The following is a 134,674-nucleotide window of genomic DNA, read 5'->3' on the forward strand; positions in this document are numbered from 1 at the left end:
AATAATTAAAATATATTTTTTGAAGTTTTTAATTTATTATATTATTATGTTTGATATACCAAATTGTGTTCATGACTCATTGGAAAGATTTTTCAAAACTTTTACTTTTGCACTCCTTTCTAACACAAAAAAGTGGAAAAGAAAGAAAGCGTTTGCATCATGAGGGTATGATGACCGTATGATAATGCATGTTTTCATGCATGGATTTATCTTGTCAGGTCTTTCTCTACTGTACTAGTGTGAAATAGTATTGTATACAGAAGACTTGTTTTTTACCTTGTTTTTAATGAGAGATTTTCAGTACACTTAAAATACAAATTCATATATTACGTACCATAATATAAATAAAAAATAATAATATTCTTATATAATGATATATAACGTATCTGTTATAATCAATAAAAGAACATCTCTCGTTTTAAATTCGTTGTAAAAATTTCAGAAGTTATTTTTTTACTTGGCTTGGTTGGACTTGGACCTAGTAACTAGGTGGCTGTGAAAATGAGGCAAGACTGGAACCTTAGGCTGTAATTTGTGTGGGAGGGAGTAAAAGGGCGATTAATGTGGATGTATGACTGAGCTTTCACATCATACTTTGTTGACAGGTTGACATTTGTCTATCAACAAATTTCTTGACCCTATTGTCTTTTCAGCATTTAGGGCTTCGTATGTATTTCAATGCTACTACTTTTAGGCATGTGATATCCACACATCTCATTTTACTTCTCACATATTTTTTTTAATTTTAGATTGTCGGATCGAATGAATTAAAGAAGATCAACAGACATAAATTATGAAAAGGTATGTGAGAAGTAAAATATGGTGTGTGGATAGCACACCCTTACTTTTATCATAAACCTAATATTTTTCCACAATTTTTCTTCATTTGTAATTAGTAGTGAGTGATATAAAGAGTAAATAATGAGATGAAAGTAAAAGAGTTTTTTTAGTATTGAAAATTAAATTTTAATAATTAAAATACAAGTAACACTTTGTGCTGCATAAGTACATAGCATTGAAATCAGACTGCTTTTCTCATAACAAAAATACCTTTTATTTGGTGAAAAGAGATGAAACGGGCTTTGTATATCTTGACATTGAACTAGGCCCGTTTTTGGGCGGGGCTTCATTACTGTGTACTGAGTCCATTAAATGATGAAAAATCATAGAAGGCATTGATGGGGTTTGAACCCCAATCCCCAAAAGGCCCGAAACACTATCACACTTTAGTAGGCAACAACTTTTTTTCGGTTAACCACTACAGGTTGGCCTAGCGTTTAGGATAAATTCCAAGTCTATATTCTACATGGTTCATCCTATGTTTGATTGGTATTGGTGAATTACCTGATGGTGGTTAAGGGAAGATTGAAATACCTCTGTGAGTTTGTTCCTCCTAAAAGGATGGACTATCGTGACTTGTCACCGGTTGATCTTTTAAAAAAGAAGCTTGTTTTTTAGCTGACGACTCATCCTCTCCGGTTTTCTCACTGTTGTCAACATTTGCAGCTCCCATAAACGATGGCGGATCGAAGATATTAATCTCGAGTGGTCCTAATGTAAATGTGAAAAAATATATATATTTAGACGAAAACAACATTGAAACATTAAACCGTAACTTTCAGTATAAATGTTTGTACAACAACATGAGTCTTGTTCTCCTAAACTCAGGGTCCAAGAAAATCGCAGTCATTTATCGTTTGAGTTTAATCCTACAATAGGAAGAATTAACTTGTTTAATAATCCTGTTCGGATTGGGCCGAAACAATGTTGAACATCAAATAGAAAACAAATGAAATAGCAAAAGTAGGAAGTGGTCATTTACCACAGTAGTGAAAATGTGTTGAGTTCTTGCATTACGGCGTGTATTCAAATCCCGTCAGTAATATATCTAACAAAACCTATCGTTTGATTAAAATAAAATAAAAATAAAAAAATCTTGTTGGTGGCTAGTCTACCAAAATTTATTTTTGGACAACCAAAAAATAGAAATAGCAGAGGTTTTGAAGTAATTTCGACCAACAATAGTGGCCCTTCTAAAACAAAGGCAACAACCACCACCCAAATCAAGAGTCTTTCAACTCTCAAGCCAAAAATCGAAAAAAATGGCAGAAAGTCCAGCAGCAATACGTTTCGGCATAACAGGATGCGCCGATATAGCCAGAAAAGTAGCTCGAGCCATAAAGCTAGCACCCAACGCCACCCTCTACGCCATCGCTAGCCGTTCGATCGACAAAGCCCGGAAATTCGCAGCCCGCAATGGACTCTCCGGAGCCGTCAAGATCTACGGAAGCTACGAGCAGCTGCTCGACGACCCATGTGTAGATGCGGTGTACATGCCCCTGCCCACAAGTCTTCACCTGCAATGGGCGGTGTTGGCTGCCCGGAAGAAGAAACATTTGCTTTTGGAAAAACCAACGGCTCTTGATGTGGGAGAGCTTGATCGGATACTGGAAGCGTGCGAATCCAACGGTGTGCAGTTCATGGATGGGAGCATGTGGCTGCATCATCCAAGGACTGCAAAACTGAAGGACTTGATCTTTGATCCCAAGCTTTTTGGTCAAACTGACATTGTAAGTATATTTCTGGCTTCATATTCTGTCATTCTGTAGGGATTGATTGACAATTTTATATTTACTTTTTAGTGGCAAACGAAAAACTAAGTGAGCCTCCATCTTAAAACGAATTGACAATAGAAGGGAGTCGGCTTCAAACTATTAGATAAGACCTTCCTTTCTCTCTCGATGTGGGATTCATACGCTCAACAAAACAAACTACAAAGTTTGGAAAGCTGCCATTTGTTTTGTAACACATTAATGATTTTAGCTTCATTGGAGGTACTATCGAGCAGTGCTCGAACCCCCTTGAGTTGGTCAAATTCTAAAGGTCGAGAAATGGGCTACAAGTCTTTAACATGTACAAAAGTGGGATAATTTTCAGAGTTTCCCAATTAAACTATGAACGAAAAGAAACACTAAAATGTTTGAGACCATTTCTGGTATAGCAAATCGGTCCTCGATCACGATGCAATGATTAATTTTCTAAATGGTAGAGAGAAGAAAATGTCTCTTAGAAGAGGTTAGTAATCTCAAAATTTGCTCCTGTCTCATTGATCTGTGAAAATAGTTTCTTTTAAGAACAGAATGAACAAAAGAACGTGTGCCCTTCAACGCATAAGAATGGTACTCCTCAACAACATTGGTAGAGGCACATACAAGTGCCTACGTAACTTCTGGAAAGAGGAAAAAGAGAGAGAGTGCTGAATTAATCCGAGAGGAATTCGAACTTTCTTTGCTTACTGACAATTGATTAATATTAGGAACACAACTGGTCTACCTGCAATGTCTATATGTTTGTTTGTGTTTTTAACATGTTATTGTGCTTTTAAGATCCGTAGCACGTCAACAATGCCCGGAACCCAGGATTTCTTGGAGAGCAACATCAGAGTGAAACCGAACTTGGATGCTCTCGGTGCACTTGGGGCCGTAGGCTGGTACTGTATTGGGGCCATCTTGTGGGCAAAGGACTACAAATTACCAACTGTGGTGAATGCTCTACCTGATGTCATAAGAAACTCTGCAGGGGTCATCTTGTCTTGCTCTGCATCATTTCATTGGGAACCCGCAGACAAAACCGTCGCCACAATTCACTGCTCTTTCCTCTCCCACACGTCCATGGACTTGGCTATGACTGGCTCTAATGGTTCGCTGCATTGCAATGACTACATTATTCCATACCAAGAGAATTTGGCTTCATTTGACTACACATCCGGGGCAACATTTGTGGAACTCCACATTGGGTGGAATGTAAAACCAGAAGAAGTTACCGTCACTTCTGAGCTGCCGCAAGAGGCATTGATGGTTCAAGAGTTTGCAAGGAATGCTGAGAACATTAGGAAATTTGGAAATCGTCCGGACAGTAAATGGCCCGATATCAGCAGAAAAACGCAGTTAGTATCGGATGCTGTGAAGAAATCCATTGATCTTGGTTGTAAACCTGTTACTGTAGCTAAATAAACCTACAAAACACATTTATTTTCATTTGTAAAATATCGAATTGCATGTGTCTAGGCACATTTTATTACGAGACGCGTGATTAAAATTTCCACTTACAGTTAAGAAGATTTTCATTTTAAATGAAAATAGAGAAGGACTAGCCGAGTTTAGCTATTCATCAATGCTCATGTGCGAGGCACCGCCACTTCTCCATGAAGCAAAAATGGCCATATCACCCAGAAATTTCCCACCCGCCCTCTGTTTAACAAATTTTACTAATAATAAGAAGGAAAAGAAAAGAAAAAAAACAAATGTTGTTTAGTTTTTCCAAGTAGAAAAAAGGTTTGGGTTTAAGAGTATGTACACACAAGTGGTGAATTACCCTGATAGTTAGGACTCTTACGGCCTTACTTGTCAACCCACTGCATTTCAAGTTTAAAATATTCCCCTCCCCCTCTGTTAGTGTAGAATACGGTTTGTAATAACAAAAAAATAAAAAATAAAAAATAAAATTGTACATGCAGATTATTAACTACGTTAGAGAACAAACACTGCGCACAAGTTAAAAGGAAATGCTCCTTAAAAAAATGTAATCGATCTTGAAAAATTAAAATTGCTCGTTGTGGTAACCAAATTTCACCTGCCTTAGAAGGGCAGTTATACTAAAGCAAGCCACGATGACGAAATTATGCCCAAAGTTACGCCAATAGTCAACTATCGCATGGGTTGACAACTAATCCATGGAGGAGATGTACCCGTAAATAAGGCCCGGCAGAAAGTGGGCTTAGTTGGTCTGACAAGGCCCAAAAAGGATCTCATGAGCCTAGAGGGACTCACAAATGAGATTAGCCCAGAAGGGCTAGCGTTTGAACTAAATTTCCACACCACCGTGGATGGAGGAACACTTGATCGTCCACATGCAAAGAGAAGCGAAAAATCATCAATTCCTGGGCACCAGTATGGTAACGCCAAAGGATCTCCAACAATCGAGTGAAAGGTTTTAAAACTCAAGAAGCGGGCTAGAGATTAAGAGAGATATGCTTTCCAGAATGCCAATATCATAGTACCTTTGGTGAACCTTGGATGGGTTATTTATACTAGCCAAGGGAGAGCCTTTTTAGGATAATGAATTCGTATTAAATGGGAGAATCCTAAAGGATATCCACCATAAGACATTGCTTCCTTTTAAAATTATGATTACTTGAGCTACACGCTAAATTGTGAGAATCTCCAAGAATATATAAAACCAATCTAACCTCAAGTTAGATTAGGTTTTTATGTCTTGCAGAGCAAGTAGGTCTTTCTCGACAAGGCATGGGGGTCTTCCCTACCATTTTGAAGCCCAACAAGGTGTCTAATCGAATTCGTTTAGTGTATGGCTGGACTATGGAGGCACACTTACTCTACTTCGCCCCACTCTAGCAGATGGAAATTCATGATCCCACAGCTGAGTAAGGAAAGATCCAGCCAAATCTCCACGGGATAATGATCCCTAAAATCGTGGCCCAGGCATAGTCCATGATCATTGATATTGTTAAGCACTATCCTAAAACGGGATTCTTATTTGGTGTCCCTCAACACGTCTTCCTTAGTCAACTGTTGTTAACCACTTAGGGAGCCGCGCACTTGCCCTAATGAATCATCATCTTCAAGCCCATGATTAACCCTATGTAAAGATATGATCATTTCCATCAAAAGATATATATAGCTTGAAATTCATCGTTCCAACAATTAGGTCTAACCTAGGCATCAGAGAGGTTTTGACTCACATTACACCTGTGTAACAATTTTTCACTTGTCTTTTCTTTCTTGGTTACAGGGAATTGAATTAATTCCCCACATTAGCATAAAAACCGAACTAGGCCACTTATATATCGCAATAAAACTCTACAGAATGTAATAAGTTGTAATTTTTTTAGATTTGATCTTAAAAAAATTACTTCTACATAATATATAATGGGAATTGTTATTAGCACTTCAAAAATATCACTCTACACTCCTCACCAGTGTATTTTTCTTTCTAATAATAGAAAGTTTGGAGTGCCAAATAAGATTTTTAGAGTACTAATAACAATTCTCTATATAATATGCAATGTCTTAATAAAAATTTAAATAGTGTAAGATCTTTGGCTTCTTTAATGAACAAATGGTTTGAAAATCAATACGATATTATTGGATGTGTTCTTCTCACTTCAAATAAAATTCATATTTTTTTGTCATTCCGAGAAGAGTTGTGGTAACACAAAACAATCATTTACAATATCATAAAATAACTCTGATTGTTAGGTGAGTGCTTTTTCATGACAAAAGTTTTCGAGGCAAAAAAGCAGTTTTTTTTACTATTTTTTGGTCAAAAAGAAATTGTTATTCAAGATCCAAAACAGCGATACATTTGTATAACTACCTTTTTCATAGGCCCCAAAAGACTCGAGTTTTGCTCCGAACAATCACTCGGACACCGGCTTGTCCATTCTCTCGTTGTTTTGTTGATCCCCTCGTTCTTAGGTTGACACATTACATTGCTTTTAACATTTTAAATGATCAACATGATTCACATAAACAAAGAGATTCTAATCTTGAATGGATGACGGAAGGTAAAATGGTGAGATGATATTGGCTTTGGAAAGATGGACCATCCATCCATATTTCACTACTTGCTTTAAAACTAACAGACTTGACGATACTGTCGGAGCAGTGGGATGAATTCCAGGTTTCCTAGAAAAATGGGTTCGTCCTTTGGGCGGTCAGTGATATCTTTAAAGTCTGACATTCAGGGCAGAATGGTCTGCGAATGTAAGTAGGTATGCAGCTTCAGCCATGGATACTGAGGTTGCATACCTTCTGCAGAATTCAGCCAAGAAGATCATCTTTAAAGAAATCGCTGGCCTCCTCTAAGGATGACCCAGTTTTTCTAGGTAAACTGGAACTCATCCACTAATGTAGTACAATAATCCCAACCTCTGTTGCTTCAGGCTAGATTATCTATTGTCTCGAATGCTGGTGTCGGCTTCTCGGAAACGATCCTGCCTCAGGTCACCACTAGTAGCCTGTTTTTTCGAAAAAAAAAAAAACCTCCTTTATTGTGGTCTGTTATTTTAAAGCAAGTGGTGAAATATGGATGAAGTTGATTAATCATAGTGTATTGTCATTCAGATTACCACTACTTCGAGACTAGTCGTGATTAGGGCTAGGTGCAGTTCCGGTTGGTTCGATTTTGGGTCCAAGTCCCTACCCAAATCGCAAACCGCAGTTTGCCTAAATACCAAACCATAACTTAACCATAATAGCACCGATGTGATAAGTTCAACAATATTGCACTACGGTTTAACATGCACTTATTACCAAATGAATATTTCAAATTACGTGGAAAATTAAAAGAGAAAATTATAAATGATTGCACATAATCATTGTACAAACAACATTACAAAATACAAATGCTAAATTTGGCAATGGCAAGGTTTCATTCTTTAAAAACGTTTCATGATAGTTTCATTATCAGAAACAAGAAAACACATTTTTTTAATGTAAACAACTAAACTATTACTTAATCATTGGTCTCTCATATCAATTTGTGACATCCCGTCCCGGGATTATTAAAACGCACTTGTGAAAAGACATTTTTACCCCTAGTTCGTTCTTTGACGTTATTGGTTGTTTTGTGTGTTGTGGCATGTGTTGGGCCACACACACACAGGCACACTCACTGTCTCTCTCTCTGCCCTTTCTCTGTCTCTGTCTCTCATCTCCCTCTCCCTTCCCGTTCACCTTAATACGTACGAACAAACACACACACACTCACTCGAACGTTCACAGATCGAGGAAACCAAGGACACAGTTGAGCTCGTGAGGTCGAGGGGAACACAGCCATACCATTTTCAGGTGAGAACTCCGACGTTTTCACGTCGATTTCACAAACTCCGATTTGTGTAATGTTCATGCAAACCTTAATCTAGCTTGTTTTTGGATTTTTGAAGCTCATAGATGTCTTAGTGAGGTCCTAAGGAGCATCGGAGTAGCTCGTTGGACGAAATTGGGCGTCGGGATCGTGGGTTTCGAAGTTGGCCGGTTTTTTAGTTTTGAGACAGGTACGATCTAGTGGTTTTTAGCCCTTAAAACTTGTTGGGACGTGTTCTACTAGTTTAGGGCTTCATTTTGGTGTTAAAATCGTGAAAAATGGTTGAGAATCGAGCGAGAAAACTCGAGTTGCAGGTTTCCCAGTTTTCCGGTGCCGGCGACGGCACCGGAGATTGAACGGAGAAGGTGACGGAATATTCCGTCAAATCTGACGGAATATTCCTGACGCCGTTGACGGAATCCGTTAGAAATAACGGAATATTCCTCACGGCGTCAGTTGACGCCGTCAGTGTGCGCCGCACGTGCCTGCGTGTGGCCGTGCCTTGGCCGGCGCGTGGGGGCGCGTACGGCGGAGGAAAATTTTTCTAAAAATATGGTTGTGATCCTAAGGTTGTGTAGAGCACGTTGGTATATTCATTTGTCCATTTTGAGCAATGTATGAGAAGTTATTACGAGAAGTTGGTTATGTGCTTTAAAGTTAACGTTTTTATAGTTATTTCGCATATAGGTGACACGTACCCCGAGGACGAGCGTTCGCACTCGAGGCAGGGGGGCTACGACCCTTCCACTTACCAGTGAGTGGGCTTTTGTTTTCCGTATATACCTATATACATTTATTTTCCCAGAAATTGAGTAAAAAGGGGGTTATTTGCCTTATGCCATGCATGTTATTATTATCGTTATGCATCATTGCACGCATTAGTAGTGGCATACATATACATATGCATATTTGGTGCTGTGGACGCACAGGTAAGTGCCAGGTAAGTGGTATACACGTTTACATTCAGCAGTAGTTTGAGATGCTTAAAGAGCTCATAACCTGCACCCCCGGTGTTAGTGCTCCCGCCCAGAGTAGGGCACAGTCCTTCACGTGATGTTCACCTCTCGCACCACACGCTCAGCTTGGATCCAAGTTAGGTGCACAGTCCTGTCGTACAGACCACTTTAGGTGGTTCCGACTCGTAGGTGACCCGCGATTATTCGCACAGCCTTCACGTGATCGTAGCACTAGAGCGTATATATATATTACACCCAGGCCTGTCGTACAGACCACTTTAGGTGGTTCTGACTCGTTGGCAGGGTCAGTTATTGAGTTTGAGATTTGAGCTCTATATGCAGCCGTACAGGTCACGTTAGGTGACTCCGGCTGCCAGATTATATGTTATCGTTTTGAGATATACCTGAGCACTTGCATTTCATTATGAGGTTTTGACATGGCATATCTTGAGCATAATTGGCATACCCTTGAGCATGTTGGGCATATCTATACATACGTATATATGTTTATTTTCTGGGAAGTATACAGGTTTTATGGCGAGGGGTTAGAAGGTATTTTGCTAAATGGTTTTCAAAGAGCTTTGTTTTTGCCCACTCACGCTTTTGTTTTGCGCCCCTCCAGGTTCTAGTTGCTTAGCAGTTTCGGTGGTCTCCCAGAGGGTTCTTCCGGCTTTTCTGACAGATACTCACCAGCGTAGGGTCACCTTCGGGTGTACTTTTATCGCAACTTTTCTTTTGGACTGCTGTAGTCTTGCTCTGAATTTGTATCTCACTTACGCTAGCACTTGTTTTAGTACTTTGTATGCTAGTTTTTAATTATTCGTACTTTTATATTACTACTCTATTAGCTTCCGTACGTGCACATGGTTACGTCACCTTCGTGTGATGGCCAGCACGCCCTGATCTCGGTCGAGGTGTGTCAAATTAATCTAAACACAAAGTCATATATATATCAATTATTTAAGCTAAAAATATATATGAATTAACCAATACATGATCAAATCAATATGAAAAAATGATAAATTTCATCCCTATAATCATACCAATAACTATAACTTATTAAGAAGGCTTAATTAGATTTAAACGCCTAAAATTTAAGGTTTTTTTTTTTATCTAACATCGTGCCTTTCAGATTTTGCTTAAGGCCCTTAGGTAGATTAGGCCACATCAGTCTATCTATCAAATTAAAAATCATTATTGAAATTTTCAAAATTATTGTTGTAATTTTTTGCCAATATTTTAAAGTATTTTAGAAGTTGTGGACTCTTTTTTAAGATATAATCATGGTTTTTCATTCAAAATATTTATCTAATTATCTCTTTTTTATTTTTTTTTTGTACAAAATATTTTTGTCTCCCAAAATTAAAATATTATTTTATCTTCAAGATAACCAAAATGATGGATGTTGGATCTTTGTATTTTTTTTTAAATTATTATGTACACATTTTGTTGAGAGAATTATTATGTATACATTATTAGTACGTTTATTATTGGTTTTCATACGTTTATTTTGTTCATATTATCGGTTGGTATGTTTATTTTTGTACGTTTAGTTTTGTATATGTCGTTGATTGGTACGTTTAATTTTAGTGATTGGTACGTTTAATTTTAATTTTTGTTACGTTTGATTTTAATTTTTGGTACATATCATTGATTGATAACTTAATAATTCTCTCTCTTTGTTTGGGATTAATAATCGATTGATAACTTAATAATTATCCTCTTTGTTTTGGATTATAATTTTGTTGTCTGGCTGTAGCCATGCAGGGCTTACTGAAGAAGGACGAAGCTAATTTGATAAAATGAAGGTGGGTTATGGTGTGTCACCAACAGTTGAGCATTATGCTTGCTTGGTGGATGTCTTGGGTAGAGCCGGTAGAATTAATGAGGCCTTAGATGAAGTGGAAAGCATGCCGGCTCCAAGGCAATGTTTTTCTTGCGGAGCGTGCTGCAATGAAGTTGTTTGAGCTTGAACGAAACAATCCTGGGAACTATGTGATGCTCTCAAACATTTATGCAAATGCAGGGATGTGGGAGGGTGTGAAAAGGGTCAGGGAACTAATGAAGGCTAGGGGAATTAAAAGAGAGGCTGGATGCAGTTGGATACAAATAAAGAACAAAGTTCACACATTTGTAGCAGGTGGCGGTTTTGAATTTCGTGATTCAGCTGAGTTTAAAAACATTTGGAAAGATTTGATGGATGCTATGGAAGAGGTTGGTTACATCCCTGAGACCAGTGCTGTGCTACATGATGTAAATGAAGAAACGAAAGCAATGTGGGTTTGTGGATACAGTGAAAGAGTCGCACTTAAGTTCGCACTTGTCCACACTGCTGCAGCCTGCCTTAATACCAATTAGGATTCTAAAGAACTTACGCATTTGTGCAGATTGCCACTCCTGGATGAAAATAGTTTCATTGATTACAGGGAGAGAGATTGTTTTGAGAGACGCAAATCGCTTCCCCCATTTTAAAGGAGGATCATGTTCTTGTAATTAAGGACTACTGGTAACAATACAATTTTTTCTAGCTTTTTTCGAGGTTCTTTTTACAAGTAATCTTCATTTGAATTTCTGTTTAAATACTAATAGATGGAACCCCAGAAAATACGTAAGAATTATGAGTTCAAACCTACAAAGAGTTCTCAATGAAGAAGACGTTGGCGGAGATCATACTCTTTTAGAGTTGAAGCTGTGATAAAATTTCCCCCAACTTCTTCAGGAACTAAGTAGTCAGGGTCTTCAGAACTGTCTACATCTTCAGGTAAGTTGGTGTCAATCCACGAGGACCAGTTTAAATCACTATCTGCTTCCCATGACAACTTCTGGTTCCGTTGCATGCCATTAACCTTCTCAATCAATGTATGTAACAACTGATGGTTCAACACTTCATAGTCCCTGCATCGTTTAAAAGGCATGCTTTTAGATATAGAAATCAAATATTCATCTTTCAGCTAGAATTTCGAAGTTTCTGCATTTGTCATACCTGTATGTGAAAATTGCATATATTAGCTGAACTAAAGCAATGACTGCAAAGATTGACCGGAAAAGGTTTATTTTCCATGTTTGGTGTTCAATGTCACTCACTGTGAAGCGAATTATCGCTACTTCTATCAAGAATGTAGTACACAGCCCTGTAATATACAACAGTAGAATATAAGTTTAGTGAACACTGCAAACTCTGAGCATTTTTCCTTTTTTTGTAATGATATAGATTACGTACCAATATATAGCCATGGTCTCACTGTGTATGTTTGCTTTGTGCTTGTGAACATGTAGATAACAAAGATTGATATAGAGTAAATAAAGAAGGCTTTGATTATGCGCGACTCAAGCAACATAGCATTGTGCAAAGCAAAGAGTTTATCTAATGCAACGAACATGCTGGCTTGCTTTGATTCGAAAGATTCCTGTTTGCATAAAACCGAGAATCAATGAGACAATTACAAAAACCAGTCGAAGAAACCTCATTAAAAAGAAACTAAAAGCTAAACAAACCTGAGCTGCCAAGATAGACTTAGAATTTTCCATCAAATGATCGTGAACCCGCTGAAGTTGTTGTTGCTTCTGAAGAAGCTCTTCTTGTTGTCTATGGCCATATTCCGCTAATCGTTGAAGTGTACTCCTGCAGTTTGTTAATGTATTAGAGAAATTATACAGGTTCTCTGGACTTGGACAAAATTTTCATTGTTTTACCTGCTCTCTTCTAACGCTTCAGATTGAAATTTGGTTAAAAACTGAAGATCCTTGAGAGCGGTTGTCTGTCCATCTAGAAGCTGATGCTGCTTATCCAAAGAGAGCCCAGCCATATTCCCGATATCGTCAGCTTTGGATTGCAGATTTTCCATCCGAGATGACATTTCACCTCCAACTTTAATGATCTCCTTTTCGATTTCTAGAGCTTCATCTCTCAAGTTATCGATTTCTATACCCAATTGGCTGTATGAATCTTGCAGCACTGCCATCCCTTCGTTTAAATTTCTCTTCATTTCTACTTGACCTTCTTGTAGCTCTGACTGAGAAGCTTCGATTTTCTTGGATTGCTCGTAAACTGCTGCCGAATGCTTCAACACTATGCCTACATGATCTCCTACATTTTTTGCAGTTTCCGCCACTTGCTGCGTCCGAAGATCAATTGAATTCAAAGAGTCGTATATTTGATTTGAGCCCTGCAGCAGGTATTCTGCTTTCTCTTCAATTGTTTCCAACTTGCTCTCTGCATATTGTGCTGAGTTCTTAAGTTCATTCACTAATCTCTCTGTTTCATGCTTAAATACTCGAGCCCTGGCAACGACATGAAACAAAATTCATTTTAGTTTTTCTAAGACGAACATAAACATTTCATTCACTTTGCACAAAAATTATAATACTTAACTGTAACTGATGGCAGATGGAGTTGGTTTCAAGGTAGAATTCCAAATAGACCTTGTGCTCATTGTCATTCAAACTCTTGAGGCATTTTTGCATGGCAGATTTCGAGTCACACGAAGGAAAAGGAGGCCTGCCGGAATCCTTCTGAAAGCAATCACTGAGATGCCAAGCAAATCTTGACCGCTTGTCTTCAACAGCGAAAATCTCCGAGCACCCAGCAAAGAGATGTCGGTAAGCATTTTGCCAACAAGAGTCTGAACCTACCAGTTTCTTCTTAGCATTTTCGACAAGCCGGATTCCCTTCTGGTCATCAAGACCATCCATGGAGAATTTACCAACTGAACCACCGGAAGCGTCCTTCGTACCAGAAGGGTTTTCGCTCGAGTAGGTCTCGTCGGACGAGGAGAACCAACCCCATGAGTGACAGTCCAACGGAGTCGATATCAAAATCAGCAGAAGTAGAAGATTACTAAGATTCCCCATCTGAGGTAGGTATTTGAATTTTCGAGCAATTTTGTGAAACCTGCACTGCACAATTTTACGAGTTTATCTATTGCAATATAATATATATAATATTATCCATCCATAAGAATTGAAGCTTGGAGTTCAAGAAACGCAATTGAAAAGATTGCGACTTTTTTATTTGTTTAATTTATATGCAGGACTTTAGCCATCTGTGCCAAACAAAAAAACAGAATATGAAAATGACAAAGTAGAAAATGAATCCAAAAACGACATCTAATTTCTTTGAGACGAGTCTACATGGTTCATCACAAGTCACATGAATGCGTGATAGGTGATGTAAATTCATGAAAATATATCTTCGGTTGTATATAAAAAAATTTCGTAATTTATTTTGTAATCTTTTGTCGTATTCATCTTAAACTGTTTAGTAAGATCAGTATTTTTCTTTAAACAGTGAATTTTTGTAAACAAAAATAGTTACTGAATTTGATTAACCAAATCGTACAATCTAATCAAGTTTAAGGATTTAAAGATAAAAGATTATGCGAACAAAAGAAGTTAAAAATATGAAAAAGTACAAAGGGAAAGGAGAGGGGGGGTGACCTGACTGCCTGGGTGGGTTGGAGATTTCTTGTTTCCAAATTCCAATAGGGTCTCTGTGTCTGTCTCCACAAATCGCAATCTAATAATTTATAGGAAAAAAAAAAAAAAAAAAAATCACAGACGTAACCTTTGATATAAAAGGAAGGAGCTAACCGGTGCGTTTTGTTTAATAAGGCGCGTAATGGTTCATATTCGTCTTCTCCTCTCCCGCGGAAGCATTTAAACAGGCCACTTCGGGTTTGCTAAATCCTTAATTGGGCCAATCAGCCACACTTCTAAATTATAATTGCTGGCCCACTTTTATTTATTATTTATTTTTTACTTCATTATTTTGTTATTTATTTTTCTATTATTAATCTCTACATATAAAAGAAAAAGACCAATTTGATGAAACTATCTTAATATAAAAAAGTGATCCTCCTTCTTATAACAGTTAGAGAAGATAACTTAACTAAGAAGGAGCAAAATATAAATTAAGATATTAAAATCAAAACAATTCCCACATTGGAGTAGTTATTGGCATTTTTCAATGTTCTAAAGGGTCGCACTTAGGTGCTAGGTTGGTCGTTGCCATGATTAATTTTTAGATGTTTAAAAAATATAAAAGGAGTCATTTAGTACTACAGTCTAGTTGTGTTCCTCTTCGTTTGTAAGTAAGAGGTCTTAGGTTTGATTCTCACCAAAGGCGAATTTGAACCACATTATTGTTAGCCCATTGTGAGGCTTAACCTATTCCTCCACTCCCTTAGTATAGATAATATCATTTGTTCAAAAAAAAAATGTAAAGGTGCTTAGGCCTTCTAGGAGCCTGCTTGGCCCGAAGATAATTGGATAGAAAACGATAACATCAATTTTGCATCTTATGTTTTTAATAAATTGTAAGAAACTTGTCGGAGATGGACGAACATTCATTATATACTTGTTCCCATATCTTCTGGAACTTGATATGTATCATTCTATTTTTCAATTTAAGTTTTCTAATACAATTTTTTTAAGTATAAATAACACTCATTTCTATAATAAATTTAATTAAAGTAAAAACCGCTTGGGATCCTTGTGTATATTTAAACTAACCTAAATAATAGATTAATTTAAACCAAATTAGCGCACAAATCAATTGTAGAAATATATGCAATTACGAGGTCAATCCCACAAAGATTGCGTTTAATACCAATTCAGCCAGTTGATTTCGTGAAACTTAACTAGGAAACGAATGATTGGTGAATTGATTATGAAAAATAATTAAAACTCCAACTTAAAATTAAACCAAAAATATGAACAATGAAAACGCACAACGAATGAAAGTTTAAAAGAAATTAATGTGATGAAAGCCTAAGGTCATGAATCCACCAATAACAATCCTATTTCCTTTTCTTCAAGCCGATTACTCTCCAATAACCATGCCAATATTTAAGGTTGTTCTTTCTAAAATATGAATTAATCCGTAGTTAGGCATCAACTCATGTGTCTATACGTGATAACTATATCATATTGGTTAGGCATACAGTTAAACACATACAAACCCATTAAGCACTGAAGAATTATGTCAACCAAGTAGGACTAGTTTGATATTGGTCATCCTCACTAGTTTTATCTTGTCACATCCCAGCCCGGGGCAGATCACTTCCCGGGCCCGCTCCACCACCGTAGCACGATATTGTCCGCTTTGGGCCCCGACCACGCCCTCACGGTTTTGTTTCTGGGAACTCACACAAGAACTTCCCGATGGGTCACCCATCCTGGGAATGCTCTCGCGCGCTACTCGCTTAACTTCGGAGTTCCTACGGAACCCGAAGCCAGTGAGCTCCCAAAAGGCCTCGTGCTAGGTAGGGATGGGAATATACATTTAAGGATCACTCCCCTGGGCGATGTGGGATGTTACATATCTACTCTTCTTAATCTTAGTTCCAATAAACCTAATTGATTGGTCATCCTCTTAGATTTATCTAATTATCTAGAAACAAGTTCACAATGATGGTCAGTCACAAGAACGTTTGAAACTAGAATAGATTAAGCACAAAGATTAAGAACTAAACATGGCATATAATCAGATAATAATCAACAAGATACTTCGGGAATAATCATGTCATGGCTTCATCATAAACCTTAGAAAAGTAATTTAGTTACACAGTCATAATAAAAATCACAAAAGAAATCATGGAAAAAGATTAAACCCGGAAAAGAATGGTAAAACACGCTAAGCTTTTCTCCTTCACTTCGAAGAATCCTCTGTATTCCGTTCTTGCCCTAAGATGGCATAAGTCACTCTATTTATTCTAATAAAATCCTATAAAGTCTGAAAAAAAAAAAAAAAAAAAAAAAAAAAAAAAAAAAAAAAAAAAAAAAAAACTCTCTTAAAAGAGAACAAATTCCTAAATAATCAATGAGAGAAACTAGGAAAGAATCCTTCTTGACTTGGGAAACACAGCATCTGACTTGCATGCCAAATTTGAGGTTGATTTCTTTTTTGGAAAATTCTGTAAAAATATAGGAAATGTGGATTTATCTCTTAACTTTCCAAGAATATATCGCACGCCAATAGGAAAAATCGGGAAAGCCTCCAAATCTTTATTATCCTACAGCTGTGCAATTCTGACGAGAAAGTTACTTCTGCAGGATTAACTTTGAAAACTGGAACGTTTGGCTCCACGAAAAATTATGAAATTTGGATACAATGATCTTCCACCTCTTAGTTTCCTTCTCCAATTGACCTGGCATCAAAACTCCTCCGAAAAGTCGAATTAGCATAAAAAACGTCCTGCATGCGCAAATTGACTAAAACAGAGAAAATGAAAGTAATAAGGCTCTTTTAAGACCAATTCTTTAACAAAACTTAGGGATAATTAAAATGAAAATGTGATAAATAATGCACCTATCAGATCCCGTGTAGGGCTCGCCTAGTCCCTAGGCGCTAGGCCCCTACCCGTCTAGCGTCTTTTAGACTTGATGGTGTGGCAATTGGATTAATTACTATGTAAATCTTGAATTTTTCGGATTACCATGTTACTTATTTTATGCTATTTTATATTTTGATATAACGATATAGGAGAGCAATTTGGGTTAAACCATATAATATGTTAATTATAATTTAGTATCATGCCAAACCTGAGACCTCTCACTTATATAAAGATAAATACCACTAGATCCATTGTAGTGCCAATGACAAACTCGACTTACATATTTAGTTGGATGCCTAGTGCGTATTTACAACCCATACTATTCAAAGTCGGGCCTCATTATGAGCAGAGCGTATATGTTAAACTATTTGTTCAATGACTTATAGCTGAAGTAGTGAACATTTAAAATCAAATTGTCTCCATAAGTGAAGTAAAATGCTCTTATAATGAAAATTATAGTTATGCTTGTTATAGATGAATTTAAATATTGATATATGATCTTTCATTGAGGACTTAGAAAATGAACAGTTCAAATTAGGAAATTAGATTAAATAGATCGTTCAAACAAATGGTTAGCGTTGTATTAACTTCAAAATAGGAGATTAGATTGTATGGAGCATTCAAACGAGTGGCTAGTAATGTATTAATTTATTCGTTAGAGCTTCAGCGTTAGTGTACTAGTACCATAGCAAACTAGAACAATTTATATCAAATCAAAGCGAAGGAGCTCTGAAATAGCCTCATAGCCATACAGCTCTTATACAATTTGAAAAGGTAAAAAGCACCAGTAAGAAGAAAGTGAAAATGGCAGTCATATGGCTCACGTGTATCTCACCATACAAACTAAGAGCAACAAACATAAATGCCGATGCTTTTCCATGTCCTTCGGGAACCAACCCTTTCATAGCTTCAGTGTGAGATCTGGTGCAGAGTTGTCTATGACGTCCACGGGCGGTGTCACCTCTGCAAAATTCAAATTTGAACTTTCATGAGTCAGTACAAAACTTGGGTGAGTAGAGTTACTTGTCTCCGCAGCGCTAGCCTGGCGGAAACTACCAGGCCATAACAGCTCCGCCCCATCATCCACGAAGAAAATTGGTACCCCCATGTACCCGTGTTCAGATCGTGCACCGCTCCCAATCTCGGCAGGCCTCACTGGCGGTGCAAACCCTTGATGCACTGATGAGTGTGCTCTGATACCTAGTGATCTGAATGAAGATCCGTGAAGAGGCAAAGATGCCGGACTTGCATAGCTCTCGGAGAAAATACTCATTCTCATAGCGCGTTTTGCCAGCGTCCTTTCTTTCTTGTGTGCATTTTGGTGTCCACCAAGCGCCTGTGAGCTCAAGAATTTGCATTGACAGTAATTGCAAGAAAAAAGTCTTGGACCGGGTGATGTTATGTTCTGAGATGCAGGTTCATTGCTGCTCTCATTCGTGCTCGACAATGAGAGTCCTGTCGAATCCCTTCCCCCTAAGTCCTCTTTATTGAAGCTAAGTGTCAAATCAAGGGAAACTGCAGGACCCAATCCTTGATGAGCTGCATTGAGATTTGAAAAATGGAAAGAGTTAGCCACGCTGTCTTTGGAGGTATTAGCAGATGTATCTTGGATGGAGATGTTAGAAGCAACTTGGCTACTAATATCAGAGTCATTTGCCGATGAGGCTTCCACTTCAAGGTCAATATATGTGTTCATGATTTGCTGTCGTTGAGGGGGGGATAGTTTACATATCAGACTTGAAATAACCGGATTGAGCTGGTCCAGTAAGGACTAGCTGATCTTATACATCCTGCATTTTCGGAAACAAAGAATGCTCAAATGTTAGAGGTAATGCTCACTCTCCTTTACCTGAATGGAATGCAAGATCGTGAATATAGCAGTGTAAATTTATTAATTATTTATCCATCAGAACTACTGTTTTTTTTTGTTTTGATCGATTGCAGTTTCACTTGGTATGAATTTTAAGGAAACATAGTTTGAAAGGTGAGCATCGAATCTCCGGAGCAGAGAGGGGAAACATAGTTGATTTCTTAACGAACTAAGTCATATAATGCTAGAAGAACAAAACATGGTCATTTAACTGCGTTTAAGCAACGTCCCTTGTTATCTGAAATCATGTTATAATGCAACCTAGGAATTTCATGTCAAAAGCACAAATCCTCTGTTTAATCCTTGCATATTTCCTGTACAATTTTAATCTTGAATAGAAAAATGAAATAAAATATGTATAGAAATCATGTTCTTTAGACCAACCAAAATTCTGATGCTATTTAAAAAAAAAAAAAAAAAAAAAAACCTTGGAAATCAAGGAGATGCAGGAAAATTTATCAGAAGACTAAAAGTTACCAATATAGATGTAATCCTGAATCCAATAAAAAATCCAAAGTAGCCCAGGATATCATTGTTATCAAGATTTCAGAGAGACATACCATTATGGTACAATACTAATCACATCGATAATGTCTCCAACTAGCACATTATTACCACGTGCATATTGTGCCGGCAATTTTGAAATTTTTGTCAATTCTTCGATGTGGAATTATTTACATTATTCAACAATCACAAAACCAGGCAAGACCACAAATCAGCATTGATACACCATAAAAGACTAGATCAACTGGTGATATTTGTATGCAATCAATCACAAATATATAAACAAGAACATGCAGAAAACGAAGGGCAAAGAAAAGTATACCATTTATCTGGTTGAAGACCAAGTACAATTGGCTAGCTCTTGGATTCCATAGTATTGCAATGCTTGAATTAGCAGACATCTGCCAGTTGAGTGTTTCTTGTCATAGAATTGCAGTTGAACATCTCAAGACAAAGAACAGGCTTGTGGGTTGCTATCTTTTGATAAAAAAGAGTGGTGGGTGAGATCATGAAACTGAGAACAAACAAACAGTTCACTTAAAAATACAAAAGAAAGTGGAAGAAAGTGGAAGAAAGAGGAAAAGTAGTGAGAATTTGATGATAAATTATGGGAAAGCAAAAGCTAGGAATAGAAGAGTGGTGGTGGTGGGGCTTTGGGGGACAGTGATGGGAAGTCAGAGAGAGTACTCAGAGGAAAAAGGTTAATTGTTGTTGGGAAAAAATTTAGAAAGAAAAGGGAAGAATATTATGACATACTACTACTGCTAGTAGCTGCTACTAGTACCATTTATCTTTAGTCCTTCTCGAGAAAATAATTTACGTAGAACGAGATCATTGTATAATATTTTTATGTAATAATGTATTATTATTTTGTAGTAAAATTATATATGGTTATATAGTATTAAATCGAAATTTCATATAATAATAAACTCGTTTTATGTAATTTCTTCTCATCTCTCAACCATTCTATTTTAATAGGAACAACGGCTTTTGTTGATTGTTGGGCCCCTGTTACACAGACAACTACCTCTACAACCATGTAGTACAACAATTACATCCAGAGACAGAGAGAGAGAAGCATCGCCAAGAGCCAAGCCAATTGCAAACAAAGCTAGTCCCACGCTGAGTTTCTATATCTTTCACTCCCACTTTTCAAGTGTTTGATTTGAGATTACTCCATCATGCATGGGTCCGGTCTCCTTTCATTCATCACATTCACTGTGCACGTCCGGCCTAACATCAAACCATATTTCCTGAATAACTCGGAACTCAAGTAATTAAAAGTGTGTATTTTTTCACGTGAAAGCTACTCTTTCTTTGCTAGGGCGTGAACGTATGCAGTGATCACATAAAACTAAATATGTCAATATTTGTAATATAAAAAATTTCCAACAACTTCACACACTAAAATTTCAAGAGAATTCAATTTAGGTATTGCCATTACCTCATATTGATTAATCAATTATGCATCAAATAATTTCTTTTATTATTGTTTTATTCATGATATGTTAGATGTGCAACATCTCCTTGGCTATTAGCCATCGTTTCACTAGAATACAACACTCCACCATTGTTTCAAATCTCAGTCAAATTACAGGGTAACTAGAAAGCTACATTCGTTAATACAATGATGTTGATCAATTATTAGTTTCTTTTTTATTATTTATTACAAATATTTAGATACAATTATATATATATATATATATATATATTTGGTAACATTAGATAAAATTATATATTTTATGAACGAATTATGAATCAGTATTAGAAAATTCTAAATTTACTTTTGTTAGAGAGAAATGGTTCTATTGGTGATTGTTTTCACATTAATAGAAGAAAAGAAGGTTGAGGCTGGGTTGTGGTTACCCATTTGTCCAGCGGTTGTATTGCAATCAATTATTTCAGGCTTGTTTGAAAGTTCTTTAAAAATGACTGAAAGTATTTTTGATAAAAATATTTTGTAACCAATTCTTAGTAAAACACAAGTGAACCTTGGAAAAATATTTTTAGTATTTCCTGATGCTTCTTCCAGAAAATACTAAAAATGTTTTTAGAATCTAAAATTGACACACCCCAGCCCGGGGCGAATCACTTCCTGGACCCGCTTCACCACCGTAGCACGATATTGTCCGCTTTGGATTTACCATTCCCTCACAGTTTTGTTTTTGGGAACTCACGAGCAACTTCCCAGTGGGTCACCCATCCTGGGATTGCTCTAGCCCTCTTTTCGCTTAACTTCAGAGTTCCTACGGAACCCGAAGCCAGTGAGCTCCCAAAAGGCCTCGTGCTAGGTAGGGATGGGAATATACATATAAGGATCACTCCTCTGGGCAATGTGGGATGTCACAATCCACCCCTCTTAGGGGCCCGACGTCCTCGTCGGCACACACGCGACCAGGGTTAGGCTCTGATACCAAACCGACACACCCCGGCCCGAGGCGGATCACTTCCCGGGCCCGCTCCACCACCGTAGCACGATATTGTCCACTTTGGGCTTACCATTCCCTCACGGTTTTGTTTTTGGGAACCCACGAGCAACTTCCCAGTGGGTCACCCATCCTATGATTGCTTTAGCCCTCTTCTCGCTTAACTTCAGAGTTCCTACGGAACCCGAAGCTAGTGAGCTCCCAAAAGGCCTCGTGCTAGGTAGGGATGAGAATATACATATAAGGATCACTTCCCTGGGCAATGTGGGATGTCACAAAAATATTTTTTTATAAAGCATTTTTAATCATTTTAAAAACGTTTTCAAACAAACCCTTAATGGATGGACATGGATAAATCCATTTATATAAAAGTAGGTAGCGAGTTATTTATGATTTGTTTATTCTTATTTTTATTTGACATGACTAGGTCCACATCCAGCTGGTTTTGCCCAGTGACCACCCCGCCTTAAAGTTTGTGATGTGATATCCACACATGCTTTTTATTTCTTCCACATTTTTTTGGTTTTTAACCGTCTGATCGAACGAATTGAAGAAGATCAACAGATATAAATTAATAAGAGTATGTGAGATGTAAAAAGAGATGTTTGGATAGCACATCCCTAAAGTTTCATTTGTTTCACAGGAATTAGTCTATTATCCATATATCTACTTTTACTTTCCACACACTTTTTAAAAAAATTTATCTATTGATTTTTTTCGATTTTTTCCATCAACGACAAAACATTAAAAAGACATGTGACAGTTAATAATAGATATTTAAATAGAAGTTTTAATGAAAAGATTACGGTATTGTTCACTTTAACGAAAAATCACATTTTTACACTAAAAAATCAAACTTGATACTATTCACTTTACTTTTTATTTTGTTCTTATCATTAAAACTCAAAATTTTCAAACTCGTTTTATTAGTTTTTCTTATTTAAATAGCACTTTCTTTGTTTCACGAAATAACAACAATAATTCTCAAAAGAAAGAAAGAAGAACATGTGTGACAACGTGGGACTATGCATGGATACTGCAAAAGAACAAAAAAAGTGTAGAGAACTAAACTCTTGAGTTATCTGTATCCTCGAGTGCTCGACTAGGATAGCGACATACCTATAACTAGCTAGGTAGTAGGTAATACATGACCAGCATGTTCAATATTTTATTTTCCGATAAGTAAAGTATTGTAAAGCCATGAAAAGTGGAGGAATCCAACGATGGGTTTTTGACATATTACATGCTCACGTGACCTTGAGTTTGTGTAATGGAACTCTATTGTTTTGCACCCCAGAGAAGATATGAAATGATGAATCATGGCTGAGATAAAACAATGAAATAGCAAAGTCCTTTCTTTTTATATTCCCAACACACGCATCTTTATGTGTTGTGAATTTTTAAGCTTATCATGTGGATAACATAATTCAAGTGACGTTAAACACGTTTAATTGTTGAGTTTTACACACGAGACAACATGTTCTGATAACATGAAGAAAGTTGAAGTTTCATCGTAATATCAAATAGCAACATGGAAAGTAATGCAACTATTTTTAAGTGCATACAGATCTCTCCTTTCCTTGATGTGGATTCATACTCTCAACATAAAGCCATAATAATAGGGTAGTGTTATCCACACACTCGTTCACTCCTCTTAATTTTCGACCGTAATAGATTGACAGCAATCAATGACGAAAAATTAATAAAGGTACGTGAGAGATAATAGCGAGTTTTTGAATAGCACAAACTATCCTAATAATATTAAAATTGGAAAGAGCCAGTTCTTTCATTTTCATCTTCACTTCCATGTTGATAAAGTCCTCAAATCTGTTTCGTAAGTGTTTTCAGCTATTAGTTAAAAATAAATAAAAACCAAGTTAAAACTAATTTTTTTTTTTTGAGTACTAAAAAATTAGCTTGTTTTAGGAATGAAAAATAAAAATTAAAAACAGCTACTATTCAAGAAATTGAAAATTGAAATGATTATCAAATGAAGCATAATTTTTTCATTGATTTTAGCATGCCACTTGCAGTGTAAAAGAACATGAAGATGGACTCGGCCTATGTTTAAGCAATAAATATTAGATAACAAATGAAAACTACATACATCACTAGCTTGATTTATAAAATTTTGTTGAAAACAAAGTATGACCACCCTAACAATCTTATATGTTTTAATCTTAACAACTTGCGACGATTCTATTAAAACCATTAGCTCCAAAAGCTTAAACTATGAGGGATGCACTAATAATCAAGGTTCTAAAAAATGCTAGGCGCTAGGTGCTAGTTGGGCTGCAAGCTGGGGCCTAGTGCTTAGACGGCTAGGCGGCCTAGACGGATTTACATAAATTTATAATATATATTATAAAATATAAGTATATGTGTATAATTTGAGGACTTTTTTATTTTGTTAATTTTGTAACATTTACTTACCCCATATATATTAATCATGGTTGGACTTTGTTTTTAATTGGAAAAACAATTGGACCAGGTTTCCCTCATTAAAAATATATTTATTTTAATCATAAAAAATCACACACATGGCAAAGTCAAGCAAAAATTCCTCTTCCTACATAAATTTTCACTATTCCCGTGAGCCCATGACGCAAAAACCCAAAACCACTCTCTCTCCTCTCTCTTGCTCCCTCTCTTTTCCAGAAAACTCTAGCAAGCAGCCATAGTTTCCGATGCAGGTGCAGATGCCAAATGCGAGGTGCGAGATGCGATGCAGGTGTTGGAAACTTGGAGTTGCAGATGCTACGAGAGTTCGAGGCAAGAGAGTTGCAGTCTTGCAGAGCCTTCGGTGGTGGTGAGAGTTGTATAGCACCTTGTGTGATGGCAAGAATTTCAAACCGCCTAGCGAGTGCCTAGGCGGCCGCCCAAGTCCCCACCAATTTTTTAAACAATTTTCCCCAAATCGCAACGGGCTTCCACCGCTGAACACCTAGACAGCTGCCTTAAGCGTTTTTTAGAACACTGCTAATAATATCTACAAAGCTCCCACCCACCCCAAAAGCTTTAATTTTAATAACATAAATATGTTGCATATATGTCCAAATAATTTAAGATCCGATGTAAAGTTGTATTACTGAAATGAATTTATCTTTAGTTAATCTTCTAAACTTCAAATTCGGATACAAACCTTTCACTTGTGTATGTTACTCCATGTATCTACTAACCATTCACCGGTATTAATTCCAATATAATCACTTAGGTCGAATACCCCCCATATCGTAGGCGGCACAATCAATCTCGAAGTTTAAGGAATAAATTTGTAACTCGTAAAAAATAGATATTACACGTCCCGACTTAGAATGTCCACCTGGACTTCAAATCGAGTTGTGCTGACGACACATGTAGGGTGACAAAGCCATAAAGTGTAGTGAGGGGGAAAATGTGAATAAATTTAAACCTAAAGTGCCTAAATGGAAGAGTGCGCATGTGAGCAGGATTGAACCCAATTCACACGTGATGTTAGAGCATAAGTAAAGTAAAGTACAGTAAAAGTAGAATGAGAATTATACAATCGAAGGTAATCTCCAATTCCAACATTTGCCAAGAATCCTTGTCGATATAGAAGCTCTGCTACTAAAACTTGGAGGGGGGAAAATAAGGGTTGGTGGGTCTAAAAATAAAGCTTTGTAAAAACCTTTTCGAAAATGTATAAACCCTCGCCGTAAAACAAGTATAGTTTTCAATTTTAACATACTACGTATAGTATGAAAATACTTACCGTAGCCAGCAATACCTAAAAAATGCAATACATGAAAAGGACTAGGTGTAATAATGATTTACACTCTAGTACTACAATCACGTGAAGACTGGCTCTATGCGCATCACATACGAGTCCTAACTGCCTATAGCAATCTAGGATAGGACAGGTACCTACAATGGATCCAAAATGGGCATGCGGTGCGAAATGAACATACATGTGAAGCTTGGCTCTAGCCTCGGCGAGTACAAACACCTCTGTAGCACACGATGAGCAGAAGACGTAAGTATGGTCATGCCACAATAATTTGTTAATTATAGGCAACATAATACTATTCATAGCCGTAAATCTAATTAAGGCATCCAGTAGGATTATTTCATAATTTCGTAATTTCCGTTATTTCGCTAATTATTATAAACGTTAATTTAATCTAGGCATAACGTAGAAAAATTCTTTATTAAATATATAAATGGAAACTAAATAAATATTTAACATTTAAAAGCAAAGATCCACTCACAAATCATGTTGTCGAGTCAAACCCGCCTTGCGGGCATCGAAGATTATTGCGATGCATTTCACCTAGAAATGAAACCATTTACGTATAAGATTATTGCGGGCATCGAAGATTATTGCTAGGGAATCTTATGATCATCTTCTTCTGCATTGTCCTCAAACAGTTGCTTTATGGAAATGGATTTTCATTCTTTTTGGCAAGCCTTATGATCCTTGGCAATGCATTAAAGATATTGTTTTATGGTTCTTTGGTCTCATCTTTCCCCACATCTGTTCGGAAACTCTGGTTCTTGGTTATTTACAGTTTCTTTTGTTGGCTTTGGCACGAAAGGAACAAGACCAGGTTTAAGAACAAAAGTTTTAGTATTGTCGAGTCCCAACATTATCCTTTACGACATTGGAGGGAATCAACTTCTATTTGTTTTTCTTCTTTCACTGGTTGTGTATCTATTCCCATATTCTCCATGTTAAAAATTTCATCCCTCTTTTTGGATGCTCTTAGTTTTGTGCCTGTGTTTTGGCATTCGCCTCCTGTTGGGTGGATGGTCATGTGGGTAGTGGTGGTGCTTTTCGTGACTCCAGTGGTCTTTTTTGAGGAGCATTTGCCTCCTCGTCTTCTTATCCAAGTGCAGTTGGTGCAGAGATTGTGGCTGTCATCGAGGCAATTCAGATTGCATGGGATAAAGAATGGCATAACATTTGGTTAGAGACATATTCTATGCATATCATCAACCTACTATCAGCTCACTCCATGGATGTTCCATGGTTTCTTAAAGTTTCTTGGGCAAATTATTTATGGCATATTGCTCGCTTATATTTGCGTTTTTCACATATTTTCAGGGAAGGGAATTGTTTGGTTGATGCTTTTGCTAATTTTGGTGCAATGAATAATAGCTTTACGTGGTGGGACTTGGTACTCAATTTTGCTGATGCGTCTTATAGAAGAGACTGTGTCGGGCTTCCATTCTTCCGTTCGAGCTCATGAGGAGCAAATTGTTGCTATCGAAGAGGATTTCGGGAATGAAATATGAGCAACTGAATTATGAGAAATCAACTTCAGGTGACTAAAGCTAAGCAATCTTAAACTAGTCCATATCATTTTCGTTAATTGTTTTTAGTGGGTATTGGCCTAGTCCCCCCGTTTGTTTTACTTTTCCTTTTTTCTTCTTATTATTAATAACATCGTGTGGAGGGGGGATAGATGGGGGTTTTCTAGGTGCAACGATCCTTTCTCCTTTACGAGAGGGTTAGTGCCTCGCACGCGACTGTTGACGAAGAGCTAATCTCGCCTAATCCGTCTCTACAAAACAAAAAAAACAAAAAAAAAAAAGCAAAAAACCATTTACGTAAATATATAACGTACTAACTTAAATTCACGTATTCTTACAAAGTATGGCTAATAAAGGAACTATTTTAAATTGATCGAATTTCAAAAAACGAAGGGCAGATTCGGATTCGGCACGTCGAGAAACGTAAGGAGAGACTTTGGGTTCCTCTACGCACCGCCACAAGGTGGTTGCACTGGCCACCACAAGCCACTCGTTGTGGCTTCCCCATGCGCGCCCACGTGCCTGCGAGTACGTTAGTACTCACCTTGCTTACGAAGGTCTGCATATTTGTAGGTTTTCATCCAACTTTCAGAGTTCCGTTTGAGCTCATTTATCAGCCAAAATGATTTATTCAAGAACCAAATAAAAGTTAGGAATGTGATGAACAGAGCTATACCAATTTAAGGCTAAGGCAGGGTCGGCGTTGATTGAAAAAATAGCTTGAATGTGGCTTGATGGCTATAGTTCTCATCATAATTTGGGGAGAAATTTTCCCCTCGCTGTTTCTGTCATAAAACCAATGTTCTAAAAAAGGGTCTAGGCGCTGGGCGATGGTGACCCAAGATGTTTTCTTACAAATCGGTTAGAAAAATTGGTTGGGCTCTAGGTGGTGCCAAGCAGCTAGGAAGGTGGGTCTTTTTTTTTCTTTTTTTTTGAAATTAAAAAAATAATTCTATCTACATTATTATATTTCTTTATTTTCCTCCTATTTTTCATTTTATGTGGTTTTAAATTGTGAACTTATTGTACATGTATCATCCTACAATACTCCTCACTATGGTTCTATGACATATATGCTTAATGTGTTTTTAAATTTTGGACTTGTTGGATACTCTTTTTTGCATTTTATTATTATTTTATTATCTTATCCATAAATTTCATACAAGTTTAATTTTTGGGTAAATTACACTTTCATACCTCAGGTTTGGGGTCTCTATTTCAATTCCTTACAACATCTTCAAAACATTTCAATTTCATACCTTAAGTACTATTTTATTTTAAAATAATACATCCGTTACATTTTTCATCAATTGATCTGTTAAGTGCTGATGTGGCTGCCAACGTGACACACCACGTGGCAAACAAACCCAGAAACCTTAAACCCTCTCACCCCCACCCCCCTTCCCCCCGACCCACCTCCCTCTCATCCACTCTCTTCACCTCCCCTCCTATCAAGAAACCCAGCAAACCCCCACCTTCCCCAAGCCTTTTCTCTTCTTCACCCCTACCCTTCATTCTCTCATTTGCAACCCTACTCACCCTTAGCAAACCTAACTCCATCCAGACCACCACCAACTAAGCACCAAAAAAATTCAAAATTTGAAGGATAAAATTAAATGCATACCTCATTGTCGGAGCCGATCAACTTGCGGACGAGCAGTGTGACATCCCACAACGCCCAGGGGAGTGATCCTTAAATGTATATTCCCATCTTTACCTTGCACGAGGCCTTTTGAGAGCTCACTGGATTCGAGTTCCGTAGGAACTTCGAAGTTAAGCGAGAAGGGGGCTAGAACAATCACATGATGGGTGACCCACTGGGAAGTTGCTCGTGAGTTCCCAAAAACAAAACCGTGAGGGAATAGTAAGCCCAAAGCGGACAATATCGTGCTACGGTAGTGAAGTCGGGCCTGGGAAATGATCCGCCTTGGGCCGGGATGTGACAATTTGGTATCAGAGCCTAACCCTGGCCGTGGTGTGCCGACGAGGACGTCGGGCCCCTAAGGGGGGTGGATTGTGACATCCAACAATGCCCAGGGGTGTGATCCTTAAATGTATATTCTCATCTTTACCTTACACGAGACCTTTTGGGAACTCACTGGCTTCGGGTTCCGTAGGAACTCCGAAGTTAAGCGAGAAGGGGGCTAGAGCAAACCTATAATGGGTGACCCATTGGGAAATTACTCATGAGTTCCCAAAAACAAAACCGTGAGGGAATAATAAGCCCAAAGCGGACAATATCGTGCTACGGTAGTGGAGTCAGGCCCGGGAAGTGGTCCCGCCCAGGCGGGGATGTGACAAGCAGGGCACGGATGGGGGAAGGAGAAGAGGATAGGTGTTGCAGATGAAAGGAGGGTAAGGGTCGGGTTCTGGGCGAGGTGGGTCGCCTGGGTCGGGATCTGGGTTCTGGGCGAGGTCGGACGCAGAGAGTTAGGTCGCCGGAGGGGGGAAGCAAGGTGAGGTCTCTGGAGGGGGGAAGGGGGGAAAGTGGGTGAGGTCGCAGTGGAGGTGGGGGGTGAAGCAGGGTGAGGTAGCGGAGGGGGGGAGACGTCAAGGTAGGTCGCGCCGTGGGGGGTATAGGCAGAAGGAGGGTCAGGGTTCTAGCTCAGGAAGGGGGAAGACGAATTGGGCGGGTGTGGGTGGGGAGAAAGGGTTATGGGTTTATGGAGGGTGGTTGCGGGGAGATGGGATGGGGTCTATTTCATTTTTTTTTTTTTTTTTTGAGAAAATTCAGGTTTAAAAAAAAAAAAAAAAAATTTGTTTGCCACGTGGTAGACATTTGGTAGCCACGTGACATATATGTGGCAGCCACGTCAGCATTTAACAGATCAATAGATGGAAAATGTAACGGAGGTATTATTTTGAAATAAAATAGTACTTAAGGTGTGAAAGTGAAATGTTTTAAAGATGTTGTCAGGAATTGAAATAGACCCCCAAATCTGAGGTATGAAAGTGTAATTTACCCTTAATTTTTTGTAAGTGTCAATATGCATTTATTTACAAGATATACAAGAAATTTACCGAAATCCGCCTAGGCGCTAGCTCGCCGCCCAACTAGCGCCTAGCGTTTTTTAGAACCTTGTATAAAACTAGTCCGAAACTCACTCATCAACTATAAAAGTCAATTCAAATGATGAGAGGAGATCATTCGAAGCATTTTTAGCACTCACCTTCACTGAAAACGATAAGATCCACGTCGGGAAATCTCCACTGTGATGGAGCTCCATGATCAGAGAGTTATGTTGTTCGAATTTATAGGGCTAAACCTAGGGCCTAGGCTAGGTTTCAAGTGAGAGGATAACGTGGAAGTGGTGGTTCGGTCGTCATCCTCCATGGAAAATGGCCGTGGTTATCTAGGCATGTACCATGTTTACAGAGATGAGAAAGGCACAACAAAGAGGTTGAGGGAGAGAGATGTAGGACAAGAGACAGAGATGGACAAATATGGATGGTCTGGTGTGGTTTAGTAGTTCTTATGGAGTTCGCCCGAGAATACAGCGAGTGCTAGTGGTGCTCATTGCTCTTGTTTACACAAAGGGCAAGAAAGTTTGAGATGAGAGCTAAAGTGAGGTGAAAGAGAGGAGAGATCAAGTGAGATAGACAGGGAGGGTTTAAGGGAGTCCCAAAAATGTAAGGGAGGAACTACCACGTGGAAGTAAGGGAAGAAAGTGGGGTACAGGTCCCACCAGATAAAATTTTAAAAGTAAAAAAATAAAAATATGATATGTAATAGAAAATATTTGAAATTATGAATTTACTAAAATGCCCTTGAACTTTGTAAGTCTGTAGAATCTCCAACGTAACTCCAAATTTGATTCCGCTTACGCCTATACATTCATAGCGATGAGTCGTATAAGGATACGCTAAAAGAATGCTTCGTACATCTCACTATATGTTGGTCAACGAAAGTCAACATCCTCGTCTTTACGGGCATATTCGCCAATTCACCTTTTTCAAATCAATAAAATTATAAAATTAGGAAAGAGTTGTTACAAGATATAATTTCCATTCATGTGTTTATTAACGGCAAAAAAAAATAAGTACGATTTCTCATTTGCGTGTTTACGAACAACTAAAAAAAAATTTAAAAATTAAGTGGATCAATGAGAAAAACACTGAACGCGCTGTGACCAACTGTAGAGTTTGGGTCCGAGTCCAAGCACCGACTAATGGACATTTGACCAAAACCCCAGCACCAGCAGAGCTCAAAACAGCTGGGCAATCTTCTGCCGACTTAAATACAAACTATACTTCGGTCAAAAAAACAAAAATTACAAACTATACAAATGGCGACTGGACCCACACCCCATTCCTACCACCCAATCCACACCCCCCACCTGTCTCCTTTATACAATTTTTAATCATTCGATTCAACGTTCAACATTCAAATTCGTAACATTACAATAATAGTCCCGCTCCGCCTTTGAGTTTTGACCCCGCGTATGCGTATACAAATATATAAGCTCATCAAATTCCCACATTCCTCACAACCAAAACAACACAAATACTCAAAGCAAATTCTCATACATTTGTGATTTTTTCATTAATTCGAAGCAACAAACAATGATCATTTCTTGGAGAAGAAGGAAGGCCGGCCGTAAGACCGAAAACAAGAAGCAATTTTGTAATTTGGACATGGACGTGGAGGAGATCGCGATTCCGACGCATTTCCGGTGCCCGATTTCCCTCGACTTGATGAAAGATCCGGTGACACTTCCGACAGGAATGACGTACGACAGGTCGAGCATCGAGAAGTGGATCGAGACTGGCAACAGTACGTGTCCGGTGACTAATCAGGAACTCATGAGTTTTGACCAGATTCCGAACCATGCACTACGTCGGATGATCCAAGATTGGTGCGTGGAGAATAGGTCTTATGGTATCGAGCGGATTCCAACGCCGCGGATCCCTGTGATTCCCTACGAGGTTTCGAGGATTCGCGAGAGAGTCATGGGAGCAGCGCGGCGTTTGGATGAGAAGAAGTGTCGAGAACTGGTGGGGAAGATTAAAGCGTGGGGCAAGGAAAGCGAGAGGAACAAGAAGTGCATGGCGGAGAACGGAATTGGCGGCTGCTTATCAGCCGTGTTCGAGTCCTTTGCCAGCAGTTCAGCGGACGAATATGTTGAGATATTGGTGGAAATTTTAACTGTGCTACCGTGGATGTTTCCATTGGGTGAAGAAGACCAATCGAAGCTTGGATCTTCAGTGTGTTTGCGATCTTTCATGTCGTTTCTAGAGGGCAAAGATCTAACAGCACGGCAAAACACGGTTTTGGTACTTAGAAAGTTGTTTTCTTTGGATCAAAAGTATGTGGATGCTTTCGGGAAGATTGAAGGAGGCGTTGAAGCGATTTTTGGGATCATTGGAGAGCCTATTTGTCCTCAAGTGACTAAGGCTGCTCTGGCTTGTGTTCTTTTCATGATTTCATCACTGCCATCCGCAGAAACCAGTGATAAATACAGATCAAGATTTGTGGAATTGGGTTTGGTTTCTTTGCTACTAGAAACTCTTGTTGACGCAGAGAAAAGCGTTTCAGAGACAGCTTTGGGGGTTTTGGATGGTCTCTGTGATTGCAAACAAGGGAGAGAAGAGGCCCTCGAGAATGCTCTCACAATGCCTCTTTTGGTGAAGAAGATTTTGAGGATTTCGGAGTTGGGGACGGAGTTTTCGGTGTCTATAATCTGGAAGCTGTGCACCATTGAAACCCAGGAAAGCTTTTTGATTGAGGCGCTTCAAGTGGGCGCGTTTCAGAAGCTCTTGGTGCTCTTGCAGGTCGGGGTTTGTAATGGAATGAAGGACAAGGTTACTGATCTGCTGAAATTGTTCAATCTGCACATGAGTAAATTGGACTGTGTGGATTCATCCATGAATTTCAAGTACCTCAAGAGGTCATCTTTGAGTTAGAGAGAAAAGAAACTACATTTTTTGTTCTTTATATTATATTGTGTTCGAAATTCGTTTTGTACAAATAGAGATTTGTAAAGCAAAATACCAATTACTCAATTATATATCAGGTCAAAACCTGGAACAAACATTCATTCTGTGATATGTGTATTGTTTTTGGATCTAATTAGCGTAGCCAAATTGACTAAAACAGTTGCTCCTTATACGCACGCGAGTTTGAATCATTTTCACGAGTAAATTGTAATAAAGAGCATATTAAAATGAATGGGCATCCTCTCCGGATCCTCTTTGTGAGGTTCCATGAGATCCTTTAATCGTGTTCGTTCATTGTAAATCATGCGGTTAATTTTCATCAGTGTTCGTTCATTGTAAATCATGCGGTTAATTTTCATCAGGTACTACTTGTGTTTAATTTTAAATGATTTCTGATCGCATGATATATAATGAACTGACACGATTAAAGGATCTCTTGGATGCTCATAAAGAGGATCCTCATTCTATTAAATTATCACTCAGAATAAAAAGAAATGAGACATTCATTCTTGAGAGTGAAGAACCTCTTCCCATTTCATTCACAAAACCTCTAAAACAACTGATAACATCCGATAACATCAGAGCGAGGGGGGAAGGATAAAGCATGAAAGTTTGAACAAATTGTACACAGAAACCTGCAAGGTAAGAATCAACCAGAATAAACATACCAAACCAATCGTTACAATAATTTACAGTTAATCATTATCTCCCATCTGCAGATGTGAAAGACTCAGCAAATCCATAAGGGCGTGTAGGGATGCTCGTCTGAGTGTTATCCAAGCTGGGAGGAAGCGATGAAGAAGAGGATTCCAAATTGCTTCTACCTTCAAAAGCCTGCCACTTCTTAAGTGCTTGCGGCAACGACATTTCAAGGTCTATACCATATATATCTTCAGAACTTTGATCAGTTGGTTTCCAAAGCTCCACCAGAGTCGATAAGACATTCACAGTGTGGCCCATGTCGGGCCTTTGATACGGCTCTCTTGCACAGCAATGACCTGCTAACTCGGCAACAGTACTCACACTGGCAAGTGTTTCCTCGTTGAGATCAATTGTGGGATCAATCGCCTTGCTGAATGAGTCCTTGTTGATGAACATTCTCCGGAACCAAGTTACTAAGTGCATGCTCTCCTCAGGCTGGCTGTCATCAAGTGCCTTTCTCCCGGTGATTAGCTCCATCAAAATCACTCCAAAACTGAACACATCTACTTTAGTTGTCACACGGCCAGTAACTGCAAGTATCACAAATGTTTTGTTTACGATCAGTATCAATACCGACTACCAACCATTAACCAGAATCTACTATATTTACTTTTAAATGAAAAGTAAAACGAACTACTGAAAAGCAAAACATCTACGACATTATAAATTGCAGAACCACAAGAAGAAAGGCAATACTCAGCTTTGTTGTAAAGCTAAGTAAGTGGGATCAGCTGACCTAAAAAGGAAAGAACAGAAAAACAAAAATACTAAAGTGGGTTCAAAGAATCGACTGCTTTAAGGTCCAAAAGGGCAAAAACAGCTGGGAACAACTAATATAATGGAGATTTCCAATGAGAACAATCCAATAAGCAAAATATTCTACCATTCTGTTATTACAAACAGCAAGGAAAATGGCTTAATAATATTCGGGTTACTCGAGTGATTTCAGAGACGAGATAATGATGTCCGAAAAAGGCGAAATACACAGCTGGCAGAGACGAGAAGATGCGCTAAGATGATTATTGAACATGCAATTTGGTGAAATTTAGGGAATACTCATCATGCTGGTGCCTTTCTTTTTCCTGTAACCACCCAACAAACTCCCAAGAAAATCATGACTCCACATTTCTAATCTGCTTTCTTAAGAATGGCAGTCATGACTCATGAGAGCGTCCAACCTTGATCATAATGGAATACAATAATGGATACATTTGTAACACAACGGAAAATTGAATCGTTGAGATCTCTCCCCTATTAAAGATTGATTTAACATAATCCAAGTGCAGTGTGGATTACAAAAGTTTATTTATTTTTTGGTGAACAACACATCCAACTAGAAATTAAGAGATAAAATATAAAATAATAAACATTTTTAATACATTTTTAGATCCGCACATAGTCCATATTTACTGAATCATTCATAAAATTCTGATAAATTGTAAGAAAATCATACGTAAAGCAGAGATATGAAATTAAAATAAAGGTTCTCTAGTTTGGAACCAAAAATTAAGAGCCAGTAGCTACCCTTTTCCTTAAACTGGTTTCCTGAACGTTTACAAAAATCTCAGGAAATGGAGGCAAAGGACTAAGGTTGCATCTGGGTGATGCCATATTAATATATTATGTAAGTTGTTTCCATTTCGCGTGCACTATCGGGTACTCAAACGGACCTGATATCACTCTCATGTTTTATTTTCTATTTTTATTGAAGTAAATAAATTTGAAAGTTGGCCTGGTTTTAGAAGAATCTTATAGCAAAAAATTAAGCATAAGTAAACAGAAACAAGAATTACCTGCATATTCTGGTGCCAGGTATCCAAAAGTCCCTGCAATCCTTGTTTCAATTGAACCTTTACCCTCTGGAGCAAGCCGCACAAGACCGAAATCTGCGACCTTAGCTCTCATATCATCTCCAAGAAGAATATTTGAAGGCTTTAAGTCCCTATGTATAAAACTCTGATGGGCCAAACCATGGAGATACTCAACACCCCTTGCTACATCTAAGGCAATTGTGAGCCGTCTCGTCCATTCCAGTGGTTTCAGTCCTTCTTCTGGCCAGTTGAAGATGTACCGGCTGAGCGTCCCTTGAGGCATATACTCATATACAAGAAGCCGTTCATTTCCATCCAAACAATATCCCAGAAGAGCTACGAGATGCCTGTGACGAACCTTCGTCAAAACAGAAATCTCAGACTTAAATTCGGAAAGACCCTTTCCTACTATTACGCCAGCCTCCATTCTCTTAACAGCAATCTTTGTTCCGTCGTGCAGTTCCCCTTTATACACTGTCCCAAAACCTCCTTGCCCCAATATATTTTCCTGACTGAAATTGTTTGTCACATTCCGGAGCACTTGAATAGAAATCACCATGTTTCCTGCCTCAACCATTTGGATTTCATTGGGCTCCCTGCTGGGAAGAGTATGAGCTTCACTCAGTGCACCAACACTAACACTAGAGCCTGCAACAGTTATCTTCATGCTCTCATTATCCGATCCAGAGTGGCGGGGATGAACTACCATTTCATTCGGGCTCTGAACTCTACTCAACTGCTTTTGTTTTGTTCTATATACACAGATAAGCAACAGCACAATTAATAAAATCACAAAAACACCCCCGATTACAGAGAACACAATGACTCCTATTAGAGTTGAAGATTTCTTTCCATGAGGTCTAGAACTGTTTCCAGAACCTACACTTGTAGAAGGGTTGGTGGAATTTTGAGACGGTCCAGCTGAAGTACTCTTTTTCTTCCCTATATCAGGGTTACCAAACATTACAAGCACCTTATCCTTAAAAGCTGGGGTTTCACCATAGAGGTTATTGTTTGACACATCAAATACCGTGAGTGCAGGCAGCGTGGCAAGCTCCGCTGGAATCGTTCCAGTTAAATTGTTATCAGCAAGAACTACTCTTTGCAGGGACTTCAAAGACGCGATTTCGGGAGATATCGTTCCAGCAAGACCCATTTTCTGAAAATTGAGGACCGTAATGTTCCCATTATTACAAGTAACCCCAATCCAATCTGCACAGGGATTATTCCCCTTCCAATTCTCTGCAAACCTTTGGGGGTAACCCACTGAACTCACAATTGAAAGCAACGTATTCACTCGAGAGTCACATTCACCAGGACTCGGTAGGCAAAAGTTATTAGAACCCTTAACCAAATCTACCGCAACCCCCGTAACAAAAGCCGGCATTGGTCCTTGAAGCAAATTGTTTGTCAAATTCACAGCCTCTAGTGACTTAAGGCTCACCAATGACACTGGAACAGGTCCGGTAAACAAATTATCTCTCAAACTCAAGCTCCGCAAGTCGGTCAAACCTGAAAAGTCCGGTAATGGACCTGAAAACGCGTTCGAATGCAGCCAAACCTCTTTCAACAGAGTCATGTTCTGTAACACAGCAATGCTTCCACCAAGCTTACCTACACTTTCTTGCCCATTAAGCCACAAAGACTGAATTTGCAACCCGGAAAAGCTCGCGGGCAGTTCTCCTTGGAGGCCATTGAAGGCCAAGTGCAAGTTAACCAGACTCGGAAACCCATCTCCACCGAAAAAATGGGGTATTTTTCCGGTAATGTTGGCCGAATTGGCCGAAAAGTTTTGAATTGATGCTGCACTCTTGAGAGTTTCAGGAATTTCCCAACTCATAAAAGGGTTGTTATCAATCTCAACAGATTGAAGGGAAGTCATACCAGAGAAAAAATCACCAGGAATTGAAGTAAACAAATTGTTGCTGAGCATTAGAACTTGCAATGCACTTAACCCACTAAGGCTCGGAAGAGGACCTGTAATTTTGTTCCATTGAAGCTCTAAGCGCTCGAGTTGAGTGAGGTTTTGGAGGCTTGGAGGAAGCGTACCTTCTATATTGAGGTGACCCAGTTGGATCCTGGTCACCCTCTTGTCGTCCGAGCAGCCCACATGGGTCCATGTGCAGGGGTCCGGGTCGGACCATCCGACAGATTCAGATGGATTAAGGGTTTTCTTCAGAGCCAGCATTACTGCAGCATCGTTGCTTGAACTCGGTTGGGAGTTGGCACACAGCAAGAACGATGAAAACCCAGCAAGCAAAATGGCCAAAAACTTGAACCCAGCATGGGTTTTCTTCTTCATCTTGAAAAAACTTTCAGATGTGAGAGAGAGAGAGAGAGATTTAGGAGGTGGGTTTTGTACAAAGTGTTTGAAGTGTCAAGAACTTGATTCCATATTATTGGGTATGATAACAAGGTTCTAGGGAATGGGGAGTTGAGAAAAAGTTAGAATGTTTGAGTAGGAGGAGGAGATGAGGATGCTGAGAGAGAGAGAGAGAGAGAGAGAGAGAGGGAGAGAGAGAGAGAGAGAGGAAGAGAGGGTGTAGGCAGAGAGGAGAGAAGCTTTTTCTAGGAATGGAGGAAGGAAGGAAGGACTGACTGGCATGCACATGGTGGGTGAAGGTGTTTGGCTTAAAAAGGCTGTCGATGACAAGGTTCTACTTTATGAGAAGTGGTTAATGTTTTGCCAATAAGGTCAACAAAGTTAAAAGATTCACTTATAATTAATTGGTAATATTAAAGTATTTTAATGTTAATTTTTTATAAAAATATATATGGGTATTTTTATATGAAATTTACTATCTTAATATATCATAGGTAATATTACTTAAGTCTACGTGGATAATACATATTGAGTGACATTAGAACATGTACTCAACATATTGAGTGACGTTAGTTGAAGTTTCAATTAACAATTGAAGCATATGCATGGTTCCTTATTCTCCCACTAAGGTTTACACCCTCAACAAATACTTCGAATGCAAAGTGTGTGAAGATGAATTGTCTTAGCCAAATGAACTATTAAGAGCCCTTCACAACAACAGAGTTTCTTCTTCTAGTCTGATTGCATTAACAAGATTTTTGACAGAGTACTCCGGAGTATTGAATATTCTAAATTTTTTAATAAATCTTTAATTAAAGCCAAAAATACTAAAATCTAAAGATTTAGAAACCTAAAGTATAAGAAATTCCGAAGCACTGGATAGTTTTTGTGCAATAATGAGTTAAAAGGCTGGAAATGAGTCATGAGTGGAGTGGGTTTTCGGTAGGTGGCCATGAGCAGAGGGAGGGTCAAGTTGGCATTAGAATATGTATGAAAGTAGTAACGTTTTTATATCTCATGCACTGATGCACATGTTGAGAGCCAGAATCTGAAACCGTACAGATAGAGTTGAAGTGAGCAACAACGCACAGAGGGGCGGAGGGAAGAAGAGAATAGGATAGGCCCAGGCCCATCCTCACATTTTTTTGCAAGCCTTCACCTGTAAGCATCTTTCATTATTCTTCTTTACAACCCTTCTCCTATTGGTCAATAATACAAAACACATTACAAACGATCTCCTATTTAAAATTCCAACCCCCATATTTGATTCCATCCTAACACTAAATTAATATTTATTTATTGAACATAAAATCAATAACCTTTAACATTTTGATAAAAAAAAAGATAAAAAAAAAATATCTTAATTAACATTAAACCCCTTAACTTTTAATTAGAACAAAAAACTTCTTTGGTCTTTCACAATCAACCCAGGAGTAAGAGTCCAAGTCTAAAAAGCTATTATTCTTCTCATTTTTTTGAAATTTTATATCTATTTTCATATAAAATTCAAATTAATTCAACAAAAACAATACTATTTGTAAAATCTATCTTACTTTCCATAATTTTTTTTTTTATTGTTTCTCATCTATCTTACATCTTACTTAATTGTTAGAGTCTGAACCTTTTGATTACTTCTTCTTATTAAATTTAATAGTATGGATAACAAGATTATCATGCAATGATTTCAAAATATGAAAATTCGTCAGAGACAATTATGATTATTGAAAATATAAAATATTATAGATGCATGTGTTTTTATGGTGTTTTGATTAGTAGTTTTGCAACTGTTATTTGTCATTTTTTTTTTGCATTTGTGAAAGGTCCCTCCTCACATGAAATCCTAGCTACGCAACTGAATGCACATGGCATGTTTTCATTATTTTGCCTAGGTGTATTGAAAACATAAAATTATTATTTATGCATGGCCTAATTAGATTATTAGTACATGTGGTGATAGTGTAGTCGGAAAATAGCTCATGTGTTAACAATTAACCGAGACTTGACAAAATTTTCAATTTTGTGCCTAAATTCTAACAGACTTCACCACACGAACTTAAATCTTTTTTTTTTTTTTTTAATTTTTTTTTTATTACCACAAAGGCTGTCTTCCGACTACCCTGTCACCGTGGAGACTATTAATGCAATTAAGTTCCCCTTTGGGGGGGGTGGCAGGTGAACTAACAAATACCTCTTTTCAAAATATGGTCTAAAAAGATGATCTCCCTACATTTTCCATGTGTATATATAAGGAAATGTTGCATTGACAAACGTTGGTCCAAACTTTGGTCTTAGGTATTTTGTTTGAAGTTACAAAAATATGTGTAATGTGCGACTGAGTCAATCAACATTTTTTGTTTTTAAGGAGAAGTTAATAAGGAGAAATTTTAGCAAGCGGTATTGATCTTAGTTGGAGAGAAAAAATTGTTTATACTGACCTTAGTTTCAATTGACTTCTATGGCCTAATTACATAGGTGTCGCGACACTTGTAATACGACTTCTTCAATATGTTGTACTTGTTTAAAATTAAAACATCTCACTTACACTTGAAGAGAAATACTACTAAACTATAGTACTAAGTAACTTCGCGTACTCTAATATTATATAAACAAGTGATCGATTGCCGTGGTATATATGACATTACTCTACAATTTCTCTCCCCTCTTTTTTTCTCTCTCCTTCCCTCCCTTCCTATTTGAACGGCCACGGTTAAGCCACGTCAACATCTTATATTAATTTTTTATAGAAAAAGAAAAACAAAATAGAGAATATGAGAGGAGGGGATGGAAGGGAATGGAAAGAGAAGGGAAGAAAATCCTTGTCCAAAGTTGAAAGGGATGATTTTTCTGTCTCAAGTGTGTTGGCTTGAACTTTCGGTTTATTAAAATTCAAAGTTTTTCATTAGTTTTCCTTTATATTAAAGCCTAGGTCAAAGACACAAAGCAAGGCAACGTACAACCCATGAGTGCAATAAGGCCTTGTTTGGCACTATGAGAAGATGATTTATTTTCTTTAATTTTTAAGATAATTTTTTGATATAATGAATTTTGTTTCACCGTGTAGACGTGGACATAGTCAATTTGGTTAGAATGAATATACACCTCGATCCTTCCTTCAAGTTTAAATTCACTATTTCAGATTAGTTTAAAATAACACAGAATTAGTTTAAAATAAAACAGGATTTGCTAAATCCATTCTCGCCATTGCTAAATTCAACAAGCATATGGATCCAATACTTTCCAAACATATGTGATCCGTTTGGCCCAATTAAAGTTTTCAATTGGGCCTATATAGTAGTTGTGAGGAGAGCGAATGTCACATACTCTTTTGGCAGCTCATTTTAGGGTCGGTTCAGTTTTATTTGGATCAATTTTCGTCAAACTCAAAAACCAAACCAAAACTACTATTTGGTTTATTTTCATTTATTTGATTGGGTTCCATTTTTTTTTTTGTTAATTTTAATTTAGCAAATGAGAGATAGATTAAGAGCTCTTTCGAAGCTTCGTCGTCGTGATCGATAATACTAATTTGAGAGTTTTAACGAAAAACTCATGGTACTGTTCACTTTAACGAAAAATCACATTTTTACACTAAAAAGTCAATCCTACTACTATTCACTTTACCCTTTATTTTGTCATTATCATTAAAACTCAAAGTTTTCAAATCATTTTCATTAGTTTTTCTCACTAATTTCGCGAAAGGTGGGACGGGTACGGACGCGACATAGAAGCCGATAAAGAATGCTAGTTATATAATCCTCAATAGTAAACTCTGTTGGAGTTTTGAGACTCCATGTCTCACATCGGGGAACATATGTTTCCCAATGATCTATATATATATATATATATATATATATATTGTCCTTTATACTAGTAGTTGATATTTGTATCATTTGAAAAAAGATTGAAAGGTTTGTGTCTTATGGTTGTGTGAATTAGGTTTATATAATATAGCTTAATATAATTAATATTAATTAATTAAGACAAGGTCCTTAGGCCTTGGAAGTTAAAATTAATCAAAGTTTATTAATTTTAATTAACATACTAATTTAAAATTGTTTTGGTTAAGAGAAATAACTTTTAGAAAGAGTTGTGTACTTTCAAATACGTTTAACAAGTATTTGAAAGGGTATAAAACAACCTATATATTTGCAGTCTCAGTTTCTAATAGAATTAACTTTTCTTCCTCTCTCTCTTCCGTACAAACTTCCTAGAGAGTAAACACACAAAGCAATTCGTGAATTCTATAATTCAGTGTGGGTTGTAGAATTAGATAGTTGTATCTTGATCGAGCAGACGTCGTAGAACCACAAGCACAAGAGTGGGACGAAAATACTGTTTGAAAGACATAGCTTTTGCATTAGCCTCTATCTTTGATTTAATCAAGTTAGTATCATTTTAATTCCTGTAATTATTTTTGTTATGTCATTTTGTATTACAAGTATTATTCGTTAATAAAGAATCAATGTTTCAAGATCTATTATTTTTATTTATTTTTGAATTGTTCTCCAACGTACAATCAAGAGGGAGAAGAGAAACATAATCTCCATTCCTATGGAAATAGAGGACGGTTTATTATTGGATCAATATGATTACATTCATTTTTTCAAGAAACATGATCGTTTTATCGTACAAGCAAGAAACTTCTTCATTTACAGCTACACCCAGGATAACATGTAGGTTCGCATTGTTCCGAAAGCATGTGATGGGGAGTATTAGAACATCTTCAAAGAAGATGTCAAAATGTATATATCAGCTATAACAGTAAAAAAAGATCACACTAATATTCTCCAACTGAAGTGCCAAATTCTATGTGGCAATAACATGGATTAGCAGCAAAAGAGGTTGCTGTCAAATTTGACAGCAGCTTCAAATGTTTTTTTTTTATTAATTATCAAATGTATTTTATTAATTTTTAATTAGTTTAATCATTTATTATAATTAATGTTGAGTTGATCGATGCAATTATCCTACTTTTTTTATTCATTTCAATCAAGGAAGATGAACAGATTACCGATTAAACTTTAAATGTCATTTATTAAATTTTAATTAGTTTTATAATTTGTTTTATAACATAATAAAATAATAATTTAATTTGACATATCGGTTGGAGAACAAAATTTTAAAAGATGTCAAAATGCCACATAAGCTGTTAAAATTTAAATTTTATGTTCAAAATTTAACGTCTCATTTGGAGATGGTCTTAGAAGTAACAAACCGTGGCTCGTCGTTTTTGGAGTCCATGGCAACTTGGTATTGCTTTTCACCTTCAGCTATCGGAGGCAAACCTGTCGCTTAATATAACAATTAATAATTTAACCCACTAACGATATCGTTTGTAAAAAAAATTTGTAAATCATTTAGATTTGAGAGCCTAACTAAGATCTCTTTTAGATTTGTAAATCTAGTTTAGGTTCTTCTGTTTAAAAGTCAATACCATGGCATATTAAAGTATTTAACCCAATTATCAATTAAGCTTTAGAAATAGGAATTGGCTTATTATATTAACATCCTACATATTGTTGAATAAATCCCACATACTTAATACATCCATATTTGCTTTCTCAATTGAAAATTATCTTAGATTCTTAATACACCTCACATACTTCCCCATAATACCCTCACACCCACATTCTCAACATACACATCACATTTTCTACATACAACCTATATTTTCTATACACCCCACATTCTTCAAATCTTATAATACTCATTTGTTTCTTGAATCTCTCCTTGTTCAAAGTTTTCCGAGTTAGAACCCTTCCCATTAAGAAAACTTGGGAAGTTCTTAGCAGTAAGCCCTCCAGTTTATCAACCACAATATGTTGCTCCTCACCTGTGAGGGCCAATTGCTCCGAGAACTAGGAAACCATGTCCTCCATTGCTCCTTCCAAAATTTCTAAACTCCCCTTGGTTGTTCTAGCGATTGTTTCTGCGAGTAGTCGTAGCACTCCAATAAAAATTGAGCAGACCAAACTGAAACATTCCTTCGGGGATACCGACATGAACAGAAATCCACAGTTCAGACTACCATCACTGCCTATGCGCCGTTGTGAAGAAACTCTCTCCAAGATAACCCTGGAGATACTGGTTATAGCAAACTGATGAATATTATTTGCTAAGAACATACACCTCAAGATCAAAATTATTTAAAATAGTTGATTGGTAGCAGTAGTGACATTGTAAACAAATATTAGGCTTGAATCAATAATAGGCTTAAATAAATATTTTGTAGTATGGTTTCCTGGGAACTCACAAGCAGATATTTGGAAGAAAGAAAGGCCTCCTACATTAAAAAAAAAAATGTGATCTTGATTCACAATTTGATGCCCGGCAACCTATGTTGGAGAAGATAATTATGATACTTTTCTAAAGTTTAATAACCCAGAAAAAGAAGAAGAAAAGGGAATGGGTAAGGAGGGATTGGCGTATAAGAAAGTGCAATTAAGGTTTTCATATGTAGTTTCATTGGTTAGAGTTTGATTCAACAATGGAGGATGGGAGAGGTTTTGATAGTTGAAGAACATAAATAATAAGTTAAAAGTAATTTGAAGTGTATTTATAAATTTCTTATTTTTTTAAAACCTAATAAGATCGAAATTGTCATTGAACATAAGTCATTTAATATTAAATTTTGATGTGAAGTGCATTCAACATTATGTGGGGTGCCAATAAAAAATGCTTTTATTAATCAATCAAATAATTAAAACATTTGCATCTTCTACTAACACATTAAATAGGAATTCTGGACCTAACTCATCCCAGTCAAAACTCACGCCATACTTATAAAAGTACACCGCCACCATATAGGCTGCACGATTACATAGATGAGTTTTGCCCATTAACTTTTATTCTGACTATTGTTCAAAAATAAAAAATAAAAAATAAAAAACTTTCATTTTGACTAAACAAAATTTCTATACTTACCATGGTGTGTTTTTACAATGTTTTTTTAATACCCATTATGTTCTTTGTGGATGCAAATTTCTGTCTTCCCTTGATTGACAAATCTGCACCTGCAAAATAATAACACCCAAGATTAAGGTCAAAACCCTCACGCACCTACGATGAATTGAGAGGGAGGCTTTGGAATTCTAAAAAATAAAAAAAATTGTATTTAGAAGTTTGCAAGTAACAAAAGCCTCTGAATTTTGGAAATAAAATGGGTATGAGAGATGGAGCAAGTGGGCTGGGCCTCTAGGGTTTAGGGGTGGCCGGCCCTAGGGTGGAATTTAGGTGGAAATATCCCAAGATATTTATGTAAATAAATATCTTGGAATAAATTGGTAAATGTCCTAAATAAATGGAATTATGATTACTTACTTGAAAGATGTCTTCTTTGATTAGCAATGTATATATGATAAGAATAGGGGATTATTCTATCATAAATACCTTTGAATTTTCCAACGGGCAGGAGTGCCTTGAGCAGTCGTTGATCTCTACCTGCTCTACCTTAGCTGCGCATGGTGAATGAGAATGCTTCTGCTCATTTAATAAGGGTAGTCTTGTCTTTCTTGGAAAATAATCCACGTATCAGCTCTATGAATTTTGGAATTATTTTTGCTCCACAAATACCCCCACACCTGTTGGACTGCTTGAAAGAAAGGGTATGAGGTGGTGGAATCCAAAGCTACAATGGAGTTTGTGTCCTAATTTGATGTAGATTCCCTTTTTGACTTGGAATTTAAATTCTTCTAGGAAAGGGAATGTAATTGCCATCAAAACCTATTTAAGTCTGTGTCAAGCAGGGAATTAAATAAATTTGGAGTGCAACTAAAACCTGGCAAGAAAGAGAAAAGGCTAGAGGATATTTGTTTCCCATCTCCTAGCAATCTTCTTTGCTTGCCCGTGCAAAGAATAGTGTTCCGTTTGTTTTTCTTCTACTCCAACGTAAGAAAATTTTGATTTTTTTTCTTTCTTGTTGATTTCTTGGAGCCTTGGGGCTTGAATTTTTGGCTCAATGGGGTCGAGGACGTGATGAAAAAGGGCAACCGTGGGCTGCTGCTGCGTGGCACAGCTCGGCTGGGCCAAGGTAGTTAGCGCTAGGGCGCGTGGACCTGGGTCTTAGGTTGCTGGGATCAGGCCCGTGCAACGTTGAGAGATGCGGGAGAAAGAGGGAGGCGCGAGGGCTCCAACCCCCTCCTTTTGAATTGGGTACCATGATTTTTAGATGTTTGTCTGTTACAATTTTTTATTTACTCTATTTTAGTCTCACTTATTAACTTTGTTTGATTTTAACAATGCTTATCTACTCAAGGATGAGTATGAACTCCTACTTAAAATTCTTCTAGTTCGAATCACAGAATTTTGTGCTTATGATCAGAACCGTTCATATTATGAATCACGTTGTATTGATCTTCTCTGCAAAAAATGAATTAAGAGTAAAATCGTTTAGTTAATCTATTGTAGCAAATATATAGATAGTTTATAATACTTTTACCAATTTCATTCATTTGTTTTTTACAGTTAGATGACTAAATGACCTTAGTTTTAATTGTTTTTTGCTGAGGTGATCTTTATAGAATGATTTGTAATTTGAAAATTTTGATTATAAACACAAAGTTAAATGAATCAGTAACGAACAGTTTTGAGTGTGAACTCATACTCATCCTTTGAGTAGACAAATATTATTCTTTTCAATCATGATCAATATGCATTTGGATTATTTTTTAACAAAATATGCATTTGGAAAACAATCAAATCATAAGATAACCATTGCATGCGTATATGTCTGGCAATTTTCTAGTAAAACCCGCGTGAATCTTGCCATTGAAAGCCAAGCAGCAGCAGTTCGGGACTACGAACTAAAACTAAGCAAACTTCAAACCCCATTTCCTAGTATATATTTTACGTGTTTGAAAAGAATTTTTACCATCTTTATAGTTGAAATGAGATTCGCATGTGTTGATGAACTACATCTCTATCAGAAAAATGATACAAATACATGATCAGTTTAGCATTCGTCTAAAAATATTAGACATGATGTGGCCACATTTCTCGAGAAATGCATGAATGTCAGACAAGATGCCAAATTGCCCGAAATCGTCATATTTACGTCCAAATTAAGTACTCCTCTGAATATTCATGAATTTACGATTTTGTCCTCGTCTATGGCAGCTCCCTGGCGTACACTCACATGTATTGGTAATTTGGCATATAGAAAGATAATAAAAAGATGCATCATAAATATTTTTCTTATTTTTTGAAAGGAAAGTAAGTTAAATCCAACCTGGAAAAGAAGAAAAACATGCAACTTTTTTGGCTGTATTCATAAGAATCTATTGAAATCTATGTATAGTTGCGCTGGCGTTACTCATTAAATGAATGTTTGCCACGTATTAATACAACAATTTCCTTAACAATTTCAATAAATGTTTGTCACAATGTCACAGATTACACATTCTCAATTTCATCGATCAGTCAACAAAAGAAGTAAAAAGAAGCTGTTATATCCATATGGTATGTAGACCCTTCTTTACTAATTGTTTAACCTCTTCTCAAATTCTCCTCTCATTCTTGAATCATACACCTAATCTTTTACAATTTCAACTTGATTTCAGTGAAGGATGAGTTCATCTTACTCTAAATTAAGACCTGAGGCACTTCCTCAAAAGAAAAGACATCTTCAGGTACGGGACCACGAATTAAGAATAATTCCATTTCCTTTTGGTTTAATTTCTTGCAAATAGTTAAATTTAATCAAATATTTATTCTCTATATATCCATAATTGTTTTCCTTGATAATTGTTCTTATGCATGTGTATTGAATTTTTTTTTTTTTCCAATTCAATTTGTGGTGTATATTCAGAATGGCCTCATCGAAGACCCAATATAATTTTATTTTGTACCAATATACCGTTTTCACTTTCAAATAAAAATTTGTGGTCTACATTTGCTATGAAAAAGTTTTGGTCGAGTTTTCGCGATGAATTAACCAGCATATAATTTAATTTTTGGTTTTTTTTAGCAAAATAAAATTGTTTTTGGTTGAATGTGGCTAGTTTTGTTATGTTTGCGCTAAAACGACCGAGTTAATAATTAAAAAGGGAAATTCTTGAGCTAATTTCCCAAAATTTGTTGAAATCAATTTGGCATCTCTAGCTACTTGTGTTTTTTGAACTTGTATATTTTGCTAAAAACTTGATTCCTCGTAGTTATGTTTTTCTTTCTGTTTTATAGTTATTTTATCATACAATGAAATTATTTCTTAAGTGGTAAACTATATAACTTATGTGCACTGTGTCTACAATTTTTATGGTAACGGTTTGACTACAAGGAGACACAAGGGAAAGTTGTCACGGATAACAATACGTAGGGATAGGCGTATAGGGAAAGTTGCTAGAGCGATTAGGATTATAAAAATAAATAAATAAATAGATAAATAAAATCCTTTAGTCAAATTGACATTTCTACCCTCCGACAAAGAGGGTGCTCCCTTGAATATCTTAAGAGAGAGCAACCACACCCATTCCACCCGACTGGGTGAGTAGACCACGTATGATTGGCAGCCGCCACTCTGAGTAAATCAAATGTATCTTGCACATGAAGCCATTACATGCCAACATTTGTTATGGTTTACAACAAGATGAATGCAACCACCACAAGTGCTCCTATGGAGATGTGGTAGAATTTCAAAGTTAGGGATGTTTCTTGGTTTTGGATTCTAGGCACGAATCTGACAAAATCATTGTAGTCAGAGATGGCTATCAAATGCATTTAGCCTTTCAAGGCCCAACTGAAGATTAGTCTTACTTTTAAGATTGTCGAATATCTTAAACTTCAGCTAAAAAAAAAAGATAAACAAACAAACAATGAAGGTTTAAAATGAATAAGTCGACAAAATACTGTAACTTAAATAACCATTAATCCGATCTTTTGTGATACAATTGACAATATCACTACTGTCTAGATGGGCTATTGCGTTCATGTAATTACCAAAACAAACACTACCAGATAAATAACAAAACGAACACTAATGTTGGTCAACCACCGCTAGATCTAATCTAACGATGAACAAATATAAGTATTTACCCACAAACACCCTCATTTCCTTACCTGTTCTTGGCCCAAAGAGGCTTGAAAACACCATCAAGCAGATGGAATCTTAAAACCAAGAAATTAAAGAAATTAAAAACCTAGATGAAATCTTAAATCCAGAAGAAATCTTTCTGAATCGTAAAACTCATATGAAACCTTTCCGAATTTTCAAATCCTATTATCGATTCCCAATCAAGGTTCTAAAACCCAGATGAAATCATTCCGAATTTGCGCGGTGGTGGTGCGAGTCGTCTCTCTGTGGGTGTTATCAAATAACAAAGGTGATAGGGAGAATAGAGCCACCAAGAGGAGATGGAGAGAACAGAGCTTGCCAGATGAGACGGGGAGAACACAGCTGGCGAGAGAAGGAGATGGAGCAAGCGGCGAGGACGGCAAGAGAGAGTGCCCAGTTCGCGCAAGAGAGAAGAAAGGGAACCGACTAATTAATACGCCCATTTTGGACTGGTTTGCTAAGAGGGTATATGCCGTATAAAATAAGTGGATCGGATTAAAATAGTCTGGTCCAATTTAATGCGAGAGAGCGTCAAACATCCGTCTCTGTATTAATAGTCTTATCCGGTACTATATACAGCGTACCAAACAGGGCCTAGAGTCAAATTTTGGAAAGAAATCTACATAATTGTGCAGACAATCTGAGTGAACAGACTGTGGTCACAAAATGAGGGAATATGAGAAAGCATGATGTTAGACCTCAATTTATTCAGTTTCAGTTGAGTAAGTTTGTTTTTTCCAAACAAGCTTCAGTCATGCCAAATCATGGGCAGCCGAATGATAGATGACGTCAATGTGCTGACAATCTGTGTGAACAGACTGTAGTCACAAAAAGGAGGAAAGATTAAAAAGCATAGTGTCAGACCTCAATTTATTTCAGCTAGATAAGGGCTGGTTTGGTATTGCTGTGCTTTGAAAAAAAACTGTTTCTGCTGTGCTGTGAGAATAAGCAGTTGTGAAATAAAGCAGCAGAGTGTTTGGTAAACTTTTTTGTAAAAGTGCTTTTGAAAAAAAAAAAGCAGTATTAGAGTGTTTGGTAAACTTTTATGTAAAACAGATGTGAAAAAAAGTCGGTTTTTCAAAGTTGGGTTTTGCAGCTTCTTGTTTTTGGCTTTTTTTCACCCAAAACTGTGAAAAAAAGCTGAAGCTGAGTGTTTACCAAACACAAAAACAGCTCCCAACTTTTTTTTATAGTAGTTTTTTTCAGAATCACCTCAGTACCAAACCAGGTCTAAGTCAGATTTCTCCAAACAATCTTCAGCCGGGCCAAATCATGGCCAGCCGAAATGGGGTATGAGAGATGATGTTAATGTGCAGACAATCTAACTGAACGGATTATTGTCACAAAAAGGAAGGATGATTAAAAAAACATAGTGTCGTACCTCAATTTATTCAACTTCGACCGGATAAGTCAGATTTCTCCAAACAATCGTCCACCGGGCCAAATCATGTCTAGCCAGAATGGGATGATAGATCATGTCAATATGCAGACAATCTGAGTGAACAATCTGTGGTCACAAAAAGGAAAGAAGATTAAAAAGCATAGTGTCATACCTCAATTTATTCAGCTTCAACTGGATAAGTAAGATTTCTCTACACAATCTTTATCCGGGCCAAATCATGGCCAGCCGAAATGGGATATGATAGATGACGTCAATATCCAGACAATCTGAGTGAACAAATTGTGGTCACAAAGGACGGATGATTAAAAAGCATAGCGTTAAACCTAAATCTATTCAATTTCAGCTAAATAAGTAGGATTTCTCCAAACAATCTTCATCCAGGCCAAATCATGGCCAGTCGAAATGGGATATACGGTGCAGACAATCTAAGTGAGCAGGCAATGGCCATAAAAGGAGGAAAGTTTTAAAAGCATAGTGTCAGACCTCAATTTATTCAATTTCAGCTAAATCAGTATGATTTATGCAAACAAGCTTCAGCCAGGCCAAATCATGGCCAGCCGAGATGGATATGATACCATGCAGACAGCCTAAGTGACCAGACTCTGGCCACAAAAGGATGGAAGATCAAAAAGCATAACATTAGACCTCGATTTATTTAGTTTCAATAAGATTTCTCCAAACAAGCTTCAGCCAGACCAAATCATGGCCAGCCGAAATTGGACAAAATCGAACCCTATGAATACCAAGCATCCAAAATGACGAACTTTGTTCCTAGTTTTGATTGCAAGTACGAGTAGCGTCAACCAGCATTTAGATTGTCATCATAAGATTCTTAGTAGTTTACCTCATTCAAGCACTTTATCTTTCATTAGGTTGTAACTTTGTTCCTAGTTTTGACGCAAGTCTCATTTAATTTTACGTAAATATTTTATTTTTAAGAAACGTTGATTCATGTCCTTTAATTTCTACATAATTTAATTCCTTTCTTCAAAAAATCATGATTTCAATATCTTTAAATCTCTTGATTTCCAATAGAAGGCCTTGGCAGACCAGTTCTTTACTCGGCTATACAACGTTTTTTTTAGAATTATGTCCGCATTATTACCAAAAGATTTGCTACGTACATGCATCCTAACAACATTTACCTAGAAGACTTATAGTTTCAATCAAATCTAATCAGACTTCAGAAAAGGATGAGAAGCTATGTTCATATCATTCAAGTCGTTACCATTCTTTTCTCTACTTTTTTTATTCGCCGAAGCTTGAGGTATCTTGTGCCTGGAAGGGTAGAACAAATCTCAGTGAGGCTTTTCAGCCTAACATAGGCGACAATCAAATGGCACAGGTCTTTCCAAAGCTTTCAACCAAAAAATCACTCATATTTTTACTAACTTCATGCCTCAAACTCAAGACCAAGAAGCACACCTAATAATTAGTGTTACTACTCAAATGATAGATTCCATCTTTCTTTAGTTCTTCAGCACCACATTCAGCGTCATTAAGTTTTTTCAGGTTCGAATTAGCTGTTAGTTTTAGAATTATGCAATTTAGACCCATTGAATGTGACTTGGATTGTACTCCAAGTAATCCAAACTCAAATCAAATAAGGAGAAATCTTCCTAGATTTCCTCTTGTAATTGGATTACACCCGGGTTAGGGTTTACAACCCCTATAAGGACCCTCCAATCATCGTTATAAATACCCCAATCATCCACCATTGAAGCTACAACATCATTCAAGCTCTAAGCCTACTACTCTTAGGTTTATACCCAAATGGCAACTAATTTGACCATTAAGAGAGTTCTTGAGAGATCTTAAGTTAGACTTTAGATGATTTAAGGTTCTTACTTATCTGTATAAGTAGAGTTTATTAAGAACTAATGATTTTTTAGACAACTTTGTTTTCGCCAAAATATAGCACGATAATGCATCCACCTGTTTTGTTGTAAGGTTAATACTTATGTTCTCCTATTGGCTATTGGGAGACCACTTGTCCTACCACTTATGATTAATCTATCTTCAGCGTACAAATATCATAATTAGAACTGTTCATTCTCTTTTTCATCATCTAAAAGTCATATCTGCAAAAATATTCATTTTAGAGATATGATCTTTAGTTGATGATAAAGCGAGTGAACAGTTCTGATCATATGATTTTGTACGGTGAAGATAAATTAATCATAAGTGGGGACAAGTATATGTTGAAGAGTTTGGTTAGAAAAACCTAATTAGCACATAATATATACCGATGCAAATGGGTTATAATTTTTTCATGAATATTTGAAACCCTTATTTGACTATTACAAAGTAGGAAATTGTTATTCCGTCGATGTTTTCTTAAAAAAAAAGTAGGAAATTGTTATTAACACTCAAGAAAAGCCAACATTAACTCCTAAACTAAAAAAAAATAACAAATAAAAAATAAAAATTTCCCTATGGGGTAGAGTGCCAATAGTAGTGGGTGAACCTTAGCACAAAAGAAATATGTTGCTCCTTTGTGACCAAAAGGTCAAGGGTTTGAGTCGTGAAAACAACCTCTTTGCTAAACAAGGGTAAAGTTGCATACGATACACGTTCCTCCCACAACTCTTGCAAAGCGGGGAGCCTTGTTGGCTTTAGTCGCCTTTTTGGTGGAGTGCCAATAGTATTCCCTAAACGCATAATTGTTGCTATAATTATTTTCATTGATAGGAAGCGATTTCACTCTAACAATACTTGATGACATATCACTCCTTTGGTGACGAAACAAAAAATTTTTCCCTCCAGAACTTTTAGTTCATATCTTGGCCTGGATTTTTATATCTTGGGATGCATACTTCATTCTATTGCTGTATGTCAATTTTTGGGATCATAGATTGACAGTACTATAGTACAACTAACGTAAATAATTTTGTGAAATTTTACATGTATGTCGACCCCTCGGACAAATTCTGGATTAGGCGCTTACTACATAATCAATTTGAGATTAGGCGCTTCATGGTTTGGCATGATGTCCCTCATGTTGTGCTCTTGCTACTGTTTCCTAGTGATGACCTGGGCTTCCTTCGTATCTTTTTGGTTAGTTTTTCATTTTGGTTGCCTGTGGTTTGTACCGTTGTCTCGTTGTCTCTATTTTTGTTGCATTTTGCATTAAGTAACTTCATACTTTATTAAGGGTGAATGAGACCTCTCGTCGTAAATGGATGAAGTGTCTTCACCCACATCCTGACACTCTAGGGTGGAAAATCTGATTGTTGCTCTTCTATTGCAATGCCAGTGAGCAATCGAGGCATTGGTGACAAAAGATGTTGCAGCTGTGTCTTTGCCTGACAATGCTTTTCGTCCCAAAACCTTGTTTTGTAGGTAAACTGTTTTCTTAATGAAAGCAGGGAAGTAGTTGACGTTTCAAGCGGCTCAAGGGATGGAAACTTGATGAGTGAACAAATTTTAAGCAAACAGGAAGTTCAGAATGGAAATCAAAAGCCCAAATGGCTCGATTCATTTGTAAAAATAATCTTTTTCGATAACTGTCCAGATCATAATATACCCAAGAATGAAAGGAACATATACTGTGTTGATTGTAACACAGCAGCCTGCCAGTACTGCATTGCGTTGGGTTATCATCGCTATCACCAAACGTTGAAAATTTACCGATATGTCTATCAGGGTGCTGTCGCACTTGATGCCATGAAAAAGCATATTGATTGTTCCCAAATTCAGGTACATTAATTCATTCATGTGTTTTCCTTCTTTACTACATTCTTCAATGTGTTTTCCTTCTTACCGAATTCTTTAATGTGTTTTCCTTTTTCATCTGTTTCTTCTTTTTTCGTCGGTTTTTTCAGCCATATAGATCCAACAAACAATTGGTTCTATCTCAGACTCCACTTCCCCGCTCTAAATCAAAAAATGACTCGGACAAAAATGAAGGTTGCTGTGAGATTTGTAAAAGAAGACTACTCGAACCAGATGTCAATCGATATTGCAGTATTATTTGCAAGGAAATTCTCTGACTGCATTACATTTTATATTTAAATTTATGCTGATTTCATTTTTCCTTCAATTGAATTTGTCTAAAGTTACCGCCTAAAACTTCAGGTCAAAGCATTTTCAACAAAGGCCAGTGCTTCAGTTCCTCCATTTCTTTTCATCCAGCCTTCTAAGCAGCATAAGAGAGTTCCGAAACCTGAAAGAAGTTTATCCAAAAGAAAGGGAAAACCCTCCAGAGCCCCCCTTTTCTAAAGCCTTAGGTCAGTTCACTTGCTTGATACTTAAAAACGAAAGTACTCACTCTTTGTGGTCATTTCAGTAATTAAACACTAAATTTTCTGAGTAAAGCCTGCTTCTTGTTTTTCAGGTCTTTCTTCACTCTCTCATATTAAGTCAGGATGCAAGGTTTCTCAAAGAACTTCAAGCATGCCATCGGAACATCATTCTGCATTTTATCATGTTGCAGCAGTCGCCAGACCATGCAACTGTGCGTGTGTGTGAGTTTGTGAGAGAGAAAGAGAGACAGAGAGACAGAGAGAGACGGATAGATGAGCAAGACTATGAACATTTCTTTATTAGTTCACTTATCTGTCTGAAAGACTGAATTCCAGTATGACATTTACAGTTACTATTATCGAAGGAACAAGAATATTCGCAAATCTTTATGCATTGTCATTCCTAGGCTGCTAGTAATCAGCACAAATCATTTGCATTAGTACCCCAACCCCAATCCCAGTCCTTGTTCAGTGTCTGCAGCAAATAGAAAAAGCATCAGAGCAGTCGAACCTGAGACAGGGTTCAATTCTAGGAGGCACCAGCGAAACACAACAGGCAGAGCACACAAACAGCGGTGGAACAGTGTCAGCATCCTCAATTCCACAGCAGCGTGTATGTTGCCACACTTCGCAGATGTCACATGCCACCATCCTCTCCCCGTCATCATCTCTAGCCCCGCACTCACATCTCACCATCCAAGTGTCTGATCCGCCTTCATACCTCAGCGGCGTGTCTAAATCTATCCCGCTTCCTCTCACACCAACTTCTGCTCCCGATTCAGCTACTCCAAAAAGTACCTCCATATCATCCATTTCTTCTAAGCCTTCGATTCCCATGACCACAAACCGTTCTGTGATACAATAAGTATCTCTCAGTGCACTCTCAGCTGCTCGCTTTAGCTCTCCAATTGTTGCATGCAGTGGCATAACTACTACTTCACCAGGCGGCATCCCCCTCTTGAATTCGATTTCCTTATCAGTCGAGCTGGGCAAGAGTTGGCAAAAGAATGTCAACCACTGCTCTTCATCATCCCGAAATGGACATTCCTTCACGAAGTGCTTGGCGTCCAATACTGCTCGAGTAGCCAAATCCATTAGCTCTGATTCTGGGTATCCCAACAGCACGTGCTCATATAGATAAAGCACATCATTGTATACATCAATTCCAGGAAATAGAGTTGCTGATTGAAAAGACTGAGCAACTATCTCTTTCCCAGGTTCCGAGACCTTAACCCCATCTGCAAGATCATGAACTGTATACTCCAAAATCCGAGTTGCTGGGTTCACTGCACGACACACAATGTGATTCCCAACTATCACATTATTCATTGATTTCAGCACATAATCCAAAAGGCCAGTATCTCCAATATGTAAGCGAGCTGCATCTCGCACATCTTGCCGGGTCATCCCACCATGACCACTCTCTTTCTTTTCTTGCAATGCATTCACAATCACATCCGCTGCAAACTCTAGTCTTCTTGTAGGCCATCTGCTATCCATGTGAGCAAGAATGGTACTGAACTTCCTGCACTTTGCAGACTTTTCCTTCATTGAGGGTTTGACCTGGAGAGTTGCTTTGGTTGCAGATTTTACAATGAAAGATGAAACTTCAGCAGGACCCATTAATGACTTCTTCTGTCCAGGAACACTGGACTTGACAGTTAGCATAAACCGGAGAAGATCCTTGATTGTGACCAATTTTGTTTCACTCAAATTTCTGTAGTAGCGGATTATCTGTTTCAGTTCTTCGCACCCGTCCATGTCAATAAAATCTTGAAGGATCCTTTCAAGTGCTAAAGAGCTGAGAATCTCTATTGCTCGTTCATAATTGTGTGCTGTCACACCGAAACTGCCATGGCAGAATCGGTAACCCCATCTACCAAACCAAGAATGTCCATAAGCAACACCATGAAGAAGGCGTAGATCCATTGAACGTTTCTTAGAGGCATCCTCAACGGAGATTTTCCTGGCAAAGGGAAGAAAATATCAAAACCAAGTCACTGATTTCAATAATGTAATTTCAAAATCAAGAAATGTGGGGTTACCTGGTTCGAAGATTAGTGCAAATTCTGTCCCAAAGATCCATGATCTCTCTGCCATAGAGATGCTTAGAACCCCCTTCGAGTCCATTGATGCAGACCAAGTGAGCAAACCCATTACAGTGGATTAAGCCATGCAAGAGGTGAGTAGGAAGATTGAGGATACCATTATCCAGAGGTTTATGCCACTCATCCTCCACTGGGATTATCATATGGTACTTTCTCTTCGATACAAAGTGATTGCTCCAACCTAAACAAACACAACATGTTATGATTGCAGAACTCAGAAGCTGGTATGACACTGGTACAGCACAATCAACTAGCAGACCTGAGAAGCTAAATTATTTTCCTTTCATGATTTCTTGTTTAGGGAAAAGCCAGCCTAGTAGCCATTTCTGTGTGAATTAGTAGTACATTAGATTGGAGTTATACTAATGGTAAAAATCCTCTACTCAGTTAAAGAAATCAAACGACAGAATTAGGGAAGAATTACAAATTTTCTATGGTTCCATTCCAAAAAGGAAGAGTTACAAATTTTCTGAATTCTGCATTCCAACAATTTAATCCAGCAACTTGCTATGCTATGTTCAACCAACATCCAATTCCAAAATCCAACACCAAAGTAGCAGAAACCCCACTCGAAAACTGAGGAACTCAGCTAAAGATAAGTAGCACATTGTTCATTTAGTTACTAGTACATTAGTTTGACTTATATTAACCGTAACAATACTCTACTTGTCTGAGAAATCCATAACCAATTTTCTAACTTTGGTTCCTTTCCAAGAAGGAAGGAGTTACAAATTTTCCGGATTATGCATTCTGCAGAATCCAGTAACTACATCCAGCAACCAACATAAAAAATTTCAACAAATATCCAAATCGAACACCAAAGTAGTAGAAACCCCAATCGAAAAACCGAGGAACAAAGCTAAATTGTTGTCTTCATAATTTCCCGTTTAAGAACAGCCGGCCAAGCAGCAAGTTGTTCGTTTAGTTACTAGTACATTTAATTTAATTGTAATAATACTCTACTTGGATAAAGAAATCAATGTCATTGCATTCGTTTCTAGGAAAGGGAACTGCAACTCAATTACCATAACGGAACGACAGAATTAAGAATTATTATAGGGTGGGAAACCAATTGTCTAACTTAGGTTACTTTCCAAGAAGGAAAGTGTGTAGACATTTTCCAGGTTCTGCATTCCGCAGATTCCACCTACATCTAGCAACAAACATCCAGTTTTTTAACCATAAACTTTAACCAACATCCAATTCCAAAATCCAACAGCAAAGTAGCAAAAACCCCACTTGGAAAACCAAGGCACAAAGCTAAAGATAGTAGTAAGTTCATTTAGTTACTAATACGCTCAATTTGACTTACATTAACCACGACAATCCCTAATTGGATAAGAAATCTGTAAGTCATGGCATTGGTTTCTAGGAAAAATGTAACTCAATTAACATGGTGAAATGACAGAATTAGGAATTGTTTCTAGAGTATATAGGGAGACAAATTTTCTAACTTATCTTCCTTTCCAAGAAGGAAGAAGTTAGAAATGGTCCAGGTTCTGCATTCACCATTCTGCAGAATCCAACAACTACGTCCAGCAACCAGCATCAAATTTTTCAACCAAACTTTTCAACATCAAAGTAGCAGAACCCCAATCGGAAAACCGGGGAACAAAGCTAAAGATAAGCAATTCTTAAAACAAATTTGACCAATTTATACCCCTAAGAGAAAGAACTCAAGAAACCCAATCCAGAAATCAAAGAAACGATCACATTACAGTACACAAATTCGAGTTCTATAGCAGACCCCACTTGAAGAAAGAAAAACCCAATTCAGAAATCAAAGAAAAAATCACAATTCAACAGAGAAAGTCGAGTTCTTTAGCCGAACCCACTTGAAAGAAACAAGGAATTGAAGAAATATAAGCAAATCTTGGAACACCAACGACCAATTCGTGACCCTAAACAGAAGTTTGCAGAAACCCAATTCAGAAATCAAAGAAACGATCAAATTATACGAAAAAGAAATTGGGGTTTTAACCTGTGCATCGGCATTGGTCACAGAAGGGTTCTTCAGAGGTCTTGACGTCCTCTTCAATGGTGTAAAGAGGGACAACCAAGCTTCTATTGTCGTGCACAAGAAGAGTGCACCAAATCGGCATTCCCCGCACAGTGTAATCTTCACGCTCGGCACATTCTTGAAGGAAGACTCGAATGTTATCGCGAAACGGACCAATCAGACTGATCGGGCAACCGGGATCGCAGAATGTTTGCAACCCGAAAATCTTTGGCCTTCGCTTCTTCTTCTTGCAAGCTTCAAGGATTGGGATTGACATGGTGATCACTTCAAGTTTCAAGCTTCCAGCTTTAGCTCTCCCTCTCTCTCTAACTCTCTCCTTCTCTCTCCCCCAAGATTCTGCGTTCTTGAAAAATCAATAACGACCTGAAGAAATCAATAACGACCTGAAGAAGTTTGTTATAGAGGGGGCGTTTGTCTGTTACAACTTTCGGGACCTGCCTTTTGAGCTCTCGGTAAACAATTTTCCCGCTCGAACTGGAGTGTAAGCAGATTTACAATAATGCTCCTCCTACTGAGAAATAATTACAAGTTTTACCAGCCCATTCTTTCCTTTGATGCTTGTGTGAGGTGATCATCTGATATGGGTATTTTAGTCATTTAGGTATTTTAGACATCATCCACATGAGGGTATCAAGTATGAACAGATTCTTTTTGGGCACTCACTTTGGGAAATACCCGTGTTTATAAGTTGTCATTTAATATTACGGTTTAATAGCATTCTTCTTCATTTATGACGAGATGTCTGAAGTTCAAATATCAAAAATGATGAGTCTGCAAGCCTCTGGATGCACAAAAATGTTAGTTCATTACAAATTCATTGTTCGAATTTCATTTTATTAAATTGTTGATATTTTTATCTTGTATAATGTTCTTTATTTTGTTTTCAATAAAATTGTTTGCTCTGATTGTTGTTCCACCAACATTCATAAAAGACATTAATCAATTTGAAACACAAAGAACTAAACGTACATTTTTCGCAAATCATAGTGACGATTGCGATTAAAATCCTTATTTGGCACCAAAACATTCAATTGGTCTTCACGAAACCACTTCAACATCATGTTTTTATTTCATGCATAAAGAAGAGTGGATGAAGGATGATGAGCAGAGATGTATAAGAAATGTAAAGGGAAAGGTGCATATAATGAAAACTAAAGTTAAAAATCCAAAAAAAACTTTGTTGAATTTTTTTCACTTTTGGGAGATTTTGTTTTCGTTGATTCTTTATTTCTTTCCCTCTCTCTACCATCACCCTCCTTCATCTCTCATTTCTGCTATATACTTTTTCTTCTATACTTTTCTCCCATATACTTTTCTCATATATATCTCAATACAAAATGTAAAAATGAAATAGTTATCAAACAACCTTCAATCTCTTTGAAGAGCACCTTTTTGCAAATGAATGTTGTGTATGAAGCACATATTCAAATGAGCCTGAATGTTTTGAACGCGAGGGGCCAAAGTGTGTAAGTTTTTTTAAAATAAATAAATTCTAAGTGAAGATGTTATTAGGTTAATTTTACCAACTAATTGTCCTATCTTCTGAATTTCATGTTTCTCCCTGCAATCTTTCTTTTAGAATTCGTTCAGTGTGTGAATATAAGGTGCATAAAAAAATAGGACTTGAGCATGAAATATTAGCACTGTAACCTCCAATTCTGAATCATGGTCAAATGATCACAAGAGATCCCCAACTCAAGTGAGTCAAATTCCTTCCACATATGTTTTTTTCTCTTCATTTTGTTTTTTCCTTAACTTCAGATATTAAAATATAAACCACCCTTTATACCATGCATAAAATTTCCCCAGCTTTTTAGAACCACTGATTGATTCTAATTTGTAGGAAATTGTTACTAATCTATGCGTTATAAGCATGAACAAGTAAAACACAAAAAGAAGAGATCTTCCCTAAAAATTGTACCCTTGACTAGTACGGGCACTCAACAACAGTATGATCAAGCTGTTCTTAAGTGCTGAAGTTGCCGGAAGTGCATCTAGGCTATTGCGTTACTTGGATCAGAAGCAATAACAACATTTCGATCCTCAGCTTCTTTCTTCGCATTGTCTCCAGAAATCAAAAGCGCGTCTTGTAGAGACGAGAAAAAGATGCGAACAAGAGTGCCAACAAGGGGAAGAGATGAGCATATAATTGCAGCTTGTATGGTATTCATAGCTTAGATAGTAAAGAGTTAAAGAACAACTTAACTTGGAAATTATGTGGTATCATGTTTGGTAAATTTATAGCAGAGAGTGTAGTGAAAAGTTGCGTTATTTTTATGTCAATTTAACGACGTGACAAGCAAGTAACAAACGTGATAAGCAAGTTGGGAGAATTCACGCGGTAAGCAAGTTGGGAGAATTCTATGTAATTTGAAATTTCAAGCCACCCAAATGGACCCTTAGTAGAAAAAGAAACAAAGAATGCACTAATAGAGTATTTATTCTTCTTAGTGACGCTCACAGCTGTCAAGCAAGAATAGGTAGTTTCAATTGATAATGATGCAATAATTTGAAAAATAGTCGTTTTGGCCAATTTCTATTAACTTTTTTTGTACGTCGTTGATTGTTTCTGAGAAATTACAAGTTGATTTTAGTGACTTTTTTGCATGCAAAGACTATTTAAGGAAAGACTTGAACTTGGGAACTCGGTTGGGAGAGATTCTCTTAAAATCAGTGATATTATGCTGTGACTAACAGACAGATGATTACTATTTGAACATATTACAATCATTGTTCACTATTTGAATATATTACAATCATCTATGACATGCGCTGACATTGGAACAATATAGCAGGTTCAAGAAGTTTTTATCCTCAAGTAAAGGAATAAATTATCTTAAACAATTGAGCTATAAACCCCGTGCATCCATCACCTGAGTTGTTCTCTCTCATCGTATACACTAGTAGTAGTGCATAATCATATGTTATTTTAGTGACATAAAATCCTTTAGTTTGTGGGATAACATCTTACAAGTTTACAACACACATGACTGTCACATGATGAGTGTCGTAGATTTCAGTAATATATTTCCAATGACATGTGAGAATCTCTCGGCTAATGTGGTTGGGTTCGTTTGTCAGAGGACAACCAACCATACCACTACATTTTCGTCCCAAACCAACAAGATCATTTATCCAACAGTGGCTTAGATTCTTAAAATTCAGAATTCACTTAGTAACGAAAGAATCAAATGTTGTCTTTATATTTCACTCTTTCGTTCTCTGTTGGAAATTAACCCAAAAACGAGGCGTTTCAGTCGTTATGCTTACACCTAATGTAGATGTTTTACAAACTGATACAAGAACTATACAAAATAAAACTATGGAATGACCAAAATGTTTATGTAAAATGGGTCTCACTGACCAAATACAGCTTCTAACCATCATTTATCAAATCCACATCAAGAATTTACCTGCCTCTTCTATTAATATTATACTGGAACCACTCGATGAAAACTCTAGTTGTTCTCCTGCTGTTCTGATGAGCTCTCCAATGGTACTCGAGACCCATATCACGATTCCAGGTCTTCTTCCTTCTTTGCTTTCCCATGGGTGGAAAGGGTATACCGTGCACTTCTTCAGGTGCATTTTATATGCATGTTACAACAGAAATTTCGTATCAACTTATTATGATAACTGTAAGTACAAGGTGTTATGTATAGGAATGTTCATTAGGCCATTCGCAAGCGATGTTAACCTATTTTCTTTTGCTTCTTTTTCATCTACAGATAAAAAGAAAAATCAATTATTTAGTAATCTGTTTTCCTCATTTGGCTACAACGGAGACTTTGTTGGAAATATTTCCTATCCATGAACCTCAACTTCTTGTTATTGTTTGTTCGTGTAACAAAAGATGATGAAGATATTTCCTGTTCCAAATCCATGACCTATATTGGTGCAGACATAACTTGTTATTATTTGTTCGAGTAACAAAGGGTATAATCGGACTGATCGGGCAACCAAGATCACAGAATGAATGCATCCCAAAAATCTTTGGCCTTTGCATCTTCTTCTTGGAAGCTTCAAGGATTGGGATTGACATGGTGATCACTTCAAGTTTCAAGCTTCCAGCTTTAGCTCTCCCTCTAACTCTCTCTCTCTCTCTCTCTCTCTATTAGTTCTCCCTCCCTCTCTCTCTCTCTCTAACTCTCTCTTTCTCTCCTCCAAGACTCTGCGTTCTTGAAAAATCAATAATGACCTGAAGAAGTTTGTTATAGAGTGGGCATTTGTCTGTTATAACTTTCAGGCTATGCCTTCTGAGCTTTCAGGTATACAATTTTCCCACTTGAAATGAAGTGTGAGCAAATTTATGATAATGCTCCTCCTGCTGAGAAATAATTACAAGTTTTACCAGCCAATTCTTTCCTTTGAGGCTTGTGTGAGGTGAGCATGCGATATGGGTATTTTAGACATCATCTACATGAGGGTATCAAGTATGAACAGATTCTTTTTGGGCACTCACTTTAGGAAATACCCATATTTCTTAGGAAATGAACATTTGTTTTATCATTAAAATTAACATGGTTTTAATTGTCACTTAATATTACGATTTAGTAGTATTTTTCTTCATTTGTGGTGAGATGTTTAAAGTTCAAATATTAGAAATGACAAGTCCGCAAGCCTCTATATGCTCAAAAAAGTTCATTACAATTCATTGTTCAAATTTTGTTTTATTAAACTGTTGATATTTTTATCTTGTATAGTGTTCTTTATTTTGTTTTCAATAAAATTGTTCTCTCTGATTGTTGTGCCGTAAACATTCATAAAAGACATTAATCGATTTGAAACACAAAGGAGTAAACATACATTTTTCGCAGATCATGGTGACGATTGTGATAAAAATCCCTATTTGGCACCAAAACAATCAATTAGTCTTCACAAAACCACTTAAGCATTATGTTTTTATTTCATGCATAATGAAGAGTGGATGAAGGATGGTGAGCAAAGATGTATAAGAAACAAAAATCTTTGTTGAATTGTTTTCACTTTCGAGATTCTTCTTTTGTTCATTCTTTATTTCTTTCCCTCTTTCCCATCACCCTCCTTCATCTCTCCTTTCTCCCATATATGTTTCTCATATATATCTCAACACAAAATGTAAAAACGAAATAGTTATCAAACGGTCTTCAATCTCTTTGAGGGCACCTTTTCACAGATGAATGTTGTCTATGAAGCACATATACAATTAAGCCTGAATGTTTTGAACGCGAGGGGCCAAAGTGTAAGTTTTTGAAAAAAAATTAATTTTAAGAGAAGATGTTATTCAGTTAATTTCACCAACTAATTGTCCTATCGTCTGAATTTCATGTTTCTGCCTTCAATCTTTCTTTTAGAATTTTATTCGCGGAGTGCGAATATAAGGTGAGTGGGCAAACAAGAATCGAGCATAAATTATATATTAGCACTGTAACCTCCAATTCTAAACCATGGTCAAATGATCACCAAAGATCCCCCAACTCGAGTGAGTCAAATTCCTTCTACATGTTTTTTTCTCTTCATTTCGTTTTTGCCTTAACTTTGGATATTAACAAAAAACCACCCTTCATACCAAGCATAAAATTTCCCCAGCTTTTTAGAACCACAGATTGATTCTAATTTGTAGGAAATTGTTACTAATCCACGCTTTATAAGCAAGAACAAGTAAAACACAAAAAGAAGAGTTCTCCATTAAAAATCTTACCCTTGATTAATATGGGCACTCAACAACATTATGATCAAGCTGTTCTTAAGTGCTGAAGTTGCCGAAAATGCATCTGGGCTGTTGCGTTACTTGGATCAAAAGCAACATCGACATTTTGATCCTCAGCTTCTTTCTTCGCCTTGTCTCCAGAAATCGAAAGTGCCTCTTGCAGAGATGGGAAGCAGAGGCGTAAAATAATGCCCACAAGGGGAAGAGAGGAGCATACAATTGCAGCTTGTCTGATTTTCATAGCTTAGTAGATACTTAATAAATAGTTGCTTGATCTTGTTTAATTTGTAGAATAATTGGATTAAAGAACAGCTGAAATTTATAGTGGAGAGTGCAGTGAAGAGTTGCGTTATTTTTAAGTCAAATTTTCAACAAGTTAGGAAAATTCAGTGTAATTTGAAATTTCAAGCCATCTAAATGGACCCTTGGTAGAAAAAGAAACAAATAATGCAAGAATAGAGTACTTATTCTTCTTAGTGATGCTCCGAGCTGTCGAGCAATACTAGGAAGTTTCAATTGATAACGACGTGATAATTTGAAAAATAATCGTTTTGATCAATTTTTCAATAACTTTATTTTTATGTCATTGATTGTTTCTGAGAAATTAAAAGTTGGTTTTAGTGATTTTTCTTTATGCAAAGAATATTTAAAGATAGACTTGAACTCGGGAACTCAGTTAAGAGAGCTTCTCTCTTGAAATCAGTGACACTATGTGGTGGCGAACAGACGAATGATTACTAGTTGAATATATGACAATTATCTTGGATTGGTGGTGACATTGGGATAATATAATGGTTTCAAGAGAGTTTCCCTTCTCACTTAGAGGAATAAATTATCTTAACCAACTAAGTTATAAACTCAGTGAATATTGATTTTAGTGATTGATTCACTCAAAAACTATAACAACCTGTCCCGAGATTTACGGAATAAAAAAAATATTTTTGTATTTTCACTAAGTTTGCAGGATACTTTCCTTTTTAAAATTGTTTTTGGATCTTAAATCGTGTGCCCAAGGGGCCCACCTCTTTTTTGTGTCCCCGTGTACTCATCTCTCTCTCTCTCTTCATCTCTATGGAGCACAGAGAAACTCCGGTGAGTTCCTCGTCCTTACGTTTTGGGTAAGCCTCGAAACACTCCAAATGCTTCTCTTTTCATCCCTATAGTTCTTTTCTAACCTCGTGGTTATGTGTTGGACGTCAAACCACGAAGAAACCACCTCGGAGACATTTTCCCAGTTTTTCGGCGAGCACCGCCTCTTTCGAGGCAATTTCCGGCCAAACCACGGCGAGTTGGCCGGTGTGCAAGGTATCAATCTCTTCGTTTCGCCGAGTACTACAACTTTCCCTTTCGTTTCATCCAATTTCGTTGAGTATTGAAGAAGTTATATCCATTTGAATCTTACCCAGTTTCCGGCGGACACCCGTGGCTTCCAGGCCTTTTTCCGGCCAACTCCGGCCACGATGACGAGAACCAAGGGTACATCTTGATTCTTTACTTTCGGGGCTTCAATTTGATATATTGAATGACATGTTTTGGTTGAGTTTTGAGCTCCATTGGAGCTCGGGAATTTTTCGACCGGAATCCGGCGTTCTCCTTCGATTGGGTCCGGCGACCCATGGTTTGAACTTAGGCCGGGTTTTCTAGCCCAAATCCTTTTGAACCAGGCCCTTTGGGCCGTACCAAACCTAGGGCCTTAGGCCCGTTATCCTTTTAAACCCAACCTAAATCCTTTAATCTATTTATTTAGTTTTATAAAAACTCAAATGGCTGCTGGGCTAGGCCTTCAGCCTAAGGCCCGTTTCAGACCCAAGCCCAAGTCCTTTTTATTATTTTGTTTTGTTTTAAATTATTTGTTAAAGGCCTTTGGGCCATTTCCTTTTAAGGCCTTCAGCCCGTTAATCCTAAACCCATTTATTTAAACCTCAAAACCCATTAGATCCAAACCCCTTAAACCCAACCCGGTCCAACCCAAAAATCCTTGACCCGGATCCGTTGACTTTGACCTGTTCAACGATCAGCGTTGACATCGACTTTGACCGATCAACGTTGACTTTGACGGTTGACTTTTTGGGTTTTCGAGTGGGACCCCTCCTAGGCTAATTTCGAGATTTTGGACCCGTTTTTGAAGTCTATTTTCCCAAATTCAATTGTTTGAGTAGAGTTTGACTGAAGGTACCCTCTGTGTGAATAGGTGTAATTAATAGCAGTGATTCCATTATTCCCTTTTGGTACGGCTTTGCACCAACGGTGTACGGTGAGTGGATCCCTTCTAAAAATGCATGTTTTAATAGTAGAAATGCATATATGAAAAGCATGATTTAACAATTATGTTCTATGAAACGTTTTATAAGATAACATACTTACTGAGACTATTTTGAATTATTATTATTTTTCCTATAACCTGTGTTCTTATAGAATATCCAATTGATGACGATATGATATTTAAAACATGTTTAGAACACCTCTTTATAGTATAGATGATGGATGACTTTATACTATGAAGTTGCTTTTCAATATATGTATGTTCACTAGTTTTGTACTTACTTAGTGGCCATTTCCGCAACGAGACGTAAGGATAGATTCCAGTCCTTCCCGGGCAATGGTTTGGTGTTGGCATAGGGCCTGAAGTGTGTTTCATCTGGCTATTTAGCAAAGGGACAAGGAGCCGACATGGGGGCTGAAGTATTTTCCTCTAATTGTCTGCTCAGAGACGAGGAGTAGGCATAGGGCCTGAAGTGTATTTTCCTCTGACTGTCTGCTCAGAGACAAGGAGTCGGCATGGGGCCTGGGGGTTATCGGACATTCACTAGTGATTATTATATATACAAGTTATGATTTGAGACATTGCACGACATGATAGGCTTCAAAAAACCTATGTTTATCATGATATATATATATATATGTGTGTGTGTGTGTTTTCATAAAACCTGAGGGTTGGTACGTTGATAACTGTTTTATTATATATATATATATATATATATATCAACTTAGTCCACTCATGTTTGTTTTGTGCTCCCTTCAGGACTTAGAATCGAGGCAAACAATCCCAACGCCAAGGCACTTCCGCATCGGCATCTTCAAGTCCTCTCGGCGTAAGACCCATTCTTTTATTCATTCAATTTTATATTATTTATTTTAGTGTTCTAGTTAGTTGTATACTCTGAACACGTTACTTAAATGCACATTCTTTATTCTTTTATATTTATAAGCATTATCTACCCTTTGTTTTCAGTATTTACACTCAATAAATGACTTTTGTCACCTTTGGGTGTTGGCCAGCACGTGCCTATCCTGGTATTCGGGGAATATCGGGATCGAGGCGTGTCAAAAACTCTCTCGAGCATCCATCACCTGAGTTTTTCTCTCTCATCTTGTACACTAGTAGCAGTACAGAATCATCTGTTACTTTAGTGAGATATAATCTTTTAGTTTATGGGATAACATCTTACAAGTCTACAACACTCATGATTATCAAGTGATGGGTGTTATAGATTTCAGTGAAATATTTCCAGTAACATGTGAGAATCTGTCGACTGATGTGGTTGGGTTCGTTTGTCGGAGGACAACCAACCATACCACTACATTTTCGTCCCAAACCAACTAGATTACTGATCCAACAGTCACTTAGATTCTTAAAATTCAGAATTCACCTAGTAACGAAAGAATCAAATGTTGTCTTTACACTTCACTCTTTTGTTCTCTGTTGGAAATTAACCCAAAAACGATGCATTTTAGTCATTATGCTTACACCTAATGCAAATGTTTTATAAAATGATACAAGGACTATATACAAAATAAAACTATCGAATGACCAAAATGTTTATGTAAAATGTGTCTCACTGACCAAATACAGCCTCTGACCATCATTTATCAAGTTCACATCAAGAATTTTACCTGCATCTTCTGTTAATATTATATCGGAACCACTCGATGAAAACTCCAATTGCTTTCCTGCTGTTCGGATGAGCTCTCCAATGGTACTCGGGACCCATAACACGATTCCAGGTCTCCTTCCTTCTCTGCTTTCCCATGGGTGGAAAGAGTACACCGTGCACTTCTTTGGGTGCATTTTATCTGCAAGTTGCAATAGAAATTTCGTATCAACTTACCATGATAATTGTAAATACAAGCCGTCATGTATAGGAACATTCATGAGGCCTTCACAAGCGATGTTAACCTAGTTTCTTTTCCTTTTTTTTTTTTTTTTTTTTTATCAAGAGAGAAAACATGACGAAATCCCTTGCTAGAAAAATTGATTTATCACTATTCTGTTTTCCTCATCTCGCTACAACTGAGACTTTGTTGGAAATATTCCTATCCTTGAACCCCACCTTATTATTGTTTGTTCGAGTAACAATAGCGAAAAAACAAAAATTCATTTTCCAAGTCCATGATCTATATCAGTGAAGGCATAACTAATTCGTTAAATCTTAACATTCATCATCCTATACCGTCATCTCCTTGGTGTTTTTTTACTAAACGGTATTAACATCTGACCGAAGTGTAAAATCTTCCTATTGTTATAATTTTTATAATTTTCTTTCTAGATCTTCTCTCTAATTTCAGAGGAGAAAACAAACTAAAAGGTCACAAAGAAAGAGTTTCTCTATACCTGTGATTGCTTGAGCACAGTAAGGGAATTCTGTCAACTGAGCTGCCTTCGCTTCTTCCAGCAGTTTGATTAAATTCTTGTTCCCACACATCCGACCTTCACCTAGTGGGGTATTTCCCCATCTGCAGGCCAGAAAACGATTATATCGTTGTTAAAGCAAGAAGAAGAGTAACTATTTATAAAAACAGTCGTGAAGGAGAGAAGCATAGGTGAAAGAGGTTGGATTAGTAAATTAGGTTAAGTTTCTAAACTTCATGTGAAACAATACTAGGGAACCAGCATAGAAAAGTAACATTTTAGAAGAGTCCCGGCGAGCTTTTGTCAAAGATAATGAATATTCCAACTGTACCTGTCCTTCGAGAAAACGCTAGCCCCAGCTTCTAAGAGCAACTTTGCCATTATATATAGTCCTTCTGATGCAGCTACATGAAGTGGAGTCCGGTGATCATAATCTTTTGAATTTGGGTCAATGCCATTTGCCAATAACCTTTTAAGGAGATCTGCGTCCCCCCTTGCAATGGATGTACATATAAAACAACCAGCATTGTCGATGTTCAAGGAAGCCCCTTGTTGGATAAGTAAAGAAGAAACTCGATCATTCCCGTTCTTGATGGCTTCAAGTAAGGGTGTGTTCCCAAAATTGTCTATACAAGTTAAACAAATTATTATATTGTGGTACTATGATTGGAAAACAGTTCAAGCCACATAAGGATTGGTATACTGTAAACATACCCTTGATGTTGATGTCTACTCCTTCCCGAATAAGGAAAAGTGTAATATCTTCATGTCCTTTTAATGCAGCGAGATGCTGTGGAGAAGAAATACACCTTTCAGACAAAATATATCATCATGTCCCCTATAGCGTGCGCACACGATGCTAAGTCACAGATATATTCACAATGATTAATATAAGAGTTTCATGGCATTTCATACCAAGGGTGACCTTCCATCATAATCTGTCTTGTTGGGATCAGCTCCAGGTCGGATCAAACCTTTTAGCTGAAATAGATCTCCGTGGTAAGCCGCGCTACTGAACTTCAAAGCAAACTCAGCTTCTTGCTTTCCGATATGAAATGTAATGTTTGACTCTAGTTGTTTCATGCGAGGTGCTTTACCCTGTACCATTTTCAGCCATACGATGGGCACATAGGTAAATCTAATAAAAAATATTTTCAGACAGTGGTAGGCACATAGAAAAAGGAACATAAATAACCACAGAAAACCTACCTCTAAAAGTTTGTTCAAGATTTTCCGCCCATCATAGAAGTATATGCCAAGGATGCTTGTAAAAGATTGTTTATCAATTCGCAGAAGTCTACATAATTCACACACCCTAACTGTATAAAGTTGAGGAATTTTGCAAAGAATGGAGATTTCTCCAAATGAGCTGTTAGGTTCCAAAAGCTCAAGAGTTTCTTCTGTTCCATCTTCCCCTATGCCCACCTCCTCCTGTCCAAGAATAGCTTTGTTACTCACGTAGTAGAACAAACAAACAAGCAATATATATCGATTTTTTGTAGAAACTGGAATGACATAATTGTGAACTAAATAGCATAAAGTTCAAAGCGACGACAAATTATTTTCAGACAAACTTCATAAAGGTTTAAACAAACGACTAACAGACTATATGTTGATTTTTGTATGAACTGGTTGATCCAATTTCCAAATTTTCAGACTTCAGTAGAAAAGCTAAGACGACAAGAAATGAAATGAGAAACATGGCATTACCAACTAAATAAGATACACCACTGACTCTAGAGTATGAAATCGTACCAACACTCCATGACAGACGAAATAAAGTTGATCCACGACTTTTCCTGGTTCCATGATCACTTCTCCAGGGAATAAAAATTCTTCATGCAGTTTAATAACCTACAAGATGAAAAAACATAAGAATAACTCATTTCACTAATTCACATTCAAGCAGATATATCCATGACCATGGAAGGTTCTACTTGACATTATAAGTGGTGCTGCACATGAAACTTCTGACTTTTAGACACAATTACACCACCTACACATAAGTGATGCCACGCTGGTTTTCGGTGGCCTATTTGGCATGCAGGCACAAAGATTCACAAGATGGTATACGCTTATATCACATGTCTTGTTTCCCAAATGAGGTGCCAAATCAAAATCATGCCCTTGCAACAGAGGAAGAAGCACCAATTTTGCAGGATTTTTTTTGTCTATGACAATGCTTGTTAACATTAGCACCCAATTACACATACGAACAAACTGGCATTGCACACCAGATCAGAAAGATCCAACTATCATTGTTTCAAGTGAACATACTTTGCCAAATAGTAGAATATGCAGGCCGCTGTATGCGTGCTGTAGAGTTCAACGACAATAAGCTTTATAATCCTGGTAAACAGATAATTGATACGAATATCCTTTTCTAGGTCATGAAAGAACCTAGTGACTTTGCACACCCGACATAACCTTATCCATAGGAGATACCTCACTTCCTCTCTTCTTCCACAAGCCTATTCCAAAACTGATTTCACAAAGTGAATACGGAAGCAGAACATATTGAAGGCATTATAGTAGATAAACTTTATTACTTTAAAAATCAAGATATATGCTTGCAATTTTATATTGATCTTATACATTCTGTACACCTGCCCGCCAATCTCATGAATCGGCAAAACATGAGCATTAACAAATTAACATTTTATGGGAGAAAGTGTCGATGGCCAAGTCACACAAATTGAAAATGGAAGTACCTTGTAGATGTTATCCCAAGGCATACAGCCAAGCAAGTCAATGATAAAACTCGATTTCAAGTACCTGCAAAGGAAAAGTTAAATCAGCAACGAAATTAAAGTACAATGCCGGAACATATGGCTTGTAAAATCACAATGGACATTTGTTTGCTTTTCAAGTTTTAACTAAATTCAACAAATTCCAGTAAGTACTGAGAACTGCTACATAGTTTGTACAGTTAGAACCATCACAACGATCCTTTTTCCTATAAACAGCTAGATGGAAACGAAAACTAACCGTAGAGCAATCCGGTTGCGCTTATAGACCATTCGATAGGTGTGAATGTCTCGGTAGGCGATGAAGAACTGCAAAACAATGTCTACGAGGAATGCTACCTGTCCTACTACATCCAGTATAAAGAATCTATCCCCCAAACCCCTGAAAAACCCGAACTCAAAAGGTGTGAAGAAGGACGAGTACACTGCCCATAAAAGTATGAATTTCATCCATACCCGATACCACCTGCATTTGCTCTTCACATTTCATGACAGAGAGCGAAGAAAAATAAAACACAAAAATACAAGTATATATATAAATATGTATTAGTGCACATATACGCAGGAGGAGGGAGAGTGCAATGCATGTCAGTATGTAATGTAGAAGTAGTTCATTAGAATGGCTAAGGTTTTTACTTGTTAGCTAATCTAGAGATCGGGCCGTTGTCAACCACAGGTATCATTTTTGCCTGCCGGAACACATAGGAGGAATGTTCATCATTTTGGCAACCGGATGCATTATATATAGGATTTATTGGCCACTTATTGGCTAAACATAACAACTGAACACTATACGTTTCAACTAGTAAACTGGCAAATATCTACGTGTTCGATGCTGCTGTGCTGAATAATGCCAGTGTACGATAATTTGATTCTGATTTGCCGACAAATTTTGAAATTTGCTTGCTAAACTAGAAAGAACAAAAAACTGACAAGATTAGTTGAAAATCTGATCGAAATCTTAACTAAAATATTGTAAATAAATACTGACATGTGACGTGTTGGGATTGGTTAAAAATCTTATCGGAAATCTATTCACAAAATAGTTTTTTCGGATAATGACATATGTCGTTACAAGATTGGTTAAAAATCCTAAACTACAACTAATTTTTTTTAATTATTTTATAAAAAAATTAATAATATTTTAAATGGACTAGGTGTCAGCGGATTTTGTAGGGTGGAGATCGTTTGTGTCAACGCATTTTTTAGGGGTGGAGATGCATTTGGCCAATTACTATTCATTGAGGTCGATCACTATTTAGTGGGTGATTTAAATGGGGGGTCTATCACTGTTTACTGGGTGGTTTAAATGAGCTAGGTGCCAGCATATTTTTTTAAGAGTAGAGTTGCTCTTACATGTTATTTAATCAATTTCTCATGTGGGACCCAAAATAAAAATTTACAATTAAATATTTAACCAGTGAAATCACAACTTTTGCCCTTATTTTAGAAAATTACTTTTTAGAAATTGTCTAAAATAATTAAAAATCAAATTTCATTTGCTAAATTGGTTAAAATTTTACATCAACGACATTGCAATAAAAGTTTGACATGTAACGTTGATAATTTGGATAATATGGTAATTCAAACTTGAACTCACTAATCTTTCTAATTTTAACTTGTTATTCCATCATTTCTCAACACTTACAAATCTTAAAGATACACACTATCTTAATTTTTAACTTTTAAAACATTGACTAATAACATTTTACTATATTGTTGTAATAAAATAAATGTAAAACTATATTTGAATTAAAAAGATCCAGCCATCCACGTTTGAAAAATCATAGTAAAAACGAAATGAAAGGCTAGGATACGTGCGAAATTAGACTCGTAATTAAATGTAGATAGATAGATAATACCGATTTTAAATTCGTTACTTAACCGATGATTATGGAAACACAATATTTAAAACGAAAAATAAAACGAAAAAGAAACTGAAAGAGGAAGCGTCGTACCAGTTAGCAGGATGAATGACGAATCCTTTGGAGAGCCCTCTGACGCCGTCGATCAGGCTCTGATGACCTAACCGCCGCCGCCAAGTCGAAGACCCGTCGCCGAGTCCTAACTCGTTCTTGATTAGATTGAACTGGCTCCCGCGCGACGATTTGATTCGGTCCCTCAGATTTTGCACCTCATACTCTTCCTCCTCCTCCTCCTCGCCGCCGTCTTTCGACGACTCATCCTCCGTCTCACTGTGGTCCTCCACCACCATTCTCCTCGACATTTTCCCCAAATCGATCAACAAACGAAACGCTGAACAGAAGGAAAGCGCGCGCAGATTCAAAATCACGAGCGAAGAAAATAAATGTAAAAATAAGTCACGAGGAGGACGTGGTGGTGCTAAATGATGTGTTTGGTTAGTGAGAAAATCCAAGTACCTTTTTTCTCAGGAAACTTTGCGATTCGCAAGTTGGAGAAGCTGAAAGCTCTGCAGAGCTCTCAAATCCACGCGTTATAAGCAAGAACTAGTAAAACACAAAAAGAAGAGTTCTCCCTTGAAAATCGTACCCTTGATTAATACGGGCACCCAACAACATTACGATCAAGTTGTTCTTGAGTGCTGAAGTTGCCGGAAATGCGTGTGGGCCGTTGCGTTACTTGGATCAGAAGCAACGTCGACATTTTGATCCTTGGCTTCTTTCTTCGCCTTGTCTACAGAAATCGAAAGCGCCTCTTGCAGAGACGAGAAGAAGAGGCGAAAAAGGGGAAGAGAGAAGCATACAATTGCAGCTTGTCTGATATTCTTAGCTTAGTAGATACTTAATAAATAGTTGCTCGATCTTGTTTAATTTGTAGAATAATTGGATTAACGAACAGCTTAAATCTATAGTGGAGAGTGCACTCCAAACGGACCCTTAGTAGAGAAAGAAACAAATAATGCAATAATAGAGTATTTTTTTTCTTCTTAGTGACACTCCGAGCTGTCAAGCAGTACTATGAAGTTTCAATTGATAAATTTTTCTTTAACTTTATTTGTATGTCGTAGGTTGTTTCTGAGAAATTACAAGTACACAACACTCATGATTGTCACGTGATAGGTGTCGTAGGTTTTAGCAAAATATTTCTAGTGACATGTGAGAATCTCTCGGCTGATGTGGTTGGGTTCGTTTGTAGGAGGACAACCAACCATACCACTACATTTTCGTCCCAAACCAACCAGATTACTGATCCAACAGTCACTTGGATTCTTAAAATTCAGAATTCACCTTGTAACGAAAGAATCAAATGCTATCTTTGCACTTCACTCTTTCGTTCTCTGTTGGAAATTAACACAAAAACAATGCGTTTTAGTCATTCTGCTTACACCTAATGCAGATGTTTTACAAAATCATACAAGGACTATATACAAAATAAAACTATCGAATGACCACAATGTTTATGTAAAATGTGTCTCACTGACCAAATACAGCTTCTGACCATCATTTATCAAGTCCACATCAAGAATTTTACCTGCATCTTCTGTTAATATTATACCGGAACTACTCGATGAAAACTCCAGTTGCTCTCCTGCTATTCTGATGAGCTCTCCAATGGTACTCGGGACCCATAACACGATTCCAGGTCTTCTTCCTTCTTTGCTTTCCCATGGGTGGAAAGGGTATACCGTGCACTTCTTCGGGTGCATTTTATCTGCACGTTACAACAGAAATTTCGTATCAACTTATCATGATAACTATAAGTACAAGGTGTCATGTATAGGAATGTTCATTAGGCCCTTCACAAGCGATGTTAACCTAGTTTCTTTTCCTTCTTTTTCATCAAGAGGTAAAACATGATGAAATCCCTTACTAGAAAAATCGATTTATCTGTTTTCCTCATTTGGCTACAATGGAGACTTTGTTGGAAAATTCCTATCCTTGAACCCCCAACTTGTTATTAAGTTCCAAGTCCATGATCTATATCGGTGCAGACATAATTAATTCATTAAATCTTAGCATTCATCATCCTATAACGTCATCTCCTTGGTGTTTGTTTACTAAACCGTATTAACATCTGACCGAAGTGTAAAACCTTCCTATTGTTATAATTTTCTTTCTAGATCTGCTCTCTAATTTCGGAGGAGAAAACAAACTAAAAGGTCACAAAGAAAATATAAGAGTTTGTCGATACCCGTGATTTCTTGAGCACAGTTAGGGAATTCTGTTAACTGAGCTGCCTTTGCTTCTTCCAGCAGTTTGATTAAATTCTTGTTCCCACACATCCGACCTTCATCTAGTGGGGTATTTCCCCATCTGCAGGCCGCAAAACGATTATATGGTTGTTAAAGCAAGAAGAAAAGTAACTATTTATAAAAACTGTCGTGAAAGAGAGAAGCACAGGTGAAAGAGGTTGGAGTGGTAAATAAGGTTGAGTTTCTATACTTCATGTCAAACAATACTAGGGAACCAGCATAGAAAAGTAACATTTTGGAAGAGTCCCAGTGAGCTTTTCTCAAAGATAAATGACATTTTTTTCTTCAAAAAAAAGATAATGACATTTCAACTGTACCTGTCCTTCGAGAAAACGCTAGCCCCAGCTTCTAACAGCAGCTTTGCCATTATATATAGTCCTTCTGATGCAGCTACATGAAGTGGAGTCCGGTGATCATAATCTTTTGAATTTGGGTCAATGCCATTTGCCAATAACCTTTTAAGGAGATCTGCGTCCCCCCTTGCAATGGATGTACATATAAAACTACCAGCATTGTCTATGTTCAAGGAGGCCCCTTGTTCGATAAGTAAAGAAGAAACTCGATCATTCCCGTTCTTGATGGCTTCAAGTAAGGGTGTGTTCCCAAAATTGTCTAGAAAAGTTAAACGAATTATTATACTCTGGTGCCACGATTGGAAAGCAGTTCAAGCCACATAAGGATTGGTATGCTGTAAACATACCTTTGATGTTGATGTCTACTCCTTCCTGAATAAGGAAAAGTGTAATATCTTCATGTCCTTTTAATGCAGCGAGATGCTGTGGAGAAAAAATACACCTTTCAGACAAAATATATCATCATGTCCCGCATATATGAGCACACGATGCTAAGTCACAGATATATTCACAATGATTAATATAAGAGTTTCATGGCATTTCATACCAAGGGTGACCTTCCATCATAATCTGTCTTGTTGGGATCAGCTCCAGTTCGGATCAAACCTTTTAGCTGAAATAGATCTCCGTGGTAAGCCGCGCTATTTACCTTCAAAGCAAACTCAGCTTCTTGCTTTCCAATATGAAATGTAATGTCTGACTCTAGTTGTTTCATGCGAGGTGCTTTACCCTGTACCATTTTCAGCCATACGATGGGCACATAAGTAAATCTAATCAAAATATTTCCAGACAGTTGTAGGCACATAGAAAAAGGAACATAAATAACCACAGAAAACTTACCTCTAAAAGGTTGTTCAAGATTTTCCGCCCATCATAAAAGTATATGTCAAGGATGCTTGTAAAAGATTGTTTGTCAAGTCGCAGAAGTCTACATAATTCACACACCCTAACTGTATAAAGTTGAGGAATGTTGCAAAGAATGGAGATTTCTCCAAATGAACTGTTAGGTTCCAAAAGCTCAAGAGTTTCTTCTGTTCCATCTTCCCCTATGCCCACCTCCTCCTGTGCAAGAATAGCTTTGTTACTCACGTAGTAGAACAAACAAACAAACAAACAAGCAATATATATCGATTTTTGTAGAAACTGGAAATACATAATTGGGAACTAAATAGCATATAGTTCAAAGTGACGACACATTATTTCCAGACAAACTTCATAAAGGTTTAAACAAACAAGTAACAGACTGTATGTTGATTTTTGTATGAACTCATTGATCCAATTTCCAAATTTTCAGATTTCAGTAGAAAAGCTAAGACGACAAGAAATGAAATGACAAACATGGCATTACCAACTAAATAAGACACACCACTGACTCTAGAGTATGAAATCATACCAGCACACCATCACAGACGAAATAAAGTTGATCCACGACGTTTCCTGGTTCCATGATCACTTCTCCAGGGAGAAAAAATTCTTCATGCAGTTTAATAACCTACAAGATGAAAAAACATAAGGATAACTCATTTCACTAATTCTCATCCAAGCAGATATATCCATGACCATGGAAGTTTCTACTTGACATTATACGTGGTGCTGCACATGAAACTTCTGACTTTTAGATACAATTACACCACCTACATAAAAGTGATGCCACGCTGGTTTTCAGTGTCCTATTTGGCATGCAGGCAAAAATATTCACAAGATGGTGTACACTTATATCACATGTATTGTTTACCAAATGAGGTGCCAAATCAAAACCATGCCCATGCAACAGAGGAAGAGGCACAATTTTGTAGGATTTTTATAGTCTATGACAATGCTTGTTAACATTAGCACCCAATGACACCTACGAACAAACAGGCATTGCACACCAGATCAGAAAGATACAACTATCAGTGTTTCAAGTGAACATACTTTGTCCATCTATTGTGTACATAGAAAATTAATGACTCACGATCTGATTGATGAATTCTGTCGAGCATCCCTTGAAGAGAGGAACGCTTTCAATGTATGGGAAATATAAAGTTTGTGAAATCTGCAATGAAGAAACAACTAACTTTAAAGATAAAGAAGTCTTTCAAAACTTACTCTCTCAACCAGAAACCCATGATGTACAAACAGTCGGAATAACGCATACATATTGGAATACGTGAGTTATCTTCTTTTATTCAAAATGCATAGGAATAAAACCAACGAATTTCTACCAAGGTCTTCAATGCAAAAAAACAACCCAAGTTTTCTATAAAAAGAACTAAACAAAAAACACACATGTACCCCAAAAGGAAAGAATATAATGTCAATAGCTTTGGAATATGCATAACAATGAAATAATTCTTATGGAATTTATTGTAACTAATTCATCAATACACAGTACACAGATCCTATTTGTATCTTACCTTAGAGCGAATTGAAGCAGGAATTTCCTGGAGAACAGCAGCCTCCGTGTAGGTACTCTCATATTGTAAACGCAAGTGACCTTTGATTTGATTACGGAGATCCTTCCCAAGTCTATTTCTGTTCATATATTTGATGAGATCTGTCATTTTGTCCCTGAACTTTTCTGTCTTTGATCCTTTTACAATTAACGCTGTCATGTTACCAATCAAATACGCTCCAAGAATCATGTCAAAAGATACATAAACCATTATGAATATCATTTCCCTCAGATTGACTGCATGAATATCTCCATAACCTGTAAAAGAAAGAGTGCTGGTCAGGCATTAAACATTCCAACTGATTACATAAACGAATTAAAGGGTAACTTACCAACAGTGGCCATGGTTACAATGGCAAAATACAAAGAAGTTGTGTAGCGCTTCCATAAGTCAATGTCCCTGAAGCTTGAATAACTATAGTCACCTAACTTCAAACTTCCAATCCATGTGTACCCTTCTTGTGAAGCAGGCAGGGTGGTGGCCAAATAGTAGAATATGCAGGCCGCTGTATGTGTGCAGTAGAGTTCAACGACAATAAGCTTTATAATCCTGGTAAACAGATAATTGATACGAATATCCTTTTCTAGGTCATGAAAGAACCTAGTGACTTTGCGCACCCGACATAACCTTATCAATAGGAGATACCTCACTTCCTCTCTTCTCCCACAAGCCTATTCCAAAACAGATTTCACAAAGTGAATACGGAAGCAGAACATATTAAAAGCATTATAGTAGATAAACTTTATTACTTAAAAATCAAGATATATGCTTGCAATTTTATATTGATCTTATACATTCTGTACAGCTGCCTGCAATCTCATAAATCGGCAAAACACGAGCACTAACAAATTAACATTTTATAGGAGAAAGTGTAGATGGCCTAGTCACACAAATTGAAAATGGAAGTACCTTGTAGATGTTATCCCAAGGCATACAACCAAGCAAGTCAACGATAAAACTCGATTTCAAGTACCTGCAAAGGAAAAGTTAAATCAGCAACGAAATTAAAGTACAATGCCGGAATATATGGCTTGTAAAATCACTATGGACATTTGTTTGCTTTTTAAGTTTTAACTAAATTCAACAAATTCCAGTAAGTACTGAGAACTGCTACATAGTTTGTACAGTTAGAACCCATCACAACGATCCTTTTTTCTATAAACAGCTAGATGGAAATAAAAACTAACCGTAGAGCAATCCGGTTGCGCTTATAGACCATCCGATAGGTGTGACTGTCTCGGTAGGCGATGAAGAACTGCAAAACAATGTCTACAAGGAATGCTACCTGTCCTACTACATCCAGTGCAAAGAGTCTCTCCTCCAAACCCCTGAAAAACCCGAACTCGAAAGGTGTGAAGAAGGACGAGTACACTGCCCATAAAAGTATGAATTTCATCCATGCCCGATACCACCTGCATTTAGTCTTCACATTTCAGCACACAGAAAGAAGAAAAACAAAACACAAAAATACAAGTATGTATATATAAATATATATTAGTGCATATATACACAGGAGGAGGGAGAGTGCAATGCATGACAGTATGTAATGTAGAAGTGGTTCATTAGAATGGCTAAGGTTTTACTTGTTAGCTAATCTAGGGATCGGGCCGTTGTCAACCACAGGTATCATTTTGGCCTGCCGGAACACATAGGAGGAATGTTCATCATTTTGGCCACTGGATGCATTATATATAGGATTTATATTTTCACACTACGTTCAACTAGTAAACTGGCAAATATCTACGTGTTCGATGCTGCTCCGCTGAATATAATGCCACGTGTACGATACTTGTGTGCCGTTTTTGAAGTTCTTTGATTCTGATTTGCCGACAAATTTTAAAATTTGCTTGCTAAACTAGAAAGAACAAAAAACTGATGACTGGTCATTGCAAGATCTTCAAAAAACAACACATTAAACATTCATTTGTCACAAGTCCAAAGAAAACACATTAATTTGTAAGTATTCACAAATCTTCGATGGAGCTCATGTTAGTATTGTTATATGGAGATGCGTGTAGCTTGTGATTTGTGAAGGTTTAGGAGTGAAAGATGGGTAGAGAGATTATTCTTCTTAGTGTATTTCTTTTTCTTTCCTTTTTTCTCGACTGGTACCTGTTTTTAAAGTTTTCATTTTCGTCATTCACGTTCAAACTCCATTAATGTTATCTACTAATCCTCCACAATTTCATCCATACATAAATATACGTAAGTCTTATTGTCCAATTATGTTGAAACTTCTATTGACAACACTCACGCGCAGGCACGTTTGTTAAATAAACATACGTTATCGCACGTAAGCATTTTTAACAAATGTTTTCGATGCAACTGAAAATATAAAGATGACACTGATGTGAAGTGAATTATGAAAAATGACATTGATTAATTTTGAGCATGAGAAACAGTTATTAATTAATACAATACTAAATTATAAACCTCACTGAGTTTTACTAAATTCGGGATTAAGTGGCCAAGTGCTACCATTAGCTAAGATACAACTTTTAGTTTTGGCCAATTGTATCTAAATCATCTTTAGTTGACTTAAAATTGGGCTGACAAAGTCATGAAAGATATAGATAACTACGACTTGACTATGTGATCTCAAGATTCAATCCTACATCGACCATATGCGAAAATCCAATAATTAAGCAATAATTATCAGTATATGTGCTGATTTATTTATGAGAGTCTTAACGAAACACTCATGGTACTGTTCATTTTTAACGTTAAAGATATTTTTCTCTAAAAAATCACTCCTGATACTATTAACTTATAACACATTTTTTTCATTTTAGTTAAAATTCAAAGTTTTGAATTCATTAGTTTTCCTTTTATTTATTTCTGCAAACCTACACCTAATTTATCAAAACCCACTTTATGTATCTAATTATTTATTCTCAATAATTATGTACTTATTTTATTTATTTAGTTATATAGTTTAAATGAGTGTGATACCAATATGAAAGAATGAAGGAGTCTGAGTTTGATATTATAACATTATTATTACACTAGTGTGAGTTCAATAACTACTAAGAGTTTTTATTTTTATTATTTTTTTTTTTACAAAATGTAGAACCGACAAGCTTATAAGTGTAAACACTTGTGAGTTTAAGATATTAATTAAACTAATGCATTCAATATTAGTCTTACGCTCAAATTTTACGACTCCATTGTAAAAGTATTCCTATTTCAAAATATATTGGTATCATACTCTCTTTTCTGACTTACTGTGGAAGACCTTACTTAATAATATTGAGAGCCATCCGAAAATTTTGACACCAGAAAAACATATAGAAAAGAATAATAAGCATGAGTTGCACATGCAAAGCAAGAAAACATAGCTGCTTTAGTCAAAACGCTGTGTTTTCAAATTTTTTTTTTGGTTGAAGATTAAGCAGGAAAATGAAGATGGGGAAGAAGAGAGAGAGGGGGGGAAGGGACGAAGTGACGGTTTATTTTTGTTTTTTTTTTAACTTTTGTTTTAATATTTAAAAAATATTAAATAATTTTTTTTAGTTTTTAATAATATTTTATTAATTTTTTTTAATAAAAAGTGAGTCATGAATCAAGCCACGTCAGCATTTAATTGAGAAATTCACGCCAAGCTAACGGAAGGTATAACATTGGCAAAAATTCGTAAGATGAGGTATGACATTGTCAATTTTAAAAGATGAGGTATGAAAGTATCGTGACACCAATAGTTGAGGTAGTTTTTTGTACTTTACCCAATTAAATTTGATAGTCCCCACCTCACACAAACCAATGGTTCAAATCTATCTCTCTCTTGAAGTCCATATTTGCTGCCTTGAGCTCGTTGGTTCCAAAAATATAGACAAATTGCCCATTTTAATAACCTTTTTTTTTTTTTTTTTCTTATCAAACTCTCAACTCTCTTATTAGGCAACAAGGCGAAAAAGAACAATACAATGTAGAGCTCGGCAAAATAAAAGACAAGCTCAAAACACAAATGAAAAATGACAATCTTCGAGTTTTTATTTTCATATAATCTTCGTTTATCACTTCATCCCTTCCAATCCTCATTTTTTCAATATATTTTCCTTCTATTTCTAGTACCCAAAAAATTAAAACAATCAAAGATGCCCTTACTTTGAAGCAATCATGCATTCTCTAAACTTTAAATCTGAGTAACGTCATTAGAGATTGACAAAAACAAAAAAGTAAGCAATTTAGGTTTGACTTAATTGTAATCTCCATCTACATCCTAATATTTTAATTGTTTCATGGGATTTCAATCACTACACATCGTCTGACAGTAACATTAATTTATGGTTTTGCTGTTTATGACCTGTGAGAGTGAAGTTGTATGTCGTATTCCATCCAGCTACATACGCGGCTTCAACGACATCATCATATCCACGTTTCAATTTCCTAAACCATCAATTACCTCACCATGTTATTTAATCGATTTCTCATGTGGGACCCAATATAAAATTTTACAATTAAATATTAAAAGAGTGAAACCACAACTTTTGCCCTTATTTTAGAAAATTACTTTTGAGAAATTGTCCAAAATAATTAAAAATCAAATTTCACTTGCTGAATTAGTTAAAATTTTACATGCAATAAAATTTTGACACAGAACATTGATCATTTGGATAATATGGTAAGTCAAACTTGAACTCACTAATCATTCTAATTTTAACTCGTTATCCCATCATTTCTTAACATTTAAACTAATTTTAAAGATACATGCTCTTTTAATTTTTAACTTTTTACAACAACGACTAATAACGTTTTAGTAAAATGATCATACTTAATTTGATAACTAAATTTTTCACTTAATATTACGACTTAGTGATATTTTTCTTCACTTGAGTGATATGTATCAAGTTCAAATGTGTGTACGACGAGTTCGACTAATTTATTCATATAGCCCCTAGTGTTAGTATAGGGTTTAGCATATCGTTGTAATAAAATAAATGTAAAACTAAATTTTGACTAAAAAACTCCAGCCATCCACGTTTGAAATATCATAGACAAAACGAAATGAATGGATAGGATACGTGCGAAATTAGACTCTTAGTTAAATGTATAGATACAGATAAGACCGATTTTAATTCGTTACTTGACCGATAATTATGGAGACACAATATTTAAAAGGAAAAATAAAACGAAAAAGAAACTGAAAGAGGAAGCGTCGTACCAGTTATCAGGATGAATGACGAGTCCTTTGGAGAGCCCTCTGACGCCGTCGATCAGGCTCTGACGACTGAACCGCCGCCGCCAAGTCGAAGACCCGTCGCCGAGTCCTAACTCGTTCTTGATTAGATCGAACTGGCTCCCGCGCGACGATTTGATTCGGTCCCTCAGATCCTGCACCTCATACTCTTCCTCCTCCTCGCCGCCGTCTTTCGACGACTCATCCTCCGTCTCACGGTGGCCCTCCACCACCATTCTCCTCGACATTTTCCCCAAATCGATCAACAAACGAAACGCTGAACAGAAGGAAAGCGCACGCAGATTCAAAATCACGAGCGAAGAAAATAAATGTAAAAATAAGTCACGGGGAGGACGTGGTGGTGCTAAATGATGTGTTTGGTTAGTGAGAAAATCCAAGTACCTTTTTTCTCGGGAAACTTTGCGATTCGTTGGGAAAAGATATAGCAGGAGACGCAAGTTGGAGAAACTGAAAGCTCTGCAGAGCCCTCAATTCGTTTCAAAAAAACTGATTGTTTGTTTTGGTTTTTTTTTTTTTTTTTTTTCTATATATAGTTTTTGAAGTGACTGAAAGCAGCGCACAAGAAAGTGCAGTCTGCACTTCTTTTGGCAATCAGAGTTTGAAAATCTGTTAGCGCCCTCGGCAATTTATACTTGCAACTGTTCTTTCCGTCACGATGCACTTCCAACAGATTACGTTTTTTTTAAATAAAAAATTAAACTTTTATTTTTATTATTATTTTATCTGAGGAAATAACTCGACGTGTACCGCATTTGAAGGTGCGGTGCCCAATCGATAATTTTCCCTGTGACGCTTCTCTTCTTAATAGAAATTTATTGAAAATGTTAATGTTAAGGAGATCAATTATTTAGATTAAATTTTGTAATTTATATGATGTGATTGTTAATGATTGATTTATTATTTAAATGTTGATTAACGTGTTTATTTCTTATTACTGACATCACATAATTTGTAAATTTAGTCTAAAACATTGATATATCTAGTATTACAATACTTATTGAAAATGTTATCTCAGTCTAACCCTTGGTATAAAATTCGATATACGATGTGACAAGAAAAAAGCAACTCTATAAATTCAAAGAAGAGATTCAGACGGGGAATGGTTTATGGTGGATACCTAGGATTTGACATATGAGGAATCGGGAATGTGCGGTATGTGACGAACTGATTATTCCATTTGTAGGCTAGAGATATGTTGTTTTATGCATAGATATTCGGTCATGTGGGAATTTCGGTTAAGTGGCATAATTAATGGATATCAAAATTTGGTATTGAACTCATTATTCATAAGTGTTAAATTTAAGATTTTTTACCTACTAATAAAGAAGAATACCACAATACAATAATACTAGTAGCAACAGAAATTAGTGCTATAGCCTATAGTACATAAGAAATAAACAAAATTAGTGACAACGAATCCATTTATTAAAAGATTCCTTCAATAATATTTTTGGTCCTTTATGATCCTTTCCATGTGTTTTAAGGATACTCAATAAATATTTTGGTCTATTTCATGATTTCCCAGTGTTAAAGATTCTTCTAGTGGTGATTAAATCTAATTTCAATTTTTTAAATTTCGAATAATAGCAGAAATTTTCATGTGTATTATATTATAATTTACGTGAAATAATAATATTTTGTGGCGGTACCCTAATTATATCAAAAAGTGATAAATTTGTACGTACATGGCATATATTTCTTCAGGCGAAACGATCACAGTTTTATTATAATAGTAAAGGCTAGACATCGGAAAGAACATAAATAGGCTAAAGGGTATATATTGTATAAGTTTCTTTGGCCAATTGGTGATACTTTGAAATGGTGATTATTAAGAGCAAAGCAAGATGGGTGCTGCTGGCGGCTGGTAATTAAACAGCCAATAAAATACGATTGTCGTTTTCGATTAAGATTGGTTTGATGAGGTTAGCAGGACGTGGATGTTAACACAAAAAAATTAGTATATGCTAATGCACCTGACGGCTTCATACAGATACATATAATATAATATGTACACACACAGACGGCTTCATACAGATACATACAATATGTACACACACACACACACACACACACACACACACACATACACTTCACCAGTCCAGTGTTTGCATATCAGTGCATTACTGTATCTTACCAAAAGATTAACAGTAAAGGAGATGTTAGGTCTAGTGCATTGAGCTAAGTACAATAAAGTGTCTATCACACTTAGATAAGAAACTTCAGACTCCAAAATCTCTTCATCATCCTCCTTCAGACGGAAGGGATCTCGTTTTGCATCTAGTGATCGTACGATCATAGGTGTACCCGAAGGCTTCACCTTATCTTCGTTAAAGCGGCCCAACACCTTATGGGTGTAGTTTGATTGATGTATTGAGATTTCATCTGAACGGTGCTTTATCTCAAGACCAAGACAGTATCGAGTCTTTCCTAGATCTTTCATCTCAAATTCCGACTTCAGGTGCGCGGCAGTTTTCTTGAGCTTTTCAGGAGTTCTGATAAGGTTATGTCGTCAACATAAATTGCAACAATCGCAAAACTGAAATGTCAATTCTTAATAAACATGCAAGGGCATAGTTCGTTAGTCACATATCTTTGACTAGTCAAAGGCCTACTCAGACAGTTATACCACGTTCTTCCAGGTTGCTTCAAAACATATAGTGAACGCCTCAGCTGAATTAAGAGCGTGTTCCTGTTGGAAATGTGCCCTAAAGCCAATCATATGATGATACTTTACGAACATTTCACATGTTAAACTAATCTAGTTTAATATACAGGGCAAAGATTATTGTTTAAAGCTATCTCATATAAATGCTATATGCTTAAACAATAAGTCCAAGGAATATGTAATTGGGACAATGTGATCTAAAGAAGTTGGATTCATGAGACCATTTTTTTTCGTATACATATCCTAAACGTTCCTGATCATAGGATTGCTAATTGGGCATTGAAAGTCCGTTAAGATCAGTACGTGCTATGTCTTCTCTTAGAGAGAGTGACTGGTCTCGAGTCATTGATGTGACTGAGACCAAGACAAGCATGTAAGTGCTTAATAGAGAATGAGTCCACTAAATGCGATCAACAAGGAGTTCTCATACTCATGTCACATGAGAACTCATGGTTGGGATAATGCAAAGTGGTCATTTAACCTGAGACATCATAATTGTCTTATGGTTAGGTCTTTGATCTTTGACTATGTCAAAGTCACTCCGTTACAGGGTGTCCACGGCATAGTTGGTGTTAAGCCACTTAGCCATGGAGGCAAGTGAATGTGCAACAAGGGATCTCTAACCTTCAAACCATTTGAGGGAGAATACTCTATGATATGATTAAGAATCTCTAGCCAAAGTATGAATTAGAGAAGTCGTTCCAAATCACATTCAAGGTAATCATATAAGTAAGAGAACAATGTGGTCAAGAATATTGTATTAGAGAAAGACCGTATTGCATTGTAATCCCAAACTGAATAGGTTCTCCATCCTCTTCTAATTAGCTTAGGTAGCCATGACATACTGCTAGGTGTCACTCATGGTTTGTGGAAGCCCTAAAGGTGTATAATCCCTAAAAGTAGAATTGAAAGTAAGTTTCAATTCACAATTGATTTGAAGAGTTCTAATCGCCCACTACCTCGCTAAAAGGAACCTAATGGATCACACACCGTGTAAGGTAATGATTGAAGGATATAACGAAAATGAGTAAGGACAATTAAATAGTTTAATTGTATATGGCAAGGATTAATTAAAAGTTAATTAATCTAGAACGAAATGTTCGTTTTAGGCCTTAAGTTAGTTTTGGGTTTTGAGACACACACTACTACAATACAGGCTATCCCAGGCAGAGCTAAAACTGACAATAAATCCAATTTTTGTCGAAAATTTGGCAAAAATCCGACATAAAACAATGTAATGTCGGATTGGAATAGGGACACTAATGCTAGCATCACGAAAGGGCTTCAGTGTCGCTTTGTACGCTTAATCCGCCACTACTGAGCGTCGGTTAAAAACAACACTTAAGCTAACGTCGGTTTAAAGCGACGTGAACTAATAAAATAAACTATATAATATCCAACCTAGTGTTGGTTTTATCCGACATCATGATAAAATAAACTAATAAAATATCCTTTAACCGACATCAGATAACAATTAAATAAATAAAATATTCAAACTAGTAACACTCTTAATCAATACCACCTTTGTTAATAATAATAAAATTGTTTGAAAATCTGCACTCGTTTCCAATTAATTGTAACTAAAAAAAATTATATAACCAAAATAATAAATTTAAGTATAGGCCAAAACAAACATTAATAAAAATAATTAACAAGCAAAATAGTGCCAAAATATACAAATATTTTACATCTAACATTCCACATAATATACAAAAACTGACTGTTGGGTTCCCGGGCTATTCGGTGGTTGCGGCTGAAATCTTTGCAGTAACATCGCAATCAACTGATTCTGCCACTGCTCTGATTGTTCCATCTTAACCTCTAGGTCCGCCATCCAATTATTAGCATTTTCTTCCCTCATTCTTAACTCATTATTTTGAGTCATCAGCACTGCCATTGAACTCTTACATGACCTCCTAGAGGAATTTGATGTAGAAGATGAAGAAGATGCATAGGACACCATATCAGGAGTCACCCCATGACCATACCCTCTGACTCTATTATGAGTCTCAGGACCCATTGTATCAACATAAACTCGATTCCTAAGTTCTTCATTATCCTCTTAGCCCGACTCAATCAAAGTTTGCAGACTGCTCTCCATTGTTGCCTTGCATTACAATTTTTAAAAATAAAAATTTAAACAATCGTAAAACAGATAAATAAGCTATAGATAATAAAAATTAATAACAACAAAACACTAACACGAAAAAATCAATTACCCCTGTACACTCCGAAGTTTCATCAATCCAACTTTTATCTTTTCGTGTATGACATTCACGAAAAAAGGTTACGGGATCTGCCTCCATGCTTCTTCCGCTTTATCAAAAATAAAATTTCATACAAACAATTTTAAGCAAACCTCATATTAAAAATAAAATTTCTAACAACTATAGATTATTTAAAACTAACAACATTTCTTCAAAATGTACAATCCATACAAATTCTTGCCGCACTCTTGCAAAAGATTTGGTTCCACTAGTATGGTTCATTGTTTTCATTTGTCTATTGATCTTATTTTTTTCAGCAACTTGAAAAAAAACAAAAAAATTTTAGACAAATTTAGAGTGATAACGAAATAAATCATAGCAATTACTGTCACATCCCGGCCCAGGTGGGACCACTTCCCGGGCCCGACTCCACTACCGTAGCACGATATTGTCCGCTTTGGGCTCCAACCACGTCCTCACGGTTTTGTTTTTGGGAACTCACGAGCAACTTCCCAGTGGGTCACCCATCATGGGATTGCTCTAGCCCCCCCTCTCGCTTAACTTCGGAGTTCCTACGGAACCCGAAGCCAGTGAGCTCCCAAAATGCCTCGTGTTAGGTAGGGATGGGAATATACATATAAGGATCACTCCCCTGGGCGATGTGGGATGTCACAATCCACCCCCCTTAGGGGCCCGACGTCCTCGTCGGCACACACGCGACCAGGGTTAGGCTCTGATACCAAATTCTCACATCCCGACCCGGGTGGGACCACTTCCCGGGCCCGACTCCACTACCGTAGCACGATATTGTCCGTTTTGGGCTCTAACCACGCCCTCACGGTTTTGTTTTTGGGAACTCACGAGCAACTTCCCAGTGGGTCACCCATCATGGGATTGCTCTAGCCCCCCTCTCGCTTAACTTCGGAGTTCCTACGGAACCCGAAGCCAGTGAGCTCCCAAAAGGCCTCTTGCTAGGTAGGGATGAGAATATACATATAAGGATCACTCCCCTGGGCGATGTGGGATGCCACAATTACCCTTGTTTTTTCCCTATTCTAGTAAATCACCAATGCAACCCATTGTGCAGGATTCACTTCGCGAAGAAGGTGGTTGCGCACCTCCGCTGCTCTGTTAGTATAAAATTTTTTTTTTAACTTATTTCTAAACTCTTTGTGCGCATGCTCCACAACCTTAAGCGTCATATGGCGGATCATAGGCATTTTTACTATTTCTGCGTCTTCAAAAAAAATATTTCCCTACATCCATTAAAAAAAAAAAAAAAAAAAAACCAAGCTAATCAATTATTATTACTATCATTGACTTGTTCTTCTATTTTCAAGTAAAAATATAAATATCTATACCTTTATGCTCTTCCAAAAAACTTCCTTTATCTTCTTCCTTAATCTTATGCCAATCACTCACCAACGGGAGATTTCTGTGGTCTCTAACCTCCCCTGCTATATATTTTGCAAAAGCACTAGAATTATCACTAATGCATTTTCCGGAAGAATCAAATGAACAAAGCTGTTTCGTCCATTTAGGAATTGAGGATCCACGCCTCCGTTGAGATGTTCCTTATTAATACAAAAAAAATAAAAAATAAAAAACAATTAAAAAAACCAGGAAAGCAATGTAAATTTTCAGTTTAAGCAAAATATAAGTTTAAACACAAAACAAAAATTGAATTTAATAATAATTCAGAAAAGAACCGGCTGCGAACTCCTCCTCTTCCAAATGAAGTTCGTCAGAATGTTGATCTTCACTAGAATTATCCATTGCACAAGTTAGTGGAAGGAGCAGGAGTATAGCAGAAATGGGGGAAAGAGTAAGGTTGAAATGGGAGAAGGAGAGGGAGTAAACGAGGCATAAATGAAAGATAGAAATGGAAGCACGGAAGAAATGGGAAAGAAGGAGGTTTGAATATGGATTAAAACTTAGCGTCGAAATATGAACACGTTACTTCAGTCAAAACCGACACTATCTCTGAATAATTGAACTTTGCGTCGGAATAATTGAACTTTGCATCGGAACAATTGAATTTTGCGTTGGTTTAAACCGGGATGTGACATTTTATAGCTACACTCCTTGATCCTATATGAATACAATGAATGAATTCGATCTTCAATTTAAAATATTTACACTAGTGGATACCACAAAATCTTATGTTATACTTAATGGAAGTATAAATAAACTCTAAGTGTTAGTGAATCTATCGTTTTGATGGGATACGCATCCTTCGAAACTAATTTCAACGATCCAACCGTCAAACTTGTTTATATATGCTTCGAGATCGCATACTCCAAAAATGGCAAAAAACAAACATTCAGAGATCAAGTAACGTGACAAAACTTTTCAACGGTTATAAACAAAAAATCCCGATTTAACGGTGATTTTAACTCTGATTTTGATTATTTTTTATAGCTACACTCCTTGATCCTATATGAATACAATGAATGAGTTCAATCTTCAATTTAAAATATTTACACTAGTAGATATCACAAAATCTTAAGTTATACTTAATGAAAGTATAAATAAATTTTAAGTGTTAGTGAATCTATCGTTTTGATGGGATACGCATTCTACGAAACTAATTTCAACGATCCAACTATCAAACTTGTTTATATATACTTCGAGATCGCATACGCCAAAAATGGCAAAAAACAAACACTCAGAGATCAAGTAATGGGACAAAACTTTTCAACAGTTATAAACGTAAAATCACGATTTAACGGTTATTTTAACTCCGATTTAGATGATTTTTTACAGCTACACTCCTTGACCCTATATGCATACAATGAATGAATGTGATCTTCAATTTAAAATATTTACACTAGTGGATAACACAAAATCTTATGTTATACTTAATGAAAGTATAAATAAATTTTAAGTGTTAGTGAATCTATCGTTTTGATGGGATACGTATTCTAAATTCAACCATCAAACTTGTTTATATATGCTTCGAGATTGCATACACCAAAAATGGCAAAAAACAAATATTCAGATATCAAGTAACCGGACAAAACTTTTTGACGGTTATCAACGAAAAATCACGATTTAACGGTGATTTGAACTCCAATTTTGATGATTTGTTACAGCTACACTCATTGACCCTATATGAATACAATGAATGAACTTGATCTTCAATTTAAAATATTTATACTAGTAGATACCACAAAATCTTATGTTATACTTAATGAAAGTATAAATAAATACTAATTATTAATTTAACATAATATATTCTTATATTACTAAATATTATAAGTTCATGTTATATTTATAATTGTTAATTTAACATAAATGCTTATAAATATTATTCATTTCCATTTTCTCATAACAATTCAAGTGACAAAATTAATTAATTTGACTAAATATTTATTGATTTAACAAAAATAGTAGAAATTTATCTAAGTACTTAAATTAGAATTTTTAAATAAATAAACTTGTGTATCATACAATTTAAAATTTAAAGAATTTAGTGATAAAAACCTGAATTATGGAAGAATTCCGTCGTCGATCAATTCTTTATGTACTCAACCAGCTCAAATAAATTCCCTACAAAAATAAATTGTAAATAAAAATAAAACATAAGAGGAGAAAATAAAAATATTACAAGTAAGAAAAACTTACTGTTGTGAAGAAGGAACAAATGAAGTTGGAAGAACAAATAAGAAAGGTGCAAGAGAGAACACATGGGGAGGGTTTGTAAATGGGAAGAACGAATAAGAAAAACGCAAGAGAGGAAGAAGAATACATGGGGGAGAGTGTATCATCAATCTGTCGCTTACAACCAACATTGGGTTTCAAAATATTTAAAAAAACTAAAATCTATGTCCCTAAGAACCGATGTAGGCTTTAAAATATTTTAAAAACAATAATTAGTGTCGGCTAGAAGCGACACCAATATTTTATGTCGCTTAAAAGCAACACTGTATTATTTAAAGCGACATTGTTTTATTTAAACCGACACTAGTATTTAAAAATTATTAAAATGTATGTCGGTTTTAAGTGACATTAAATGTTTACATTGGTAGTGACGGATCCAAGATTTTAAACTCGGGGGGTCCCAATAATAAAGGTCAAAAAATTTATAAATAAAAATAACATTGAAAAGTTAAATATAATACATTTCATTCAAAAATCATGTGCAAAACAACATTACAAGCTATAAAATTCTAATTCAAACATCCACGACGTGGTTTCATAGTTTGAAAATGTTCCATGATAGCTTCATTACCAATACATGAAAAAACATCTTTCTCAATGTAAACAACTAAGTTGTCACTCAACCATTGATCTCCCATTTTGTTGCGAAGTGGACCCTTAATGATATTCATAGCGGAAAATGCCCTCTCCACTGAAATAGTTGCAACCGGTAAAACCAAAGTCAACTGAATAAGCAAATATACATATGCAAATGTTCGATGCAACCCTTTATAAAATGAGTATACAAACATAAAACATATCAACAATCATATCAATAATAGACTAAAAATCTCCACCAATATCTAATATAATTTAATTGAGATTAGATTAGAATACCAAAAAACTTACTTGAGTTTTGAACCAAATAGTGGTGGCTTAGAGAATTGAAACAAGTGGAGGTATGATACTAGAGTAATGTAATTATAATATGGGATTGGGTGGGATTAGAAATTTAGGGTTTTGGGTGAATATAAGAAAGATGGGGATTAAGGGGAAAAACAGAGGAACAGAACGGGGAAAGGAAAGGGACTCTTGGGAAAGATGGCCTATGTAGGGCTAGGCATATGGAATCAGGGACAATTGACAAACGGCACCATTTGTCTCATTAGTTTTAAACAAAAAATAAAATAAAATAAATTGGCCAAAACACTGCATTTTGGGCCAACTTTTTAAAAAACCATGTTTTCTTTCTTCTTCCCTGCAGCCCCGTTGCCTTCTTCTCTGTTGCAAGCTGCAAGCTGCAGCATAGACCTTGTGTTCTCGTCCACGGGTTTCCCGGAAAATTTCTAGCAGCATTTTAGGATCGCTGAGGGGTCCTGGGACCTTCTAGGTCCTGGGACCTTCTAGGTCCCTCTGTGGATCCGCCTCTTTACATCGGTTTAAAAGCGACATTAAATGTTTATGACACTTATAAGCGACAATAAATCCGACGTCATGTTCAATAAGTGTCGCAACTGTCTAGTCTGACACTATATTATATTAAACCGACACCACCTACTTACACTATAAGGCCCTTTTGTAGTAGTGACAAAAGGGTTTTGGTCCACAAGGCACATAAGGTTTAAGTTGTGTGACAACTAAAACAAATTGGGCAATTAACCCACTAACAATAGGGAGGCCAACCATGCTTAGAGAGGGAGTGGGTTTTGGACTTATTACAAGTTTGCCACTCCAATGAAGGTAGGTATAAATGTGACTTTATAGCCTTTTCTTCATTAGGGTTTTCTTTGAGGAAAGATGAGAGAACTTTGGCTCACTCTTTCTCTCTAGAGAGGCCGGCCACCATGGGGCATTTACTAGCATCTAATTCTTCCATGGTCATTCATCTTCTTCCTCAACCATCCTTGGTGTCGGAACTTAGAGGTCTCCAACTTTGGGGACTTTTGGAGAAACCAATTCTTCCATCCATATCCAAGAAGACATGGAGCCAAGAAGCAAAGTTCCTCCATCCACATCCATGGAGCCAAGGAGCAAGGTGACAAAGGAAAGAAGACCCTCACATGGGTGATTAACCTTTACTAAGCAAAGAGGTGCTTCAAAGGTATAAAGAAATCTCAACTCTTTCTCTTAGATCTTGAGTTAAGTCTTGGTTCACCATAACTACTAGGCTTTGAATTTTATGGGTAAAGTTTTGTTTTGAGTTCATACAAGCATGATTCCGCCTTTTAATTATTAATTGCATGCATAGATGTTGTTCAAATGAACTAGTTTTTACAAATATTTCCTTCAATTCCGAGGTTTGGAAATATTTAATCAAATCAATGTAAGTCATTCGGGAACTTTTATATAAATTTCCATATCAAAATCCCCATAGAGATACGTAATTTCATGATTTCCTAGTGTTAAAGATTCTTCCAGTGGTAATTAAATCTAATTTCAATTTTTTAAATTTCAAATAATAGCAAAATTTTTTGTGTGTATTATATTATAATTTACGTGAAATAATAATATTTTGTGACGGTGACCTAATTATATCAAAAAGGGATAATTTTGTACGTACATGTCATATATTTTTTCAGGCGAAACGGTCTCAGTTTTATTATAATATTAAAGGCTAAACATCGAAAAGAACATAAATAGGCTAAAAGGTATATACTGTATATTGTTTCTTTGGCCAATTGGTGATACTTTGAATTGGTGATGGTTAAGAGCAAAGCAAGATGGGTGCTGATGGCGGCTGGTAATTAAACAGCCAATAAAATACGATTGTGGTTTTCGATTAAGATTGGTTTGATGAGGTTAGCAGGACGTGGATGTCAACTCAAAAAAATTAGTATATGCTAATGCACCTGACGGCTTCACACACACACACGCCCCACACATTTTGCAGTGCATCATGTGTCTTCGGATAAAGATCATGGTATTGGCTTTCTCAGCTTTGCCAACTAAGTTGTTCGTCTCATCTTCAATGGTGGGATGCAAATTCTTTGCGGTGAGGTGGAATATCACATCTTGGACCTACTTGAGGAAGTTTCTTCCAGAGACCTCTAAAGCGGTGAAGTCGAGTTTGTTCAAATTCAAAATGTCCCTATCAAAAAATAAATGGTCAAGAATGTGATTAGTGTAATGGAGAAAAATCGATCCATTCACATAGGAGTAGAACATTCAGGTTCTAATAGACATTTATTGGTTTAAAGTTACATGAAAAAAACTTCGGGTTTTTATCGGTGATGTTTTTAAAGAAAAACTTCAGGTTTTCAAACAATGCATGTTTTTAGAACTTCGGGTTTCGAAAGAAATATGAACTTCAGGTTCATATGTTCTTGCAGACAAACACAAATACATATATGCACACACAGAAATATGCTACAAGAAAATATGCAAATAGATCTTCATGTCTAGAGTTATAATTGAATTATTTGTTTGGATTTTGGGCCAAGATTAAAGTGTGGGTGAAAAATTATAAAACCCAAAAATGCCTAAAAATTGTAGGCGGTTAAACTCGGGGCCCAAACAATGGGCCAAAGCCCACGAGTGAGCTGAGCAAATTTGTGTCGTGAGGTCCAGGCCCAAAATTGGGCTGGGGTAGGCACGGGTGGGCTGCATGCCCAATAGACCAGGGTTCGGCGCGGTTTACGGTTGGGATCGTGTGCGGGTAGGTACACGGATGCATCAACCAAGGGTTGGGATCCAGTGTGTTGCAGGCGCAGAGACACCAAAGCCCAAAGGGCTGGTATGTGGACCAGGGTGAAGCCAGGCCTATATGGGCTCGGGTTCAAACTGAAGAAAATCCTAGCGTTGCTAGGTAAGGTTGCTGGAGTTGAGGTCAGTGGCGCCACTTTTGGCGGCCGCGTTCTGGGTCAATTTTGGTCAGGGTGAAGCAAAGTTCGAACTGAAATCTTATTTTGGATCGAAAAATTTAATTTTTCAACGTTGGGTGTGAAAACCATGGGGATTCGAATTGGAATCCCCAAACCAATGAAATTCGATAGGAATTTCTACAATCATCGTAGGAGATGATGGATTGGACCCAAAAAACATGACTGTAGGTCGTGATTCCCAATGGAAATTAGGATAGGAGTTGAAGCACAGGCTGCATAGATAACATTGTATAGCGTGGTCGACGCTTGAAAGCCAAGTGATTTGGTGGACGGAGCACTATACCATTACAACCTAATACTACGCGAAACAGCTGTACGATCACCACACATTAATTTGTCAATGGAAAGCCACGTTGGCCCAAACCACTAACTGTTAGATCGATGTTATTAAGCAACTATATATTAACCTAGCTCATTGCCAAGAACCAACTTGGTGTTCAGAATTATATCATATGCATGTATGGATATGCTACTATAGCAGTTAATAAATTGTAAAACTGGAAAGGCTTTGGATTTATACTCTTTTTTCTCTCAACAACTAAAAAATTTCACTACGTTATTTGTTTAGTTTTGGATTGCTATATAGAAAACGCTTGTGGTGTTTTACACTCAGAGTATTAGTTACTACGCGTATTTTAAATGTTAGATCTTTGGTCAAAAATAAAAAAAATTCAAGATTCAATGGTTAAAATATGCAAAGTTTTTTTTTTCTCTTGATAGTAGGAGTGAGCACAATACAGTACGATTCAGTTAGAGACTATAACTGAAACAAAATTATATTCGGTATGTTTCGGATCAGTTTGGGCATGCACTGAATTGATATTGTACCGTTTGATAATGGTACGATTTTGGTCTCTTTCAGTAGGTGGTTCTGTTTGGGCCAAAGAAAAGCCCACAAAATAGCAATAACTTAAATGATTTCACACTTTATGTGGTCTTGCACCATGGACAATTTTACGTGGCCTTGCACTTCTACGATGACCTATGCGGTTGTGGGTATAGGTTTGTTGCATCTGTCGTGTTTTTGTGACAAATTTGTGTTGGCGACGTTTTGTAGGTTAGGGCAATGCTTGTGGTAGCTGTATAGGGGTTTACTATAATTTGTTTGGTTGCACAAATTTATTTCAGATCAATTTCTTGGTAAGTGGAGCTATGTACCCGACTAACAACCTCTGTAACTGTTTGTGAAGTTCAACGGAATACCACTCTATTGCTTCTTGTAAAAAAACTCCCAAATTCCAGGGTTAAACTCGTTAAATATAATTCTAGAGCTCACATGCTTGACGTTATAGAATTGGCATTGTTCAGTTTGGTACAATATAAAGGTGGAACCAAAACTGAAGCAAATATTTTTTATATGGTTCGGTTAGATTTCATTGCGTGTACCAAATTTATACTGAACCGAAACATTTCGGTCTTGGTCTTATACTGCAGTAGATCTCTCTAAAGTAAATTATATAAAGGAATAACTCCCAAGTCATAAAAATTCTGATTCCAATTTGACACCAGTTATGTATAAGAATAAATTTCACATTGTAATAAGTTTTTATTTTTTGGGTCCCATATTAAGTAAACACCACCTCCATACAATAATAATTATCAATGAGTACAAAAGTATACAATAGCACAAATAAAAGTTTATGATGAATTAAAATATTTATCTAAAATTATTTGAGACAATGCTTTAATTTTTAGAATTGATGCCATGTTTTTTTTTTTTTTTTCAAAAAGAGTACCAGCTACCCAGGACGTGCCGTATGGAATATGAACTTGAAATTTGTCCCATCTAGTGGACCATGTGGTTAATTGATACCACGTTTTTGAGCTTGTGATATGTAGGTGCAAGAAATAAAATATTTGGTGTCCAAAAATTCCTACTAGGAAACATAACATTTATTAAGGCTAAATAAGTTAATAAATAATATTTTTAACTGCACCTCTATTAAGTAATAACCTCCTATAATTATAAAATTGGTTTGTTCCCAACTTTATGACTTTACAGAAGTTTTATTGTAGGAAATTTTTATTTAAACCCATATAACATCTTTCTACACCAAACTTAAATTTTAAATGTTAATTGTCTGTTTTATCATCTTGCATAAGAACCATCAAGTACAAAATGAAATTAATAATAAAACTACAATTTATCAATAAACCCACACATTATAATTAAACGTTACCATCACTCCTTGTTTATCTTACGTTCATTCTGACTAAAACCCTAATAACTCTTATACAGAAAAACAATTTTTTTTATCGATGGCTAAAACCGTATTTCCAGCAAGGATGGAGGAGTTGGATGAACCAACATCTCACTCTCAAACCATTCGAATTAAATAAACAACATATAAAACAAGCAAAAGCCTTGAAGAAGTACCTAAGTTACAGGCCACATCTTTTATGTCAATTGTCAACAACCTTCTATAATCATGGTTAGGTGATGTGCTTTGGACTCAAATCTTCAAGGAGTCCCCTCAAAATAAAAGGACCTCCATGAAAACTAGGAGATAATTTATAGTCAACACGAATCGAAGTTCAGCACTGTGTTCAACATTGCCGGCCATGAACGCTCTATAGCTTCGTCAATTTTTTTCCTCCTCTTTCTTGCCTCAGATACTTCAATTGCATTTGCAAGCAGGTACATAGGACCTAGAAGATTTTTGACTTTCGAATTTCTTTGAAAACAAAACTACTTAGTTTGAAATTTTGTTTTATAAATGGGTGTAAAGAGAAATTAACATTTTGAATTGGGTATGGGAGGACATTTTAGGTAATAAATTTAGATTTAAAGAGAGATTAATTCTTTAATTAAAAATAATGCGGGAGTAGAGAGTAAGTTAGGTGTAGAAAGAAGTTATATGATTTCAAATAAAATTTCTCTTTATTGTATAATGAAATAGAATATTGGGATTTATTCAATTCAACCTCCAAAATTCCAAATTCAATATCCAAGTATCCAACATCAAACATTCAATTAAACGTTTACAACCTCCTTTGGGGTCATATCGAAATGTGAATGTTAGCTCGTTTCGAATTTAATCTCAACTCTCAAGTATGGTCCGCAAAAATAGTGAAAGGACAGGTCATTGCACATGTTCTCGCTTCTTGTCCGTCCTTGGAACTAAATCTGGCAATTTTTGACACGAAACGACACGAAAATAACAAATTTCGGGTCAACACGATAACTAATCGAGTTGTTATTGGGTCATATGATAAGAACCCGTTAATAACGGATCTTTAATAGGTTTATACGAGGGTAATATACGGTAAACCAGTTTCGACATATTAAGGAAAAAAGTTATTGACGATTTTAATTTTTTAAACTACTAAAAAAACTTACTATATAATACAATAGTCATAATGTATATGTATATATTGTATTATTATTGTATATAACTTTAAAAAAATTATCTATTTATTTATTTTTATAGTATACTATAGGCAAAGAGTGATATTAAAAAAAATTATAAGCACATTAAAAATTAAAATATCAAGTAATTTAAAAATACCAAACACATTAAAAAAATTATAATAATTAATTTACAAGTGCGAAAAATGTGAAAAAATATGCGGTGATTGCATCCTCTACGCTTTGAGGATGGGTACATCGTCGTTTGAATTTTCAAAACCATACAAACCCTCATGAATAGTATTTTTAGAGGAGTTCAAAATAAATAAAATTCATAATCATTAATGTAAAAGTCTAAAAAATGTGAAAGCATATATAAATGCTCGTAATTGCATTCTCTATGCTTAGATGATAATTACGTGGTCATTTATATTTTTTAAACCCTCCAAATCTCATGAATAGTGTTTTTTATTTGAGTGCAAAATAATATTAATTATTGTAGGAGTGTGAAAAATGTAAAAAAAAAAAAATATACAATCACTCGTAGTGACAAACTTTACAACTTTCGATAAGGTGTCAACTCCGAAATCTGACACCATAATCAATAAATTTTAGATTTAAATTTAACTGTCGATTGTCTTTTATGAATTATTCTACTCACGGAATTTCAATTTTTAAATTTTCATTATTTATTGATTTAAAATATATTTTCTTTAACGGATAATGGGTTGGGTCATATTACCCGTTTACTTTAACGGATGTTACACGACATGATCCATTAAGATATCGAGTATGTCACAAAAATGATACAAACATAGAAAACACGACACAAATGCTAGGTCTACTTGGAACCTGAAGAGGCTGAATTGAATCTTGATTTCCTTGATGTGGCATGTATGAGCATGAGAATTTTTCTTTGGCTGTAACACAAGTGGTACACCATATGTTATTATATAAATGGTAGAAAATTTTATTTTTTATGTTATTAATTTTTTAACACAAGAATCTCACCACTTGTATAGAGACACATAATGTACCATCCTGTGTTTTGAGCACACTAAAAATCTTGCGTAAGAGCACACCATGATAAGGTAAGTGAAGATTTTGATGTCCTCGAGTATACTCACTAATGCTGCGAATGCCAGAATAAAAATGATCCAAGGATACTCTTCCTAACTTTTCTGCTAAAATGTTCCCCTATGATTGTATAAAGGCTAGCCACAACAATGTACTAGTGAGCAGTGGCAGAGCTAAGATTTTAGCTTAGAAGAGGCTCAAAAGTCTCAATCTGAAACGCTTTCTTGATCTTACAAAAATTATTGTGCTGTGTGGTAAGCAATCGACGTTTTGTGGGTTTGATATGGTGTCATCCTTATCATCATTTTCATAAGTATAACAGCAAAATCTAAAGGCTCCGCCTCTGCTAGAGAGCTGCAATAAAAGATAATGTCAAAATTCATACCATAAGACAGTGTGGTTCGAAACCAAACTATTGGCTTTATATAGTGCGAGGCCCATGTTAGACTAAGCCCATTTGAAGTCGGGTGCCACTGTCAACCCGGTTACCGGAGTTGCGATGCCTAAAACCCTGTCTGTCCCCCTTCCCCGCCAATGTTCCGGAGATTGGGGTGTTTGGCAACCCAGAAAAACGAAAGAAAATAAGAAAAAACCAGAGGTTGGAGGGAGGGCGGCAGAAGATGGAGGAGAGAGCAAGATGCTTGGCATTGCTCGGATTTGGAGCTCTGGTAGGCTCTGTTTCCACCATCATTCTCTTGAAGTTTCGACCAAGGTCAGTCAGTCACTAGAGTTTTTTTTCCGTTATCAGTAGCTGATTGAGTTGATTTTCGATACGAATATGATGATATTGGTATAAATTCTATTGATTTTTCGATACGAATATGATGATACTCACTGGTAAAGGGGGTTTTGGTGTGCTGGGGTTGATTTATCTACTTCTTACTCCGCAGGACTGTCAACGGATGCGATGAAAAGGGAGGTGAGTTGCATAGTAAGTTACCCAATTGTTATTTAATTTGTAGAGAAAGGCTGTTTATTTACTTGGTGTTAAGTTATAATTGGTCTTTGCCTGAATTGGGTTTCAAGTAAAAAATATGTGAAGTTTCTCACTTTATCGTTAAGTGATGGCTTATGCAGGAGTTTCACCAGTGCACCATGTCTCAATTTTTCGTAAGATGTTTCATTCTACGTTATGGTAGGAGTGTAGGACTGAAATGTTTTGTTGGGTTCATGTGACATTTTGGTTTGCTTAATTCAGCACCAACTTATGATTCGAGGACATATAATAGAAGTGAAATGCTTGAAGAACTTACCGTTGCTATGTGTACCTTGTGCCGAGTAAAATTGAATCTGTAAAAGGTCTCTTCGAGTCTACAACAATGCCCTATTGCTCACAAGTGAGCCTAACCACCTGCATAAATAGATGAAAAATGCTTGCTTGGAAAGCAGTCTATGTATATTGCAGCTGTTTTGATACCAAATTCATGGGTTTTTTGTGTTCACCTTCTATTTTGACTTACCCCATCTGTCTTCCATTAAGTTCGTAGCTATGATGTTTGTTTTTCTCCTTCTTTTGTCGTTTTTATTGTTATTCCAGGTATAGGGCCTGTTTCCAAGACACGAACAAATTGTTGTGCAGTTCCTGGGAATGGGAATAACAAGATGGCTGGTGTAGATCTTCTAAGTGATGAAATAGTTTCTGAACAACTAACAAGGTATATTATCTTTATTCCTGCAAACCATTTGTTTGGCACTCTCTCCTATAGTGATCATACATGATTAGTTGTTTCATAATCTATCCTTTGATTTATTGAATACCTACCACAATTCTTTCTTCTTTAAAGACATTTACTTTCATAGCATTCATTTAAACCAGGAAAATTCTGTAGCCATTTATTCAATGCATTTTAAATATTAAATGTCATTAGGTTCTGAATTTTTGACAGTTTCCATAGAGCATTATTTCAACATACAAAAGGGTTTCTTCACAAAGTGCAAGAAAATGGAATCAGCAATCCTTAAAAAGCATAGATCTTAAGTCTTCATCAAAGATGTGATAAAGCTGGCAAAATACTCAATGAAAAGGGCTAGTATGGTCTTCTTCGCGTTCTTTACTTACGAAACCTGTACAGGACTGAAAAGAGGGAATATTGGACTCTATTTTTAGATTTATTTCTTAATATGAATATTCTTCCTATAAGAGAGCATATTATTAAATATGCATAAGAATCCTTTATGACATTTCCACATAACAAGGATTTTTGCAAAGATAGGACTTGAGCCATGGTGGGATCTTCCAAAATGGTTTACGTAGCTATACATACTGCCTTTTGTTTTCAACAGGAACATTCAATTTTTCGGACTTGAGCCTCAACAAAAAGTTACTGCATCCTATGTTGTGGTAATTGGTCTTGGAGGAGTTGGAAGTCATGCTGCATCAATGCTTTTGCGATCAGGGGTTGGAAGGCTCCTCCTTGTGGACTTTGATCAGGTATCTCTGTGAAGCCTAAGCGTTACTCATGTCTTGGGCTTCTCCACCTATTAAAAATTTCTTGGGTTGATTCTCTAGTTTTAACATGATAATAAAGCCTTGCAAAGGTTCCTATCTCTCAAAAAGTTTCTGAATTCACTACTGCTGCTCAGAACAGAATGTTGATGTGTTTGGGAATTAGAAGGAAAAAGAGGAGGGTATTGAAAAGGATTTTGTGTAAGAGATGTGTTCCCTTCCTTGTCAATTTGGAGCATGAATTGGAACTGACTATGGAATATAAAGATGTTATTGCCCAAGAGGTTCTGCAAGAACGTTGTTCCCTTCCTTATCAATTTGGAGCATGAACTGACTAAGGAATATAATGAGGTTATTGCCCAAGAGGTTCTGCAAAAATGTTGGCTCCAGAAATCTGGGAATACCTGGTCATAGGAGGTTTTGCATTCAAAACCTCCAATCCCAATTCCCAACTTCTTTGTTCATTTTCAAGTTGTAGGTTTGTCTGCATTTCCCTAATTTTCAATTTGCAGCAGGAGGTGCATGCACGGTGGGGTGTTAGCTTTACATCCATTGTTGGCCCATTCCCTAGTAGCTTAAGCTATTGGGCTCTAGTGGTTGTCTAGTGATCTATACTACTTAAAATTATTGATGTGGTTGCAGCCTGCACGAGTTATGGATATAAAATCCCACATCGGGAGTTGGAAACCTTGCATTACAAAAATCTTGGGCCTGTCCACATCCAATTGGTTTTGGTCCTCTAATTGTAACAGCTATCAATTATCTTATCATTTACCTGCTAAATGTATATAGATATAAACTAAAAAAACAAACAAACTATGTCAAATTTTGTACAGTTGTTGGCGATACTAGGCAATAGAGATTATTTATTATCAAGTGAGATCTGATACTCTCATGCAGTTCCATTTCAACATATGCAATCAAGTAATTTGCAATAAATTTATCTCCAATCTAATCACAGAATCTTGTTTTATTCATTTTCATACATATTCTTATTTTGATTGGGTTCACTTTTGGAGGTATTGCAAGCTAGACATCTTTTACTTGTTTTCTCTGGCTTGAAGAGGATTGTAAGAAGTGTTTTTATTACTGTCTGAGATCCACAACTTGTGTTTGTAACTGGTTTATTTTCGTCTTTGAAAAGCATCTATATAAATGTCATAGAAGTGTTGGATGCCTAGCTTTAGGAGAGCATCCTTCTCCACATTCTCCCCTATCTCCATCTCCTAAAATCTTCTATTCTAAATTCTTTCTAACATCTTTACTTGTATGTTCATTTCATTACAAGGTATCAGTTTCATCACTCAATCGACATGCTGTTGCAACAAGAGCAGATGTTGGCATCCCAAAAGCTCAATGTCTGAAAGAGCATTTCTTGTCAATCTTCCCAGAGTGCCACATAGATGCAAAAGTTTTATTATACAATGAATCATCTGAAGAAGAAATCCTAGCGGGTCATCCTGATTTTGTTTTAGATTGCATTGATAACATTGATACAAAGGTACCACTATTGCCTGGAACTGAAAGTAGTCTGAATGTTTTATTTTAGCTAGCCTTTTATTCTGATTTCTCGTTTAATAAGTCACTAACAATCTGTAAGGTAAATTTAATAATATCTGTACTGTCTTCCTTTTTTATTTGAATATCTTCGTAGGTCTATAGATCAGTTAGAGAGAAGGTCCATTAGTTCTTAGTTTGATATCGTATATGCAACGATTACAGTCTCATAATAATTCTTCGGTGACCATGACTTAATTGCTTCATCCATCAGATATGGTATTTGGGGAACATATTTGATTTTGGGGCCTGTGATAAGTTGCAAATAAATGCTTGGTCATTTAATTTATGGATGCAGATTCTATCCCTTCTCCGCATATACTATGTAATTAGACATGTATGTATCACTTTATGTGAAAATATGGGAACTGCATTAATCAGATGAATTAATTGATTTATGCCGCAGGTGACAAATCATTTAATATGCTTCCATTCTGGCCATATGCTTTTGTTGTTTTGTACCTTTCTCTATGATCAATGAATAAGCATCCTATAGTCCGTTAAAGGGCTGTACTTGCGAGGAAATGCAAAGCTGCTTCTAAAATAATGCAAATGTTGAAGCACATCTATAACTATTCTCCTGCTATAATACCACTGCACATGATTTTCTCCTGCACATCATTTTGCACGAACGAGTGGTTGAGATTTGACTAAATCTTATTTAGATAAATCTCAACCGCTCATCAGTGTCTTTTGATGCTTAGGAGTGCAAAGCTCATCCCACTGCATGCATCCCACATTGTAGAAAGCCTCAACAAATATCTTTCAGTAGTTGTTTTACAAGCAGTACTGTTTTTTGTTCTGGAAATTATTTTTGTATCCTATTAGGAACTGAAAGTTCATTTTTCAATTCTTGATTTATCATATGTAATAGGTGGCACTTCTTGCTGCGTGTGTACGTAGGGGTTTGAATGTATTATCAGCAACAGGAGCTGGTGCTAGAGCTGACCCAACTAGAATACGCGTTGCTGATTTAAGACAATCAACAAATGATCCATTATCCCGATCTGTAAGGATCTTGACTTTAATTTAATTAATAGTTTTTGTAACACAAATAATGATTTGTCGCCAGGATCTATTTGACAATTTTCTATTGCTAAACCTTGCTACGATTTTATTTTATATATTTTTATATTTTTTATAGTGGAAATAGTTTTTAGCTTTGTGCAGTAAATTGTTCCAACACTTAAGTACCTGTATTTTGCCAGAGCTTCTCATTTTTTGTTGGCTTTCAGAATTATTGCATGTAAAATTCATGTAGCATTAGTCAATTGTTTATTGACAATTTTCTATTAAGATACCTTTAAAATATGTTGATGTATTTCTGGTCAATCTTTTGAGCATATTAGGGACATCTGGTTCCTCAACTTTTTCAGTTCATCTTTATTTTAATTAATAAGGGTTTCCTTTATCCCACAGAACAATGCCTGGGAATGTTTTCTTGTCAGACAATCTAGTATGCTATGTTGCCAGATAATGATGTTTTGTTGGGATTCTTGCATTGCTCTTATATCTCTTTATCAAATTGGTAATTACAGGTACGACACCGTTTAAGGAGAGATTATGGCATTGAGGGTCGCGTAACTGTTGTATTTTCATTAGAGAAGCCTAAGGCAAAGCTTCTTCCATTCAAAGGACCAGCTGGAGAGGAAGAAAATCCTTCAGATTATCAGGTAATGATTTAGTTTAATTTATTTGGTTATTTACTTCCATTGAATTGTATAGATCCCAGGTGTCGTAAATTTCTTAAGGTGTTGTAAAAAAATTCACTGTCTTCTTACTATGACATCAGATCCTACCGGGGTTCAGGGTTCGCATAATACCTGTTCTTGGCACCATCCCTGCAATATTTGGACAGGTCATGGCCTCCTTTGTTTTGACACAACTGGCTGGATTGCAAGTTCAAACAGAGCCTATAGTAAATTTGGACATTGACCATTACCGGATGCTTCACCAACGCCTTATTGAACATGAGGAGTCATTGTATGGAACTGCCTTGCATGTCCAGGTATGGAAAGGTCTCCTCCCTTAAATTTCGCTCCTTTGAGGTTACCGTACCGTTGAATGTTTGGGAATGGCTATGGCTTTTCTAACTTCTTTTAGGATTTCTTTTGATTACTTTAATGGGATGATATAGGTTTGTTCTTAACTGGGTCATGTGTAGTTGGGACTGTGGAGCTGTTGGACTGCGAATGGCTAATAGTATTTTCTTTGTTCTTTATTGTTTTTGTTAATGAATTAGCATTTAAAAGCTTCCTGTAATAATAGCATGGAAAATTACATAATGCATACTCTCATGTCGAATCTAATAGCATGGAAATTACATAATGCATACCCTCATGTCGAATCCAAGAGTGGTTCTATGGTGACATAAAGCGTTCTCTCTTTTGTAAGGTTCCTTGACATTGATGAGCTGCCTTCAAAGATCATTTCAAGAATCCACTCCAAATGGTTGTGGGGCTTCTAATCAATGGAATGCTCCGTTAATTTGATTTAGTCCTCTGAAATTATTCTCTATATTCCTCATCAATATTTTAGTCAATTCTGCGATGGACTAGGATTTGTATTTCATGTCATTTTTGAAGTCACAACTGACATATTTTATGCCAAAACACTGTTTTTGGTTTTTTGATCTGCGAATGTTTTAATGTTCCGTTCTAAGTGCCAATTATTAGTCAGTAGGATAGGATAGTTATAGTCAATGTGAGCACAACTTTCTACCGATTTTTACTGGTATGCAGAGGAAAAAAGAAACATGGGCTTATTCATCAGAATTAATTGTTTTGTGGCTGTTCAGTGTTCTTATTCTCTTAAAATATGCATCTAAGTAATGCTTCAATACTCATTTGCCCTTTTTAATAGGTGGATGTTGAGGAAGTGATGTATATTGCAAAAGAGTTGTGGCATGGAAGAAGTGCAAGAGAGCCATTCGCTAAAGATGTAGGACGTGGGATGTGGCGATCGGTAAATGAGTTAATGCTTGTGAGGTACGGATTCACTTTTGTATTACCATTGATCAGCAAGATTATAATATTTCATGTTTAAATCTCATAAATGAATACCTGTGTGAAACAATGAACTTGGTAGAGAATCTTTCGTTCTTTAAGCACAAACATTTGAAGGATTAAAGGTTTATTTATCACTGAAGTGTTCAACTTCTTGTTCCTTTCTTCCAGGTGGGACAGGGAAAAGCCGGCATCTGTATCCAACCTAATTCTCTTAAAATTTAAAGAGGTATGTGAGAGTATATTCAACTTTTGGCACATTATCGGTGCTTCGTTAAACCTGGAAGCCAGCTATTTCGATTGAATTTGGTGTTCATAAAATGCAAGTACATGCTAGTTCTCATTTGCCTGCAATATTTTTTGTCTTTCCTATTCATGTTAAATTGTTGAAGTTCTTTTCTTTCTGTATGGTAGACGTTGAGTTCCCCAATTAATCATCAAATGGATCGGCATCTAAACTAGTGGAAGCTTTGAACTATCAAAATCGTTTTTGGTTTCGATTAGTACGTATAAGCTTGAAATTGTTCTCCCTTCCCTTTTGCAAGTGACAAGTTAATTTCGATTTTCATTGGGTTAGTAATAGTTTCCTCAGAATCACAAGGAGATGTATCCTAAATCATTCCCATTTACCCTTAATTCGAACGAGGGATTTGCTGGGACACCATGGGATGAATTTAACTGCGGTTAAACCTACTCTCATACGAGCTGCTGGCGGTTCGTTCATCTGACCGTAGACTAGAGCCACTTTTGTTAGGAATGCTAACCTCGTAGCCGACGGCAACCAAAGCAAACTAGAAATCCTCTTACCTGTATGTGATAATATGGTATGATCTGCATGGTAATGTGATTTGCTGGTGTAACGAAGGAGTCTGATGTCGATGCAAGTTTTTATAGGTGTTGTGTTAGTTGCCTTAGAACTTTATTTTGTTTCTTCGGTTTTTACGGTTTCCTAACATGGTCTGCTTCTTCTGTTCAGGCAGACGAACATGAATCGACTACTCTGGAGGATATTAAAGAAAGAGAAGCAGAATTTTTCGATAGAGTGACCTCTGTTCTGAAGCGCGCTGAGCTAGAATTTGGCTTGTAACCAACGAGGCTCGTGACTCGTGAGCTGAGACGGAGTAACAACTCGTGATCCGAGAAGGTCTCTGTAACTGACATCCTTTGATACATGTACGTCTAAACTCGAGCGATATAAAGTTTGGATCCGTTTCAGCAGCGTTTCAATCTTCACCAAATACGTATTTTACATGAACATGGTTGTTATATTACTATTGGAACTTGAAACTAGGCTTCGAAACAAAGAGCGTTTTTTTGTATATTCTGGGGATTATTTGTGTTTTCTTTGAACGATAAAAATTATCATTCGTCGCGAGATTTGATTTTAAGATTGATTGTTTTCCTTTAAGAACAACTAATCACAGCCATACGTATGAAGCAACATTCTGTGCAAGGGTGCGATGTTCGCACAATTTGGATTTTATATCAATATTATCATAAATTTAGGGTATTAAATTTGGTTATTTTATCAAAATTCCCCCGACGAAATGAGACTAAAGTAAGGGGTGGTGTTGTAATTTACAAGTTTCTAGGGTTATTTAGGTCTTTTGAAAATTTCATTCAGGACAAACATGCGGCCGCGGGAAAAAAAACTACCTGAGAGAAATAGCAGAATGCTAATCAGACAAAGAACAAGGTCCCTCCTAATCCCAAATTTCTTCCGCCGGTTCACGACAACCGAGTCGACTCAGCCCCAACTCGCCGCCGCCGCTCCATCCCCGGTCGACCCGGCCCGCCTCCTCCGGGTCTGCACCATTCTCTACCAGCAACAGAACTCGCCCGAGTCACGTCTCCACTCGAACCTCAACTCCTCCGCCTTCCAACTCACCCACGAGTTCTTCCTCCAGGTCTGCAACTCCTTCCCCCTTTCATGGCGGCCCGTCTACCTCTTCTTCCGCTACACTCAGTCCCACCACCCCGATTTCACCCACACCGCCGTCTCCTTCAACAAAATGCTCGACGTCATCGGCAAGTCCAGGAACATCCAGCTCTTCTGGGACACCCTCCATGAGATGGGACGTCGTCGTTTGGTGAATCGCAAGACTTTTCTGATTGCTCTCAGGACGCTGGCCAAGGCCAGGGAGTTGAACAAGTGTGTCGATTTCTTTCACGCCATGAATGGGTTTGGATTTGGGTACGATTTGGGGAATTTGAATATGGTGGTTGAGGATTTGTGTAGGTCGAAGCTCGTCGTTGAGGCGAGATTTCTGGTTTTGAAGCTGAAGGAATCGATTCGGCCCGATGGGTTTACTTACAGGTGTTTGATTCAAGGTTTTTGCGATGTGGGTGATATGATCGAGGCTTCAAAGATTTGGAATTTGATGGTGGATGAAGGGTTCGACCCGGATATCGGTGCCGTTGAGAAGATGATGGAGACCCTTTTCAAGACGAATCGATACGGCGAGGCGCTGAAGGTTTTCCAGATGATGAGGGTGAACAGAATGGAGGATTTGGGTCTCTCAACTTACAGGCTTGTGATTGAGTGGATGTGTAAAAGGGGCAAGATAGAGGAAGCACATGAGGTGTTTGAGGAAATGCACAAGAGAAGGATTGAGGCAGATAATTCGACATTGGCGTCACTGGTTTACGGGCTTTTAGCAAGAGGACGAGTTACAATGGCGTTCAAGGTTGTGGAAGGGATCGAAAAGCCGGATATTAGCTTGTACCACGGGTTGATCAAGGGGCTTTTGAGGTTGAGAAAGGCGCGCGACGCGACGGAAGTGTTTAGGGAGATGATCAGAAGACGGTGTGAGCCTAACATGCACACTTATATCATGCTATTGCAAGGGCATCTGGGGAAGAGAGGGAGGAAGGGATCGGATCCTCTGGTGAACTTCGACACCATTTTTGTTGGGGGTTTGGTGAAGGCAGGGAAGTCGTTGGAAGCCACCAAGTATGTAGAGAGGGTGATTAAAAGAGGACTCGAGGTCCCTAGATTTGATTACAACAAGTTTTTGCACTATTACTCAAATGAAGAAGGGGTGGAGATGTTTGAGGAGGTGGGGAAGAAGTTCAGGGAGGTCGGGTTGGTGGATTTGGCCGATATTTTTCAGAGGTACGGGGAGAAAATGGCGACAAGAGATAGAAGAAGAAATAGGGCAGTAGAGACGTGAAGAGAGGTTGTGAATTGGGAGTCCCTAGACTTTTAGGGCATCTGTCCGAGAAAATTTTAAGTTATTAATTTTTTAATACTCATATCGCATCATTTGTATAATAATACGTGATGTATCATGTCGAAAAATCTCTCCGTTTGTCCGATCACTACAAGTTTCCTGACCAATCACGGACGATCTATGTGATGGAAAGAAGGGTATCTAGGATTAGCCTTCCCCAAATCCGAGTAACTATTGTTTGAGGTAGAAGATGATGATTCTGTATATACAGAGATAGACAGATGATAAAATTTATTTAACCAGTGCCTGTTTTTGCATTACTTGCAATAACTTGTTAAAAACTTAACGTTATAGAATTTATTATGAATTATTTATAGCTCTATAGAATTTAATTATCTTTACTGTTTTAGGTTCATTTTCCTTTGTTATTTGGGACTTGGATGTTATTTTTGTTGTGCCTTGGCCCGTTCGTTAGTGCGGAACCGAGATTCAGATTACAACCTCACCAAAATCACACACAGTTGAACAAAATAAAATACAAGAAATAAAGACACCGAGAAATTTACGAGGTTCGGCAAAAACCTGCCTACGTCATCGGAGAGATCTTGCTCTTCACTATGAGAAAAACAGTACAAGTTACACATGAGTTAAATCAACATAACCCAATCCCATAACCCTTGTACACCCACTCACAGAATTTTCCCAAGAGCCTCACTCTACCCCAAGAGTTCTTTCACAAGAGATCTTTCACTCTAGCTCTCTTGATTTCTCTCACCCATGCCCATCTTTTCCATGGGAGAGCCGAATGCTCTCCCCCTTGGATGCTCTCTCCAAAAGGAATGCTCTAAAACAAATGGTGCCCTTCCTTCTCTTTTTTCATCTCTCGGATGCACCCTTCATTCCCTTTAAAAAACAACCAAATACAAAAAATAATAAGGCTACTTGCTAGCCTTTTCCTTTTCTCCTCAAAACAAGGAAAGCAACAATGATTTTGTCCACCTTATTATTTTATTAGCCGAAAGTTATTTTGGACATTTGTCCACTTGGCCACAAACTCCAACAATCTCCACCTTGGCCAAGTTCCAAAATCCATTGGCCTTACGTACCAGCATGCACACTCTGAATCAACCTCGTTGGTCCTGTTCCGATTCAGTCACTGCCAATGCATGTGCAGCTGCTGCAAGCTAAAAATCACCATTTAGCTTCAGACAGGATCTCAACACATCCTCGTCTCCTCCAGCAGGTTTTCCTCCTCTTCATTGTCTGCAACCTGGAAACTCGTCAGCGCGCCCATTTCCAGCAACAACCCATCGAGCCAGACAAAATTCCCACACTTCCTCCTACCTCAGGACCTTCTCATCACCTGTGAATCCCATAGCTCCACCTGCTGCAAAATCCTGCAACACTTGAGACTAAACATCACCAGGAGAAGTGTTGCTTCGAGTACCTAGAGGGCATACTCAAAGTCTTCCACCACAAACTTGCTAACCCGACCTTGCTCCTGTAGCACTGTGGACCCTTGCCTCCGGAACCGGATCCGAACCTGCTGTCTCTCTCAGATCCTCTTTCCAATTTTCTTCCACGATTTCAACCTTGAATAGCTTAAGCAGTCTTGTGCCCACCATCATCCATGGTCTCTTGTGTGTATCATTCCACACCAAAGAAGCTTGCACCTGCTCCAAACTTACTGTTTCTTTCCTTGCAGTAAAGTTTCACAAGGTTCTCGTACAAATCTGAAAGTGAGGTAAGAAGAAAGAGGCATTTGTCTTCTTCCTCAACATCAACTTTCGCAGTTGATCCAAGCATCCCTAAACACGGCTTCCATTTCTTCAGGCTTCCATTACTCTCCTTTACCAAGAGCAAAACTGCCTCTACCTTTAAACTGCTCAACTGAAAATTCCATGGTGAACAACAAATCTGGACCTCCAACGAACCAAAGCCCCCAACGATGCTCTGATACCAATTGTTGTGCCTTGGCCCGTTCGTTAGTGCGGAACCGAGATTCAGATTACAACCTCACCAAAATCACACACAGTTGAACAAAATAAAATACAAGAAATAAAGACACCGAGAAATTTACGAGGTTCGGCAAAAACCTGCCTACGTCATCGGAGAGATCTTGCTCTTCACTATGAGAAAAACAGTACAAGTTACACATGAGTTAAATCGACATAACCCAATCCCATAACCCTTGTACACCCACTCACAGAATTTTCCCAAGAGCCTCACTCTACCCCAAGAGTTCTTTCACAAGAGATCTTTCACTCTAGCTCTCTTGATTTCTCTCACCCATGCCCATCTTTTCCATGGGAGAGCCGAATGCTCTCCCCCTTGGATGCTCTCTCCAAAAGGAATGCTCTAAAACAAATGGTGCCCTTCCTTCTCTTTTTTCATCTCTCGGATGCACCCTTCATTCCCTTTAAAAAACAACCAAATACAAAAAATAATAAGGCTACTTGCTAGCCTTTTCCTTTTCTCCTCAAAACAAGGAAAGCAACAATGATTTTGTCCACCTTATTATTTTATTAGCCGAAAGTTATTTTGGACATTTGTCCACTTGGCCACAAACTCCAACAATTTTCCCCAGTAGGATTATGAGTTGATGGGGTATATAAAACTTATTTTTTTAGTGTTTGAAATTACGTCAATATGGCTAATATTTTTGTGGGATATTAGAAAATTAAAGAAAGATATGAAAATGAGGAGTGATGTTTAAACTTCAACCTATGCTTAAGAAACTCTTAAATAAACATACTCCACTGATGCCTTTCGAACGGCAAGAACCAGTTCGGGCATATTGGAATCGGTCTCAATTACAAAAGATTTTAGGTGTTTTGGCCGAAGAACAAGACGGTTTCTTTAAAAAGAAAAAGTAAATAGCTTGCTTAAGTTAACTGCGATGCCGAAGAAGGACTCATGAGAAGGCGAAAGTACAACTGCGATGCCGGCCCATATACATAGAATGCAATCCCATTCTTATTACAAGGATTTCAATCAATTGCTATACATCGCTAAATCCTAGATTAGGTCCATAGAACCGACTAAAATCATCAGATTTAATCGATATTCTCGACATATCGATTAAATATTTGGAAAAACAAACAGTTTATAAAGTTATATTTTAAATTTTCAAATTTTTAACAAACTTTTATCATTTTTTCGAAAATACTGTATGTCCATCAATATTTTTACAAATTTTCATTTTACGCAGACTTAGATTTTTATCGATAAAACTTAGTATTTTATCGATCTTGTGGATTTCGGAGATAGTGTTCTAGGTGTGTTTAAAGTCTTTAGACGCTTGCCTAGAAATTATATTGAATTCCAACTTTATTCAAGCCGACTAGTGCTGCACTTATTTTTCCAGATTCTTAAAACCACCAGTTGCATTTTTCTTAGCCAAAACGTTATCGACTCGAACTAACCGACCAAGAGCCAAAATCAAGCCCAATTCGCCACCTGGCATGACACGTGGAATGCAACCAGAACAAAACAGTAAGGACCCCCCTAATCCCTCCCAACTAAATCCACCGACAGTGCACTTCCCATTTCCCCCACACAGTTGAATCGAGATCCTCATTGCCATTCATCACTCTGCATGCAAATCGACGTGTCAAAGTCTCGACCCACAGAACCACGTAGCAGCTACAAACGCACCCCACCTCCACGTGTCACATTCTCATAACTCCACCGGTTATATATACGGATTTGGATTCTCTATAGAAAGAATTCTCCTAACCCATCATCATAGACCGTTGGATTTTTATCCAACGGTTACAATTATTATAACTTTAAAAGGACCTCCTGTTTGTAGCCATTAAATTTATCCAATGGCCTACGATAATAGATCAGGAGGATCCTCTCCATTAGCTCAGTATCCAAATCCTATATATACGGCCACCTTACCTTCCGGTGTACCAAAAGAAGATACAGAAAAGAAGAAAGAAGTAAAAAACTCGAAAAGCATTCCAAGTGTTTGTTTGAAAAGAAAAAAATCGTGTCTAATTTCGAAGTGCGTTTTGTGGGTTTTCAATGGCGTCGTCGAAGCAAATGAAAGATGAGACAGCTGCCAAGGCAGCAGCGAGGCTCGCTGCCGATGAACCGGCGGAAGAGACTGTCGTGGTGGAGACTACTTATGTGACTGATGACCAAGGGAGGCCGATAGAGTTTGCACAGCGCGAGGAGAAGCCCGGTGTTTTCGGGTCAATGATGAAGGCAGTGACGGGGACTTTAGAGCATGCCAAGGAAGCTGTGGTGGGGAAACCCCACGAAGAAAGTCAGGTTCAAGAGAAGGGCAAGGAGTATAAAGACTACACCACCCAGAAGGCGAAAGAGACCACTGATGCAGCCGGGAAGAAGATAAACGAGTATACTGAAACTGCTGAGGAGAAGGCGAAGCAGGCCGCGGAGAAGGCAAAGGAGACGAAGGAAGCGGCACAGGGGAAGGTGGGTGAGTATGCGGATTACACAGCTGAAAAGGCGAAGGAAACTAAGGACACCGCTGCTCAGAAGGCGAACGAGGCTGCTCAAAAAGCGAAGGAGGCAAAGGACAGCGCGGCTCAGAAGGCAAAGGAGGCGAAGGATGCAACAATGGGGAAAGCGGGCGAGTATACAAACTATGCAGCTGGGAAGGCGAAGGAGGCGAAGGACACAACTGTGAACAAAGCCGGCGAGAACACCAACTACGCCACCGAGAAGGCGAAGGAGGCCAAGGACACAACATTGAACAAGGCGAAGGAGGCGAAGGACACAACGATGAACAAAGCCGGCGAGTACACCAACTACGCCGCCGAGAAGGCGAAGGAGGCCAAGGACACTACGGTCAACAAGGCTGGTGCAACTGTGAACAAAGCCGGCGAGAACACCAACTACGCCACCGAGAAGGCGAAGGAGGCCAAGGACACAACATTGAACAAGGCGAAGGAGGCGAAGGACACAACGATGAACAAAGCCGGCGAGTACACCAACTACGCCGCCGAGAAGGCGAAGGAGGCCAAGGACACTACGGTCAACAAGGCTGGTGAATATACCAACTATGCGGCTGAGAAGGCCAAGGAGGCTAAGGAGGCGACGGTCGAGACAGCAAAGGAAACCAAGGACTACACGGCTGAGAAGGCTAATGAAGGGAAGGATGCTACCGTGAGCAAGTTGGGTCAGCTCAAGGATACCGCTGCCGGTGCCGCTCAAAAGGCCATGGAGTACTTGTCCGGCAAGAAAGAGGAGACCAAACAGAAGGCTGCCGAGACTGCTGAGAAAACAAAAGACACGACTTCTGAGACTGCAGAGAAAGCGAAGGTATAATTACTAATTCTTGATTAATACATGTACGTTCATATAAACAAACAACATTGGATTTATCATTATGTAACAAACTTTTTTGTGTTTTGTAGGAGAAACTGAGTGAGACTGAGGAGGAAGCGAGGAGAAAGATGGAGGAGTTGAAGTTTCAAGGAAAAGAGTACAAGGATGAAGATGCTGACAGGGCACGTGAGGCACGTGACATCGAGGTCGAGAAAGGGCAGGCAGCGAAGGAAAACATATTCAGCTCGATTGGGAGCATTCCTGGTGCCATCAAAAGCAAGTTGATTCATCCTACGGATGTGGTGGAGGAGTCACGTGCCGCACGTGAGAAAGGGAGTACGGGGAGAAGGACCGTTCCTGTTGTGGAGGGGGTGGAGGTTGATGTGGCGGAGACGAGGCCTGGTGCCGTTGCAAGCAAGCTGTACGAGTCGGACCAGAAGCATGGTCAAAACTTCAACAACGTGGGTCGTTTGGATGGGGAGGGTAAAGCGCGAGTGGAGACCCGCATTGATGACGAGGGCAAACGCGTGGAGGGCCACGACAAAATGTGATCGCGTCAAACGTGTGTAGCGTGGACCTGACTCCACCTTTGTAATGTTGTCGAACTTTTGTTTTTATGTCGTTTTTTGGGTATGTTGCGGTTTGGCTTACATAAATTGGCTTTGCCATCTTTATCGTGTATAACAGGGTTTGGTTATGACCTGCATCTTGTGTTTATCATGTACACTTTCTTCAAATTCACCATCTTCTTAAGCCCAAGACTTGGCGATCGTGTCATCGACATAGTGAGGGGAAGTGTTTGGTTTACCAAAAAAATCTTGGGCGTGGATGAATTTTTATGGGCTTAAGTGCAACTTCACCCAAATTTCATCACAAAGTAACAGGGCGATTAGCCTGAAGCGGGAGAGACCCAAAGTTCCCGCGTTGGCAGTACTCACCAAGTCAAGTAATCGATCCTGTAAATTTGTAATGCAAGAATCATGGCGGTAATGCAAGAATCATGGCGATAGAACTTGTACTTAATTATGGGATCTTGAGAGTGATAAAAGTAGTGATTCGCTAGACATTCACCATGTTCAGAATGTTACATCATCCATAGATGAAAGTGAGCTAAACCCTATTTTATATGGACGTCGTGATTGCTCGAGTGAATTAACATTGATTTGCGCAAGTATCTATAGTTCGGGGGTGCCGATCGACCAGGGATGAACATAAACTTGTAAGCGACGACCACGGGGAGAAACCAGTATCCGACTAGGGATGGACGTAAACTCGTAAACCACGGGTTCAAGGGAGAAATCGGAGGGGAACTGTAACCAACTAGGGATGCACATAAACTTAGTAAGGATAATCGTCCAGGTCTTACTGGGCATTACTCAAATAAAGTCGAAGTTAGCCAGTGCGTTTATGTGGTTACTGCGAGTTTATGTGGTAAAAGACATGAGAAATGACGAATATGGTTACACTGCGAGTTTATGTGGTTTGTTCTTGTCGCATAAGTGTGTATTTCTCACGAATATGGTTACACTGAGAGTTTATATGGTTTGTTGGTGTCGCATAAGTGTGTATGTTTCTGGATTCAAGTAGTCTGAACTAGTAGTTTTAGCCCTCGCACGTTGACACGGGAATCAAATGAATTATAAGTATTGTATTTAAAAATTAGAATAAGAAATTAAATTAATGTGTTAAGTATTGTGCGTGGATATATAGAAACTATTTACATCAAATATAAGCAAAGTAGTTACACCAAAATATATATATATATATATTAGCTGTTGACAACTCTATATACATACAAAGTGTCGTTCAAAACATTATACCTATACTAAAACTCAACACAAAATCAATGTTATTAACAGTGAACAGACTAAAGTGCCCTCCAATTCTTTTGTTATCAGCTATTTTTCCCTTTTCACACAGTAAAGAGACTGTTTTATCCTCCTAGCCTACGAGTCATATCGCTTCACCTTCTCCTTCCGCAAAACACTCTTCACCTGTGCACGTGTCAGTCATCTTGGAGTGGGAAGGGGGGCGCAAACACTCTTCGTTCTCCAATCTTCCGGAAACCACAACGACTACAAATCTTTCTCCCACAAACCCTTCGTTCTCCATTTGCCGTTTCGTCCAAAATTTCACTATCAACTCCACTTAAAATCCCTAGAATGCCAAAACCCAACTTTCTCGAGCCAAAGAAATCGCCATCAGCCTTCACCCATAAAAAATTTTGCCAGAAATTCACCAAAGGAAGTCCAAATTTTCTCTACTTGGACGATTGCAGAAGATCAGGTTTGATTATTTTCGCACTTTCTCGAATCAATTTAGTGAATTTTTTGATAAATTTCTTAGTTTTGGTTTGAATCTTTATTTAGTGATCGGAGAATCTCTGTTTCTTCGTTGTCGATTTCATAGGATTTGGGTTTGGGCAGATCAATCCTGTAAACCGCTTCAACAACATGTCTTGGAACTCGATTGGCCACTATCTGCACAGCCTCCATATTCTTGTTCAACAACTAAATCTCATAATGTTTAGTTTATACGAAGTAAATACGTACAAAGAAAGAGAACTCAGTCGTACAATCCAAAACAGCAAAAACACAGCAAAAATGTTTCAAAACTTCTATTGTTTCCAGCAAAGAAAGAGAACTCAGTCGTACAATCCAAAACAGCAAAAACACAACAAAAATGTTTCAAAACTTCTATTGTTTCCAGCATTTCTCAACAACAATCACAGAAAAGGATCAATTGGGTGCTACATTTATTTTCTTTTAAATGAACATTATATTAATCCAGTAATCCACTTGCATATTCATTTCCCATTTTAAACTCCTATCAAATTATCCATAGTAACCACATTGAAATATTTTAAGCTCGACATGGCTGCAAAGGAATCAAAGCTTTTAGTGGTCACTTTTGTTTTGGAAGATATTTTCGCATTCTGTATGCCGTGCGAGGGATCTGGTGGCCTGGAGAAATTTTTGATCGTGACGGGAATACGGGTGGTACATTATGTGTTTTTATGTAAGCGGTGAATTTTTTTTCTTTTTAAGTTATTAACATTTTAACACATAAATCTCACCATTTGTTTAATGACATGTGGTGTACCATCTCGTGTGACGGTCGCATTGAAAAATCTCTTGATGGCGTGACAGGGAGGGCTCAAATGCACAAACCAATATTATTTAGGAACATCATGATGTTATTCCTACCTGGAGAACCTGTGATAGTATACAAAAAAAAAAAAAAGACTAAACTCGAAATCCCCAACATAAGATTTAATTTTCTAACACATTGTTCGAGCGCTTTCACATTCACAATTTTGAATAAATCCCGACCTTGCCGTGGGCAATCCTGATTAATTAACATATTAGAGCAGCATTAGGATTATGAAATATACTAGTCGTCCTGCACGCGCTCATGCGCGTGCGGAAGACTTTTTTATAATTATGACGTTCTATGATAGGGATTTTACCACAGATGCAAACGGGTTAAAAACTCCTATATTACTTACAAGAATGACAAGGTTGTTGTAGTATAAACGGTTCTCGCAAGGTCGTTCTCTACAGAGATTATTAAATAATTCGAAACAAACCAAATTCCAATTAATTAGTGTAAAGCAGAAAGTTGAGATGATTGGTTTTATAACCTACTTAAATTAAAACGAATTTAATTAATAAAAATAAACTAATCTGCAATATTAAAGATGAAGGGGAAAGAAAACTGTTTTGGAAAAATCAAATTAAGAAAGCACTAGGGTTCCACCATCACCTAACAATCCTATGTATTTTTACCAATTACTTATGATCTACGCATGCCACTTTAAAGGTTAGGTTTTCCTAATTTATATTCTACTTGGAACCTCCAACATAGAACGTATATTTAACACGCAACCCGTCTGGACATTCAGATCAAATCTAAACATGAAAGACTCATTATGCTTTATGAAAACCCTTTGAAAAACCATGCAACCCTTAGGATGTGGTGTTCATCTTAAGTGAAATTACAATTATTAATCACAAGAAGCCAGCGTCAATTTCAGGGAACCTTCCGACCAAAACTGCATCAAATTACTTTTCTAAAGATCTTAATGGTGATCAGACATTTAGACAATTAGATAGTTTTAATCACGGTGATTAATAATTCAAAGTATGCATGCAATCAATCATAAGCAATTAAATAAAAATTACATATTTATGCTAAGGCTCAAGGCTTCGCCCTAGCAAAACGAATTAGTTACACAAATTCATAATTGAAATCATAGAAAATATTATTAAGAATAAAAGGAATGAAAACATCTTAAAGTAGAAAATCTCCAAGAACCCTAACAATTCTCTCTGTCTCCAAAGTTGCATAAAAGTGAGCCCCCTCCCAAACTATGGCTGACTAAAACCTTTTATATCTCTCTCAAAGCCAGCCGCACAAACCCTAGGAACCAAGTCTCTTATTTCCACTAGGAAGCCAACTAATAATAAAATACATTAAAACATAAAGTCCTAATTAAACTAGGATAAATTGCACAGAAACTGTCCAGCTTAGTCTCAAATCTCCTCCAAATCTGGCCCATAACAGCTTATTTTGAAGATAAGAACGTTTTGAACACATCTCCAGAAGGCCACTAACCCATCCAAGGTCATCTTGGGCTCAAAAAATGCAATTCAAACCCAAAACGTCATTATTCCAGCATCGCGCATTGCTCCTTTATTTTATCGCCAGAAAATAACCGCTTGGTGGAAAAATCTGATATTTTGACACAATCAAGCTAAAGTGACTCACGAACATCCTCCAACTGTAATTACTCCAAAATTCATCCATTTGACCATGTTTTGCTCCAGAAGAAGTCAAAAGTCCTATATTGGAAATACAATTCAAAGTATCAAAATTCTTCCAAAATATTAACAAAAGTATACTAAGAATAGGGTAAAATATATAATATAAAATATACTCATCATTCTACATGCAACTTATACAATTTAAATGTATTTACCTACGTAGATTTGAAAAATGAATTAAAGATTAAAAGAATGAATGTAACCTTATCATATATCTGATAGAAGCAAAATCTCTTTGTACATAACATTTCTTGTGAAGACTCCCATAAATTAACATACACATAAAACACAATAAAACAACGTAACACACTAATAATTAACAAACCGCCAAAACATGAAAGCACAATATTTCGAAACTCTTTTTTTTCACAACTTGCAAAGTTGGAATTTTCAAACACTTGCACTTGTCAAAGGAACTGATCACATTATATCCACTGAAATGTAGATAACCTTTTGTTTTTTCACAGCTCTGAAGTAAATTAGTCACACACAAACGATAAATAAATTAGGCCAACACTATTATTAAGCCAAAAAATTGCAAAAAACTCTACAAAATAGCAAGACATGAGCAATCAAAACCCCAAAACCCGAATATTACAATGATCTTTTTTTTTTTAAATAAAAAACTGAAACCACTGCATAAGTCATAAATTACACCAGGAAGAAAAATTAAGAGACCTTTGCAAATTGCAATTAGTCATAAACCTAACATTTATAAACAGTAACACTTTTCATTACAATTTTTTTCCTGTTACCTATTTCAACATAGAATTATTTCTCTGTTTTTTCAAAGCTTAAACTATCACTAACCTACAAAGAACCATCTAACCATTCTCTATACCCCACAACCAACCACATAATTTTTAACCCATAACACTTATTTCACGAAACAATTTACCATCTTGCCTATTCTCATCTTCTCCCTAACCAAATAAAAAAGGGTATCCCTAAGTAAATAAAAAACTTTATCTTTTTTCAAGTTGTGATAACATGATTTGAAACAATAGGAAATAACAATTAACAAAACCAAGCCAACGGTAATGAAACCAAACAAAATAAAATCACAGCTAAAACTAAAAAGTTCAAAAAATGATTACCGATTAATAAATCTTGAATGATATAACCAAGTCTTATCATTTTTACCTTCTTTTATGACGCTTCAGTTGATTGATTAAAAGGCTTCACTTCTTTTATGCTTGGTTATACAAAATAATTCTATGTTGTATCATTCACTTGTGCGAGGCTTTACTAAAAAACAAAGAACATCAATTAAGTATTTTGTATTTCCTATGAGCAATCACATAAATTCCAAGTTATTCAATACATTCATAAAACAACATGAAACACATTTAACGTTTAGATCATACAAAACTGAAACCTTAGAATATGCAAAAAGAATTATTACTTCCTTACAGAATAGCCTAAAAAGAATAACTCTAAATTACTTATCTCTATTATGAAAATGTTATAATAGAAGAGAAAAAGGCCCCAAAAAATGAAGACCCACAACTCCTGGAATAAAAAAGAAAACCAAACGATACATTCAGACCACCAATCTAAACAAAACGCACAAAAAAGGAATTCACAAACAAAACACACAAAAAAGGAATTCACAAACAAAACGCACAAAAAAGGAATTCACAAACAAAACCCATGTAAACACAGAGAACGAATCCAAAAAGGGAACCCAACACATGAAGAAAGTCAAAAAACCGTCACAATTAAAATAAAAAAGTTGAATAGCTCATTACCAATTAATAAATCAATAACCAAATAACCAAAGTTTTGCATTCTTTAATTTGTCACTGGAAGAAGAGTATGGACTTTGCCAGGGCTTCTAAAGAAGTCAATCACTGAGAAAACATCTGTTGATGCACAAAATCGGCGAGGACTTTGGTACAGCTGAAAGTGTCAAGTTTGTGACCTTCGCTAGATTGCTCTGGTCATTAGTGTGGATAAGTATGTAAATGAATAGAGACAGGGAAGCAAATAACACAAGATGTACGTGGTTCACCCAGATTGGCTACGTCAACGGAGTAGAGGAGTTCTCATTAGTTGTAAAGGGTTTACACAAATACATAGGTTCAAGCTCTCTTTTAGTGAGTTCTAGTGAATAGTTTAGTACAAATGACATTAGGGGTTATTGTGGGAGAATGATCCCCTTTTATAGAAGAAAGTTTCTAGCTTTGTTCTGACATTGACACGTGTCGTGTTGTGATTGACCTCTGATATCGACATGTATTGCGCTGTGATTGGCCTCTGATACCGACATGGGTCGCGTTGTGATTGGCCTCCTGGTTGGAGGAAAAGTCTTATGGGTCCTTGATGGTATACTGTTGACCGGTGCTTAGTAGTTTCGGGATTGGTCTAGTATGGTACAAACAGTGCTCCCCTAAGTTCCCGAGTGAGGGAAGCTCCTCGGTTGGGGACTTGCAAGATCCAAGTCATTGAGTAATCACGAAACTTCCAAGTACCGAAGTATGGTGTCGCCTTCACTTGCCTTCTCTGTCCTGTAAGTAGATGTGGCATCTTCTCTTGGAAGTACTTTTCCTTCATCCAAGAGTGGTATCTTTAGTTGGCGTTGACGCATAAGGTAATGTATCATTTTCATTTGAAACTTACTTGTAATTTCGGGTTTGGTCAAGTGTGATATAAACCATATAGTAAGAGTCCCCCAAGTCTCTAAGCGAGGAGATCTGCCGAATGAGGTGACAGGCAAGGTAAGCAATCAGTCTCAGATCGGTAGGTTGATCTTGGGTTTCGGCTGATTGTACTCATTCTCCCTGTCTCTCATTCAGCAACAAGGATAAAGAGAAGAAACAGGGAGAAGAGATGATATGAGGTACTCTTGTTTTTGGAGAAGACAGACGAATTGGCACGTGCTTTGTTGTACTTGACTTTCCACAGGTGTATTCTTGAACTGGGCTGGAGGGTTTTCTGGTTTCCTCCAAATGAGCAAGCCGACTTCAGAATTTGAGGGTCAAAACAAATCCGTCAAACCTGGAGTATGTTTGATCCTGATGATATGGGATACTTTTGCTGTTTGACAAAGTAGTAGATATGGTATGGCTAAGCTTTGTTCTTCAACAACGGTGTTAGCAAAAGGCTGTTGAGACTTTTCGATCTCTTCAATTAGAGCAATGATGCCGAGCTTGGATTTTTTATTTTGTTGAAGTTTACATGTTGAAACTTCGTGGGTGGACCCTGTAGGTTGAAGTAGTGCTTCCTTAATTTCTTGAGTGAGGAAAACTTCTCGGTTGGGGACTTGAAAAATCCGAGGCACTGAGTAGTTGCGAAATTTCTGAGTACCAAGGTGTAGTGGTATATGGTAGGAGTTCCCCAAGTCTCCGGTCGAGGGAGGTCTCTTGCTAGTAGGCAATTTTCCAAACAAAACTTCACCATTTTCCTTTCTAAGTGGTTGCCCAAAATTCCTCCTTCATATATATTTGGTATGAAAGTTGTTAGGCCCAAAGAAGGGGAGGCCTAGGCTCATTTCTTTCTTTTTATTTTTTATTTTTTTTATTTTTTTATGTTTTTTATTTTTGAATTTTCGAATTTTTTATTTATTTTTTGATTTTTTAATGGGTGAAGCTTTGTAGGTGAAGCCTTTGTATTGAAGTTTTGTAGGTGAAGCTTTTGTGTTGAAGCTTTTGTATTGAAGCGTTGTGGGTGAAGCTTTGGTGTTGAAGCTTTTGTGTTCAAGCTTGTAGGTGAAGCTTTGTAGGTGAAGCTTTTGTGTTGAGGCTTTGTAGGTGAAGCTTTTGTGTTGATGCTTTGTAGGTGAAGCTTTGTAGGTGAAGTTTTTGTGTTGAAGTTTTTGTATTGAAGCTTTGTTGGGCACCATAACTTGATTTTGCTTCACGCTATCTTGATCAAGAGTGTGTGAAGGTTTTGAGAATTGTAATTGCTCTCCATTAATGAAGCTTTGTAGATGAAGCTTTTGTGTTGAGGCTTTGTAGGTGAAGCTTTTGTGTTGAAGCTTTGTAGGTGAAGCTTTTGTGTTGAAACTTTGTAGGTGAAGCTTTTGTGTTGAAGCTTTGTAGGTGAAGCTTTTGTGTTGAAGCTTTGTACGTGAAGCTCTTGTGTTGAAACTTTGTAGGTGAAACTTTTGTGTTGAAGCTTTATAGGTGAAGCTTTTGTGTTGAAACTTTGTTGGGCACCATAAATTGATTTTGCTTCACACTATCTTGATAAAAAATGTGTGAAGCTTTTGAGAATTGTAGTTGCTCTCCATTGATGAAGCTTTGTTTGATGTTGAAGCTTTGTAGTTGAGAGTTGAACCTTTGTAGGTGAAACTTTGGTGTTGAAGCTTTTGTGGTGAAGCTTTGTAGTTGAGAGTTGAACCTTTGTAGGTGAAACTTTTGTATGAAGCTTTGTGTTTTTGTATTGAAGCTTTGTAGATGAAGCTTTTGTGTTGAAACTTTGTAGGTGAAGCTTTTGTGTTGAAGCTTTGTTAGGCACCATAAATTGATTTTGCTTCACACTATCTTGATCAAGAGTGTGTGAAGCTTTCGAGAATTGTAGTTATCCTCCATTTTGTTGAATTTCCTAATTTTTTTTTTTTGGGAAAATTAGAAATTTGAAAATGTGGGAGAGACAACATATACAAATTTTGTGGAAGAGAGACAACATACACAAATTTTGCTTCCACACTGTTGAGCAAGAGATTATGATGCAAACTACACCTTGTAGTAGTCGAAGGTTTGGATGAACCATATAAATTGAATTTGCTTCGAACAGTCTTGATCAAGAGTGTGTGAAGCTTTCTACGAGTTGTAGTGTTTGCATTGTTATAGAGGAGAAATGTCTGAAGCAAATGTAAGAAGGCTGAAGAGCTTGATCTTCGTATACCATGCACTGAAGCTGTTGTTGGCTTGCAATAAGACTTTGTTGGTGACTATAACTCTTGTTAGGCATAAGTGCTCCCTTGGTCGAGTTGTAAAGCTTGAGGGTTTTTGATTATTTGTGAATGCTAGGAGTTCACATGTACAAGTTGTACCACTCGTCTTCTGGTTGGTGGAATGAATGGTGAGTTGCTTTCATCACTTGGTTAGTGGTACGAATATGAGTTCCTTTATCACCTTTCATCACATTTCATCACCTGGTTGGTGGCACAAAGATGAGTTCCTTCTTCACTTGGTTGGTGGCATAAGTGGCAAGTTGCCAAATGATATTAGAGTACAGGTTGTACATTTTATCACCTGGTTGGTGGCATGAAGGAGAGTACAGGTTGTACATTTCATCACCTCGTTGATGGCATGAAGATGAGTTCTTTCTTCACATTTCATCACTTGGTTGGTGAGAATAAGGGCAAGGTGTCGAGGCACATTGTAGCAAGTGTCGAATGACACAAAGTGTGTTGAACCCTTTCGAAGCACAATTGACTTATGTATGGATGTGTTGGAATGTATGATGTTTATGTATGAATGTGTTGGAATGTATGATGTTTATGTTAATTGACATGAGTGATGCTTATGAATGTTTTGCTATGCATGAAGGGATCCCTTGTTTGGATATAAGTCATGTTGATATATACTTAAACTTTATTTCATGTTGTAAGCATTCATGTTGAAGCTTTAAACCTGAGCGTTCCAGTGATGGGGATGTAAGGGAGTTAGGACTAAGTTGTCTAAATCACCTCTTTATTGAATTGATGCCAAATGAGCTTCATTACATAAGATGCCGAATGGTCGTAGCTCAACACCTGTACAGTGTGAGTCTACTTGTAATAGTACTTCAAGTGATCAGCGTTCCATGGATGGCCAAGAGTCTTGCCATCGGAGCTCCTTAGCTTGTAAGAACCAGGGCGACTGATGCCAATAACTTCAAACGGTCCATCCCAATTTGGGCTAAGCGTGCCTTCACTCAGGATTCTGTTGCTGAGTAATCTTTTCTTCAATACCGAGTCCCCCACTTTGAAAGAGCGAGGTTTGACTCTTGAGTCATAGTAGTTAGAGATGCGCTGCTTGTAGGCGACATTCCTCAAGTGAGCTTGGTTTCTGTGTTCCTCGACTAGATCCAAGTTGAGGGTGAGTTGTTTATCATTTGCACTTTGAATGTAGTTCTAGACTCGGAACGTTGCTTACTCAAGCTCAACTGGGACAACAGCCTCTGTACCAAAGGCAAGTGAGAATGGAGTTTCTCCTGTTGAAGTCCGATATGAAGTGTGGTATGACCAAAGAACTTAGGGTACAAATTCTGGCCAACAACCTTTAGCCTTGTCCCTGGTTTTCAAAGTGCGCTTGATTATTTTGTTGATAGCCTCAACTTGTCCGTTAGACTGGGGATGAGCTGGGGAGGCAAAACATAAGTTGATGTTGAACTTAGAACAGAACATCCTGAACTTCTTGTTGTCGAACTGTCGCCCATTGTCCGTGATTATCGCATTAGGAATGCCAAATTTGCAAAGGATGTTCTTCCATACGAAGACTTTTATTTTTGCCTCAGTAATGGTTGCCAAGGGTTCTACTTCGGCCCACTTTGTGAAGTAGTCAACTGCAACGATTGCATAGCGGACCTTGCCCTTTCCTGCAGGCATTGGGCCGATCAAATCAAGTCCTCATTGGGCGAAGGGCCAATGGCTGATCATAGGAGTAAGAGGCTCGGGAGGAGAGTGATGAATAGTTGCGTAGCGTTGACACTTATCACATGAGCGGGATATTCTGATGGCATCTTGGTAGAGTGTTGGCCAGTACTATCCTTAGCGAAAAGCCTTGTGTGCTCGGGATCGAGATCCAGCATGATCTCCGCAGACTCCTTCATGTATTTCTCGAAGGACAATTTCCGCTTCCGCAGGTGTAAGGCACCGTAAGTATAGTAGGTTAAAACCTCATTTGTAGAGTTGGTCATTAATGATCAGGTAGCGGGTAGACTTGTATCGAATCTGTTTAGCTTGAACTTTATCATTTGGAAGAGTGCCATGAACAAGGAATTTATAAATTGGGGTGATCCAGCTATCCCCCTGTTGCAAGTTGCACACTTCTGTGACCATGATGCTTGGTGTTGCCAACAATTCGATATGAATTTTTCTCCCAATCTTGTCTTCCACTGCTGAGTCGAGGCGAGCTAAAGTGTCTGCATGACTGTTTGCCACTCGAGGGACTTGGGTGATCTGGTAGTGGAAGTGCTTGAGCAAAAGCTGCACTTGCGCAAGATACGCTGCCATGGAGTTATCCTTAGCGTCAAAGTTGTTCGTGACCTGGTTAACCACCAATTGGGAGTCACTGAAGATATTAATTTGTTTAACTTCAAGGTGTTTGGCCAAAAGTAAGCCTGCTAAAAGGGCCTTATACTCAGCTTCATTGTTTGACGCCTTGAATTTGAAGCGAAGAGCATACTCCATTGCCACTTTGTCGGGGGTAGTCAGGACTAGTCCTGCTCCACAACCCTGTTGGTTGGATGAGCCATCAACATATAGAGTCCATACTGGGAGTGTTGGTTCTACCTTCCGGGTTTCCAGGGGTGATGAAGCCGCTGCCTCAGGTGTAGGAGAAATGTCAACGGGATAAGTGAATTCTGCAATGAAATCTGCAACTGCTTGGCTCTTTTCAGATAGCTTTGGGTGGTAGGAGATGTCAAACTCTCCCAGTGCTATCGCCCATTTGATCATTTGCCCCGAAGTGTTAGAACTCTGAAGTATTTGTCGAAGTGGGTGATTGGTAAGCACGATGATGGAGTGTGCTTGGAAGTAGAGGTGAAGTTTCAGAGCATACATGACTAATGCTAAAGCTAATTTCTCAATGTTGGAGTATCGTGTCTCCGCATCTTGTAGAGCCTTGCTAGCGTAGTAGACAGGTCGTTCGATACTACCCTCCCTACGAATAAGGACGGAACTAACTGCTGAAGCTGAGACAGATAAATAGACAATTAGGGTGTCGCCAACTTCAGGTTTAGAAAGTAGAGGGGCTTTACTCATGTAATCCTTGAGGTTTTTAAATGCTTTGGCACATTCATCGGTCTAGGTGATGTACTTCTTACTTCCCTTAAGTGCTTTGAAAAAAGGAGCGCATTTGTTTGTGGCCTTAGAGATGAACCTAGTTAAGGCTACCACTTTGCCAGTAAGGCTCTGGATGTCTTTTGAGGTTACTGGTTCTTTCATGTCCATGATTGCTTTGATCTTCTCGGGGTTAGCTTCAATGCCTCGTTGGCTAATCATGAAGCCTAAGAATTTTCCAGAGCCCACACCGAAAGCGCATTTGTTGGGGTTCAACCTCATTCGATACTTCTTCAGGACGGAGAAGGTTTCAGACAAGTTGACAATGTGTTGGTCAGTATGTTTGCTTTTGACTAACATATCATCAACATAAACTTCCATGTTTTTCCCAATCTGTTCAGCAAACATTGAATTGACTAATCTTTGATAAGTCGCCCCTGCATTTTTTAGGCCGAATGGCATGACTTTATAACAATATAGTCCTCTATCAGTGGTGAAGGCCGTGTGTTCTTGGTCCGAAAGGTTCATGAGGATTTAATTGTACCCTGAGTAAGCATCCATGAAGCTCAAGAGTTCACACCCTGCTGTAGAGTCTACAAGTCTATCAATGAGAGGAAGGGGAAAGCTATCCTTTAGGCATCCTTTGTTTAAGTCGGTGTAGTCGACACACATTCTCCACAAGATCTTTTGAAGCAAGAGACTTTCCTTGGTTGGATTTTTCTTAACAAGGACCACATTTGCTACCCACGTTGGATAATTGACTTCACGGATGAAACCTATGCTTTTGAGTTTTTCAACTTCTGCCTTCATTGCTTCATATCGTTCAGCATCATAAGATCTTCGCTTCTGTCTCACCGGCTTGGTCTTGGGATCAATACTCAAGCGATGACAGATGATATTGGGAGATATGCCTGGCATGTCCTCGTATGTCCAGGCGAAGACTTCAGTGTTCTCTTGCAAAAAAGAAATCAATGCCAACCAAATGAGTGGTGACAAAGTGGTGCCAATCTTCACTATGCTATCTGGATAATCTTTTGAGATAGAGACCTTCTCCAACTCTTCAGCAGGTTGTGCTTGCTAGGTGAAAGAGCCATCTCGAGGATCGTCGGGTTGATTGTTACCACCGTGAATATTCAAGTTGGCTTTGTCCGAGCCGGTCTTAATAACTTGGTCATGTATAGAAAGTGTTTCTTTGGGTACATGCAAGTGTTGTTGCTTGACTGAAGTGTTGTAACATGATCGTGCACTAAGTTGATCTCCTCTGATGTAACCATTGTCATAGGGGGTTGAAAATTTCATCAACAACATATGTGTGGATACCATGGCCTTGAGATCATTAATGCCTGTGCGCCCAAAGATGACATTGTATGCCGTTGGGCAGTCAACCACCAAGAAGTTAGTGGTGATGGTGGCTGTGTACGGGCCTGTACCGATGGTGAAGGGTAAATGTACGCTCCCTAAAGGTTGCACGACATCACCAGAGAAGCTTATTAGAGGAGAAACCGACTGATCGAACAAGTGTTCAGCTACATTAAGTGTTTTGAAAGCTTCAGCAAACATGATATTGACCGACGCCCCCGTGTCTACTAGGATTCGTCGTACATCAAAGTTGGCTATGTGAGCCTCCACAATCAGTGGGTTGTTGTGAGGATAGATGATACCTCTTTCTTCCTCAGGGTAGAAACATATTGGATCCGAGTTAGGCTTTTGATACTTGCCTCCCCTGATGTCTTCTACGTGAAACATTTGGTGGCCAGGCTTCAACGTTCGTTCATTGTTTTTCATGGCCTTGTTGGAAGATTCAGATATGGATGTGCCACTGCTTATGGAATATATCACATTCACTTGGCGTTGGTTGCGGTTATCCCTTGGAGGGTGAAGGAGAAACTGGTCAATTTTTCTTTCACGTGCCAAAGCTTTAATACGATCACGGAGGGTGATACATTTCTCGCCGTCATGGCCATTATACTCATGGTAACCACAAAACATGCCTGTGTTCTTTGTGGACTTGAAATCTGGCTCCCTCGGCCTTGGCTTTGGTATCAAGTCAGCTATACTGGGGTAAATGGCCGTGCATGTGGCGTTCAAAGGTGTGTATGTCTCATACCTCGGGGTAGGACCATTCTTGACACGTGTTTGGCCCACTGCATTGACTGCCTGGGGGTGGGTATTATTTTGGCGATACCTTTGGTTATCACGATAGTGCCCCTTACTCTTTTTATTAAAATGAGATTGGTGAGGATGAAAGTCTTTCCTCTTGCCCTGAGAATGATACGTATGTTGACTTGGCGAGGTATTAGATAGGGCAAGGGGAAGCGTCGTTGTTGTTTGGAAAGTTGAAGTCTTCTTATTTGGTTGGATTTGGCTTCCACTCCCCATTTGCTGATAAGGGATGGCTGTAGGGAGTTTTCCTTGATATGTCCTTGCCTCGGCGGAGGCATGGTTATAAGCATGTGCCATTACCTCAGAGTAAGCCTTCCAAGTGTTAGCATTGATCATGTACTTGAAGAAATAGTCGCGGAGGCCTGCAGTGAAGGCTTTAAGGGCGGTCTTGTCATCTGCCTCAACGCAGCGAGAATACTCATGGCTGAAGCGGCCAGCATACTTTCGTAGTGACTCATCCGGCTTCTGGCGAATAGTGTACAAGTCATATGCGGAATGCAAGCGATATGTTTGGAAGATGTGTTGAGAGATAAATAGTTTCCTTAGTTCCTCAAATGAGTCTACTGTCTTAGGTGGAAGATGGCAATACCAATTCAGAGCTCCGCTAGAGAGGGTAGAGGGGAAGAGAAGACATCGTTCTTCGTCAGTGTGCATTCGGTATGCCATGGTGGACTGAAAGAGGTTAAGGTGTTTAATCGGGTCCTCTCTTCCAGTGTAGAGTTGTAAGCCAAGCTTCTGCTTTGTCTTTGCTTGGAGGGGGTGTCGAGGATCCTCCTTGTAAGAGGGCCAAGCCTAGGTTGGTTCTAGTCAGGTATTTCGGCCTGACGTTCGGCCTTCAACTTGTTTACTTCCTCAAGGAGTTGTAGGACAAGGGGGTCTTGAGTGGAGTCAGGTACTGCTGGATCATTCTTCCGTAAGTCTCCATCTCTTCTTGGAAGTAGGAAAGCTTGGTCAAGGGCATGAGATTTTTCTTTGGACTCACTGTACTGACTTCCAGGGCGAGTCTGTAGAAGCGCCCCCGAGTCCCCCGTACCTTCATATTCTTCTAGGACATGTCGCTCATTCCCTAGATTGGCAATTGGCTTGGGGCATGGGAGATGACCGAACCTTTCAGAAACCCTTGGATCATTGACCTTCGAGCTTATGTGGATGGGGTTCTCTCGACGTTGCCTCAGGAAGTCCCGACAGTTGCGGTAAACGGCTTTTCATCATTCTACTCTTCTGCAAGAAGGTGCCTTCCTCCACTTCTCCTGCTTCGGGTCGAATTAGCTGGGTCGAGAGAGGTCTCATGTTGATCAACACCTTGATAAGTAACTCGCTCCCCATTAGGGATATCCATGTCGAAGGCAGGTGATCCCCTGTGTTGGGGGCACCCATGTGGTGGTTGACTTCCCCGGGGGCGATGAGTTCGTGTGTTTGAGTATGCCTAGATTCATGGAGCATTCCGAAGAGCTTCTCATACTGCTCCTGGAGGATCTCATTCTTTATCGCTATCTTGTTGGTCTGAGCCTCTAGCTCATCGACTTTAGCCTGAAGAGCAAACCTCTTTCGTTCTTTCTTTCGTTGCTTTGCACTAAGTGCGAGGGGGGTGTCGTTCTGCGTGCTGTGGCTCTCTTCATTCCCCATGTTGGAGGAGGGTGCCTGGTCGAAAGAAAGTGTGCGAATGGTGGAAACCTGCTTAACAAAGCTGGAGAGAGTAGGAATAAGTGCGATTCCCACAGACGGCGCCAAATGTTGATGCATAAAATCGGCCAGGACTTTGGTACAACAGAAAGTGTCAAGTTTGTGACCTTCGCTAGATTGCTCTGGTCATTAGTGTGGATAAGTATGTAAATGAATAGAGACAGGGAAGCAAATAACACAAGATGTACGTGGTTCACCCAGATTGGCTACGTCTACGGAGTAGAGAAGTTCTCATTAGTTGTGAAGCGTTTACACAAATACATAGGTTCAAGCTCTCTTTTAGTGAGTTCTAGTGAATAGTTTAGTACAAATGACATTAAGGGTTATTGTGGGAGAATGATCCCCTTTTATAGAAGAGAGTTTCTAGCTTTGTTCTGACATTGACACGTGTCGTGTTGTGATTGACCTCTGATATCAACACGTGTTGCGCTATGATTGGCCTCTGATATCGACATGTGTCGCGTTGTGATTGGCCTCCTGGTTGGAGGAAAAGTCTTGTGGGTCATTGACAGTATACTGTTGACCGGTGTTTAGTAGTTTCGGGATTGGTCAAGTATGGTACAAACTACATCAAAAACCAAAATTAGACACCAAAAATCCCTAAAATTAAAATATGAGTTTTATTAATCGGGTAGTGAATCATTAAAAGACCATGAATACTTCTGAGGACTAAATCAAACAACAGTAAAAATTAAACCATACTTTATATTTTTTTTTAAAGGAAAACTAATGAAAAGGGCTTGAAAACTTTGAGTTTTAATGATAAGGAGAAAATAAAAGGTAAAGTGAATAGTAACAGGATTGACTTTTTAGTGTAAAAATGTGATTTTTCGTTAAAGTGAACAGTACCGTGGGTTTTTCGTTAAAATTCCCTTTTTTAATTCGAAAAATGAAAAAGGGTAATGAATTTTCTTCACAAACCTCTCTAACCCAATTAAGGGCGCTCCTATCAAGTCCTTCAGTGAACATATGTCTTCTGGGTTATTCCTTTAGTTGCACAAAAAAAAAAAAAAAAAACCCACAAACCAAAAAAAAAAAAAAAAAAAAATTCAATTTACTCAACGAACTCAAGTATGGGTAAAAAGATTGTTAGGAGAGGATCAACTTTCTCTCTTGGGCCAAGAACAAATTCAGCGAGATTGGGCAGAATCAGCAAAATTCCGCCAAAAAACCGTCACTGTTCTAGGCTCCAATCTTTGAGCACAGTTGATTTTGAGGTGTGGGTATCATATCAGATGGAAGAGGGTTCTGATACGAATGTATAGGCTTCGACCTTGTGCCATTTCGTTGCCATATGAAAAAGTTACGATGAAATGAAGTTTTTCAAGTGGAAGAAATAAGGAGGAGGAAAAGATCTGCACGCAACAGAAAAAAACAGAAATCAGGAAGGCAAACCGACATAGAAAAGCTTGGGCATTAAATTACTTAAAATTAAATTTACAAAATTACCCTTGCTTTATTTTATACATTTTTATTGGTTACTTTTGATTTTTTTTTTGGCCAAGGGGCAATTTGGTCCTATTGATTTTTGTCGAAGACGTGACCCCAAAACTGCAGCTCTAACGTTATATATAAAAGATAATATTTCAGCGTATTATACAGTTACTTTCTCAAGAACCTTAACAGAAGAGAGAATAAAAGTCCAATACGATTTGGGTTTCCTAGATTTCTGGGGTTAGGATATCCGAAACATGGTT

The 134,674-nt window shown here is 37.5% G+C and overlaps 12 protein-coding genes across 13 annotated transcripts; 5 read left to right on the forward strand and 7 right to left on the reverse strand.

Annotated features, from left to right (window-relative positions):
- The first annotated feature begins 2,023 nt into the window (after positions 1 to 2,023).
- LOC137740315 (uncharacterized oxidoreductase At4g09670-like) lies at positions 2,024 to 4,083 on the forward strand. The gene is made up of 2 exons (XM_068480176.1): positions 2,024 to 2,570; positions 3,387 to 4,083. Exons 1-2 carry the CDS (start codon positions 2,103 to 2,105, stop codon positions 4,011 to 4,013), a joined length of 1,095 nt encoding a protein of 364 aa, XP_068336277.1. The 5' UTR covers positions 2,024 to 2,102; the 3' UTR covers positions 4,014 to 4,083.
- A 7,402-nt stretch (positions 4,084 to 11,485) lies between these two features.
- LOC137738909 (protein GAMETE EXPRESSED 1-like) lies at positions 11,486 to 13,694 on the reverse strand. The gene is made up of 6 exons (XM_068478380.1): positions 13,216 to 13,694; positions 12,537 to 13,124; positions 12,339 to 12,465; positions 12,064 to 12,250; positions 11,827 to 11,974; positions 11,486 to 11,738 (listed from the first exon to the last, which is right to left on the reverse strand). The coding sequence occupies exons 1-6, from the start codon at positions 13,692 to 13,694 to the stop codon at positions 11,486 to 11,488; spliced, it is 1,782 nt and encodes a 593-aa protein (XP_068334481.1).
- A 4,123-nt stretch (positions 13,695 to 17,817) lies between these two features.
- Positions 17,818 to 20,054, reverse strand: LOC137741165 (zinc finger protein 4-like). Its single transcript, XM_068480974.1, has 2 exons — positions 19,873 to 20,054; positions 17,818 to 18,966 (listed from the first exon to the last, which is right to left on the reverse strand). Exon 2 carries the CDS (start codon positions 18,870 to 18,872, stop codon positions 18,078 to 18,080), a length of 795 nt encoding a protein of 264 aa, XP_068337075.1. The 5' UTR covers positions 18,873 to 18,966; positions 19,873 to 20,054; the 3' UTR covers positions 17,818 to 18,077.
- An 11,692-nt stretch (positions 20,055 to 31,746) lies between these two features.
- LOC137741034 (U-box domain-containing protein 21-like) lies at positions 31,747 to 33,383 on the forward strand. Its single transcript, XM_068480842.1, has one exon. It carries the CDS (start codon positions 31,814 to 31,816, stop codon positions 33,152 to 33,154), a length of 1,341 nt encoding a protein of 446 aa, XP_068336943.1. The 5' UTR covers positions 31,747 to 31,813; the 3' UTR covers positions 33,155 to 33,383.
- Positions 33,384 to 33,703: 320 nt separating this feature from the next.
- Positions 33,704 to 38,217, reverse strand: LOC137739605 (receptor protein kinase TMK1-like). Its single transcript, XM_068479231.1, has 2 exons — positions 35,683 to 38,217; positions 33,704 to 34,419 (listed from the first exon to the last, which is right to left on the reverse strand). The coding sequence occupies exons 1-2, from the start codon at positions 38,000 to 38,002 to the stop codon at positions 33,890 to 33,892; spliced, it is 2,850 nt and encodes a 949-aa protein (XP_068335332.1). The 5' UTR covers positions 38,003 to 38,217; the 3' UTR covers positions 33,704 to 33,889.
- Positions 38,218 to 55,184: 16,967 nt separating this feature from the next.
- Positions 55,185 to 59,100, reverse strand: LOC137740750 (PHD finger protein MALE MEIOCYTE DEATH 1). The gene is made up of 3 exons (XM_068480564.1): positions 58,806 to 59,100; positions 56,762 to 57,005; positions 55,185 to 56,682 (listed from the first exon to the last, which is right to left on the reverse strand). Exons 1-3 carry the CDS (start codon positions 59,098 to 59,100, stop codon positions 55,185 to 55,187), a joined length of 2,037 nt encoding a protein of 678 aa, XP_068336665.1.
- Positions 59,101 to 68,018: 8,918 nt separating this feature from the next.
- On the reverse strand, positions 68,019 to 74,137 carry LOC137740751 (potassium channel SKOR-like). Its single transcript, XM_068480565.1, has 11 exons — positions 73,869 to 74,137; positions 72,152 to 72,376; positions 71,875 to 71,938; positions 71,446 to 71,634; positions 70,919 to 71,017; positions 70,373 to 70,594; positions 70,079 to 70,261; positions 69,878 to 69,953; positions 69,495 to 69,789; positions 69,146 to 69,267; positions 68,019 to 68,607 (listed from the first exon to the last, which is right to left on the reverse strand). The coding sequence occupies exons 1-11, from the start codon at positions 74,135 to 74,137 to the stop codon at positions 68,354 to 68,356; spliced, it is 1,998 nt and encodes a 665-aa protein (XP_068336666.1). The 3' UTR covers positions 68,019 to 68,353.
- Positions 74,138 to 75,254: 1,117 nt separating this feature from the next.
- LOC137740156 (potassium channel SKOR-like) lies at positions 75,255 to 84,579 on the reverse strand. Its single transcript, XM_068479974.1, has 13 exons — positions 84,034 to 84,579; positions 80,060 to 80,284; positions 79,782 to 79,845; positions 79,204 to 79,543; positions 78,834 to 79,129; positions 78,392 to 78,472; positions 77,831 to 77,929; positions 77,278 to 77,499; positions 76,985 to 77,167; positions 76,785 to 76,860; positions 76,402 to 76,696; positions 76,024 to 76,145; positions 75,255 to 75,543 (listed from the first exon to the last, which is right to left on the reverse strand). Exons 1-13 carry the CDS (start codon positions 84,294 to 84,296, stop codon positions 75,290 to 75,292), a joined length of 2,520 nt encoding a protein of 839 aa, XP_068336075.1. The 5' UTR covers positions 84,297 to 84,579; the 3' UTR covers positions 75,255 to 75,289.
- A 16,839-nt stretch (positions 84,580 to 101,418) lies between these two features.
- LOC137739820 (tRNA threonylcarbamoyladenosine dehydratase) lies at positions 101,419 to 109,214 on the forward strand. 2 transcript variants are annotated; one of them, XM_068479536.1, is made up of 11 exons: positions 101,419 to 101,602; positions 101,781 to 101,821; positions 102,428 to 102,545; positions 103,174 to 103,321; positions 104,625 to 104,837; positions 105,768 to 105,902; positions 106,432 to 106,566; positions 106,686 to 106,901; positions 107,756 to 107,880; positions 108,070 to 108,127; positions 108,875 to 109,214. In XM_068479536.1, the coding sequence occupies exons 1-11, from the start codon at positions 101,511 to 101,513 to the stop codon at positions 108,983 to 108,985; spliced, it is 1,392 nt and encodes a 463-aa protein (XP_068335637.1). In that variant the 5' UTR covers positions 101,419 to 101,510; the 3' UTR covers positions 108,986 to 109,214. The 2 variants fall into 2 exon arrangements, with proteins under 2 accessions (XP_068335637.1, XP_068335638.1); XM_068479537.1 differs by having other exon boundaries at positions 101,781 to 101,809.
- Positions 109,215 to 109,424: 210 nt separating this feature from the next.
- Positions 109,425 to 111,368, forward strand: LOC137739819 (putative pentatricopeptide repeat-containing protein At1g26500). Its single transcript, XM_068479534.1, has one exon. It carries the CDS (start codon positions 109,530 to 109,532, stop codon positions 111,069 to 111,071), a length of 1,542 nt encoding a protein of 513 aa, XP_068335635.1. The 5' UTR covers positions 109,425 to 109,529; the 3' UTR covers positions 111,072 to 111,368.
- A 3,642-nt stretch (positions 111,369 to 115,010) lies between these two features.
- Positions 115,011 to 117,253, forward strand: LOC137741139 (embryonic protein DC-8-like). Its single transcript, XM_068480943.1, has 3 exons — positions 115,011 to 115,907; positions 115,962 to 116,366; positions 116,462 to 117,253. The coding sequence occupies exons 1-3, from the start codon at positions 115,104 to 115,106 to the stop codon at positions 116,921 to 116,923; spliced, it is 1,671 nt and encodes a 556-aa protein (XP_068337044.1). The 5' UTR covers positions 115,011 to 115,103; the 3' UTR covers positions 116,924 to 117,253.
- Positions 117,254 to 130,208: 12,955 nt separating this feature from the next.
- Positions 130,209 to 131,960, reverse strand: LOC137740752 (uncharacterized). Its single transcript, XM_068480567.1, has one exon. It carries the CDS (start codon positions 131,958 to 131,960, stop codon positions 130,209 to 130,211), a length of 1,752 nt encoding a protein of 583 aa, XP_068336668.1.
- Positions 131,961 to 134,674: the final 2,714 nt, after the last annotated feature.

The sequence above is a fragment of the Pyrus communis genome, chromosome 7 (genome assembly GCF_963583255.1).
Source record: "Pyrus communis chromosome 7, drPyrComm1.1, whole genome shotgun sequence".
Classification (NCBI taxonomy): Eukaryota; Viridiplantae; Streptophyta; class Magnoliopsida; order Rosales; family Rosaceae; genus Pyrus; species Pyrus communis.

What these genes read in the sequence shown, in the direction of transcription:
- LOC137740315 (XM_068480176.1), top strand. Translation starts at nt 2,103, where the DNA reads ATGGCAGAAAGTCCAGCAGCAATACGTTTCGGCATAACAGGATGCGCC. An exon ending in TTTTTGGTCAAACTGACATT is followed by an intron (nt 2,571 to 3,386) that starts GTAAGTATATTT and finishes TGTGCTTTTAAG; the next exon opens with ATCCGTAGCACGTCAACAAT.
- LOC137738909 (XM_068478380.1), bottom strand. Translation starts at nt 13,694, where the DNA reads ATGGGGAATCTTAGTAATCTTCTACTTCTGCTGATTTTGATATCGACT. An exon ending in TCCATCTGCCATCAGTTACA is followed by an intron (nt 13,125 to 13,215) that starts GTTAAGTATTAT and finishes TGTCGTTGCCAG; the next exon opens with GGCTCGAGTATTTAAGCATG. An exon ending in AGTCTATCTTGGCAGCTCAG is followed by an intron (nt 12,251 to 12,338) that starts GTTTGTTTAGCT and finishes TTATGCAAACAG; the next exon opens with GAATCTTTCGAATCAAAGCA.
- LOC137741165 (XM_068480974.1), bottom strand. Translation starts at nt 18,872, where the DNA reads ATGAACACATATATTGACCTTGAAGTGGAAGCCTCATCGGCAAATGAC.
- LOC137741034 (XM_068480842.1), top strand. Translation starts at nt 31,814, where the DNA reads ATGATCATTTCTTGGAGAAGAAGGAAGGCCGGCCGTAAGACCGAAAAC.
- LOC137739605 (XM_068479231.1), bottom strand. Translation starts at nt 38,002, where the DNA reads ATGAAGAAGAAAACCCATGCTGGGTTCAAGTTTTTGGCCATTTTGCTT. An exon ending in CCTGGCACCAGAATATGCAG is followed by an intron (nt 34,420 to 35,682) that starts GTAATTCTTGTT and finishes TGATACTTGCAG; the next exon opens with TTACTGGCCGTGTGACAACT.
- LOC137740750 (XM_068480564.1), bottom strand. Translation starts at nt 59,100, where the DNA reads ATGTCAATCCCAATCCTTGAAGCTTGCAAGAAGAAGAAGCGAAGGCCA. An exon ending in TGACCAATGCCGATGCACAG is followed by an intron (nt 57,006 to 58,805) that starts GTTAAAACCCCA and finishes GTGTTTGTTTAG; the next exon opens with GTTGGAGCAATCACTTTGTA. An exon ending in TGCACTAATCTTCGAACCAG is followed by an intron (nt 56,683 to 56,761) that starts GTAACCCCACAT and finishes TCCCTTTGCCAG; the next exon opens with GAAAATCTCCGTTGAGGATG.
- LOC137740751 (XM_068480565.1), bottom strand. Translation starts at nt 74,137, where the DNA reads ATGTCGAGGAGAATGGTGGTGGAGGACCACAGTGAGACGGAGGATGAG. An exon ending in GTCATTCATCCTGCTAACTG is followed by an intron (nt 72,377 to 73,868) that starts GTACGACGCTTC and finishes GAGCAAATGCAG; the next exon opens with GTGGTATCGGGTATGGATGA. An exon ending in AGTAGACATCAACATCAAGG is followed by an intron (nt 69,790 to 69,877) that starts GTATGTTTACAG and finishes TAACTTGTATAG; the next exon opens with ACAATTTTGGGAACACACCC.
- LOC137740156 (XM_068479974.1), bottom strand. Translation starts at nt 84,296, where the DNA reads ATGTCGAGGAGAATGGTGGTGGAGGGCCACCGTGAGACGGAGGATGAG. An exon ending in TCGTCTGTGATGGTGTGCTG is followed by an intron (nt 77,500 to 77,830) that starts GTATGATTTCAT and finishes ATTCTTGCACAG; the next exon opens with GAGGAGGTGGGCATAGGGGA. An exon ending in ATGATGGAAGGTCACCCTTG is followed by an intron (nt 76,861 to 76,984) that starts GTATGAAATGCC and finishes TTTTCTCCACAG; the next exon opens with CATCTCGCTGCATTAAAAGG.
- LOC137739820 (XM_068479536.1), top strand. Translation starts at nt 101,511, where the DNA reads ATGGAGGAGAGAGCAAGATGCTTGGCATTGCTCGGATTTGGAGCTCTG. An exon ending in TCCTTGTGGACTTTGATCAG is followed by an intron (nt 103,322 to 104,624) that starts GTATCTCTGTGA and finishes TTTCATTACAAG; the next exon opens with GTATCAGTTTCATCACTCAA. An exon ending in GAACTGCCTTGCATGTCCAG is followed by an intron (nt 106,902 to 107,755) that starts GTATGGAAAGGT and finishes CCTTTTTAATAG; the next exon opens with GTGGATGTTGAGGAAGTGAT.
- LOC137739819 (XM_068479534.1), top strand. Translation starts at nt 109,530, where the DNA reads ATGCGGCCGCGGGAAAAAAAACTACCTGAGAGAAATAGCAGAATGCTA.
- LOC137741139 (XM_068480943.1), top strand. Translation starts at nt 115,104, where the DNA reads ATGGCGTCGTCGAAGCAAATGAAAGATGAGACAGCTGCCAAGGCAGCA. An exon ending in CTACGGTCAACAAGGCTGGT is followed by an intron (nt 115,908 to 115,961) that starts GCAACTGTGAAC and finishes GAGAAGGCGAAG; the next exon opens with GAGGCCAAGGACACAACATT. An exon ending in AGACTGCAGAGAAAGCGAAG is followed by an intron (nt 116,367 to 116,461) that starts GTATAATTACTA and finishes TGTGTTTTGTAG; the next exon opens with GAGAAACTGAGTGAGACTGA.
- LOC137740752 (XM_068480567.1), bottom strand. Translation starts at nt 131,960, where the DNA reads ATGGCATACCGAATGCACACTGACGAAGAACGATGTCTTCTCTTCCCC.